This window comes from Hakea prostrata, chromosome 8 (genome assembly GCF_041222555.1).
Source record: "Hakea prostrata isolate BN-2017 chromosome 8, UWA_Hpros_2, whole genome shotgun sequence".
NCBI lineage: Eukaryota > Viridiplantae > Streptophyta > Magnoliopsida > Proteales > Proteaceae > Hakea > Hakea prostrata.
The window spans coordinates 9852109-9975020 of NC_142607.1; the positions used below are offsets into that span (position 1 = coordinate 9852109).

General features: G+C 37.1%; 11 protein-coding genes, 2 non-coding genes and 1 pseudogene across 25 annotated transcripts in view; 8 read left to right on the top strand and 6 right to left on the bottom strand.

Annotated features, from left to right (window-relative positions):
- LOC149006757 (F-box/LRR-repeat protein 25-like) overlaps positions 1-861 on the bottom strand; it is a 14814-nt gene extending 13953 nt beyond the window's left edge. For all 3 annotated transcript variants that reach the window (XM_089166334.1, XM_089166335.1, XM_089166337.1), the window contains exon 1: positions 770-861. The gene's annotated coding sequence lies outside the window, so the exon portion shown is untranslated. The remainder of the gene's footprint in view (positions 1-769) is intronic.
- Positions 862-17341: 16480 nt separating this feature from the next.
- Positions 17342-23851, top strand: LOC149006758 (ABC transporter A family member 2-like). Its single transcript, XM_089165272.1, has 16 exons — positions 17342-17947; positions 18247-18478; positions 18598-18767; positions 18871-19056; positions 19188-19283; positions 19367-19567; positions 19694-19853; positions 19938-20164; positions 20720-20837; positions 20934-21010; positions 21136-21225; positions 22020-22163; positions 22247-22561; positions 22639-22719; positions 23136-23312; positions 23414-23851. Exons 1-16 carry the CDS (start codon positions 17576-17578, stop codon positions 23681-23683), a joined length of 2916 nt encoding a protein of 971 aa, XP_089021398.1. The 5' UTR covers positions 17342-17575; the 3' UTR covers positions 23684-23851.
- Positions 23852-26933: 3082 nt separating this feature from the next.
- On the top strand, positions 26934-33680 carry LOC149006759 (ABC transporter A family member 2-like). Of its 2 annotated transcripts, XM_089165271.1 has the most exons (16): positions 26934-27602; positions 27909-28140; positions 28260-28429; positions 28531-28716; positions 28848-28943; positions 29036-29236; positions 29420-29579; positions 29664-29890; positions 30446-30563; positions 30660-30736; positions 30862-30951; positions 31750-31893; positions 32038-32352; positions 32430-32510; positions 32934-33110; positions 33212-33678. In XM_089165271.1, exons 1-16 carry the CDS (start codon positions 27231-27233, stop codon positions 33479-33481), a joined length of 2916 nt encoding a protein of 971 aa, XP_089021397.1. In that variant the 5' UTR covers positions 26934-27230; the 3' UTR covers positions 33482-33678. The 2 variants fall into 2 exon arrangements, with proteins under 2 accessions (XP_089021397.1, XP_089021396.1); XM_089165270.1 differs by having other exon boundaries at positions 31750-32352; positions 33212-33680.
- A 1103-nt stretch (positions 33681-34783) lies between these two features.
- Positions 34784-37124, top strand: LOC149006760 (mediator of RNA polymerase II transcription subunit 28 pseudogene; annotated as a pseudogene). 3 transcript variants are annotated; one of them, XR_016175098.1, is made up of 2 exons: positions 34784-35059; positions 36239-37124. The product of XR_016175098.1 is annotated as a mediator of RNA polymerase II transcription subunit 28 pseudogene, transcript variant X1 (transcript). The 3 variants fall into 3 exon arrangements; XR_016175099.1 differs by having other exon boundaries at positions 36372-37124; XR_016175100.1 differs by having other exon boundaries at positions 36422-37124.
- Positions 37125-40793: 3669 nt separating this feature from the next.
- LOC149006761 (U3 small nucleolar RNA-associated protein 18 homolog) lies at positions 40794-50331 on the top strand. Of its 3 annotated transcripts, XM_089166180.1 has the most exons (4): positions 40794-41013; positions 41114-41289; positions 44895-45133; positions 47945-50331. In XM_089166180.1, exon 4 carries the CDS (start codon positions 47966-47968, stop codon positions 49673-49675), a length of 1710 nt encoding a protein of 569 aa, XP_089022306.1. In that variant the 5' UTR covers positions 40794-41013; positions 41114-41289; positions 44895-45133; positions 47945-47965; the 3' UTR covers positions 49676-50331. The 3 variants fall into 3 exon arrangements, with proteins under 3 accessions (XP_089022306.1, XP_089022307.1, XP_089022304.1); XM_089166181.1 differs by lacking the exon at positions 44895-45133; XM_089166178.1 differs by lacking the exons at positions 40794-41013; positions 41114-41289 and having other exon boundaries at positions 44758-45133.
- LOC149006762 (small nucleolar RNA snoR2/U65) lies at positions 46001-46143 on the top strand. The gene has a single exon (XR_016175401.1). It is a non-coding gene; the product is annotated as a small nucleolar RNA snoR2/U65 (small nucleolar RNA).
- Positions 46212-46296, top strand: LOC149006763 (small nucleolar RNA snoR77Y). The gene has a single exon (XR_016175408.1). It is a non-coding gene; the product is annotated as a small nucleolar RNA snoR77Y (small nucleolar RNA).
- A 5029-nt stretch (positions 50332-55360) lies between the features above and the next one.
- On the bottom strand, positions 55361-63195 carry IQD31 (IQ-domain 31). Of its 2 annotated transcripts, none has more exons than XM_089165453.1 (8): positions 63048-63195; positions 62810-62865; positions 61643-61774; positions 60834-61115; positions 59655-59858; positions 59043-59123; positions 56536-57664; positions 55361-55903 (listed from the first exon to the last, which is right to left on the bottom strand). In XM_089165453.1, exons 3-8 carry the CDS (start codon positions 61730-61732, stop codon positions 55872-55874), a joined length of 1818 nt encoding a protein of 605 aa, XP_089021579.1. In that variant the 5' UTR covers positions 61733-61774; positions 62810-62865; positions 63048-63195; the 3' UTR covers positions 55361-55871. The 2 variants fall into 2 exon arrangements, with proteins under 2 accessions (XP_089021579.1, XP_089021578.1); XM_089165452.1 differs by having other exon boundaries at positions 55362-55903; positions 62826-62865.
- A 7704-nt stretch (positions 63196-70899) lies between these two features.
- LOC149006765 (uncharacterized) lies at positions 70900-75089 on the top strand. 2 transcript variants are annotated; one of them, XM_089165124.1, is made up of 6 exons: positions 70900-71048; positions 71135-71240; positions 72226-72565; positions 72779-73256; positions 73403-73458; positions 74765-75089. In XM_089165124.1, the coding sequence occupies exons 1-6, from the start codon at positions 71018-71020 to the stop codon at positions 74816-74818; spliced, it is 1065 nt and encodes a 354-aa protein (XP_089021250.1). In that variant the 5' UTR covers positions 70900-71017; the 3' UTR covers positions 74819-75089. The 2 variants fall into 2 exon arrangements, with proteins under 2 accessions (XP_089021250.1, XP_089021249.1); XM_089165123.1 differs by having other exon boundaries at positions 73403-73457; positions 74752-75089.
- Positions 75090-76077: 988 nt separating this feature from the next.
- On the bottom strand, positions 76078-81104 carry LOC149006766 (ubiquitin-conjugating enzyme E2 2-like). Of its 3 annotated transcripts, none has more exons than XM_089165128.1 (6): positions 80718-81104; positions 79608-79737; positions 79484-79509; positions 78821-78910; positions 78178-78266; positions 76078-76490 (listed from the first exon to the last, which is right to left on the bottom strand). In XM_089165128.1, exons 2-6 carry the CDS (start codon positions 79730-79732, stop codon positions 76362-76364), a joined length of 459 nt encoding a protein of 152 aa, XP_089021254.1. In that variant the 5' UTR covers positions 79733-79737; positions 80718-81104; the 3' UTR covers positions 76078-76361. The 3 variants fall into 3 exon arrangements, with proteins under 3 accessions (XP_089021254.1, XP_089021253.1, XP_089021252.1); XM_089165127.1 differs by having other exon boundaries at positions 80709-81104; XM_089165126.1 differs by having other exon boundaries at positions 79608-79741; positions 80718-81103.
- A 1227-nt stretch (positions 81105-82331) lies between these two features.
- On the top strand, positions 82332-85583 carry LOC149006767 (pentatricopeptide repeat-containing protein At2g02750-like). Its single transcript, XM_089166017.1, is given in 2 exon segments — positions 82332-83975; positions 83977-85583. Coding segments are annotated over 2 exon segments (1842 nt in total). The 5' UTR covers positions 82332-82694; the 3' UTR covers positions 84538-85583.
- A 3340-nt stretch (positions 85584-88923) lies between these two features.
- LOC149006768 (WRKY transcription factor 72A-like) lies at positions 88924-92246 on the bottom strand. The gene is made up of 4 exons (XM_089166658.1): positions 92133-92246; positions 91584-92063; positions 91317-91430; positions 88924-89652 (listed from the first exon to the last, which is right to left on the bottom strand). Exons 1-4 carry the CDS (start codon positions 92217-92219, stop codon positions 88933-88935), a joined length of 1401 nt encoding a protein of 466 aa, XP_089022784.1. The 5' UTR covers positions 92220-92246; the 3' UTR covers positions 88924-88932.
- A 2751-nt stretch (positions 92247-94997) lies between these two features.
- LOC149006769 (WRKY transcription factor 72A-like) lies at positions 94998-100180 on the bottom strand. The gene is made up of 5 exons (XM_089166912.1): positions 100017-100180; positions 98438-98515; positions 97789-98319; positions 97513-97626; positions 94998-96011 (listed from the first exon to the last, which is right to left on the bottom strand). Exons 1-5 carry the CDS (start codon positions 100119-100121, stop codon positions 95274-95276), a joined length of 1566 nt encoding a protein of 521 aa, XP_089023038.1. The 5' UTR covers positions 100122-100180; the 3' UTR covers positions 94998-95273.
- An 11942-nt stretch (positions 100181-112122) lies between these two features.
- LOC149006770 (plant cysteine oxidase 2-like) lies at positions 112123-116286 on the bottom strand. The gene is given in 6 exon segments (XM_089165901.1): positions 112123-112588; positions 113125-113343; positions 114032-114056; positions 114058-114195; positions 114304-114422; positions 115714-116286. Coding segments are annotated over 6 exon segments (846 nt in total). The 5' UTR covers positions 115934-116286; the 3' UTR covers positions 112123-112463.
- Between the last annotated feature and the right edge of the window lie 6626 nt (positions 116287-122912).

The window sequence follows — 122912 nt, forward strand, 5'->3', positions numbered from 1 at the left end:
CCAGGTTCCAACTATCGTCATCTATTGGAAATCAGACACTCTCTCCCCCTGTTTCAAATGCCATTAACATATCAGGTGCTATAGCAACCCAAATGGAACCACTAAATCTCAGATTACAATATACCTAAATGGGTAAGAGAAGTTCAATTGAAAAATGAGAGGGTTCCCCTTGATAAGAGAAGCTTGAAATGGAACTGACACATAGAACAAGCGGCATTCATTAAGTAAATGGACACACACACTCAGAAACCGTGGGGAACAATCTCATTCTAAGTTCTAAACCAAAGAATGCAGCAGACAACCAACCCCATCAATAAGAGGAGACTATTGTTCTCTGACGAACTGACGAAACCTGATATTAACCCTCGCAGATAGCCGACTCATTATTCTTTCCTTTCTAGTGACTGCTGCCTCCAACCTAGTTTTAATAATCCCAATTTTGAAGCTGAGTTCTAATGGTGACGATAATTAATTCTAATCCAATGGAATTTCAGGAAGTGAGCTCTCCCAGAAACACTCCAGAATCAAAAGGTGCTTCGTTTGATGAATTGGACTAGCTATGTTAGTGATTTACTCGTACATATAAGCTCAAAATCTTCAATTAAAAAAAAACACACACACACACATCTAAAACAAATTAAACGTCCGTAAGAACAGTGTCAATGATCATCATTGGGGGAATTTGAATCATGTCTGAGACTCTGATGATTAACTGGAGATCTCGGGGAGGTGGGGAAGCAAAGAAAAGATTCATTTTTTTTCAACTTACCCGCTATTGCTCCGATCCTCACTGTTCGAATGTCGAGTTTCGTGAAGCGTCTAGGGTTCAACCGTTCAAGGGGCACCAAAGTCCAATAAAGATAAACAACCGTTATGCCGGACTTTTGTTCGCCCCTGCGCAGGCACGAAAATGTGACATGTGTCATTTTTTTATCCAACAGTTGAAAAAGTAGGGTAGTTTTGTAATTATGTTATACTTGGAAAAGAACTTTTTGAATTGACAAATCTCATCCTTATAATGATTGCATTCACCCAATGAAGCCCGAATAACAAGGGAAAATTAGGTGATTAGTTACTTTTAAGTTTTCTTTTTTTTTTTGATAGAAACAAAGTCAAATTAAACATGGCAGTTACACAACTCCTCAGGACTTATAGTTTCCCAAGTGTTTGAAATCAACCTATATAAGGTGTTCTGTGCAAGGGAACAGATCTAGGCTTGGATTTTCGGTATTTGTATTGATTCAATCTAGACGTTACTAGACGCCTTGGCTAAGGAAAATAGATCTTCTTTAATCTCAATTGGCCATGCTATACAAGCTTTCGGGATATAATGTGGTAGCTCTTTAATTGTTGACCATAATTTTGAGATGCGAATACTGGACAATGCTGCGTAAAACAATCCTTTGATTAGACCTTGGATAACCAGTTGAAGCTGGTTACTTGATCGGAATCTACCAACTTCACAGTGGTGCAGACATCCATGTACAACAATGGCCCTGCAGCATCTTATCCATTCACTCCTATTAAGTGTAAACCCTGCACATATGAGAAGATTATCATTTACAATTTCATTTGTATGGAAGGCATTACAAGAGCAAACATTGGGAAATGGGGTTAGCTGAGAAGAAGCCATAGAGTTGCTACCTGGCGGTTTAAGATTAAGTTCCTTAATCCATTTGTTTAAAAATCCTAGAACCCGACTGGGCTGAAGAGTAGTTTTATTGGCAAGAGTCTCATTACGAGTAAGCCAAATACCATAACAAGTAATAATAAATATAGAGAAAAACCATGTTAGGGTATCTTTATCCAACATATCCTGGGAAAACATAAAAGCACAAAGGTCCCGCATATCGGTTATAGCCAAAATTTCCAGTCGAAGGCCTAGTGGCCCCGAGGCCCAAATCCTCCGCATCCATTAACATCCAACAAAGAGGTGCCAAATTGATTCAGTATGGCTATCACAAAGTACACACATAGGATCAGTCATGGTCCACTTGGCTAGTTGTTCCTTAACCGGAAAACCTGCATGAAACAAACGCCAAACAAAAGATTTTAAATTTAGGATGTAGAGGGATTTTCCAAAAGAATTTCCACCATTCAGACAACCTATTGCGTGTGCTAGCAATTCTTTCACCAAACAAAAAGTGATAAGCATGTTTAGTAGACAACTTATTAATTTTAGAGTGATTAACTACCCAAGAATCAACCTCTTGAGTAAGAGGGACAGATGCCAGCAAAGACCTTTTCTGATCCCCAACTAGGATCAAAGGATGGGAGAGAGAATCAGGGTGATTGATTGCTTCAGCCACAGAGATCACCCGTAACGTTGTAGGGATACCTTTACAATTAATGGAGGGAGCAAAGTCAGGATACACCCAAGGGTCAAACCACAAGTTTTCTTTTACAGGCGTGTGTTTTTTTTTTTTTTTGGACAATATATATATATATATATATATATATATATATATATATATATATATATATATATATATATATATATATATATATATATTAATTTTTTTATTTTATTTTATTCAAATGTGATTAGTTTTTTGGGATAAAAATGTTCAAAAGAATGAATATTTATTATTTTTGTTAATTTTGTAAATGTAAATTTAATTTTATTAAAAGAAACATTGAGTGATTGTATTTGTAAAGAAAACCCAAAAATAGCTAATCACATACTTTTCCCCTAATCTAATGAAGTCAAACAAAATTGTGTGAACCTAACTCTGACACAAAATACACCCAGTAGCCATAGGATAAGAAAAAAACCCTTGAACCTGCTATAGATATTTGAATCATTTTTTTCTTCTATAATTTTTTTAATCAGTTAGTGAAAATAAAATAACCTGAAAGGCACACTAGAAGATGGACTTTGCTTGGGTCCAGTTCATTAAGCCAGCTGTTAGATTGAAATTTAGGTCGAGATTCAATTTTGACTGAGATTCCGGATTGACAGTCCAAAATCTTGGCTTTGACAGTCGTGCTTGCGCATGTAGCATTACCCAAACAATTTCGTAGAAAATAAGAGCAGATTTAGAAAATAGAAACGGTAGATTATTGACCTAGAAGGAGAGTGAAAACAACATGAGGGAGAGAAGAAGAGGAGCTATAAAATGCGGAAGAAATCAAGTATCAGTTTTTTCGTTTTTTTTTTTTTTTTTTTTCGGGTTTGCCAACTCCGGTTTCCAAGGCCTTGCCCTACTAATCCAGTGTTCGACCTAGGTCACACACCTGGCTGTGGTGGGTAAGTCTCTCAATGGGGAATTTTTGCATGATACCGGAACCTTGTTTAAAGGGACCGAGCTGCTTACCACTTGGACCAACTCCTGTTGGTTACCAGTTTTTCAGTTCTATTCTAATACATAAGATCGAAAACCGAAACAACAAAAGGGGAAAAAAAACATCATTTGAAATCCAATATACTATAAAGGGGGCAATTTCCAAGCCTGAAGAAAAAAAAACCCAGAAGCCATTTCCTGTATACAAATTCGAATTTACATCTAAGAACACACTTAATACAAATGGTTTTCAAATCGGTGTCTTCTTCAAAGATTTCGAAGGGATCAGTTTAGATTGGAAATTTATTCATCACTGTGTGTTCACCCGTAGAAGCCTTCTAACCCGAAGTCAGATAAGTGGTGCGATGGTGAGCGTACTTTGGGTTAGGGTTTGCATTCACAAAATCTAGTTTTTGGCATCGTTGGGTTATCTGGGCTTCACTGGTGAATTTAATTATTATCAGGGATTAGATTTGTAAATTAAAAGCTCTTTAACCAAAATATCATAATTACGAAATATTAATACGGCTGAAGGCATGAGATTAATATTGTCAAGCTGCTCATTTGCTTTCTGATGAAAATAATCATTTTTTTCTTTCCTTTTTCTTGCTCTTATTTATTTGCTTAAAATCGTTAATGAATTTGATTTCCATTTATATTGGGAGTCAAATCGAGAGAAAATCGTGATTCTTTGATGTTCTTTCGCATAGTGGATCGGAAGGTTATTTGATTTTAAGTCATTATCTTTAGCCATGGACATTATGGATTCATTTAGACTTGTAAGTTGTAATTATAAAATTTTAGGGCCTCTTTGGTTACATGAGTCTCAAGATTTCAAATATTTAAAGATTTCAAATCTGTGGAGTCATAATTTACAAAATTAACTGTTTGGTTAACTGAATATGTGGAATGAAATATGTGGATTCATTTGTGATTTATGTGAATGCGCAAATATGTAGCGTTTTTATAGTAGGGATGAAATCTTTGAATTTCACTCCATATCTCATTGGTTCCAATTTTTTTTTTCTTTTTTCTACGGAATAAAAAACTTCAAAACAGGGAACCACTGGGCCCACTACGCTTAAACCGTATTTAGAAGAAAATAATAATAATAAATAAAAGATTTTTTTATACGAGTCCTTCTTTTTTCATTATAAACTTCAAAATTAAAACCCTATAAACGCACTTTTTTTCAAAATTGAAACTTTACAAAGCACCTTCCGCATTTAACCCTATTAAATTTCTATTAGTTTTAACTTCGATTTTAAATTTCATAAATTTATTTGAAATCCTAAATAATTTTTACATGAGTTTCCTCAATTTCTATTGGAAACACTCCATACTTTTCCTAAAATAAAAATCGTACTAAGCCCCCCCCTTCCACACTTCACATATTCCGTTTCCTTTTAATTGTAAACATCATTTTGCCTTTTCACCCACACTTAATAAATTCATATAAAATCTTAAATAATATTTATTTTAAAATTTAAAAAAATATTATTAATGTTACCATATTACCCTAGATTAAAACACTGGAATTTCCTCCTATTAAAAAGGACTCTTGCATGATCATTTAATCACTTTATGGTCACTATGGTCATATTAACAAATTAATTTGACTTTAGTCAGTTAACTACATATCTTCATTAAAAATATGAAGTGTGAAATGCGCTTTATAAATTTTTGGGTAATTTTCATCTAGACCCCTGATGGTTGGTTGGTTTGTCTATGTCATTTTTAGTCCAAAAAAACTGAGACTTTGCATCTGCCCCCATTGTGCTATAGAAAAAATCAATGTAAGGACAAATTATCGTTTTTATGACCAATTTGCTTTTATTCTGTTTTTTTGGTAATTTTCATCTGAACCCTCTGAGGTTTGGTTTATGTTATTTTTAGTCCAAAAAAACTAAGACTTTGCATTTGTCTCCCTATGGTATAGAAAATGTCAATTTAAGGAAAATTGTCACTTTTATGACCAATTTGCATTTATTCTTTTATTTTTTTAATTTAATTTTTTTACATATACACCCAACTTGCCATGAAACTTGTGACTCCCCTTTTACTCCAAAATTATAGAAATGTCCTAGAATTCAAATAATTTTTAAAATATGATCAAAATGCCATTATATGTTAAAATGACTCAATTACCCCTTAGCTTAAACCTTATTTGCAAAGATTAACCTTAAATGAAAATGGGTGGTTGTTCCTTGGTTGAGTTGAGCAAATGAGAAATGAAAAAGATGGGTGAAGGAGGCATCTCTTCATCCATCTCAGTTGAAGATTTTACTTTGCAAAAAGAATTTAAGCTAAGGGGTACTTGAGTCATTTTAACATATAAGGGCATTTTAGTCATATTTTAAAATTTATTTGAATTTTTGGATTAAAAGAGGAGTCACGAGTTTAATGACAGGTGGGGATGTGTATGTAAAAAATATTAAATTAAAAAAAAAGTAAGAAAAAATTGGTCAAAAAAATGATAATTTATCCTTAAATTGACTTTTTCTATATTACAAGATAGGCAAATGCAAAATCTCAGTCTTTTTGGATTAAAAATGAGATAAACCAAGCTTCAAGGGGAGGTAGATGTAAGGGCAAATTGGTCATAGAAACGATAATTTGTCCTTACATTGATTTTTTCTATAGCACAGGGAGGCAAATGTAAAGTCTCAGTTATTTTGGATTAAAAATGAAATAGACCAAACCTCAAGGGTTCCAGATGAAAATTACCTTAAATTTTTTATTTTAGAGGAATGCTCTCATGTTTTCAATAAAAACAAAGGAGGATCATGTAAAGAAATTCTCACAAATATTATTTAATATTTTAAACAAATTTATAAGTGAGAATAAAATTAGAAAAGCAAATTTGAAGTGGTTAGCAATAGAAACTCATGTAAAAAAATCAAAATAAAACAAAATCCATTTTTTCATTAATTGGCGGGGAATATTTATAAAACCATTAATTAATGCTGCAAAACGGTTACCGTACATGCGGAAACACAAGTGTTACTTTAATTCAAAATTCGAACAGAAATTAGAAACATCTGAACCGTGAAAGAAAAAAAACAGAATGAGTTGTGAAGTTTTCGATTTATCTTCTAATAAGAGTGGGATTCTAAGTTGTAATAAAAATAGCGGGTATAGGAATCGACCGTTATAAGTTCTATTCAAATCTTGCGCTCCCCAGTTTAACTGGGAATCTGAGTTTCTCATCTTCTTGCAGCTGCTAATTTGGTGATTTAGCATTGGGCAGCCATGAAGAGGACGTATGAGCTTTCTTGTTCGAGCGATGATAGTGATGATGATATCCTAGAATTTTCTGAAGATGATCACGAACGTTCCAGTGATCTCCTTGCAGATATATACAGAATCAACAGAGGGGGAGATGCTGTGATCGTTAAAGAGGTTTGGAGGATTAAGAAGGAGATTGAAGCCAACTTTGATAAATCACTGATGGTTTTGGAGGAGCCTTTAAGGAGGCTTCAAGTGACAATAGTTTCTGTTGATACGATGAAGAAAACCCTCATTGGGGTTTCTGTGAATCGTCTGAAGAAGCATAGTTCAAAGAGAGTTCGTCAAATGGCGACGTCTCTCGTTCTAAAGTGGGAGAAAAGGGTCGACGAAGCCTTGGCTGAATCCAAAAATAAGGATAAACTTGAGGCTTCAAAGAGGAAGCTTAAAGAAGATTATGAAAGAGCCTCCGAAGCCAAGAAACAACGCAGAGTACGAGTCTTGGAGTTGAAAGATTTACCTTGCATTCAAAAGTTGAAGAATCCACCTTGCAGACAAAAGCTCAGCAAACAAAATGATGGTCGGAATAGGAGAACTCGTTTCGGTTTAGTTTGATTTACTTCCTCCATTTTTTTGAAGGTTTCCATAAAATTCTATTGTTGTTGGATTTGTAATAACAGTAATAGGTCTTCAGATTGTATATGTGCTAGTTGATCAGTGTTTTAATTCTCAATAGGTTACGTGCACATTTTGTAAAGATTTTTGAAATTCAATTCAATTCAACTACAATTTTGTCCCAATATAGTATTCGGGTATCTATCTTTTATGTTTCATTTAATTCAAAACCCTAATTGGAAACCAAGTATGCGAGTGGCAACAACATACCCTAGTTCATAGGAATCCTATTTTGTTTTTGTTAAATTAGGGATGGGCAGTTAACTCAAAACCCACAAACCCAATTGGAAACCAAGTACGCAGTGGCAACAACATACCCTAGTTCATAGGAATCTTCATTGTTGTTGATTGTTGTTGTTGTTTTTTTTTTTTTTTTTTTGAATGAATAAGTTATTGTATTAAAAAACGGCAACACACTTACAACACAGCAGAAATAAAGCAAAGATTAAAGAGCACTGACAATGCAACACGGGCAGGACCCAAAGAAGATGGGCCGAACAGGGGCCAATGAGACTATTTTGCCGATTTTTTCTTCTTCTTTTTCTTAGAGGACTTGAGGTCAATTAAGAAGTCGTCTACAAATGGGTTGTGCCCCTTAGCTGAGCAATTACTCCTTCTACACTTAGCACGATCAAGGATATGCATAGGGGGGGGAGAAAGGAGGATCAGAATCGAGCTTGGTAGGGATTGAGTCACAAGCGGAGCTTGAATTGAAGGGCTTAGGCCCATGGGCCCATGGCCCAATAAGAAGCACTTAGGCGAGTTCTGAGCGGAGCTTGAATTGAAGTCCTTAGGCCCATGGGCCATGGGGGTCCGATAAGGGGCATTTAGGGGAGGGTAAAATGGGTAGGGTGAATTGATCGTGGGAGGAGAGAGGAGGGGAATTAGTTGTGTCGGTGATATTATCTTTCAGAGAGTCATTCACCGAAATAGGAGGAAGGAGAGACATCGATTTTAGTTGTAAGGGTTTCATGGAAGAGGAAAGGTGCAGGACGAGGAGCAGGGAAGAGAAGCTACGACTCTTGGAGGTTTCCTATTAAGGAAGAAGGGCGCTCAGTATCTGTGGAAGAAGTAGGCCCTCAGGCTTTGACAGGGGTAGCACTATCTTCAGAAGCAATAAAATGACAGAGATCCTCAAAGGTATTTGCAGCCGGGGAACTGTGCAAGGAGTTGTCTCTGTTTGACCAGGCTTTGGCCTGGTTCTACATATCCGGTAAGTGCAAAGCTACCAGCGGCGAGCGAGAGTCAGGCGGACCTTCAGTGGAAGAAGAAGGAGCAAGTTGTTTGATGGCGCTGGTGATTTGGGAAGCAAAGGATAAGGGTGAAGGGGCTGGAGTTTTAGAGGGCTTAACATGTGAGTTTTCTCTAATTGGGGTAGAACAAATCTCTCTAAGTCCAGTAGAGGGAAAAGGGACTTGAGCAGCAGCGACGGTAACAACTTCGTCAAGGGCATGAGTAGCAGTAGGGCTAGCATGATCTTGAACAACTACGATGGTGGTGGCAACAGCCACTTCAGGGTTCTCGGTAGCAGTGGTGCGAGAGGTGGCCAGCAGCAAAGGGTCAACAGCAACATCGACTGAGATAAGGTTCAGCAGGTCGAACAACAATCCAGGAATTTTTGGAGGAACATGAGTCATTAATTTGATCAATGGAGGCGGAGACAACAAAGCTTGCATCGAGGACGTCGGAGCATGGACAGCAAGAGGAGCTTGCAGGACTTGCAAGCAAGCATTAGGAACATGAGGCTTTAGTAGTGGTAATGCAAACGGCAAAGACCCGGCAGAAGAGGTCACATATGTGGTAGGAACTTTCAAAGCAAAGCATGAGGAGTTGTCGTGACCGAATGTAAGGCAGATTGAGCATCTGGATGGTACCCAATCATAAACAATTAGTTGATTGAGGTGCAATCCAGAATCATCTGCAATGGAGATACATGGAGGGAGAGGCTTTGACGCAGGCAAATCCACACAGATATGAGCATAGGACAAGCACTCAAGCTTGGAAGTCTTCACATCAGAGCGAAGGGGGTGGCCTAACGTAGAACCAATACGACTGAGACATTTGCGATTCCAAACCTCCAACAGAAGACCAGGTAGATTAATCCACAGGGGAAGCGAGTTTAAGTTGACCCTGTGGAGAGGCATGGAGGGTTCCCTGGGTTTTATGAAGATTGGGGATTTCCTTGCAAACCAAGGAGAAACTTCAATGGCTTTGGCTCTACAGGTGGTAGAAGCAAATTTAAACAGCAGGATGCTGTTTTCAATGACGAAAGTATCTAAGGAACCAATCGAGTTCCACTGCTTGGCGAGAGAAGCTTTGAAGATACAAATAGGGGGGCAAGGGCCAAGGAATTGTCCAAGAACAACTTGTTTCCAGTGGAGAATTCCAGGGCCAGATGCAGAGGATGGTCATCTGACAAAAGGGATAGGGGAATCAGATGAAGGGGGTACGAAGGAGAGATTGCAATTTGGGGAAGGAGGGGGTTTGAAAAGAGCATTCCAGGCTATTGATGGAGAAGGAGCAGGAACAGTGGTTGTAGTCGGTGGGGGGTTGTTCGAAGGGATGGGGGTGTTGGAGAGAGGAAATGATTCTACATGTTTTGAGGCTTAAAGGAGGAAAAAAGGAAGGGGGGGGGGGTTAGCATTCTGTTTTGTCTTTCTCATATGGAATTGACAACCCAACCCATTCTTTAGTCCTGAAAACAGAGCTCAAAGAATTCAAAGTCAAGATATAAGTAAAGAGTAAATGACAACTCTTAATAAAAACTTAAAAGTAATTCAATATGTATCCACTACCAGGACCCTAAAACTAATGGTTCTTGGTCCCCCACCCCTCATGCCTATGCTAATGCTCCTGCATTTGATTTTGGGCAGCCTATCTTTACTCATCCTATATTGATATGTGCAAGAATTTTCAAATTTGGAATAAACTCATCTAGGTGGTTGTCCTATATTTGGTTTAAAAGGAACATTATTTTTGGTTGCTGCAAGGACTTCTGCATTTACTTATTCTGTGGAACGATTGATTTCAGCCATGGAGAATGGGTTGTCACACTCTTCACATTTCAGAACAGTTGATAGGATTCCCTATCTTCCGGAAATCTATAAAAATTAGGAATGGCAGTAATATTTCAATCTGGAAGGGTTCATGGAATATCCATGAATCAAAGGCCATATCCTGTAAATCTATTCTAATGAAATAAAGTAACTACTTATTTCAATTATCTTATTTTTCAATTTTTCTTTACCAGATTTTCTTTTTCTAAACCCCATGGTTGCTTATAAACTCATCCCAAGAGTATGGTGCAAATGAAGCCATTTTATAAAGCAGGAAAAGAAAACAACTGAATAAGATTATAATAGACTATTAATAAAGCAAAGCTTACCAGGCATCAACCAATCAAGAATGAAGCATGGATGTGTGCCCAAAGGGAGGAAGGTAATAAGTATGAATGAAGGAGCAACTAAGCATTAACAACCTGGTTTGTGTTCTTATTCCTAAAGCCACAATCAGGGCCATGGAGGCTCTTTGTTGTGCATTCATTTGGAAAAGCCAAGAATCCACCTGTTTATTCCATCCTATCAGCTGGAATTCTGTTTGTTGTCCCAAATCTGAAGGAGGCTTGGGCATTCGTTGTATCTCAGAAATCAACATTGCCTGTCTCCTCAAACTCATTTGGATAATTGCCTCCAAGCATAATTCTATTTGGGTTTCTTGAGTGTACTCCCACTTGCTAAAATCTAACTCCATCTGGACTACTCCCATCCCCTCCAACCCTTCCTGGGTCTAAAGAAAGCTTCTCCTTCTCCGCCCCTAGCTCTTCCTGCCATTTCTACCCAATTCTCCATTGGATCATCCACTTCCTTCTGGCTTGACCAGTGGCATCGTCAGGCATTCTCTTTACCCTCTTTATCCCCCCTCTCAATGTTGGTAACTCCCATGACTCCACCATATGGCTTCCTACCTCCACCATGCTATTTACCACCTCCTCGGCCTGGTTTCTCCTTAGATTCCCCTCTACCCTTGCACCTTGGGCCCCCCTAGTTTGGTTTAAAGGTCACATTCGCCGTAATTCTCTTACCCTTTGGAGAGCTCTTAACTTAGCCCTACCTACCCAAGCATTCCTCATTAGCCATCACATCCCTACTAACCTTAACTGCAACATTTGTTGGAACTGTCCCGAAGACCTATATCACCTTTTCTTTTTATGCCCCTTCTCCCGATCTCTTTTGGAAAAAACCCTTGCCTCCATTTGGCCTAGGTCGATGTGCTCTTATGGCTTTGCTCGAGATTTAGCCTGATGCTTGTGAGTTTTCTAAGGTTCCTCTCTATGTGACCAAGTTGGTAAGCTAGTATTTGGTGTGGTTATCCACTACTTATAGTGGGAGCAAAATCTTAGGCATTGGTCTTACAAATCTTGTTTTCTTGATATGATTTGGAAGGCTATCTGTTTTGAGGTCTCCTCTAGACTTCTTTTTTCTCCCCATCCCCCGGTGATTGACTCCCCCAAGAATAGGTTAAATGTTAGTTCATGGAATCTCACCTCCTCTTTCAGGCCCCCATGTGAGAGGCTTGTTCACACCTCCCCTTTTATTCTCCCTTTGTATTCTTGGTGCCGTTGTTTTTAATATATTTCTTCATTCATAAAAAAAAAATTAAAAAAAAATTAAAAAAAAAAAAAAAAAAAACAACCATAAGACTATAAATTATATCAAATTATGAGTATGGAAATGAAAGTAGTAATTTTCCATGTTTACTTACCTCTATGATAGTGTGATACCAAATAAGTGCCTTATCCATTTAATGATTCATTAATGCTTGATTCCAAAATGACTAACTATTAAGTTTGTACATAGCTTTGTGGAATAAAGTTTGATTTTTAAAATAATTAAAAAATATATTATTATGTACAAAATGTAAAAAAGGCGACCGTTTTGACGTCTAGGCGGCAGTAAGTTGCACAAGGCAATAAAGTGGTAGCAATTAGGTAAAAAAAGGGCCAAAAAAATGCATGTTAGCAATGCGGTTCAATCAGCTGCCTTGCCGCCTAGGCAGACACCTTGACAACCATGGTTATAACTAAGAATATGGTATTGACATGAAAAAACGGTTGCACCAATAGCTCAAATGAATATATTGTTCACTAACCATTTACAATAGTATATGTTCATACCTAGTCAACTCATCAAATGGATGCAAAAAAAAGGCCTTTCTTACTTGAGAGTTTTGGTAAAACATGTACATGAAACTGCCCTTTCAGATAGTCACTTTTGCCAAATATTATTTCGTTATCAAGCTCTTTATGGTCTCAAAAAAGCTACAAGGACAGTAGATGGGAAATTCAATTCCACAATTCTCACTTTAGGTTTTCCCCAACTTCACATGATTCAACACTTTTCATTTGTCACAACAAATCAAGGAATAGTAATGTTGTTGTTATATGCAGATGGCATGATTATCATTCATGATGATGCAGAGGGTTTTCAAACCCTTCAAACCTTCTGTTCGCTGTCAACTTGAGATGAAAGATGCTGATATATTTTTTGGAGATAGTTTTAACTTTGATTTTACAATCTTATCCTCATTTAATAAATTCAATTGGAATCCTAAAGAATTTTTACATAAATATCTTCAATTTCTATTGGAAACACTCTATACTTTTTCCAAAATCAGAATCATACAAAGCTCCCTTACACATTTCACACTGTCCATTTTCTTTTAATTGTAAACATCATTTTGCCTTTTCACCCACACTTAATAAATTCATATAAAATCTTAAATAATATTTTTATATTCATTTTAAAATCCTAAAAAATATTATTAATGTCATCATATTACCCTAGATTAAATGATTGGAATTTCCTCCAATTAAAAAAAAACTCTTACATGAACATTTTTATCACTTTATGGTTAATATAGTCATATTAACAAATTAATTTGACTTTACTCAGTAAACTACATACTTCCACTAAAAATGTGTAGTGTGTGGGGCACTTTATAAATTTTTTATTTTAGAGGAATGCTTCATGTTTTCAATGAATACAAAGGAGGCTTATGTAAAAAAATTCTTACAAATATTATTTAGAATTTTAAATAAATTTATAAGCGAGGGTAAAATTATAAAAACAAATTAATATGTAGAGTTGAGATTCCAATTGAAACGGAGTTCATGTAAAAAATTCAAAATAAAACAAAATCCATTTTTTCATTAATTGGCGGGAATATTTATAAAACCATTAATTAATGCTGCGAAACGGTTACAGTACATGTGGAAACACAAGTGTTACTTTAATTCAAAATTCGAACAGAAATTAGAAACATCTGAACCGTGAAAGAAAAAAAACAGAATGAGTTGTGAAGTGTTCGATTTCTCTTCTAATAAGAGTGGGATTCTAAGTTTATAGTTAAACTCGATGTAATAAAAATAGCGAGTATAGGAATCGACCGTTATAAGTTCTACTCAAATTCAAATCTTGCGCTCACCAGTTTAACTGGGTATCTGAGTTTCTCATCTTCTTGCAGCTGCTAATTTGGTGATTTAGCATTGGGCAGCCATGAAGAGGACGTATGAGCTTTCTTGTTCGAGCGATGATGATGATGATGATATCCTAGAATTTTCTGAAGATGATCACCAACGCTCCAATGATCTCCTTGCAGATATATACAGAATCAACAGAGGGGGAGAGGCTGTGATCGTTAAAGAGGTTTGGAGGATTAAAGAAGGAAATTGAAGCTAACTCTGATAAATCACTGATGGTTTTGGAGGAGCCTTTAAGGAGGCTTCAAGTGACAATAGTTTCTGTTGATACGATGAAGAAAACCCTCATTGGGGTTTCTGTGAATCGTCTGAAGAAGCATAGTTCAAAGAGAGTTCGTCAAATGGCGACGTCTCTCGTTCTAAAGTGGGAGAAAAGGGTCGACGAAGCGTTGGCTGAATCCAAAAATAAGGATAAACTTGAGGCTTCAAAGAGGAAGCTTAAAGAAGATTATGAAAGAGCCTCCGAAGCCAAGAAACAACGCAGAGTACGAGTCTTGGAGTTGAAAGATTTACCTTGCATTCAAAAGTTGAACAATCCACCTTGCAGACAAAAGCGCAGCAAACGAAATGATGGTCGGAATAGGAGAACTCGTTTCGGTTTAGTTTGATTTTCTTCCTCCATTTTTTTTTGAAGGTTCCAAGAAAATTTCTAGCGTTATTGGTTTAGTAATAACAGTAATAGGTCTTCAGATTGTATATGTGCTAGTTCGCCATTGATGTTCGATCTATGTTTTATTTCTCAGTAGGTTACCGTGCACATTTTGTAAAGATTTTTGTGATTCAATTCAATTCAACTACAATTTTGTCTCAATATTGTATTCGTGTATCTATCTGTTATGTTTCATTCAATGCAGAACCCTAATTGGAAACCAGCAAGTATCCGAGTGCAACAACATACCCTAGTTCATAGGAATCTTATTTTGTTTTTGTTAAATTATGGGCTGAGCCTTCTGTTTTTAGGTCTTTCTCATATGGAATTGACAGTCCAACCCATTCTTTAGTCCTGAAAACAGAGCTCAAAGAATTCAATATGTGCAGGAATTTCCAATTTTTGCTCATCTAGGTGGTTGTCTTGTATTTGGTATAACGGAACATTCTTTTTGGTTGCGCGGCCGCCTTACTCGAGAAGTTGATTTCGGCTGGGGGATGGGTTGTCGCACTCTTCACATTTCAGCATTAAACCTCACAAAATTGATCAACTCTTTTTGTTTTTTGGTCAACAAATAAAAGTCATATCATTAAGTAAAAGAGTGTAAGCCAGGAAATTTGGACGCCAATAGAGAGACATCAACCATGAATAAAGGTGGGATATTCCACCAAGATCGAGAAAGGAAAAGACAACGTGCCCCCTTAGCAAGAAAATCAGCAAAAACATTGCTAGTCCTAGGAACAAAATTAAACAGAATCACATTAAAGTTTATGACAATCTTAAAAATTTTCGAAACTAAACTAAGACTAGACTAATCTAAAGAAGAGCTAAAGCCTTGGAGAGCCAAAACGACTGGTAGGCAATTAGAGTTCACTTGTATGTGAGATACTCCTAAAGAGAGTGCAAGAAGTAGGCCATCTCTCACAGCAAGAAGTTCCATCAAAGAAGCAAAAGTTCAAAAACCATAGTTGCATTGTGCAGTAATAAAAGTTCCATTAGTGTCCCAGAGAATACAGCTCCTTCCTCCATTTCTAGTGTTGTTCTCCCACGAACCATCCACAAAAAGTTGAAAACATATAACATCTCCTAGGTGGTTTGCAACAGTGAGCTGCTGATGGAGATCTGAGACATGAGGAATGATCAACTCTTTTTGTTAATAGAACAGTTGGAAGAGTTCAGTTCTCAATACTTGGTAGCATGACATGTTAGCATCATTGTCGTATGCATTTGTGCATCATTGAGCATGGTTCTAGCATGAATTATACACTTGGTATACTAAAATAATGAGGCACTTCATGACAGTTGATGCAGAATGAGTGATTTCAAATCTGCATAATACAAAAAATGTGATTGCATCAGCAATATTGGGTTGAATGAGAAGTTTAGACATGAGAGAAGCTTTGAATGATTTAATACATTCAGAGCGTCATTCTTATTTCCTAGGCAATAGTTTCAATGTTAACCTAGCAAGAGCAGAACTGGATGAGAGTAGATTACAATCTTAGACAAGACCAAACAATTAGGTTGAAATCATAAGCTCCCACCTTATCCTTCCAACCTCTATTTTCTTTGTAGAAGCCCAAATGTTGGCAAAACTATTGCATTGATGATTCAATTCTTCATCATCTACCCTAAGACACTAAAAATAAAGGTTGTTCTCCTCCTTGTGCTTCTATATTTAGGCGCTATTGTGGTTCATAGTTTTCATTTGACCTGTTCCTTTCTCATTCTCTATTGGAAAAAGATAATAAAAAAAAAAAAAAAAGGAAAGTTCCATCCAAATCATTATTCAATAGACGTAGTTGAGGTAACCAATACCTCTTAGTGAAGACAACGTCATGGGTTCGAATTATCCGTAAAAAATCAATGTCCTCTATCTATTTCATTAGTTTGAAGGATGCTCTTGAAATTTTCCTTTCACTAGTTTAACCCAATTGAACATTTTTTTTTTTTCGAGGGACGGGGGGATTGACGTTCGTCCGGGCCAGCTTACGTCCACTTCGAGGGGGTAACTTAACATGTAAGTTAAATATATGGTAGGATCTTACTAAAAAAAAAAAACCCAATTGGAGAAGCCTCTAATAGATTCAAACTACTCACCTCATAGTATAAGACCTTAACAGTTGCCAATTAAGCCAATACCTTGAGGTTCTGAACATGTTTTGTTATTTACAAAGCAATCACACTACTAGAGGACAAAGAATCTCATAGAAAAATAAGCAGTGTTCCAAGTCATGGGCTAATTGAGCTGTGTTCTAGAAGATTGTGGGCCAATTGAGAGCTGAAGGTCATGGTCATTCTTTAGAATTCATCATATAATTTGTTTTTTTTGTAATCTATTCATCATATAATTCTCTTTTTTTTTTTGGTAAATATTCATCATATAATTCATGGATATATTATTAGTATATCAATACTAGGCGAAGTCCACTTTTCAGACGTTTCATGGAGAGTGGCAAAAAAAAAAACCCCGAGTACTTTTCAACACTGACAAAAATTCTTTCTTCGATTTTTTTTTTTGGCGGCGGATAGGCAATATCTCATGGTCAACGAAACAGTTATCTGTTCAAACGGTGAACCGCGTGATACAAAAGCAACAGTGACAAAGGAAAGTACAAAGAAGGAGGTTTATAATTTAAAAACCTTGGGAAAAAAAATAATTTATACACACAGATTTTCAATTTTTTTTTCTCTTGCTCATTGCAGTTGACCGTTACTACAGATTTCCCGCAATTTTATATTAATATTTCTTACCCAAACTACCCCTCCACCGCGATACGACTCGTCTTCGCAATTATATATTAATATTTATTTTTTGTAATACTTATTACTTAACCAACAAGGAATTTAGACTTAGTGGGTGAAGAATTGAAAATATCAAGGTGTAGTGGGCACATTTGGTATTATTGATAAAGAATGTGGTCGAATGGACATAACTGCGTGGTTTTCTAAACCCCGCGAATTTTAAACGCTAGTCGCCTGTTCAGCTCTTTGTTCTCTTTCATCCTCTGTTCTCAATTTCTCATTTGCATGACGGCATCTTTGGAAGAAGAACTTTGACTTTGGATACCGTTCTGCAATTTCCGTTTAGGGTTGCATCTTTTTCCTTAAAAAGTGAAAGAAGAGTAAGAATCTCAAAAGGAACAACAGATTTGAGAGAGAGAGAGAGAGAAAGAGTGAAAGAAGAGTAAGAAAGGGAAAATGGTGGATTTGCAGAAGGGATTTCCTCTGCTTATTCAACAATACAATGCCCTGTTGAAGAAGAATTTTCTGCTCTCATGGAGACACAGGAGATCTACGTTGATGCAAGTATTTTCGTCTCTCTTCTTCATCTTTCTTATCTTCGCCATCGATAAAGCCATTAGAAATCGATTCTCTTTTACGACTTACTATGATGATACCTATAATCCGGAGTTCCTTGTTTTCCCTCCAATTCCTCCTTGCGAGGACAAATTCTTTATCAAAACCCCGTGCTATGATTTCTTATGGAGTGGGAACACTAGCTCCCGGATCCGATCAATTGTGTCGAACATCATGGCTAATAATCCAGGAAGACCAATTCCCTCCTCCAAGGTATGAATTTCGATTCCTATTTTTCACTTCTTCTTTTTCGAGGGTTTTAGAAATTGAGTTTTCATTCAACTTACGGTAACTCCGGGCTTACTTAATTTTATTATTATTATTATTATTATTGTTTTTCACTTTAGGATTCATAGACTAGTAATTGTGGTGAAAGATGTTCCTACATGTTGATTATTGATCTCTTGCACTGTGCTTTTTTGGTACTTCAAATTATACTTTTTTTTAGCTGAATAAAGCTTTCAGTTCCCATTTCGAATTCGAAGTTCATATTATTTGCCCTGTTTGTGTAGGTTAAGTCATTTGGAACACCCGAAGAAGTCGATGATTGGCTTTTCGATAACCCAATGCTTTGCCCAGGAGCTCTGCATTTCGCTGAAGAGAACTCCACTGTAATAAGTTACGGTGTTCAGACAAACTCTACCTCTATACAGAAGCGAGGGCGCTATGAGGACCCTACTTTTAAATTTCAGATACCACTCCAAATCGCTGCAGAACGTGAAATGGCTAGATCTTTGATTGGAGGTACTCAGACCTTCTTCTCGTTGGAATTTGAGAAACATATGTTAATCGTTAATACTTTTTTCTGCTTTTTCTCTTGCCATAAATTCTAAAGTTTTGTTGGGTCTATTTCTCATTTATAGATCCAAATTTTAGCTGGGTTGTTTCGTTCAAGGAATTTGCACATCCTGCCATAGAGACCTTTTCTGCCATGGCGACTATAGGACCCATATTTTGCCTTGCGATTGCAATGTTTGGTTTTGTCTTCCAAATTAGTTCTCTGGTTACCGAGAAAGAGCTCAAACTTCGCCAGGTATTGTTTCCTCTGGACTTAAATCATTCACCAAAATTTTAGTATGCCAAGTCCTTTGCTGATTAACTTTTCCGTGTACTCATTTTTGCTTTTGAAACTGCAGGCGATGTCTACAATGGGTCTCTATGAATCTGCATATTGGTTTTCATGGCTCACATGGGAGTCTTTGATCACACTTCTCTCAGCACTTTTCACTGTTCTCTTTGGCATGATGTTCCAGTTGAACTTTTTCCTGAACAACAGTTTCGCAGTTGTGTTCCTTGTGTTCTTTCTTTTCCAATTCAATATGGTAAGTTTATTCTGCAGTCTACATCCACATCCTGATTCTTGCTGCCTCTGTACTCATGGAAGACTATTGTTCTTATAAAGCAAGGCCCATTCTTAAGTTAATGTTTTGATGTTGTTTCCTGGAAATGCTAGGTTGCTTTCGCCTTCATGCTATCAGCTTTTCTTAATAAGTCAGAATCATCCACAACTCTGGGATTCTCCATTTTTATTATTGGCTTCATGACCCAGGTAAGATTCCCACAAATTGTAAAGTTTTCTGGATAGCCAGTTAATATAGAGTGACATTAAGAGGTCTCTTTTTGTCATTGCAGCTTGTTACAACTTTTGGATTTCCCTACGATAAGTCCTACAGTGTGATATATAGGGTCATTTGGTCTTTATTCCCTCCTAATCTTCTTGCCCAAGCTCTGAATCTGCTTTCAGATGCTACAAACACCTCTGAAGACGAAGGAATCAGCTGGAGTGGACGAGCAAAGTGTCCATCATCAACGCCAGATTGTGTTTTTACTATCGTATGGCTATGCCTTTATAACTTGAGTGCCTAAACTCCATAGTATCAACCTCTGTGTCATCCCTGCTTGCCTTTTCTTTATCCAGAAAAGATGATTAGTAAGATTTTTTTTTTCCTCTTTTGTCAGGATGGTGTATATAAATGGCTTTTGTCAACATTTTTTTTGTGGTTTCTCCTGGCCATCTACTTCGACAATATAATCCCAAATTCATCAGGGGTGAGGAAATCATTATTTTACTTCCTCAAGCCTGGGTACTGGATAGGAAAAGATGGAGACAAGGTTAAAGGTAACTGAGTCATCAGGATAATTCTTTGTTATCTATATGTTCTTCTTTCAAATTCATGACTATCATTTGTTTTGTTTCTTCCAGAGGGTGGCATTTGTAATTGCACTACTTCAACTCCTTCAGTGGACCATGTTACTCAGGAAGATCAAGATGTTCTTCAAGAGGAAAATATTGTAAAGCAACAAGTCACTGAAGGTGAAGTTGATCCCAATGTTGCAGTTCAGTTACGTGGTCTTGCAAAGACATATCCTGGGACAACAAATATTGGTTGTTGTAAATGCAAGAGGACTCCGCCTTACCATGCTGTTAAGGTAAAAAAACTGTTTTGCCTTGAGATATTGAGAAATGACTCTCCAATATAAGAAAGCAGAGGTCACTGGTCCTACCTCATATGTTCTTATAAATCATAAATATGTTGGCAAAAACAAACCAGAATCAGATCTTGCTATGGAGATTGTACCAGCAAAACAAGCCTGACTTGACAATCTTAGCATCTGAGCTTTATAGTAGTTCATTAACCGTTAAAAGAAAACAGAAATGCAATGAATTAATCATACATGTTGATGGATGGGTAAGCCTCACTGCCACAAACATCCATTCTGATGAACTCATGGGGTTTGAGGCTGCCTCTTAGTTCTAAGTGAGGCCCTAAGCAAGTGTTGGCTACTGTATTCATTCATGCTTCTTGTTTTACACACGAACCAAAGATTTCCTGTCCTAATCCTCTTAGACATGGATGGTTTCTTCACTTATCTCTTAATCATATGAATGTGGGTTTATATACCGGAAAGAAGTGGGATGCTTGATTATCATGGAGCTGCAATGAATATGATTATTCTATTCATTTTTCATTTATTTACTTCCAGGGTTTATGGGTAAACCTTGCAAAGGATCAACTATTTTGTCTTCTTGGACCTAATGGGGCTGGAAAAACTACTGCGATCAGTTGTTTAACGGGCATCACACCAGTGACAGGCGGAGATGGTATTCCTGTTTACTTTATGTCCTTTGGTTATTTAATCTCGGTTTAGCTTTAGATACACAGTGGGTTTATCACCTGATGAACTGCTCTGTTTTCAGCACTGATCTATGGATATTCGATTAGGAGTGGGGCTGGTATGGCAAATATCAGGAAAATGATAGGAGTTTGCCCTCAGGTACATTTTTCTTCCCATTTTTATTTTCATATCTTATTCAAATATGTATGTGAATCTGATTTTGCAGCAACCTATGGAAAATAATGGAGAAACTATCTCATTTATGTATGTTTTCATTTTTACAGTTTGACATCCTTTGGGGTGCCTTAACCGGTGAAGAGCACCTTGATCTCTTTGCTAGCATCAAAGGCCTGCCCCCTAATTCAATCAAGTCGGTATGTACCATACAGCCCATGAAAGAATTGCACACTTGATTCATAAACATCTTTGCTGTACTTAATTTTCACCCAAATCAGTTGTTGACTCTAAAGCTGGATGACTTTATGTTTCTTATTGCATTATGGTGAAGAAATGAAATAAATTGATGAAAAATTTCAAAACTACAATTTACATAAATACGTGTGTGAAAAATAGAGTATGCAACTATTTTGCTGAAATTCCAAAGTTTCATCTGAAACCAGCCATAGTTATGACATTTCTAGATATTCTTCATTTGAGAGCTGTTCAGAGTAGAACTTCATCATTTAGTTTAGTTTCCTCTGGATGAAGCCAAATTTTCAACTGAAGAAACCTTTTTTGAGTTGACATCAGTAACATTTTTACTCCACAATTAAGAATGGAAGTTTCACAGGCTATCACAACATATGAAGCATAGTGCCCAGCTCAGGCTGGTGCCTTGGACTGTAAATTGATCTCCTTCAGCCCTAAGTGGAAGTAGACTGGACAATAGCTGCTGTCAAGGCTAAAATTATTTTCCAAGTCAAAATAAAAAAGAACTATTCAAGGTTAGGATTTGCCTTCAAGGAAAACACCTCAATGCTATGAAGCTTAGTTATTAAGACTTGAGAATTTAATGCAGATAAGTTTATGCAAAAGCATGCAACATGTATTAATTATCAAAGTATGCAGTTTCAGCATATTGTAGAATATAAAAAGTAGTAGTTATTATTCTTGCATTTGGCAATTCCATTTTATCTACTCTGAAAGAATTCTTTTATTGGCATTCCAGGTTGTTCAGGAGTCACTATCACATGTTAAACTTACTAAAGCAGCCAAAACAAGAGCTGGGAGTTATAGTGGAGGTATGAAGCGGCGGGTTAGTGTTGCAATAGCCCTCATTGGTGACCCAAAATTGGTCATTTTGGATGAGCCGGTATGCACTCCAGAAATTTTCTGAACCTTTGCATATGTTATTTATCTATTGTATTGAATCTGAAGCCTTCCTCTTGCATGCAGACGACTGGCATGGATCCAATCACAAGGAGGCATGTGTGGGATATCATAGAGGAAGCAAAAAAAGGGCGCTCCATTATCCTCACAACTCACTCGATGGAAGAAGCTGACATTTTAAGTGACCGAATAGCAATTATGGCAAAAGGCAGGCTTCGTTGCATAGGTACCTCTATCAGATTGAAGTCCCGGTTTGGAACTGGTTTTGTTGCTAACGTGAGCTTCCATGAGAGTAATCCTGGGCAAACTCCGACTGCTGAGGAGGACACAGTTGATGTTACCAAACCTCAGCGTGAAGCTGTGAAGAATTTTTTCCAACACGTAAGTCAGATTAATTTAGCTCTTGAATCTTTTTAACTCAAAGATAGTTATTCTGACTGAGTGAATCTATATGACAGCATTTGAAAGTGGTGCCTAAAGAGGAGAACAAGGCCTTCCTGACTTTTGTTATTCCTCATGAAAAAGAAAACCTGTTAGCAGTAAGTACTTATCCCACTTTGGTATTGTTGTTATCTTTTGGTCACGTAACATCATCTTCTATGGTATGAATAAAAAGTTTGACATGCCAGGGGGCCATGCTGTGCATGCGGGTATACATTAAGAGTTGAAATTGAAGTAGATTCTAATAACATGGTCTTAATAAATGTCAGTAGATTATATCCTATGAATTGTTTTGGTAAATGATCTCATTAAAAACAGTAGTACTATGATCATGTTCATGAATAAGCGTCAGTTTATGGAACACCCTTTTTTTCAATGCAACGTAAATCATTTGCAGTCGCAGATATCACTTGATATTATGTGTGCCATTAGATAGACACCACCATTAATGAAGTTTCCTGTCATAAGGTTTCTTTTTTCTTCTGTTCTTCCTTACAAGCCTATTGCCGTGCAGAATTTCTTTACTGAGCTTCAAGAAAGAGAGAGAGAATTTGGCATATCAGACATCCAACTTGGTCTTACGACTCTTGAAGAAGTGTTCCTGAATATAGCAAAGCAGGCAGAACTAGAAAGTGCTGGTGCTGAAGGGACCATGGTAACTCTGACATTAACATCTGGAAGCTCAGTTAAGGTAGATCCATTTACCAGCAAGACCATGTTAAGAAAAGCTTTTGACTGAATGAAACCATAGAAAATGCTTTAACATACTAACCACCATGATTATTATGGCAGATACCTCTTGGGGCGAGATTTATCGGGCTTCCTGGAACTGAGTCTGTAGAAAATCCTAATGGTCTCATGGTCGAAGTATACTGGGAACAAGATGATTCGGGTACACTCTGCATTTCTGGCCACTCAGCTGAAACACCTATACCACCAAGCGTTCAATCTATGGCTTCTGCAGACACTTCCCGTCCAGCTTTTGGCAGAAGTGGAACCAGACATGGTTTTGTGATTGAGGAAAATCAAATTGAAGGCACAGTTATTAATCAAAGGACCTAAAGTGACACCCAAAGCAACGTTGTATTGGATGCAGCAGTTGTGTATATAACATTGTAGACTACGATGATTTATTTATTTATCTTGGTGATTGAGAATAAGGGCTTCATTTGATGATATTCTTTGAGCCAGTATTTGTTCTTTGAAAGTTGATTAGATATATATATATATATATATATATATATATATATATATATAAATAAAAAAAAAAAAAAAAAAATATAAAATATATATATATATATATATATATATATATATATATATATATATATATATATATATATATATATATATAAATTACTGTAAATTGTGTATGGTGAAGTCTTCTGAGTCTAGACACCCAAAAAAGGGGAGGGAAAAGGGTTTTCTTCGCATCCAGATTCCATATAGGTAAATAGTTAATTATTAGCCCTTTTCCCTAAGGAGGATTACCAGTTTTGGGGACTTCACTAAATGGTATTTGCTATACAAAATCAGGTTACCACTTATTGTGTGATATAGCTGATGGAGAAGCAAACAATACATCAAACTCTCCAGATTCGTCTACTCTGATTCCCACAAAAACCTAGAGGACCATTTGGAGGTGCAAAGCCTCCTTTGGAGAGCTCTTTTGAGGGGTCTTGCCACTGTTGTTGAACTAGGAAGGAGTCCCTTTAGACACCTGCTGTCCAAGGTGTGGGCATGAACAGGAGACTATTTGGCACGTTATCCTGGACTGCAGTTTAGCTCGAGCAGTGTGGTTTAAATCTGAGTTGGGTTTTGCGGCACCTAGTACCAACCTATCCCTCCCTTGCTTTATCAATGCCTGGAACAGAGTAGGAGTTGACAAATCTCAAAAACAGAGGATTAATGGGGTCACAATATGTATATTATGTTGGGGTTTATGGATGGCTCGAAATAAACTAGTGTTCGATGGATTTCAGTGATCCCCTTCAGAGATACTGGAAGAAGCTATGAAAACTTCCGGGAATTTAGTCCAGCGTGAGTGCAAGATCATCTATGAAGAAGATGTGGTAACGTTAGTGGGAGACGGAGATGTATTTCACGAAGCCTTCTGCGGATGCTTGGAATACGCTTACAACACCCATTGAATGCAGAAGAAAGCAGATTGCCAAGCATTTTGAGAAGTCTTTGGACAAGGACTGGAGAACTCCCTTTCTTGCTAACTTAGAAAAGTAGACTTTGGCTTTATAGAAAGCTATTGGAAAGAAACTTATTTAATTTATTATTTTTGCGTCCGCTGAACTCGATAATTTTTTTAACTTGATTTCTTTGATTTGATTCTTTTTCTTTGATTCAATCTTGGAGTATTTGGACTCATGTAATCCTTTTTTATTAATTATTTGAACTTGCTCTTGCCTTTGATTTATATTTCTTGCATTTACATTGGATGGTAAGATCGTGGATCCTGTGTCGAATCTCACCCACGGGTTGTCGAGCATAACCGATATCGGCGGGTGGGGTGTGACAGGAGATGTCATCTCCTCCTTCTCTCTCTCTCCTTTTATTATTACGAATAACCCAAAAAAAAAATATATATATATATATAACTAAATAGTTAGTGGGCTTTTTTATGGGCTTATGGGTCCGCTCTATTATCATACGTAAGGCCCACACTGAGGTGCGAATATTAATAATTCGAACTCAAAAAATTATGTTGATCATTTCCTTATTTTCAGTTTAGTCTAATTATATATTTGTGGTACCCACAAGTGATGTCGAATCTCAACCAAAATATTAATTAGAATCCAAATCCATTTAAACTATTATTTAATTACACTCGAACCATTTAGTTGAACTATTGACACATGGTCCAACCACCATGATCTTTTAATAATCTTTAGGATTGAAATATTCCCACACAATGATAAAATAATAATATGAAAAGATGTCGGGCATCACATGATTGGATTCCGTCAAGGTACTTTGAATGTTCTTCTTTTGGTCACAAATCTAAGGATTGCTCCAAGGAACTAGAAAGCCCTCTCACTGCTCCGAGAATCCTCTTGAAACCTCCTAATTCCTCAGTTGACAAATTGACAACTCTACCAGAATTCTCTAAAGAAAACTCAACTCATTTGCATGAAGACTCCTTTATGGTGATGGAGAAATCATTTGTGCCTTGCTCCTTAATCGTTTGCCTTTAACAAATTACCACCGAAGATGCCGTGAACCACACTGTCACTTCTCCGGCAAGTCAACCTTTCAGAAAAACCTACCGGAGAAATCGTATTAAAGAAATTAAAAGAATGGACCACTCCTCTGTGCTCCGTTGTTGTGAACTGGCTGACTATGAAAAAGCTTGCCACACCCTCTGTAGCTACTATTCTGTCGTCCATGCCTTCTGCCATAGTTGTTGCCTGCCATTAGATTCAATCTTGGCTCCTTCACCGTGACCTACCTTGGTCTTCACTTTATCCCTAATAGGCCCACTCATCACTATTGTTCCTCTATGCTTGACCATATTCGAAAAAATGTCCATCTTTGGAAAGGTAAGCTCCTCTCCTTTGTTGGTCAAGTAGTTCTCATTTGCTCTATCCTCCAATCTTTCTATCTCTATTGGTGTGGTATCTTTCCTCTCCCTAAATATACCATTCATTCCATTGAATCTCTATTCTCTGCTTTTTTCCCTAAATTCCCAAGAAATCTCGCTTTTCTCCCTAAATCCCCAAGAAACCTCTCATTTTCTCCACCCTATCAATTGGGTTGCCACCGCCGGCCTAAAACTTGAAGGAGGTCTTGGTATCCATTGGATTTATGATGTTAATATTGCCTGTCTCCTTAAACTCGTATGAAAAATTGCCTCAAAATATAACTCTATTTGGGTTTCCTAGGTTTACTCATATCTCTTCAAAGGGGACTCCATCTGGACTGCCCAGTCCTTTCCACGTCTTCTTGGCTTTGGTCCTGCAATCTCTATCCAAAACCTTCACTTTTTTTTTTGTATAGAGGGGCTTTATTAAGCCGGGGATGGGATATTAATATTGCCTCAGCAGAAGAGTCGAACACACGACTTCTTCACTAAGAGGTGTTGGTTTCACCACTAGAACAGCTCTGCGTTGGCACTAAAAACCTTCACTACCGCCTCATTGACCAGCTTGCCTGAACCTTACTCAAACCAAAATGCCCTTTCCGGTAATGTAATTCACTTTTTGTTTTCTTGCCCCAACTGAGAATTAGTTTTTGGTATTACTTAACCAACAAGGAATATAGATTTAGCAGGCAAATGTGGCATTTTTGATAAAGAATGTGGTCGAATGGACAAAGCCGCGTGGTTGTCTGAACGGCTAAACCCCGCGAATTTTAAACGCTGGTAGACTGTTCTCAATTTCTCCAGTTTTCTGCTTTTCCAGTTCCTCCTCTGTTCTCATTTCTCATCTGCATGACGGCATCTTGGGAAGAAGAAGATTCGACTTTGGATACGGTTCTGCAATTTCCGTTTATGGTTGGATCTTTTTTCCATAAAAGGTGAAAGAAGAGTATAAGAATCTCAAACGGAACAACAGACTGGAGAGAGAGAAAGAGTGAAAAGAAGAGTAAGAAAGGGAAAATGGTGGATTTGCAGAAGGGATTTCCTCTGTTTATTCAACAATACAATGCCCTGTTGAAGAAGAACTTTCTCCTCTCATGGAGACACAAGAGATCTACGTTGATGCAAATATTTTCGTCCCTTTTCTTCATCTTTCTTATCTTCGCCATCGATAAAGCCATTAGAAATCAATTCTCTTTTACGACTTACTATGAAGGTACCTTTGATCCGGAGCTCCTTGTTTTCCCTTCAATTCCTCCTTGCGAGGACAAATTCTTTATCAGAACTCCGTGCTATGATTTCTTGTATAGTGGGAACACTAGCTCCAGGATCCGAACAATTGTGTACAACATTATGGCTAATAATCCAGGAAGACCTATTCCTTCCTCCAAGGTATGAATTTCGATTCCTATTTTTCACTTTTTTTTTCTTCAGGGTTTTAGAAATTGAGTTTCTTTCAACTTATGGTAATTCCGGGCTTACTTAATTTTTCTTATTATTATTATTCTGTTTTTCTTTTTTTTTTTCTTTTTTAAATTTAGGGTTCATAGACTAGTAATTGTGGTGAAAGATGTTCTTACATGTTGATTATTGATCTCTTGCACTGTGCTTTTTTGGTCATTTTAATTATACTTTTTTTTAACTGAAAAAAGCTCTCAGTTCCCATTTTGAATTCGAAGTTCATATTGTTTCTTGTAGGTTAAGTCATTTAGAACACCCGAAGATGTCGATGATTGGCTTTTCGATAACCCAATGCTTTGCCCTGGAGCTCTGCATTTCGCTGAGGAGAACTCCACTGTAATAAGTTACGGTGTTCAGACAAACTCTACGTCTGTACGGAAGCGAGGGCGCTATGAGGACCCTACTTTTAAATTTCAAATACCACTCCAAATCGCTGCAGAACGTGAAATGGCTAGATCTTTGATTGGAGGTACTCAAACCTTCTTCTCCTTGGAATTTGAGAAACGTAGGTTAATTGTTAATACTTTTTTCTGCTTTTTCTCTTGCCATAAATTCTGAAATTTTGTTGGGTCTATTTCTCATTTATAGATCCAAATTTTAGCTGGGTCGTTGCGTTCAAGGAATTTGCACATCCTACCATAGAGACCTTCTCTGCCATGGGGACTATAGGACCAACATTTTGCCTTGCGATTGCAATGTTTGGTTTTGTCTTCCAAATTAGTTCTCTGGTTACCGAGAAAGAACTCAAACTTCGCCAGGTATTGTTTCCTCTGGACTTAAATCATTCACCAAAATTTAGTATGCCAAGTCCTTTGTTGATTAACTTTTCCGTGTACTCATTTTTGCTTTTGAACTGCAGGCGATGTCTATAATGGGTCTCTATGAATCTGCGTATTGGTTTTCATGGCTCACATGGGAGTCTTTGATCACACTTCTCTCAGCACTTTTCACTGTTCTCTTTGGCATGATGTTCCAGTTGAACTTTTTCCTGAACAACAGTTTTGCAGTTGTGTTCCTTGTGTTCTTTCTTTTCCAATTCAATATGGTAAGTTTATCCTGCAGTCTACATCCACATCCTGATTCTTGCTGCCTCTGTACGCATGGAAGACTATTGTTCTTATAGGACAAGGCCCATTCTTAAGTTAATGTTTTGATGTTGATTCCTGGAAATGCTAGGTTGCTTTTGCCTTCATGCTATCAGCTTTTCTTAATAAGTCAGAATCATCCACAACTCTGGGATTTTCCATATTTATTATTGGCTTCATGACCCAGGTAAGATTCCCACAAATTGTAAGTTTTCTGGATAGCCAGTTATTGTAAGTTAATATAGAGTGACATTAAGAGGTCTCTTTTTGTCATTGCAGCTTGTTACAACTTTCGGATTTCCCTACAATGAGTTCTTCAGGGAGATATATAGGGTCATTTGGTCTCTATTCCCTCCTAATCTTCTTGCCCAAGCTCTGAATCTGCTTTCAAATGCTACAAACACCTCTGAAGATGATGGAATCAGCTGGAGTGGACGAGCAAAGTGTCCATCATCAACGCCAGATTGTGTTTTGACTATTGTATGGCTATGCCTTTATACCTTGAGTGCCTAAACTCCATATATCATCCTCTGTGCCTTTTTCATCCCTGGTTGCCTTTTCTTTATCCAGAGAAGATGATCCTCTGTGCCTTTTTCATCCCTGCTTGCCTTTTCTTTATCCAGAGAAGATGATTAGTTACATTTTTTTTCCCACTTTTGTCAGGATGGTGTATATAGATGGCTTTTGTCAACATTTTTTTTGTGGTTTCTCCTGGCCATCTACTTCGACAATATAATCCCAAATTCATCAGGGGTGAGGAAATCATTATTTTACTTCCTCAAGCCTGGGTACTGGATAGGAAAAGATGGAGACAAGGTTAAAGGTAACTGAGTCATCAGGATAAATCTTTGGTATCTATATGTTCTTCTTTCAAATTCATGACCATCATTTGTTTTGTTTCTTCCAGAGGGTGGCATTTGTAATTGCATTACTTCAACTCCTTCAGTGGACCATGTTACTCAGGAGGATCAAGATGTTCTTCAAGAGGAAAATATTGTAAAGCAACAAGTCACTGAAGGTGAAGTTGATCCCAATGTTGCAGTTCAGTTACGTGGTCTTGCAAAGACATATCCTGGGACAACAAATATTGGTTGCTGTAAATGCAAGAGGACTCCGCCTTACCATGCTGTTAAGGTAAATAAACCGCTTTGGCTTGAGATATTGAGAAATGACTCTCCAATATAAGAAAGCAGAGGTCACTGGTCCTACCTCATATGTTCTTATAAATCATACATATGTTGGCAAAAACAAAACAGAATCAGATCTTGCTATGGAGATTGTACCAGCAAAACAAACCTGACTTGATAATCTTAGCATCCGAGCTTTATAGTACTTCATTAACCATTAAAGAAAAGGAAATGCAATGAATTAATCATACATGTTGATGGATGGGTAGGGTAGCCTCACTGCTGCAAACATCCGTTCTGATGAACTCATGGGGTTTGAGGCTGCCTCTTAGTTCTAGGTGAGGCCCTAAGCAAGTGTTGGCCACTGTATTCATTCATGTTTTTAGGTTTACACACAAACAAAGATTTCCTGTCCTAATCCTCTTAGACATGGATGATTTCTTCACTTATCTCTTAATCATATGACTGTGGATTTATATACCGGAAAGAAGTGGGATGCTTGATTATCATGGAGCTGCCATGACTATGATTATTCTATTCATTTTTGTTTATTTACTTCCAGGGTTTATGGGTAAACCTTGCAAACGATCAACTATTTTGTCTTCTTGGACCGAATGGGGCTGGAAAAACTACTGCGATCAGTTGTTTAACGGGCATCACACCAGTGACAGGCGGAGATGGTATTCCTGTTTGCTTTATGTCCTTCGGTTCTTTAATCTCGGTTTAGCTTTAGATACACAGTGGGCTTATCACCTGATGAACTGCTCTGTTTTCAGCACTGATCTATGGATGTTCGATTAGGAGTGGTGCTGGTATGGCAAATATCAGGAAAATGATAGGAGTTTGCCCTCAGGTACATTTTTCTTCCCATTTTTATTTTCATATCTTATTCAAGTATGTATGTGAATCTGATTTTGCAGCAACTTATGCAAAATAATGGAGAGACTATCTCATTTATGTATGTTCTCATTTTTACAGTTTGACATTCTTTGGGATGCCTTAACCGGTGAAGAGCACCTCGATCTCTTTGCTAGCATCAAAGGCCTGCCCCCTGATTCAATCAAGTCGGTATGTGCCATACAGCCCATGAAAGAATTGCACACTTGCTTCATAAACATCTTTGCCGTACGCAATTTTCACCCAATCAGTTGTTGACTCTAAAGCTGGATGACTTTATGTTTCTTATTGCATTATGGTGAAGAAATGAAATAAATTGATGAAAATTTTTAAAACTACAATTTACGTAAATACTTGTGTGAAAAACAGAGGATGCAACTATTTTGCTGAAATTCCAAAGTTTCATCTGAAACCAGCCATAGTAACGACATTTCTAGATATTCTTTATTTGAGAGCTGTTCAGAGTAGAACTTCATCATTTAGTTTAATTTCCTTTGGATGAAGCCAAATTTTCAACTGAAGAAACCTTTTTTGGGTTGACATCAGCAGCATTTTTACTCCACAATTAAGAATGGAAGTTTCACAGGCTATCACAACATATGAAGCATAGTGCACAGCTCAGGCTGGTGCCTTGGACTGTAAATTGATCTCCTTCAGCCCTAAGTGGAAATAAGCTGGACAATAGCTGCTGTCAGGCTAAAATTATTTACCAAGTCAAAATAAAAAATAACTATTTAAGGTTAGGATTTGCCCTCAAGGAAAACCCCTCAATGCTAAGAAGCCTAGTTATTAAAACTTGAGAATTTTATGCAAATAAGTTTATGCAAAAGCATGCAACATGTATTAATTATCAAAGTTTTTAGTTTCAGCATATTGTAGAATATAAAAAGTAGTAGTTATTATTCTTGCATACGGCAATTCCATTTTATCTGTGTTGACTCAGAAAGAATTCTTTTACTGGCATTCCAGGTTGTTCAGGAGTCACTATCACATGTTAAACTTACTAAAGCAGCTAAAACAAGAGCTGGGAGTTATAGTGGAGGTATGAAGCGGCGGGTTAGTGTTGCAATAGCCCTCATTGGTGACCCAAAATTGGTCATTTTGGATGAGCCGGTATGCACCCCGCTTAAGTTGAAAAAGTATTGGGAGCCTTTCCCGAAAAGCCCTTACAGAACGCATCGCAAGAAGAAATTTTCTGAACCTTTGATATGTAATTTATCTATTGTATTGAATCTGAAGCCTTCCTCTTCCATGCAGACAACTGGCATGGATCCAATCACAAGGAGGCATGTGTGGGATATCATAGAGGAAGCAAAAAAAGGGCGGTCCATTATCCTAACAACTCACTCAATGGAGGAAGCTGACATATTAAGTGACCGAATAGCAATCATGGCAAAAGGCAGGCTTCGTTGCATAGGTACCTCCATCAGATTGAAGTCCCGGTTTGGAACTGGTTTTGTTGCTAACGTGAGCTTCCTTGAGAGTAATCCTGGGCAAACTCCGACTGCCGAGGAGGACACAGTTGATGTTACCAAACCTCAGCGTGAAGCTGTGAAGAATTTTTTCCAACACGTATGTCAGATTAATTTAGCTCTTGAATCTTTTTAACTCAAAGATGGTTATTCTGACTGGGTGAATCTATATGACAGCATTTGAAAGTGGTGCCTAAAGAGGAGAACAAGGCCTTCCTGACTTTTGTTATTCCTCATGAAAAAGAAAACTTGTTAGCAGTAAGTACTCATCCCACTTTGGTATTGTTGTTATCTTTTGGTCACGTAACATCATCTTCTATGGTATGAAATAAAGAGTTTGACATGCCAGGGGGCCATGCTGTGCATGCGGGTATACATTGAGAGTTGAAATTGAACTAGATTGTAATTGCATGGTCTTAATAAATGTTAGTAGATAGCTGGTATATCCTATGAATTGTTTTGGTAAATGATCTCATTAAAAACAGTAGTACTATGATCATGTTCATGAATAAGCATCAGTTTACGGAACAACTTTTTTTTCAATGCAACATAAATCATTTCCAGTCACAGATATCACTTGATATTATGTGTGCCATTAGATAGACACCACCATTAATGAAGTTTCCTGTCATAAGGTTTCTTTTTTCTTCTGTTCTTCCTTACAAGCCTATTGCCGTGCAGAATTTCTTTACTGAGCTTCAAGGAAGAGAGAGAGAATTTGGCATATCAGACATCCAACTTGGTCTTACGACTCTTGAAGAAGTATTCCTGAATATAGCAAAGCAAGCAGAACTAGAAAGTGCTGGTGCTGAAGGGACCATGGTAACTCTGACATTAACATCTGGAAGCTCAGTTAAGGTAGATCCATTAACTAGTGAGACCATGTTAAGAAAAGCTTTTGACTGAATGAAACCATAGAAAATGCTTTAACTTACTAACCACCATGATTATTATGGCAGATACCTCTTGGGGCAAGATTTATCGGGCTTCCTGGAACTGAGTCTGTAGAAAATCCTAATGGACTCATGGTCGAAGTATACTGGGAACAGGATGATTCGGGTAGACTCTGCATTTCTGGCCACTCAGCTGAAACACCTATACCACCAAGCGTTCAATCTATGGCTTCTGCAGACACTTCTCGTCCAGCTTTTGGCAGAAGCGGAACCAGACATGGTTTTGTGATTGTGGAAAATCAAATTGAAGGCACAGTTATTAATCAAAGGACCTAAAGTGACGCCCAAAGCAACGTTGTATTGGATGCAGCAGTTGTGTATATAACATTGTAGACTACAATGATTTATTTTTTTATTTATCTTGGTGATTGAAAATAAGGGCTTCATTTGATGGTATTCTTTGAGCCAGTATTTGTTCTGTGAAAGTTGATTATATATATGTATATACTACTGTAAATTGCGTATGGTGAAGTCTTTTGAGTCTAGACACCCAAAAAAGGGGAGGGAAAAGGGTTTTCTTCACATCCAGATTCCATATAGGTAAATAGTTAATTATTAGCCCTTTTCCCTAAGGAGGATTACCAGTTCTGGGGGCTTCACTAAATGGTATTTACTATACAAAATCAGCTTACCACTTATTGTTTGATATAGCTGATGGAGAAGCAAACCATACATCAAACTCTCCAGATTATTCTACTCAGATTCCCACAGAAACCTGGAGGACCATTTGGAGGTGCAAAGCTTCCTCTGGAGAGCTCTTTTGAGGGGTCTTGCCACCTGCTGTTGAACTAAGGAAGAAGGGAGTCCCTTTAGACACCTGCTGTCCCAGGTGTGGACATGAACAGGAGACTCGTCAGCACATTATCCTGGACTGTAGTTTAGCTAGAGCAGTGTGGTTTAAATCCGAGTTGGGTTTTGTGGCACCTAGTGCCAACCTATCCCTCCCTTGCTTTATCAATGCCTGGAACAGAGTAGGAGTTGACAAATCTCAAAAACAGAGGGTTAAAGGGGTCACAATGTGTATATGTTGGGGTCTATGGATGGCTCGAAAAAAACTGGTGTTTGATGGATTTCAGTGCTCCCCAACTGAGACATTGGAAGAAGCTATGAAAAACTTCAGGAATTTAGTGCAGCTACCTCACCTTTTCTAATTACAGATGCTGTACTCTCCCACATTCCTGAGGCATCACCTCCCAAAACATCCTCCTGATGGTATTTTCAAATTAAATACACATGCTGCTCTTAAATATGTTTGTTTTTTGTGCATTTCATAACCTCCTAGGGTAATTATATATTACATCTATAGTTTTTTTTTGGTTGTAACTTGCCCTTAAGACCCCTTTATGGTTGATTGTAACACCCAGGCAGGTTTGTAAGACCCCCGGTAGGGTTTTAAGAGACGTATACAGGTATCACATGAATGATTTAGTGATTCATGGGGATGTACCGATCGGGTGAAAAGGAAAGAGTATCGTATGGTATCATGGGATACTTTAAACCTTACTCCTAAGGACATGTTCTTGTGTTCTTATGTACTACAAGAATAAACGAGTGGCTTTAAATGGCATTTGATATAATTCTTCGCTCTATTCTAGAGGAATGAACCGGATGAAAAGTTGTTCGTGAAAACGTGTTCTGCAGAAATCAGAATGTCCAGACATGTTCCGTAAGAACAAAACTCAAGAAATGTGCCCTCTAAAATCGTGAAACCAAGCGGAAGAACCTTCTTCGGTTTTGGACTTGAAAGTTGAGAAAGAGTACTCTCTTCTCTTCACCCAGCTTCTGCAACTCCAGCAGCGACTTCGACGATTTGTTGATTTCACTCCAAAACGTAAAAGAGGAATCTACATTCAGGTACCCATCTCTGTCTTTCGCTTTCTCTTTCTTGGATTCAACGCTCCCTTTTAATCATAGTAAAGGTATGGCTTGCTACCCTAAATTTGTCTCTTTTCCTCCCTTGTTCTTTCTTCAACCGAAAAATGAATCTGTTCCAGTAAATTTGAGACGAATTAACCCTGACATCCTCATTTGTCTTTTTGATGCTTTGATGGATTTATAAGAAGAGGGCTTCTACCAGGCTTGTTTTTGGTTTCAATAGTTCGGAACTGTGATGGGAATGTATCATGTTTGGTGATTTGAAAAACAAAAAAATTACTGGAAATCGAAGAGCAGGACTAAGTTTGCATTTTTGCTATTTGATTTTTCAGCCTTTCGATTGTTTTGTTGGTGCTTGCTTTCGTATTTTTCAGACTGATTCATAAACTGAAGGAACTCCAGGAGTTTAAACTCAACTAATCAAGTAGGATTCATGTACAGTTCTTTTATCTCAAACGAACAAATTACAGAAAGTTTGAGTAGCATCTATGGGGGAAATAATACAAAAGTTAAGTTGCAGTCATTACAAAGGCATAATCACACATTGATAAGCGTTGTCATTTATTAATCCTATTTGAATCTAACAAAAACTAGAAGGGTATCACTTGGAAGAACCATGAATCAAAATAAACACATGTTGAAGCAGATATTTAGAAGTTACAAAACAGTGGAAGGGAAGTGTAATTCTCCAAATTATGTAAGAGCCTGAAATCACAGCATGTTCTTTCGAGAACACCGTGAAGTTGCTAGTCTATGTTGAAACTGACTTAGCATATTGTCATTCTCAATGTCTATACTTGTCTTTGTACAAGTGTGAAGCGACAGTATTTTACCTTCATCCAAAGAGAAACAATAACACAGCAAAATGATGAGCAATACTTTTTTTTGGGTGAATAGAGCTAGCAATTTCTTTTTCACCATCGTTGGTTTTGACAAGATTTTCTCATATATGTTTGTGTTTCTCATGAATTTTAGTGCATGCACATGTTATCCATACTTCCAAGAGGAAATGGGAGTTTGATTGTTGTGTTCCAAATGTAAGATTTCAAGTTTGGCCCGGGTTTCTCTTCCATGCTGTATGTGCCTAAGTTTCTGCAGTTGCCTTTGGGTTTTCTGTGTATGTTTGCTTCTCCGTTTATATATGTTCTCTTCTTTCAGTGGCAAGTCAAGAGTTAGAGAAAAGGAAAATGCACTAGCTTCATATTGATTGATTTGGATACTTTCTGTATAATGGAAGACTACAAGAAGTGAACTCAAGCAGCTATATTAATTAGGGTCTGCTATGTTTCAGACATACATATACAGAGTATAACTATTGTTTGAATACAATTGACTGGGCAGTAAACCATAAGATGGCAGAGAGACAGCCACTCGACCAACAGCATCAACTGGAACAGCAGCAGCAGATACAGTCACAGACAACGAAGGAAGACATTATGGCCTGTGTAACAGCATTGGAAGCTGCACTCCTTCCATGCTTGCCTGCAAGAGAACTGCAAGCAATAGACCGTTCTCCCCACCCTTCTCATCAGATCAATGTAGAAAGACATGCTAGAGATTTTATGGAAGCTGCCAAGAAGCTTCAGTTGTATTTTATCAGTTTACAACATGAAGATCAACCAAGCAAGGAAGAAATGCTCTGGAAGGATATCGCACGGATGGAAGAAGAGTTGAAGACCAAAAATGAGCTGATTAAGAAACATGAACAGTTAATCGAAGGTTGGAGGAAGGAGTTGAAAGATCAGTTGGACAAACATATAACTGAGCTGGACAGGGTGTAATTGCCAACTTCCATTTGGGGTGTGTTCTCTCCATTCTGCACCATTTTGAGAGGGATCAGGATGTGAGTCAGATGCTACCTGTCTGGACAAGTGCATATGTAATTACTAGGAATGATTATTGAGATGGGAAGGGTTGCTGACAATTGACCAAAGTTTAGGCTCTGTTACAGTGTAACAAAGGATCTTTTGGCCTTTTTCTTCTTAGAGGGATGCGTTAGTTTATTGTGGACTATTTTGCAGTTATTTTAATACATTCACTTAAAAAATACAAAGCAAGAACACAAAGATGGTTCATAGACTGAGTTGCTAAATTTTTAACCCCCAAACTTTCATTGCTTTTTCTCACAATCTTTCCTCAATTCCTCTATTTAAGCTTCTCAACAAATCTTCATTTAGAATGGCTTTAACTTACGAAATTTTGAGCAGTCGGTCAATATTTTGAATTGGTTTAATTTTGAAGCTTCAGTATCTGCTACTTGGGAAAACAAAGGTTAAAACTGTTGGTTTATCTGATCTTCAGAGGTTCAAGTCATGTTCTCTCTGGCTTTTTCTTTTGTTCTTTACCTTGCTTGATTGGGATCAGTATTGGACCATTTTTAACTTGTGATCACAGGAATATAGTAGGGTTAAAAACGTCAAAAGTATATTGTGATAATGAGTGGAAAGGAAAACTGTTTTGGTTAGTTTGGTATTAGGGTTTTCTGTGTTGTCTAGTTTTGTGAAAGGAAAGATATGGTGACTATTTTTGGTAAACACAAACTAGACCTTTACTTAGTATAGGTGAAATTCGTTTCTGAAGTTGCACTTGTTCGCTAAGGCTGTGTTTGTTTGCAAAGGTGGGGTGGGAAAAAAAAGATGTGGTGGTGGAAGGAGAAGGAAATGAAAGATTTTGTGGAAAAGAGGGGGGCACCACTTTTTCACGCTCACCCATATGGGGTTTAAAATGGCTTGAGGTGGAAAAATTGGGGTGCCACATCCCCAGAATTTAAAGAATTTAATCTAGGAAACTTGTCTCTTACTTTTCCACCCCAAACAACCAAACAATTTACCATTTTAGGATTTAAGGGAAAAATAAAAAATTTACACTCTTTTCGAGAATTTTCTCACCCCACCTCTTATGGGAAAATACATCCCGTCCCAATAAGAATGTTTGGAAAACCTTTAAAAACATTTTTATAACATGTTATCAAAGGCACAGAAACAGAATTGTTCAAAAATAATAATAATATAATAATAAATAAATTAAGCATCCTCTAAAAAAATGCTTTTTGTAAAAAAAAAGATTCTGGCATAGAAGTGTTATGAAATGCATACTAGCAATAAATCCAATCTAAACACTTGTAAAATGAAAATGTCTAAATTTTAAAGAGATAATTTCTTCTATATCTTTCAATACTTACTCTTTATTTACTCTCACACCCTTTTCAAAAGTTTCATTTTAATTCTTGCAAAAAAAAAAGAAATTTGCACCCTTCTTGACTCCTGATATTTTAAAATGATTAAATTATCTTTTGTTTCTACCTCTTAATTATGTTGATTTTTTTTTTTCTTTCCTTCTTTTCCTCCTAAGAATCCATAAATGTATTTTTTTTCTTCTACATTTATAAAATTTATTTTGCTCTCTTTATGGCTCTTTTTGGTATCAATTATCATTGTCAATTATGAGAAATTTTCATTATTTTAAATTGTTTGGCATCTATTCTGAATTTTATTTTTATTTAAAATAATGAAAAAACCTCCAAAATCCATAATGAACTTTTTGTCCATTATGGATTGTGATGAGAATTTCATTATCTTCATTTGTGTAAGTTTACTTAAAGTTCTATAAGTAAGATGAGGGTAAAATAGTCAATACACATTCTTTTATATCAACAATACTTTTTCTTTCTTTTCTCACTTGTTTACTATCATTTTTAACAATTTTTTATCTTGACACCAAACTTATTTTCCATTTCATAATTTATTTTTTATAAAATTCACCAAACCATTTTTCATTCTTGACCAATAATGAATTCTTGTACTTATTTATTTTAAATAGGCATAATAGAGAATGAGAATTGATACCAAAAAGAGTATAGAAATTCATGTGACTAGATGTATGTATTTATTTGCTTTTCTTCTTTCATTCAATTAAGTGGGGAAGGAAAAAAAAATAAACATCTACTCACACATAATATTCACACATAATAGACTAATAGAAAGAAAAAAAATTGATCAAAGAAATTGATGTGATAGACTAAGGGGACAAAAATAAAGAGTACATTTTAAAATATGAGAGAAAAGTTGAAAAGGTGAGATAAGAGTACATTTTTTTTTTCTTTCTCGGAGATGAAATTTTTCAGAGGGAAGTATGAGTAAATAGAGAGTAAGTACAAAGATTGAGAGCTCATAGGTTCAACTCTTACCGGTAGCATATGTAATAAATATCTTTATTCCCATTCTCCTATATATAAAAAGCGCATTTGTGTTGTAGGGTTGGTAGAGTGGTAAGATCTAGACCTGTAAATGGATAGCTGAAATTCGCCTCTGAATTCGCATTTGTATTCGTTTAAGGGTATTTGTATCCGGAATTTTTCTTACAGGAAAAGATCTGTATCCATCCGCTAACAACCAGATTCGGATTCAGATAATCGCTTATCGGATCGGATAATATCCGGATAAAAATTTATCCGGATAGAGTAATAAGTGATTAACATTTTTTTCTTTAAAAATGGATGATAATCAGATTCGGATACTAGAAATCAGATTCAGATAGCAGTATTCGATAATCGGAAATTAGAAATTTATAATAAAAATATAAAAATGTGACAATTATCAATCAATAGGATCGGATTATTATCGAATAGCCGATAAAGTTTTGGATTCAAATTTGGATGCCTTTTGTAAATTTTTGCTGGATTCGGATACTAGTGTCCGAGCTAAATCCGATCTATTTACAGGTCTAGTAAGATCCATACTTCTCAACGTAGAGGTCATACGTTCAACCCTTGCGAACAACAAAACTCCCTTTGAGGATGTAATTAAGGTGCGCGCAAGCTGGCCGGATGAACCTCAAAAACTCAAAAAAAAAAAAAAAAAAAAAGAAGCGCCATTGTACCCAGAAAAAAAATATATATACAGACATTGAGAGAGAATTTTCCAATATTAAAGGCTAAACTAGTCTAACCGGTTAACCCTGTTTTGTTGAACTCACTCTAAACCCCACTCAACAAAAACCAAAACCTCGTTCTTGAAGCTCGGTGAAACCCAACCCTTTGCTACCTTGCCCCCTTCAACCAATGGTACTCAACGACAATCAATGGAAACCAACAATTAGTTGTTTTCTTCTTCTTCTTCTTCTTCGTATTCAACCCTTGATAGTCATGGCTAAAGATCTCTATGGCTTTTTCTAGGTTATTCTTAGCAAAGGTTCTGTATTCGCTTGTGAGATTGAGGCGGAGTGGAAGAACTTGAAGTCAAAAGGATCAGGTAGACTCCAATTCGAGACTGTGTTTTGAATTCCCAAATAGCTACTCTGATCTTAAATCCTCCAAACCCGTTATTTTTCCATTATTGACAAAACCATTATGGTCTTAGGAGTTGTATGGTAATGATTTTGGTACAGTTATTTTGTGCCATTTGCTTGTTTTGACACAGAAATGATAAAAATCTTGTATGATAAATCGGTCTGAATTTTGTGTGCAGTTTAATGAAAATGTGCCCAACCGGACATTTGGCACACAAATTCATTGTGTCCAACAAGCTCTAAAGTCTAAATTGTGGCTTTTCTGACATAGAAAGCACGAATTTACGAATTTGCGGGCCCAAGTGATGTTCGTGACGGTGCTTAGGGTTATCGATGTAATTTCCACGATAACCCTAGGCTCTCGTCATCTCTCTCGTCTCTCTCAACCCTCACGACGCTGTCTGCTCTCTCTCGTCCCTCTTTAACTCTCTTAACTCTCTCAACTGTGTCGTCTGTCTCTGCTCTCTCTGCTCTCTCTCGTCTCTGTCCATCTCTCGACTCTCTGGTCTCTCTGACCCTCTCTCGTCTCGCTCAAGGATCTGGGTTGCTGGACTCTCGAGTTTCTCTGCCTGCTCTATATTGGAGGTTGAAGAAGAGCATCAAGTCGGGCACACCTCCTCCTTTGTCTCTCAACAATACCGCCCCTGGTATGTTTTTGTCTACTTCTTTTTCCCCCAATAATTTATCTTCCGATTGGAGTGAAATTAGGGGTTACCCTGACATCTGGTTGTGGATTCTGCTCTGTAGTTCGAGCAAGGTTCGAACTAGGTTACCGAAGCTTTTGGTGGTGGATTCTGCTCTCAAGGTCTCTCACCTCTTCTCTCTAATCTCGCTTAACTTGGTAGCATATTCTCTCTGGTGTTGTGCTCTCTGCAACCAACACTCTTCTTTCTTCTGCTGTGGTATACTACCGCTGCCGCCAGGTATGTTCTTAAATCTCCAGTTTCTTCACAGAAAGGCTAACTGAACAGTATATGCTGCAGCTATATAAACCCCAATTTGGTTTTTTTTCTATGAGGGGTTTCTTTTGGGTTGTATGTGTATTATAGAGATGCGTAATTTTCCATCAAAGGTATGAACCATTGTTGTGTATGACTCTGCTGTGCCAGCCCAACTATTGAGCTAGTGTAACCTCCAATTTTGCCCAGATAAGGCCATCTTCAGTTCCTGTTTCTGGATATTATTTATTTATACTCTCTCCCTGTCTTTGTCTCTGTGTGACTGTATTGGTATGTTTTCTCTTTTGTACGTAGGAAATGTAGATATGCCTAGTCCTAAGAGCAAGCTTGTGAAGTACAGTTCTTATCCATCTTTCTTAATTCAAAGTTGAAGAAAAAAATTTCACCAACAAAATTTGAAGAAAGATTACTTAGCTCCGACTGAATATCATTCTAGCAAAGAAAAGAATACCTTGCAAGACCAATATTCATTTGAACAATGATAAACTGATTGTTAAGAGACAAATACAATTCCAACCACCTTTTGTATGGATTCCCATCAGTTGCATTGTTATGGTTTCAATACAAAAATTTGGGCTGTGACTCATGCATTACTGAAATAGATTCTGAGTCTAGAAATGTAGTTCGAAGCCAAGCATTTGTAATTTGATTTTTCTAATATCTTTGGAAATATTCCTCTAAACAGTCTTCCAGCTTCAATCAAGTTATCTTTGAAAAAGTTCAACCTTAAGAAAACAAAATTGATACTCAAAAGTCTAAGCTCACCTCTATAATGAACAATGCCCAAATGTCATATTCAAAAGTCAGTGTTCTAGAATAAATTAGACTGTCTTTTGTTAGGACCCCTTCTCACTAGCCTAACTTGTCTCCCTACCAAACTCCTCAACAGCAGCAAAGATTACTCAGATTGATAAATAAAGAACATGAACAAATGAGGAAGTTGAATATCATTGCATATATATTACGATGACAATCCAACTTGAATCACTACAACAGACTCTATTCATCTTCTAACTAATTCTTGGAATGATAAAACAGAAATAAGGTAAAGCTGCAACTACCACCAGAAGGTTATACCCTTCTCCTGAGAGGCCCCCTCTCCCCGCAAGATCAACTTGCCTTTCTCTTCCTCTCCCCCCCTCTACTATTCGGCTATTCCCCTTATATTATTCTTCCATCCCCTGGTACTCTAACAAACTCGATTCTCTTATCCACTGTCCTGCTGCCATCTGGCCTACAGTTCTGTCTTTTAGTGCATAATAAAAATGGTGGTATTTGCCCACTCCTGGGTTGCCACTTGGCCTTCTTCTACACCTGCTGCTGGTGTAGCTACCACATCTCCCCTGTTTCACCTATGTTCTGCCCTGTTCCAGCCAATGTTTCTGCTGTTCTTCTCTGTTTCTTCTTTCGTTGATACACTTGTGTAATCAGGTGCGTATCATCTTTCCCTAGAGCTGTTGTGGATGTTGTAAACACCATAATTTATCATTAAAGGTCTTCTAATCAGTCTAATACTAAGGTAGATAAACTTGCAATAGAATTGTATGCTAATCCAACTCAAACGCTCAATTTAAATACCAATGTCATGCCATGACATTTCTTGAATTTAGATTCAAAAGTTTTGGGTTACATTCCATCCATTACATTGACCCATGAGAAAAGATCTTTTACAAAGCTGTGTGGTTTCAGTTGAGTGGCCATATCCTGTTTTATTTGACCAATTGTAAACAATTAATATATGCTTTACTCATCTTTTTGGATGTTGATGGTGAAGTGTCGTGGGATGTTAAAAATTGATTTGGATTCAAGACCATTGTTGTTTTTCAAATTATTGCAAGTTTGCTAATTAGGGTTAAGCATGGCTGAAGTTCATGATAGCCACAGAGGTAGTATGATGCAGCTTGGAAGAATGATTTCATTATGGGCTTAAACTGAAACCAGCAGACAAATTTACTTCTTCTCTTAAAATTCAACTTGGTCTCCCTTTAACATAGAAACCATAGCAGTGATACCTAGTCGGTTGGTTCTGTTGTTAAGTCATTCCAGTAGACAAAATGACAAATACCATTTTTTTAACACCCAAAATGCCCCTCTAACCTCATGGAAGTGGGTGAAGGAATATCCCCTTCACCCATCTTCTTCCACAAAACCTCCATCACCACTCCCTCCCTCCATCCCCAAAACAAACAAAAAACAAATGTCAAGGTGAACAGATCCATCATTGTATTCTTATGCTGATCTGACGTCCATATCCCCTTCCCTAGTTACTCCTGCTCTAGCTGGGACACCTTACTGAAGTGATTGTACTATAACGAAAGCTTAAACAGATCTTGGAAACAGTTCTATTAAAATCTTGTGTATATTTATTTCATTGCATGATGATGATGTGTATTTGGACTGAAACTAGCTCATCGTGGAAGATATTTGGACCATAAAGAAAATGCTTTTTTGATTAGCTTCGAAACTAAACTTTACTCAAGTTACATACCATACAAGATTCTGTGCCAATTTTGCCAGAGAAACATGCCCATCTATGTCCAACCATACAAGATTTCAGTACAGATTTTGTGCCGAATTTGGCAAATTTAGCACAAGAGCATCAAAAGTGGATTTTGTGCTGAATTGGGAATTTTGGCACATAATCATTGCCATACAACCCCTTAGTTTCTCGGACAAAACCATGTTGATCTATCGCTTTGAAACTGCAGGTATTCTTGTGTTTGGATTCCTTAATTTCCTTGTGATGCCACTGTTCTTGTTTCTTTTGTTTGGTACAAAACCCAGGTCTGCTTTTGATTATTGAAGTTCAAATCAAATCCGGTGTCTTCATCTTCTAGTGATAGTTTATTTTTATCCTTTTAACCTTGAAGCAGACCATGGTAGCAGTAACAACGTTTTCGTATACATTTGTTAGGGCAACATGTGGCTTATGCTGGGATGAATCAAGTGTTCAATTTATTTGTTATTCCATGAATCAATCAATTGCCACAAGAGTGTCCCTTTTCTTTCCTTTTGCTTTGATTTGTATACACACAAGTGGCTATTTTTTCCCGAAATAGTTAGTATCTGATCTGGAATGGCTGTATTATTAATAAATTTGGAATTGGTTGATTCACAATCAATATTATTAAATACTTTTTCCCTCTAAATGGCTGATAATCTGAGAAATAATGAGTTAATGCATTTATCAGTCCTGCTGGAACAATTTATACTGTCTTAAGGAATATCTTTCCCCCAACTAAGGGTGTCAATTTGGTACTGAAACTTTTACCAACATCGAAATCACACCGTTTCAAAATTCGGTATGGTTTGTACCGAAACCGAATTTGGTAATTTAGTACGGTACAGTTTTGGTACAAGGCATTATACCGACGGTATGTACTGTATACTGTTCCGTAATACCAGAAACCGGAAACCGAATTTAGTACTGAATTTAAGGGGTTATTTGTGTAATTTACATCTTAACATTATAACCCATTAACCCTAAATGTTATTTGCCTTTACTCTTTACTGTTATTCGTTGTTCATTCTTCCTTCAATTCCTCTCTCTCTCTCTCTCTGTGTTCCAGACCAGCGACTGATCACTGAGATTGTGAGAGCCTTCTTCATCTCGTCTCCTACTCTTCTCTTCTTCAAGATTTTGGTTTTGATTGCAAGCAGCACCCAGCAAGTCTCTAAATCTCTGAGTTCCAGCATACGGGCTAACTGTGCGAAGTTGAGAGCCTTCTTCGTCTCCTACTCTTCTCTTCTCTTCTCTTCGTTTTACCTGAACCAGGTGCACACCTGCAAAAACAGAACAAGTGTGAAGGTATCTTCTCTTCTTTTTCATTTTCTCTATTAATTTTTTTTCTTTTTCTAGATGCTAGTCTGCACTCTGCAGTTGAGTTCGATTCAAAACAATTCTTCTATTTATTTAATTGACCAGTGTAAAATGCCTATCACACAATCCCAATTTTTCCTATATTTCCTTCAATTTAATTTAATGCATGCTCTGCGGGTTCCATAAGCTCACTGATTAGCTTGATCCTCTTGCTCATCAGGTGACAAACTTTTGTTCCCAACTCTAGCTCATCAGGTGTAATTATTTAGTACCATTCTCCATCTTTATTATTTAGTACCATTCATCTATTGTTGAATTAGGGCACCCGTTAGGTTTTCGTAGTCTTTATAAAGCTTTCCTTCATTCGTAGACTCAATGGTTGTTTAGCTTATTCTTTTGTTTTTTTTTTTTTATGTTTTTGGATCTTTGCTTTGGAATTTGTTTTGGCTTTTGGGCTTTGCTGTTATCCGTGATAGTGTGAAGCTAATGATTCATCCTTCAAACAAGTTTGATGGAAGAAGATGAGGAATCTCAGTGAGGAAGCAATCCCATTGATATGAAGAGCCGGCTGACAATCCTAACAGAAGCGATTTTGCAGCCATTCCATTCTTCCCCAATCAAAGAAACAGAGACTACGTCATCTTTGATTCGTTTCGATTTCAAATTTTTTGGTATCGATTCGCTCTTCAGGTGTGGTTTGTCAGTTTTGATTATTTGATTGGGTTTTTTGGTCTGGTTTCATTCTCGTTTTATGTGGGTGATTATTCACGGGCCTCTGAGGGTTTTCCTTCTTTCTTCCTCTCGTTTTCTGTTTTTATGATTTTATTTTTTCCTTCTTCAAGGAAGAAGGAAGAAGGTTCGATGCCACGTCACCGGTAGTTAACAAACAATGACCGGCGATGCTATGATCGGACCAATATCAAGTTTCGTAAGGTGATAGGAATCTGTGAACTGATAATTTCCATTCATCCATGGAGCCGTTTTCTGCGATTACATTTTTCTTAATTGTTATGGAGTTCTCCTTTATCTTGAATTCCTGGCACTAATTTGTGTTAGTATATGATTAAAGCCTGTGATGATATTGCTTGATTGTATGTTGGAATTACCGTCTGAATATCATCTTGATGACAATTGGCAATCTGAGGCTTTATATTTATTCAATTTAGGTTTATTAATTATTACTAGAATAAACAAGATGAACATAACAAATGTGGCATGGCAACGCAATGAAAAATATGGTTGATATGTTCATATACAAATGATTCTTGTAACAGAATTGAAAGAAATAAAAAGAACCATTCTTAAAGGTTTAACTACAATGGAGGAAGGTCTGCTTCATCATTTCAACCTCCCACAGACATTCATATGGATTTCTAGCAATAAAACAAAGGATCTACCCTCAATTGCAATCCTTGTGTTAGCCAAGAAGTTTTAAAAACTGATCCATAAAATCTCTTAGAACCACAATACTTGCTTCTTCTTTTTTTCTCCCTTCTTACTTTGTCATTCTACATGCTGTTAGCAAAGCAATTGTATTTTGTTTTGTGGTCTCTTCAAATCCTTTCAATATCCTGAATCTTTGGTACAGTGAATGGAGAGAAACATGAATGTTATACTTTTAGAGCTTAGTTGAATTCGAGCAATAAATTCTTATAATATAGCTTAGCTACCATACCAGAAGAAGCAACACGAAAGGAATCTTCACTGTGAATTCTATTCTGAAAAATTAGCAGGATTAATGTAATAATTTTCATGTGGGATGGTAGTAAAAGTATAGGAAAAGATCATATGGAGTACTTGAAACACCATAAAAAATATTGTGAAAATATCCTGCAAGGGGTTAGGAACAAGCAGTTTGGTCTGTTTCTGTGGCATTCTATCTTCATCCCCATGATATAGCAATGGACCATACTGATTTTTGCCCCAGGCAAAAAATACACCATATGCTCTGTTTCATCAACTGCTGCGCTTCAAAGAAATTTTTTTTTTTTTTGGCCAAATCACTTAAAGAAATCTATAATAAAAGAATGAGTTTCATACTGATTTTCATACTATAACAAAACCGAACCTTATACCCAACTGTGCCGTTTCTTCATATCGTATCGTTTTTTAAAATACCGTTTTCATACTGTACCGTATAAATTAGGTACAGTACGGTTTCGGTATGAGGTTTTCAAATTCTACACTGTACCGAATTACCAGTACCGTACCAAATCGACACCCCACCCTATAGTGCTGGATTTGTTTTGATGGTTTTAAAACCCCTTGTCCTTTCAAATTGGTTTGTAAAGGGTTATTTTATCTTTCTATTTTTAGGGGGGAGGGTGTTGTGTTCCAGTAGGCTGTCATCCTTCTTTGTGTTTTCTTGAGTTGTGTGGACTGAATTTCTGCTGATAGGAGTTTGGTCATTTCCTTCCATGATGGTAAGCTGGGCCTCTACGCTTTGTGGATGTTATGGATAAACAGGAGAAGAAAATTTTGAAAACTTAATTTTCTTTTTCGGGAGCTTAATATGTCAGTTTCAGCTACTAACTGAGTTTTGCGGATTATTTGTGTGGAGTGAGGGGTGGGATTTGGTTAGATACCTCAGTGGCTCAGACCATGAGTTATCCGATTATATGGTTGTATTGATTTGTTGATATTATATTATGTCTTGGACTTTGAAGACAGTTACAGGACCTCTTTACTGTAGTAAGCTTGAAAATTGAGAGTCAACTTGATCTTCAATTTTAGAAACCTCATGTTGTTCGGTTGTTGTCTACTGTGCTAATGCATTTTTTATTTCTGCTGGTCTTGCAGAGTTGGCTTTTTTATCAAACAATGAGTTTGATTTCTCAAAATGCTCTTCCAAAAAACCGAGTTGATAAGGTGAAAAAGCAAGAGACCAAAGAGCCTGTATTTGTGGAAGGAAATGAAGAAACTGAAGTTATAGAAGAACCCAACTCGGCTGGTAAGAAGAGTAAAAAGAGAAAGAAAGAGAAAAGTGATGATGCGAAGCAATTAGATATTGAGGAAGAAAAGGAAATGAAGAAGCTGGAGAACTTCTTGTTTGGGTCCCTATACTCTCCAGTTGTATTTGGAAAGGAAGATGAGGAAGAAGTTGGAGGTTTGAGTGATGGGGGTCTTGATGGTGGGCCTACTTTGTTCTTCACAGATAGATCTGCGAATGAGGTAGTGTCAGCTTATGAGGAGGTGGAATTACAGAAAGAGAACAATGGTGAAATGACTGAAAAAAAGGAGAGGAAACCTGTATGGATTGATGAAGAGGAGGAAAAAATGACTGTAGATCTCTTGAAAGTAAACGGGAAATTGAGGAAGAAAGATGATGAGCGTTTTATTTCTGGTTCAGAGTATGTTTCAAGGTTGAGGGCGATGCATGCCAAGCTGAATCCAGGGACAGAGTGGGCCCAACGCCGAGCAGGATCAAGTTATTATTCTCCTGATGATGACTCAGATGAAGAAAGTGATGTTGTCATTGCGCGGGATCATAAGAACATAGAAGACACCGATGATATCCTTCAGTCAAATGAAGACCTTGTTCAGAAAAATGGTTCAAGATTGTTACCTGGATTATTGGAGTACTCAAGATTGGTAGATGCAAATGCCACAGATCCCTCCAATGGCCCCATTAACTCAGTTCAATTCCACAGGAATGCTGAGTTGTTTCTTGCTGCTGGGATAGATCGGAGGCTTAGATTTTTCCAGATTGACGGGAAACGAAACACTAAGATACAAAGCATCTTCCTTGAGGATTGTCCCATTCACAGAGCTGCTTTCTTACCAGATGGGTCCCAGGTTATTGTTGCAGGACGGCGCAACTTTTTTTACTCTGTTGATCTAGTGAAGGCAAGTATTGACAGGATAGGACCCTTAATTGGCAGAGAGGAAAAGAGCTTGGAAGTTTTTGAGATATCTCCTGATTCTAGAACTATCGCTTTTACGGGTAATGAAGGTCATATTCTCTTGGTTTCAGCAAAAACAAAAGAGCTGTGTGGCACACTGAAGATGAATGGAACTGTTCGAGCTTTGGCTTTTGCTGATGACGGAAGGCAACTGTTAAGTTTTGGTGGGGATGGGCATGTCTACCACTGGGACTTGCGAAAGAGGACATGCCTTCATAAAGGTGTTGACGAAGGCTGTGTCTATGGTTCAGCTCTCGGCACATCTCCAAACGGAAGTCTTTTTGCAGCAGGTTCAGAAAGTGGGATTGTCAATCTTTACAACAGAGAAGAGTTCTTAGGGAACAAGAGAAAACCTATAAAGACCATTGAGAATTTAACTACTCGGGTGGATTGCTTAAAATTCAATACAGATGCTCAGATAATGGCTATTTGCTCGACGATGCAAAAGAATAGCCTAAAGCTAGTTCACATCCCATCCTATACTGTATTCTCTAATTGGCCCCCACAAAACAGGACTCTTCACCATCCTAGATGCATAGATTTTAGTCCTGGTGGTGGCTACATGGCCATGGGAAACGCTGCAGGAAAAGTGTTCTTGTACAAGTTGCATCACTACCAACATGCATAAAGTGATGGATGGCAATCTAACTAAATGTCTCCTGTTTTTTATAGTCAGGTATTCCAGATGCAAATTTTGAAAAGTTACTTGGCAACCTTGTGAGTGCCAAGGCAGGGCAGCAGAGGTATACATTGTATGAGGTGGCACTGTTATGATTAGGACAGCATTGAGAGTCACAAGTATAGTGTTATCAAAATGTCTTTTAACTATTTTTGACATTCATGTTATCTCTTGAGTATATGAGGTCAGTAAGTCTCTGTAAGCATCAAAAGGGATAAGTAGTCAATTTAAATTAACTGCCTTTAACAGGTTTTGCTCATCAGGCACCTATAGATGATGACTTCAATATGTGGTTCTTCTGTATATTGTCTTGATCTTTATTTCTGTTCTGTTTTATGAGTTTTTCCAAACGCAGTGTCTTAAATTTTTTTCCTGTAAGCTGTTTTGTTTAAGCTTCGAGAAGGGTGTTTGAAGCCTTCGGAACAATGTTTTATAGTTGTGCAAATTGCATGTTAGTCTGAGATGTATTCGTTCAGGCTTGTCGAAGTCTTTACATTTAAATGTCGTTCATATTATTGGACTTCTAACCCTGTGCTTGCGCGATCTTAATATGTATAATAATGATAAAGTGTACACCGGTTACATTCTCAGGATAGTTCATGTATAATTTTAATATGGCACTAAATAAAATCAAATCATAACCTTTCACTAAGAGATGTTGATTATTATCAATCGACCAACACCCCCCAAAAGGGGTAGTTTCATATTTTTTTAAATAAAAAAATTAGTACAAAAATTCATCTTCTATTGGAAAAAAAGAGAGCATAGTTTAGTAACAAAAATAAATTTGCTACGTCAAAATGAAAAATTGCATTCCTAATCCTAAAATCAATACTAAGTAAACCTCTTCTTCTTGCTTGTCCAGTAGAATCTCTAACAAATTGCAAGCCCTAATGATTTCCTTTACTATTTCTTCCACTTCTTTTTATTGTAGAATTTTTTTTCTTGGATTAAAAGGAACTAGAGAAGCAGTAGCTTCATAGAAAAAGAAATGGGGATCAGTAAGAAGACTATCATTTAAGTGGTTTTCCCCACTTTGTTTAATTAGGAGTTTTTCTTAGATGAGAGGGAACAGTGAAAGGCAGAAAGTGATAAAGAAACGTGTAGAAACCCATGCAGATCTTGAGAAACTTCATGCAAGAGGATTGCTTGAAGATTTTGAAATGAAAGAAACGAGAGACGACAGAGTTTTCATTTTTCATAAAGAGAATATACTCACTATTATACCCTCCTTTTAAATTGAGCATTTAAAACCAAGAGTTGATCCATGCCAAACTGCACGTGCAAGGGGACACCCAAGAGGAACATGATTTATATTTTCCAAATCTCCACAACGAGGACAATGTGGGTCTACTGGTATATGACGACAATGAAGTGAGTAACCTGTTGCCGACAATGAAGTGAGTAACCTGTTGCCAAAGCCCCAACACTCCCACGCCACAAGAATCTAGTCTCCTGCTTTGTTTACCCTAGTCTCACATGCCTTCAGTTGTCTCTTCCATCATGCTCAAAATTCTAATATCAATTATTAGGAATTAGAGTTTGGGGTCGTGCTCCTGTGGTTTCGCATCTATTGTTTGTAGATGATTCTCTCTTATTTTCAGAAGTATCTCTTTAGAGATTTATCAACTAAAGGATCTTCTTCAGCTTTATTGTCGTGCTACTGGTCAAGCCATTAATTACAGAAAGTCTGAGATTACTTTCTCACCGAATACATCAAGTCACTTGAAGAGATGGTTTTCACGTGTGCTAAGGATGTCCTATACATCAGGTCCTAAAAAATATTTAGGACTTCCAACAGATTTTGGACTTACCAAATCAACTTCATTTAAGGACATTACTAGTAAAGTTGTAGGGTGCATTAATGGCTAGAAGTCGAAATTTCTTTCACATGCTGGCAAAGAAATTCTTTTAAAATCTGTTGTTTCCTCTATGAGCAATTATGCCAGTATGCATTTTACTCATAATTGCAAATAATTTTGGAGTAAAATGCATACTAACATAATTGCTCATAGAGGAGACAATAGATTTTAAAAGAACTTATTTGCCAACATGTGAAAGAAATTTCGACTTCTAGCCATTATGTTCGCCCTGCAGCTTTACTAGTAATGTCCTTAAATAAAGTTGATTTGGGAAGTCCAGAATCTGTTGGAAGTCCTAAATATTTTGTAGGACCTGATGTATAGGACATCCTTAGCACACAAGAAAATCATCCTTTCAAGCAACTTGGTGTATTCAGTTGAGAAAGTAATCTTAGACTTTCTGTAATTAATGGCTTGACCAGTAGCACGACAATAAAGCTGAAGAAGATCCTTTAGCTAATAAATATCTTTAATAGATACTTCTGAAAATAAGAGAGAATCATCTACAAACAATATATGCGAAACCACAGGAGCACGACCCCAAACTCTAATTCCTAATAATGGAAGAGACAACTAAAGGCATGTGAGACTAGGGTAAACAAAGCAAGAGAGAGAGGGTCTCCTAGACGAATTCCCCTTCCAGGAATAATGCGTCCTGTGAAGCACCATTGATAAGGATATGATAAGAGGTAGATCTCAAACTACCCATTATCAGGCAAACAAATCTCTCAGATAAGCCCATCTTTAACAATAGACGCTCCAGAAATATCCAATCAACACGATCATAAGCCTTTTGCATATCTAACTTGGCAGCCATATACTTCCGCATCTGTTTCTTACTGCAACAAAAATATTGTCAGATATGATTCTTCCAAGAACAAAATTGTCAGATATGCTTCTTCCAAGAACAAAAGCAGATTGAAAGGGACTAATAATGTTGTTAAGAACCTCATGAAGACGAGAAACAATAATTTTCGTCATCACCCTACAGACTACGTTACTCAGAGCAATTGGCCGAAGCTAATTTGCAAATTCCGGTTGATTAACCTTTGGTACAAGACAGACAAAAGTCTCATTGAAGGTAGGAGAGATATAACCCGAATCAAAGAATTCCACGACCACAGAGAAAAGATCCTGATGAATTAAATCCCAATATTTCTGGAAAAAAAGCTGGAGGAAATTCATCTGGTCCAGGCGATTTTAAAGGGCTCATAGCGAATAAAGCTATCCTTCCTCCATTATTGATATATGAAGTAACCACCGAAGGAATGAAGCCCAAGATCGTATCCAATGCAACCGAATCGATTCCTTTTCTTCCAAAAATCCCTTCAAAATAGGATAAAATTGTTGCATACATTTGATTCGAGTCCGTAGTTCACTCACCTTCAAAATTACGCAGGGAGAGAATCCTATCTTTTTGCCGCCTTTGTAGGGTAGTTGAATGAAAATAGCTGGTATTCTTATCACCTTCCTTTAACCGGTCAACACGAGATTTTCTGTCGCCAAAATAATTCTTCTTTTTCTAGCAAATCAGGTAATTTATTTTTTAGACTGTTTAAAGCTAGATGAGAGTCTTCCGAACTTGGAAAACCTTCAAGGTGAGATATCCGATTGACTGTGTTATGAATTTGGCTTTGCAGATCACCAAACACCTGCTTATTCCATCTTCTATAATCATGGCGGCATTGAGATAATTTTCCAGTAATGATGGATGAATGATTGCCAAAGTGAGTTAAGGACCAAGCAAGAGGTTGCCACATCCTTGCAGGTAGGATGACAAAACCACATCGCCTCAAAATGGAAAGGGCGAATGGGCGATCTCCATTAAAGCAACCGGCAGCAGTATCCAAAATTAGAGGTGAATGATCCAAACCAATTGCAGGATTTACAAATACAGCAGCACTTTATGAATATCCAAACTAATACGACAATGATAGAACACGGATTGAGCACCATTAGGACCCCCTGTTAGTTGTTGAATTTGAAAAACCACACCAAGCATGCGTCCAAAGGAATCACTACTGAAGACCCCTGTTAGTTGTTGAATTTGAAAAACCACACCAAGCATGCGTGCCAAAGGAATCACTACTTACTCTTCCGACATGCCAAACTCTTCCGACATGCCAAAGGAATATCATGAAAATGAACCCACATTTGAATTGTGTTAAAAATGCATACTTCTCTGTTGGATTCCATCGTTCAAATAAAATCGCATTCCCATTAACACACCAAAGTCCAGAAGATAGGATACGATCTAGATCCGTTGGATGGGAAAAATGAAAACTATATTGATCATTCTCCCTGGGTTCAATAGAAGTTGGATGTCTTGTATTCCATGAGCGGAGAAGTGGTGTAGTCACCCCTTGCTTACGGTATGGGCGAATTACCAAAACCTTACCAATGAGCACTAGATTAAACTCTGCCTGTATTTCCTCCTTGGTATCATCGTTCAACATCAACAATGACATCGCTGGTAAATCTGATGGAAGGAAGAAGTAGAATACTTAGAAGAGTCTCCCATTGCAGAAATATTAGGTGTTGATGATGCTGGTGATGGATCAGAATTGGTGAGATGATCACGAATAACAACCCCTTTCCTAGTGATCATAATGAGTATTGCAGAAAGATTAGTGGAGAATTAGAGAAGATTGCCAGAATGAAGTAAAGTAAAATCACGCACAGTGGCGGACAGGTGATTGACGAAACACAAAAAGATTGACCTCAAAACAATTCAAAAATAGGTGATCCATGCTAAACTGCACGTGCAAAGGGACACCCAAGAAGAACATGATTTATAGTTTCCAAATCTCCACAACGAGGACAATGTGGGTCTACTGGTATATGACGACAGTGAAGTGAGTAACCCCTTGCCAAAGCCCCAACACTCCCACACCACAAGAATCTAGAAATCTTGGATAGAGTCTTCCACTGCCAAATTGTTTTCCACAATATAGAAGTGGTATTAAGAGAACTTACTCTTGCTAAAGTAGGATGTGGAGAGATGGGAGGAATCCTGAGAAGTGACCACTTCAAGCAGCACTCTAAAATTGTTGATCATCTTCCGAATAAGTCCTCAAATTTATTTTCAGAATTCTATTAACATCTATCAGATCCCCAAAATTCTGCAGAACATTGACCTTCCAAGTCATAATATGTTGATCTATAAAATCATAAACCAAAATATTATCTGGTGCATTCGGAGTGGTCTGGCTAGTTCCATACCAATGTCACATCGTAGCCATTTATCTCTCCATGGATCTATCAAGTTTCCTCTTCCAATTGACCAACCAAGACCTTTCACCAAAGCCTCCCTTCCCCACAGTATACTTCTCCATCCCCAACTAAAGCCTTTATCAAGAATTATGGAGTTTTTTCTACCTCTGAATGAAAATAAGATTCGTCACAGATATCTAAGGCAAAAAATGAATAATTACGAGCAAATAACAATGAAAATGATACCAACAAAGCCCTTAGTTTTGGTACGCTATGAATCATTCGAGAAGTAGCGAACTCCAAATCACCGAAGAAATATTAGATCTGTCTGTGTGTCGGAAATACTGCCATCGGTTTTACGTGGTTGCTCTTTCACTTCCATTGGACTAATTATGAAAGGAAATCAGGAACATAAAAACGCTCCCTGAGATCAAACTACTTTTACGAAATTGATTTGCAACTGGCATCGCAACTGGTAACGGTTCAATAAAACGACATACATCATTTTTCTTGAATGCCCATTTTTGCAGGCTGTTTCATTTGGGGCGTCTTGCTTCTTCAAGTCTTATGAATCCTCAAATGGGACCTGGGATTTGTGATGACAATTTGGGACCGAAACCGTTTAACAGAGTGGGATTGTTAACCGAGTAACCCAGGTAACCATGGAATTGGTTTTAAAGTACAAGCCAACATTCAACTATCTGTGAGAAACAATGTCACAAACATATATGGCTCTTACATAGTTTGAAATTCTATTATTAAAATAAATTTGGAACCAAAAAAAATACAGCAAAACAATCCCTGAAGACATCACACCATACACTATACCCAGAAGAACTATACAGAACAGACTGAAAGCAGACAACAATAGACGATCAGAATCTCCAGGCACACCACACAACAGTTATTCCTCAGTCCAGCTTCAAGTTTTACAACTGAAATTTGTGACACAAGGGCAAAACCCGAAAACATCGACACTCGTCATAACGGAAAAACAAAAGAAGGCCGACAAGTAGCCAAGTTTACCTGCTTGATGTGACGTCTTTCTTTGAACCCAAGTTTCTGCAAGATCACCTCCGCCATTCTGCTTGCACAGCCTTTGCTGAAATTTTAACCATTTTTACAAGTATAAGAAATATCACCAAGCAAGAAAAAAGATACATCACCAAACAAATAAATATATGAAACCAAGCCTCAATGGAAAACCTGGGAAATTAATGAAACTAGAGAGGGAGCAGTTGGGGGCAAATGAGTCCCCAACTCAAACTACGTATCACAGCATCCTATTTGATTGTGTTTCACCCTATATTTGTGATGCATACAATATGGGCCAAAGATTGGTTGATGTCCCATCATTAAAGCTTCCCATCTAAGCATATTCGGTATTCCCTAAACTAAGTGCACATGATTTCCTGAGTAAAGCCAACAAAACACCTGAATTTATAATCAACGCTCAGGTTTCTATCTTAAATTCCACACAATCAGACAGTATGAGAAACTGATGCAAAACCACAATTTAACCGTGAAAACATGTGACAATGAATCCCTCATCCAGAAAGAATCCCGAAATCTCAATTTAAGAAGTTATCAAAAATATTTGATTATCTATCTAAGAGATTTCTACGTGGAATTCACTACGCTTCAGAATTAAAGTGGAGCCAACCAGGAAGACATCCCTCCCATCTCTCTAAGTACATACACTAGCAGGCAAACCAAAAGCTAAAGTTTACTTACCATTACCATCCCTTGAAGACAACAGCGATCTGTCTCTACCTCCACTTTTTCCGCTTCCATTGACCAATCTCTGTGTTCGCGGCGAGTCTGAGTTCAATTTGCCATTGGTAGAAGAAGGCAGAGAATGCCGCCTAGTAAAACCATTCTTCTCAATCTCATCATGCCCAAACCTGGGGGAACCCTGTGCTCTGAGCTTTGCCTTTGCAGATTCAGTTGCAGCCATGTAACTTGGTACTGTTGGGGTGTTTCGTAAGCCATTCTCAGGATATTCCTGCTTTGCCGGAAGGGAAGCTCTTCTTTTGCTGCTTTTTGGGTTTATGCTGCCAGTCTGATCTTCCTTGGAATTCAACTCTGAATTTGTTACAGGAATATTCTCATCTTGCACCCCTCTCTCCAAAGCTTGCACCCCTTTGTCATGATTTGCTACCGTAACATTCTCAACTGGTTCATCTGAGGTTAATGGCATTGGAGTTGCTTCTACATCAAGCATCTTTGGCATCGGAGTTGCTTCTACATCAGGCATCTTTGGCACAGGAGTCTCTTCTACATCAGGCATCTTAGGCACCGGACTTGCTTCTACATCAGGCATCTTTGGTGCCTCCACTATCGCATCTTTCTTTATTTTCTCAATAGAATCAACCATGCCCTGGTCTGAAACATCAGCAGCTGCAGCACTCGACACTTTCCGTGGAACACGCTTTGGCTTCTCAATCTCAGCCTCTACCCTATCAGACACCTCAGCTGTTGAGCTTGAAACTTTTCTCAAACTGCGCTTCACCTTTTCAAGCTCAGTTTGGGGATCCACAACCGGATCTACAGGATGGCTTACAACTTTTCTCACACTGCGTTTTGGTTTTTCAGATTCAGAAGTAGAATGAATTGACCCATTGTCAACATTTGCAGTAGAAAGCTTCCTGAAAGTACGTTTAGACCGAACAGGCTCCGTTCCAGCACTTTGACGATTTCCTTGCCTTGCCTGAGATTTTGAATCAACATTTTTCTTCGCTTGTGGAAGTGGTTGCCAAAAATGGGTAGAACTCCAGCGCTCAAGCCAGTTCAAAGCTGAATTAGGTTCACCTGGGCCGTATTGAAGACGAAGCGGCAATGCAGTTGACATAGACGCAAGAAGCTAAAATCGAAGTAGGAACAAAAATCAAATGCACAATATCAACAAGCAGCCAAAATAAAACAAACAGAAGGAGCAGTGTAGAATGTGACCCAAATAATAGCACCATCCAAATCGATAAATCCGAAGGGGACAAAAACTCATGTTTTACACCTGTGAAAATGCCTAATTCATAAAACAATCACCATTGAAAGGGAGAATATGGGACAATCTGTCCTTGATTCATGTATGTGAGAACTTAGAAGTTGTTACATGATGAAGATCAGTTAGCTCAAAAGTCAACCATGACAAATGACTTTGGAATCAATCAATGGATATACATGGGGTCAGCAGAAGGAATGCCCCCAAAACCCTCTTGGGTGCTAAAATATACAGCATGAAAGGACTATCTCCAACATTCCAATCCTTATTCTCTTCAGAACTGTCTTAAAGCCCACTAGGTTATCCTCCTCAAAAGAATGGGAAGGGCATGTTTTTTTGTGTTTAAGTTGCATCTAAAGCAACACTCCAGGAGGTCCAAAATAATCTCAAAACGTATAAGTAAAAATCTGCACATTCATGAATTTCCAAGCAACTATTTGCTTAACAAAGCAAGAATTATTTAAAGTTGGAATTTGCAACCTAAATCAGATCTGTGAATACTAGAAACAAGATAGTCCCCCCAAGTTCCCAAAATTTTCTCTCTGTGATACCAATGGAATTGGTAAAACATTTTTAGATGGAACACAGAATTATCAATCTGAAGAGGTCTACTTAAAAAAACAACCAACCTACTTAGTTTTTGTTCCATGCAAGACTAAATATATTCATTGGATGCAAGGTAAGACATTGTGTACTCTCCTAGTCCAGATAACGCTCTTTTGCATGCACATAGATGACTATAGCCCAGCTTAGAGAACACGACATCTCCTGACATTCCCAACCAAAATCCAAATGCAAAAACTCATGACCCTCAGATAGACAAAGTGTTGCCTTTATTACGAAGGATAAGTTTACTCCCTCATTCTTCTCACAAGATACCACAACAGACTAAAAGGTGTTGACTCTAATAGACAGAACGAAAAGTTATGAAGTACAACGTGTGAATAAAACTCAGACAGCTTTCCATAAAGAATTATGGGTTTAAAGTAGAAGAAAGGATCACCTTTCCATGTCATTAATTTTACATTTTACCTGCCTGTCCAAGTCTAACAGTGCAAATTGTAAGGCCAGGCTGTTTCCTCTCATCCCAGGCATGGAATTAAGGAAAACTGAGACCAAGGAGGCCCCTATGAAGTATTACATTGCAAAGCTTCCAGTTTGCATACTACTATGCACCAAGATGAGTTCTTCCTACAGAAGACCCATATCTAAAACAGAGCAAAAAAACAAAATAAATTACCTTGACAGCAAAGGCATTTGTTGACAGCACCTCTCTCTGTATCTTTGAATTCATTTTAACTGGTTCCAAATGCTGACCCTCCTGATGGACATGTAAGCATGTTAATCCAGCAAAAACAAAAGGTTCACACCAGCTAGGAAAAAAAAGATTTATAGAAGAAGCAACAGCAATGCTCAAACCATGGGGCACCAAGCCTTTTGCTGGATTCAGCAAAAGTGTGGGGTGGAACCCACCACTTTTTCCAGTCCAGCTGTTGTGCAAGGATTCTCATAGGAGAGCACCACCAAAGATGTAACACATCCAGCAGGAAATGTATCAAAAACTATAGAAAGCAATAGTGGAGATATGTATTACAGAATCAAACAAGAAAAAGAAAGATTGCAAGTAGTCAGAAACTGATTCCAGAATAAATTAAAACAACTGGAAAACTTCCATTACATCCACTCACAGGCCATCATTAACTTCTCAAAACCCAATACCCTATAGATCTATTTATTACTAGCAGTATTTACGTAAGAAAACAACTTGCAGATAAATTTTTCAATTTACCATAACCAAGATAGCAGCATACAAAAATGACTTCAAAGAGACTACCAGGCAGTGTTAAATTACCTGGATTTTCCCAACATTACATTTGCAATGAACCTCAATGCCAGCATCAGAAATTCTGACTCTGCGACCCCGAACTAGTGCTTGAAACCTTACAATTCCCTGCATACAGCGTAAAGTAGCAGCAGCTTGCCTCCTCACAAGATGCCCTCGGATAAGCGCCTGCAGTCTTATGATGCCCTTTAAAGCTCGAAATGCCCGACGAGCCTTGACAATGCATTGCTTGTGTCAGTGTTGAACAATATAACAGACCAATTGTAGAATTAATACAAAAACCAAAGTGAAGAGCAAGAGGAGTTGTAAAGGTAGTCCAGGTTCGGTGATTTTTTATTTTCTAATGAGTTGAGGAGTGAGAAGGGGGGGGGGGAAGATCTAGCTTAAATAGAAGAAAGAATGGAGGCAAAAGTTTCCCTGGTTGCAGACAAGGCAATGGGGTCCCGAGACAGGACACATAATTTCAAAAAGTTATTAGGCTTTCAAGAACTCACCACCTTCCCTAGTCATGTGTCTATGTCTAGATAGTTGGGCATTAAAGAGTTTAGTGTAAACCCAAGCCTAATAAGGTTCTCTAATCCTCTTCACATTCCCTAGTAATAATTTTTTTCAGAGATCCAATCCAAAACTTTTCATCCATCTAAGTCAACCCAACAAAAAAAATACCACAAATAAAAGCCACTAGATTTTCTCAGTTTTTCACTCCAACTCCCGGCTTCACATATGGTGACATAAAGCCATCTTTTGTTCTCCTAAGAAATTGGATCTATACGATTCATACAACCAATGAATGAATCACATATACTAATTTGCTCATTCCCTAAACAAACATGGATACCGCTTATTTTCTTTTACATTGATACAGAATTTCTTTCCCTGATAAACCTAGCCTGTATCAGAAAAAACTTAATCCCATGCAGCAAAACAATCACTATGCTGGAGATATCATCTCATCCCACAAGACAATTACCATCTCAAAGTATATGGCTTAAGACAAGGAGTAACAAGAGATAGGGAAAAAAGGAACCCCAAGATGGTTGTCCCATGAAATTCATAGCAACGAAAATAAATGGAATGCCATACATATATTTGAATTGACAATGGGAGGTTGCACAAGGACTTGCAGCTAAGAATTACCAAGAAGAAGTAAAATACCAGATAACCTTTAAAGCATTAATAGCAAATTACCAAATAACCCCTAAAAGCAGCTTGTGCCTTTGTTGCAGCTTGATCTTGCCTGGCTCTCTCTGAATCAGATCCTGCCCCAGGTCCCGTGGTTCCTTGAAAAGATTGATCCTGATTTCTGGGCAATATCTCACTGTCATGCTGTTCGTTTGAAAGGACCCCGTTTTCCGATGCTATGTTCCTCCCATTTTCATCTGTAGTACTAGCTGCCACATGTGAAACCACAGGGGTTTCAACACCTGGGGCCTTGGCAACCACCAAAGTCTCATTCTCGTTTGCAGTTCGCTTCACATTATAATAAAGCACAATAAGAAATTCATAATCTAATACTCTAATACAAATTATACATGCAGAAAAAACATTATCAAATTGTATACAAAAGTAGCAGTGAAACAGTGGGAGCTAGTTATAGCTGTCAGCATGAATTGCAAGAATGTAAGAAAGACACCATACAATGCAGCCACAAACATTTTAATTCAGGATTCCACTTCTTTTGCTAACTCAATCAAAGGTTGAAATAAGGTACATTTTTATTTAGGACATGGCATCATCCTGTCTTGCCTAGTGCATAATCTTGCTGATTACTTAGGGATTGAAGTGACTTTAAATTATCTTTCTAGAGAACAAGGAAGTTTGAGCAAGTGACTACTCAAACTTCCTTGGTTCAGATGGGACAAAATTTAATCATTTTCACTTATTCAATACACATGAAAATTCACAAAAAGATGGGAGGAAGTCAGAGAATGGTAGAACAAGTAGAAGTAGTTCAAATAAAAAACAATTCGGAGGACATTGAAGGGAAGAAAACTTACCAAAACCTCCCTTCCTTTTGATAAATTAGACTTTGATCCTTTCTTTCCCAAAAGTAGGGCCTTGATCCATTTACCCGGCGACTTTCCCATTTCAAGAAGCTCAGATGCAGAACTGAAACCTAATTTTCAAGCCTGCATGATTTCACATAAATTACAGCTCAGAAATGGTACAATTACATACAAGTTACACCATAACCTCTGGCTTTTACATCAGAAATTCTGATCCAATATAGTCATGTTAACTTCCATTGCCACAAGCTCCCATTCACTCTCTCTTAAAACATGAACAATTCCCCCTCCCCTCCCAAAAGGGAACACACAGCCAGGCAAGGAGGAAATCTTCGATTCTTATATTTTATATTTTTCTGGCCGACCACCCAGGAGAACCACAACTCTTTTACCGGACACTTCCAACAACTTTTAACTAGTTCAAAACTCTTGAGAAACATGCCTCTCAAAACCAAATAAACCAAGGAAAACATGCTTCTCAAAACCAAATAAACCAAGGAAAACAATCTATGCACATATCTGAGATGGAGTAAAAATCTGTTCCATGAGTAATAACAGCAAGCAATCCGGAAGAAAGAAAGAAAAAAGTTGAACACTTACCACAAGAAACAGAAATTTCAGCAAAATGTAACCGGGAAAAAACCAATTGTTGGTTGTGTTGGAGAGAAAAACCTGCAACGTTGGGGGAATCCCTACCCGTGAACAGGTGCCCAAAAAGAGGTAACCTCCAAACCAACCAGAATAGTGACTTCAAACCTAGACTGATCATACACAACATAAAAATTTCCCCCCAACCCAAACACACTCCTCCCTTCTTCTCCCCCCCCCCCCCCCAAAAAAAAAAAAAAAAAAAAAAAAAGCAAAAAATCCGAGTATAGAACAAAATATAAACGCAAACATATAATAGAAGGAAACGAGCTTAAAACACACACACACACACACAGCAGAGGCCACCGAATCTGTTCGATAATCAAAATCCGCATCGATGCGCTAGCGAAGAAAACGAGAGAATCAAACTGAAAGTAAAATGAGATCTATTACAACCAAAAACCAATGAATCCTCCACCAAAACAAGGAAAAATAACCAGCGAAAGGAAAGCAAAAATTGAAGGAAAGGTCTAGCAGAGTAGGTGCCAAAGTAAAGAACAAAAAACGCACCAGATCTGAAACTTACCAGACAAATGTACCCTCCAGGAGCTCTAAAACTACCATTCCTGGAGTCCAGACGAATATTTGAAACAGAAAGGAAACAAAACAAACGGTACTAATCAGAGATCTGAAGAACAAAGTCGCCAAACATGGCAAGTAAAAGAAATCACAACAAAAATCAGGTTTTCTTCCAAACTGTCTGTGAATGTAAGTCTTGGTTTGAGATTGAAGCAAAGTAAAAATGTACCTTGATAAGCCTGCAACCAGTGAAGAAGGGATTGAGTGATGGACAACTCACTCCATCATCATTTCCTTCGTCTCTCCGCCTCTCTCTCTCTCTCCTCTCTCTCTCGCTATCTCTCTTACTCACACTCACTGCACTGACGGAGAGGAACGAAAATACCGAAATAAAAAAGCTGATTAAAAATTTAAAATATAAGTATTCCTTTTTTCATTAAAAAAAAAGAAAAAAATAAAATCAGAACGGAATAAAAGAAAAGATTGAAAGTGGACTACGAGACTGAAGCGTGCTTTCACTTTGGGATTACAGGTGTCTTCCGTAGCTGAAGTTAATATACACAAGGGTACCACCAAACTTACTAAAAGGTAACCAGTAAACTGGTAAAGGCACTATTGCATGTGGGTATTTTCGTAAGTTCACACATTAACTCCAAACGAGGCAAAGTGGATTTCCGTCGGCGGGTCTAATTCCAGATATTTCTATGTCGTGGTCCTGATGGATAAGGCTTAGAGAATTACTGTTGTGTCCCTAAAATTCTACATTAATTATCATGAGTCCTTCACCAATGATGGGTAATTTTGATAAATTCACATATTTGCCCGAAACCGGACTTGAGACTTGAGTGAGATGACTGTATTACCCTCAAGATTTACATAAAATACTGTTATTAAAAAGGACATTATTGTCTTTTAAAATGTTTGCTACAAGTGACCGTGTGTGTCAGATAGTGGGAGGATCTTCGTTCCAGGAAAACCTGGGGCCAAACAACGGTCTTCCATAGACAGCAGCATATCAGAAGCAAGTGAAACGCGCAGATGCTTTCCGTGCAGGGATAGTTCTAAAATGCGCATTTGCCACCGAGTAGACGAAGCAGGAACACGCCACGTGTACTCGTTGACCGTAGCATAATTGGAAAACAAAAATCCACTAAGGACATTGATTTACTAGTAACAACACAAAGCATATACTTATGAATTTCCACGTCAGCAATCTACCAAAATGTGAAGGTTTTTTTTTCTCTACGCTCGAGGCTGATCCTTAATACCAAGACAGAAACTAGCATAGTGATAGAGTGGATAAATCATTAGATCAACAACTAGCTATAAAACTTTGAAATTGTTTCTATTAATGTTCTAGACAACCACGCAAAATTTTAGACAATCAGATCTTAAATTTCGATCGAAATTTCAATATCAACCGTTAAGAGATCAAAATCTCGATCCGACGAACTGAGATGCAACACTTAACCTTCTTGCGCATTTAATGCACAAGATTAAAGCAAGGTCGATAAAATTCAAGTCAAATTAAGAAGCAACAAACGATATACGGAAGATAGTTACCTTAGTTTCCATGTAATTATCCACACTGAATCTAACTTGATAAGGATAACCCTAATATATAGAATAAAAAATGAGACGTTTGTGATTACATTTCATGGCAAAAGCCATAAGATACATGAAAGGTAGTTGGTGTGCTAATCCACTATTCTGAAAACAACTTCCTTAGAAAACCTATATGAATCACCAAAAGAAGGTCCTTCTCAATGCCCTTCTTGCACCTCATTTTTTCAAAAAATGACCGAAAACAACCGCGGAACAACCGGGAGCACACACAAAAGACGGGACCCACAGGAGAGACCCAACAACCACAGAGGAAGCCCCGACACCACAAACGAGACAACCAAACAGGAACACCGCAAGAGCCAGCCCGACCAGGCACCGGCCCCGCCCGCGCGCGAGCAACCAGACAGGCGACCAACGGGAACAGCGGCGGAGCGGGGGAGAGAGGTTCGGAGGGGACAACCACCCCAACCCAATAGGGCATTACCTTGCCCTCAACTTAAGACAAGTATCTTTACATGAAATACCTCCGCAACCCCTTACATTACAATGACCATTACTTGCAATTGAAGGTTTAATGCTTTAAGTAAGTCTCCAACATTTTATCTTCCTGACATTCTAGTCTAACCAGCATGGCCAATCATATCATCTAGTTTTGTTCCCTTGACATTATAGTTTACCTACTTTATCATCTTATGCTTTTTATAATCATCATTGTTCTTATTTTTAGATAAGATTTAACATATCATAGAGTCATTACAGAATTAAGGTATCAAACAACAAGCCACATATATAAAAGCCGGTTTATAATACCCATACAAACTTACAATGATTTTGGATCTTCTAGTCATTTGATTGCTTCCTTAAACAAGTTAGATTATGCTCTACCCCACTAGCTTTTAACTCAATTTTCTATCAACTTTGTCTTTTCTACATCTACTCATCTAAAGAAATCATCTACATTAGGTACGGCCATAGAGATTCGTTTTCTGATTATTACTACATTACTACTTTGAATTTTCTTCTTCTTCTTATTTTTTCGAATAGAAAAAAAGACCTTGATATCGATATCTCCATGCAAATTTGCATTGAACCCTCACAAACTAAAAAATGAACATACACACTCACATATACCAACCGAAGTTCTATGTTAAATTACAAAATGGGTATAAAGTCCTATTATTTATATAAAATATAACAAAAATATTATTTTTTTTTAATTTTTTCAAATAGAAATTGTCAACTTATCTAAACCAAGGGCTTGGAACATCACTTTCCATGAACAAATGCTAACTGTTTATACGAATTCATGCTTTAGAGATAGTGACAACTTGTGGAACCGACAGGACCGTGGCATCTAACCTGTATTTATGTCATTCTCAAAACTAAAAAGATTATATAAAAATATAAATTATTTAGCAAAGAAAGTTGAAGCAGTTGAGAAGATGAAGCATGAATTTTTTTGGGTCAGAAAAAATAGAGAAGACATACAATCAACTCCGAATAGTAGTTTCCAAATTGCTGTTCTCCACTTACACTTGTTCATCTGTGACAGTATTTTTGAAAAAAAAAATCATTATTATAGTGGGAGGAAGTTGATTTATTACTTTAGCATATAGCATATTAGCATCTCTCTTATCCCTTTACAATAAAGAACTATTGTTGCCAGTCATTTTCAGACAAGCCAAAAGTTTCATTAAACAAACGCAGTACAATACTTTATTAATATTTAACACTAACCAAACACAACCAAGGAAGAAGGACAGAGGGATTAATTATGGGAAATGATTATTTTTTGGACTTATAGGTTTAAAAAATGGGGAAGGATAGAGTGTTGGGGAAATTAAGAACCTTTGGAAAATGTGGGACTTAGCTGTTTATAGCTTGTACTTCATCTGCTGTTTCAATTAATCTACCTGTTTGGCCACTTTGAAATTACTCTCTAGAGAAAATTAAAGCCACCTGTTCATTTATGAGTTCAGAGCAGCTACTCACATGGGGTATCACTTCACATTGTGAGATCAATCAAACAGATTTTTTTTTTTTGTTGGTATTTTAGACTTTTTTTTTTCTTGCCCCTTTTGATCTTGTGTTAAATGGGTATGAGATTCTCCTCCATTAAATTTCATCACATGTTTCATTGCTATCAAGTAATGTTCGATTTTAGGGATCCAACTCTTCTTCTCGAAGAATATCTCCAATGAGTATCCAAGGTTTTCAACGGTTAGATTATGTCGCAACACATGTTTTTATCATTGATTGGGAATATTGAAACTTTTGCAACACTTTCGTAACATTTAACGCTTACTTAGGTTCTTCCACTTAAAACTAGAGAGTACATTGATACATTTTTGTTCTAAGTTCACATTGATCCACTTATATAGGATCATCTTGAAATCGGCAAAGTTGTTTATTCATTCTAACATGAGCTACATCATTTTGGTATTATGGTATTGATACCTCAAACCTATTCTCCTGACCATGTCGGATGCCAAGTCATATACTCCACTCCATGCAGGCATGCACGTACACACACCTACACGTGCAACAAAAAACTGTAGTTTAGATCCTTTCCATCTGAGTAGGCCGTTCTCCAGTCCTCTCATGGGTTGGTCATGTGTCAAGCCCTATGTTAGTGGGAGGATGAGAGGACATACCCACCTTCTCTCCACCACAAAAATCAACCCATTATTACCCTTTGGAGTGAGTATTTAATGTATGGGACGATTGTGCCACTAACTAAGGAATGCATTGAATGTTGCTACTTGCTAGTCCCATTCGCGTGGATCGTGTGGTTGCTGTCACATTAATCCTACCCTTTGTATCAATGAAGCATTGATTATTGAAAGCAACCTCCCTTATTAAGGTAAAATTTCACTATCAATCCTCTGTTCACGCCTCATTTTATATTCCCGTTGGTTTGAGTGTCAATTGTTTGTCTAATTTCTTCTTTTATTATGCCTAACAGTATTCATTCTCTTTGAGCTTGGCTTTTATGCCTTGTAGGGCATACTTGGTTCTTCCTTGATGAGTTGGCATTGAGCCATACCAAAGCTTTGTTTTGCTGAAGAAAAAAAAAAAAAAAAAAAAAAAAAGTCTTGAGCTGGGCTGGACAAATATAGGCCCAAGCCCAATGTCATCATCCGAGAAATTGCACACAATTGATATTTGAGTGGGTCATACAATAAAATTCCCTTTTGATTCCCCCGGAGTTTGTAGAACTACTTTGAGTTGGGCTGTACAGATACAGGCCCAAGCCCAATCTCATTATCCTTATCGGGCCTGAGCCCATATGTTTTTTTTTTGGAGAAAGGGGGCTTTGATTAAATAAAGAGAAAAAAAGAAAGAAAATTACATTTTGAAGAATTTATTAACATTAGCATCATCCCGAACAAAACCAGAAAGAGCTAATGGAAGAGCATCTGCAGCTAGATGGATTTCTTGGGAGGTATTAAGGAAACCTGCTAGGAAGTCCGCACAAACGTTAATCTCCCATATGTTTTATTTACTGTATAATTAATGAAAGCTGAGGGTGCGTTTGATAACTTTCTTAAATAACGTTTCTGGCGTTCTTCTGTTCTTTGAGAACGGAAGAACTATGTAAAGGTGTTTGATAAAATGGTTCGTTTTAAGAACGAACCGTTGAAGAAAATGGTCTCAAAAACACGATTTACAGAACATGTAAAACTTGTTTATACAAAAGAACAGAAACAACTCACAAAATTGGTCCCGAAAAGCTCACTTCCACCAATCACTCTTTAGGACAATAGGTGTGTTATTTTTTGTTTGTCATATTGACAGCTGGATAAATAATGCATCCATTCTGATCATTGGATGGAGATGATGTGATCCCCCATTGGATGGTAGGTCTAATTCAATTGATTACTTCATAGTTGGATTCGCAAATGGTTGAATTGTCTCTATAATAATTGCTTTGGTAATTGAAAGCTACTAGTCATGCCTATTAAGTGATTCACAATATATCTTTGACTTAGGACATGAGACATGAGTCATGGGCCTCGATTTATAAATTCCATTATTAAGTTGAACCAAGGAGGTGCTACCTGAGGAGGAAGGTGTCCACAAGTTTGAAACTCTTTATACATGCCCCATAAACGAGTTATTTTGTGTGTCGTTTTCTTCTTTTGTTCTCTCTTTACTATTGTATGGTTGAAAATTGATTGATCCAGGAGATGAGAATGTATGATTAACTCGTATTATACAAATGAAGGTGTATAAATACCTAAGGGCGGTTGGGGGGGGGGGGGCGGAGAATGTCAAATCCCGGACAGGGCGGGGGGAACCGACAGAAACGAGACACATCCAAACGGCGGAAGGGAGAGGGATCCGGCACCCACCAAGCGGAACATAACCATAATTCAAAAATAATTTTTAGGATAAATCTGAAATCATTCAAAATTCAACTAACAACGTATTGAACCAGACCAGAGATTGAAGTTATAGATTTGAAATTAAATTTTTAAATCCCGAGTCACGACTCAAGTAACCAAACAGGCCCTAAAAGAATGTCAATAATGCATAAAAAAAGGAAAAGAAAACAAAAATGCCAATGATGCATTTCATTTGTGATATTTTTATGTTTTGCAGTCTTACAAGTGCTCTTAAATATTTGTGAACAATATTCTTTGTGGAAATTTTAAAATTATTTTATATCTTGAGCCTTAAAATATGTTACGTGTTTTATAATGAAATGTTAAAGGTGATGTTATTTTCTATTAAATACCTAAATAGCCAAAGGGTATTCTAGCGAAAGCTTTATTTGAATGGCTAACAAATAAGATTTAAGGAAAAAGACATGGTCTTGAAGGTACTTTATGGATGTGCCCCTTTGTAGGTGTCTCTTCCTCTTATATATAAAGAGAATAGTTGATTCCTAGTAAATTTTGACAATTTTAAAAACTGGTATTAGTCTTGTTTTTTTGTTGAAGTGTATGTTTTATTGATGGGTTTGTGAGTACTACCTTTGGACGTTCTTTATAAGTAGATTCATTTAAAGTGCATGCCATTAGGACTAAGGAGTTTATTATTATTATTATTATTATTATTATTATTATTTTTATTTTTTTATAATAAATAAAAAAACCTTCATATTAAGAAAGAGATCTATATTGGTTACACTTAGTATTGTCTGTGTTAGCCAATATAGCTAATTTACTACAAAAGTCCAGTAGTGTTGGGGATTTAAATTTGCCAAAACCTGTTCTAGGGGCATTCATTAGGGTATTAGCTAAAAGTGGCGTTAGGTGTAGTGACCAAGCAGAATATGGTGTTGTCAAATGGCATAGCGCTGCCTCTTGGCTACACCAAATTTGGACTAAGGAGTTGTTGTATCTTGGAGGTGAGTATGCCAAGATCAAACCCAATATGCTTTATAGGGGCGTTCAAATACTTTTAAGGAAAACTACTAATTTGTATGCCTCAACTCACCTTGTTTGAGTTCTTCTTGTTGTTATTATATTGTTTTCTACAACATATGGATAACATAGTGGTGTTATCAATTTACTTCTACAAAAATATGTATATTGCGTTGAACAAGATAAGTGTTTTTTTTCATTAATTCTACAGTCTCATGTTTTCTGCCCATGTTTTCTTTACAACATGACCTAAATGTCGTTGATCACTTGAGTGTACACATCCCTTTGTGGATAGATTTGCTTTATTTAGACAAAGACAAAAAAAAAAATTTCAAAAAAGACTTGGAAATTTGGATAGATACATATACATTAGATGATAATTATTATATATAAATTGATTGTGAATGTCCCATCCCTAATTAGATAATACCAAAAGATGTAATTTCCAAATGAAGATCTCAGTCATCTTAGCGTATAATCTTGATGATCCACATTGTGATGTTAACTGAAGATTGCAGCCACCTCAACTCATAACATTGATATTCAATATTTTCATTTTATATACTGTCATGAATAACAATCCATCATTCCATATCACCTTCTCATAATTTTCTTTCTTTAATAACAAACAATCATTGATTTATCACTATGTTGCCTTATCCAAACTTTTTTTCTTTTCCTTTATTTTCCTGGCTACTAAACATAGCCAGGAGATGCAGCTTGGCTTGAAACCGCTTTAAAGAAACCGACCATTTAAAGTCAGAGACTAACTCGATCTGAATCATCTGATGGATCTTAGGAAAAGTCCGCGCTACCCTTCTGATGCTATTTTACCCAGATCGATGCAGTAATTGTACATCCATGAGAAGCGACGAACCCTACCGAACCGAAACCCAGAAGAGTAAAAGATACTCAATGGACGGTTTTGAAATTTGAAATTTGAAATTTGGTCCGACTAAGTGGGCCCAAGACTTTATGAGTCGAGCTATTTTCAATCACACTGGACCGTTGATATTAAGGTGGGAATAAATCTTTATTTTTTTGGCTAAAAGAATAAAAATAAAAATGAAATCTTTAGTTTGAGTTGGAGATTTGCCGTTTTATTCCCGCCCAAATGACATCTGGCAAAATCCCACTTTCCTCTTTTGACCATCATTGATTCATTCCTCTCCTTACAGGACTGTTCTGTCTGTATATATATTCTGCGTTCCTGTCTATTTATTTTTCCCATTCACCATTTTCAGATCATCAGAGCAGAATCATGGTGGCTACTAAGAACCAATCTTCTTCTGGTAACGACAAAACTTATTTGATCAACTCTTTTTCTCCCTCTCCATTGAGAACTTCTTTAAACATTTATTGATTTTTATCGTTTCAGGCGATACTTCAAAATCGAAACCCCGGTATACTCTGCGATCAGCAAGCAAAGCTAAGGATGACAAGAAAATCGTGGAGGAAATATCAACTGCTTCTGTTCCTAAGAGGTATCTTCCTTCTCTTCTTCCCTGTCTACTTAATTCTGTTTTCTGATTTCCCACTACAATGCGGAATCCCTCATTTCGTGGTTCCAATGGTGCTGTTTAACTTGATCGAAGTGTCTGAGTTTGATTACTGTTCTTGATTTGATATAGAGAGCATTTTTTGTTTCATTATTTTCTGTAATTTTGAATGATTCAACACAGTGGTAAGAGCGGATTTCGGAAGCATGTGCACCTGATTGCGAGGGTTATGGTCATCAATCAACGAACTCCAAGCATAAAATCTTCGTTATGAAATTCTATTGATATTCTGCCATGCTTTATAATACAATTTTACTGATTTAAATTTTTGGTAAACCATACCATAGCTTAATTATGGATGAATGAAACAAAATAAATTTTGAGCCTGACTTCACTGTTGAGAACACGACTATAAATTGTATAGGGTATCTCCATTCTCCACAACCAGGTCTTTAATTTCTCGCGACTGGAAGTGAATCAGTTGGATGACTGAGTAGCTTAATCTCAGGTCTTCCTCACATTGCAGGTAGCACCATAATTTCAGTTGGTATGTTGGCTACTATTAACTGAAGAACTAGCATACTGTTTAGCATGAATTCATAATCTACTTGGATGAGTCTTGAAATACTAGGAGAAAAGAACAACCTGCACACTTGATCACAAGATGTAGGTTTTTATCCTCTTTGATATTGGATGGTAAAAATGAAAAAGGTTATAAGAGATGGATTGAATTTTCATTATTCAGTTTATACGTGATATGAAGTCCTTTCAGACAAGATCAGGCATACAACACCTGCCAACAAAAGGAGTAGAACATCGGGGAGAAGAATATGTTTACAACTTTGTGTGTATACAATTATTTTTGAGTTAGAGCTTCCACATTATATATATACCTTGCAATGTTTTCATTTTCTTCCATGCCTCGTCTTCAAGAAAATGTAAGTTGATTCATTGTGCGTTTAATTTTCAGAGGGAAAACTTCATCAAATATAAGCAAAAGTGTGACTGTCTTTAATATTTCTGGTAAAGACAAGTCCATCAAACCACCTAGAAGGCTCTCCATTCCTGCTGAGCCAGCAGGCACTGTGACACCACCAATATATGAGAGCAGGAGACCACTGAGATCCAGTAATGGTCAAGGGAAAAGTCAAACACCAGTTTCTAAGGCTTCCAAATCTTTGAACCAAAAGAAGTTCAATATTTTATCATCAGCATCGTATTGGTTATCTCAGATAAAGCTATCCGAATCTGCTGCTAAGCATTCCATTTCACTTGGCTTTTTCAAGCTTGCTTTGGAGGCTGGGTGTGAGGTATTTCATTCTCGCTCCCCCTTCTTCCCCATTTCTATTGCATTACATTTTTTCTCTCTTTATGTTTATGAATGTATGCATGTCTGTAGGCATTCAGTCCTGATTGCTTTGAGTCTATAAAAGCATCAACACTTAATGGTCATTTTGCATGGGCTACCAAGATTGTAAATATATAAAATTCTCTTAACATGCTTATTTCTTTCAAATGTGCAGCCTTTACAGCTAATGCGGGATAAATTCAAATCCTATGTACGTCGATACAACCTTGGTGAACTTGAAGAGTTTGTGAAAGAGTTACTTGGGAGCTATGATATCCCAGAAGATTTTGAGCAGTTAAAGGTTTCAGTGACTCATTCTCAGGTGCCTAAAGAGGGAGCTCAGGCCTCTGATGATGGTGAACAGAGCTCTGTTTCTAGCACTGGAGCTCAGAAACTAAGACACAAATCCTTGAATCCTGAAAATGTTCAAGCTGCCAAAGTTGAGGAACCAAAGAGGAATAGTACTCTTAAATTAACTCGTGCTAGCAGGAACAGGGGATCACTGAACAAAAAATCTCCAAATGTTACTTCAGTCACCCATGTTACTTCTGGCACTGTTCAGAAGAAGAATACACAGAGGCCAAGTAGGCAGGCATCTAACCAACAGAAGAAGAAAATCAAGGACCAGGCAAAGAAAACTGCTAGTGGAAAAGGTCAATAGAGCCATATAAATACTTTCGGGAAGCTTTTTCTGTGATTCATTTCATTCCTTTAGATACTTGCATAAGTATTTGAGATGCATTGATATGGTTAAATTTAGGCAAATGTATAATTCATATTCTTGTTTATTTTTTTCCAGATGTAGCTGATCCATTGCCCGTTGAGGGGGAATCGCAAATCGACAAAGAAAATATGGTAATATATTTTCTCTAATATGCTACAGAAATATTATGAAAACCTTGCAGCATTTATTTTGCACAAAGAATCAACCATATAAACAAAAGTGCCCTGTTCTGCTAGAACTAATATCAGATGCTTACAGAACCAAACATTCTGGCGATCGGTATTAGGTTCATTTTTTACCTTTCCCAGGAAGCTTTTGTTAGATTCTCCTCTTCCAAGAAGCCCTTGTTAGACTTTGGAAAATATTCTGGGTTCTCATCACTGCTGCTGTGTGAATGGTAGCAAAAAGGTAGAAGTCTAGGAAACTTTTTTTCTCAAGGTTCCAATCCAAATGCTTGCACATTTCACTGCACTCATATTGTTAGTGTTGTTTAATATCTTGCAGTTTTGGAACTTGTGTAACTGTTACATGCATTTGCTCTTCGAAACCTCGCAGGTTGCAATTGTTCACACCTGATAATTTTCCTTCATAATTCATTAGTTCAACTGCATTGCTAAATCTTATCATATGGAGGAGAAATTTTTGAATGACCGAGTACTCATGCTGCTTTGGCTTGAGAGCCATCCAAATAATCACCTTCCTTGTTTGGTTGCAGCTTGTCCAAAATTGCTCATTGTCCCATTGTCAATGAAAAGCAAACAAGGAAAATAAAATTTTCATCTATCACATCACCGTAGGTGTTATTATTATTATTTTATTATTTTTTTGGGCAACTCAGTCTTCTATTGAAAACCGGCGACACTCACAGGTGTTATTATACCAAAGACCTGCCTTTGCTGAAGCCAATCAGACCCTATTCCACCCAAGAACGCCTCCATTTCTTCATCTCAGCAAGAACCACAATTGTATATCTCAGACTACCACTCAAGGATGTTGCTCATACAGATTTCTAGGGAAACCACCAACATTTAGCATCTTTTGTGTAGTTCCAGCATTATTTCTAGAAGATTCGCTGCTTCAGCTGTCTGAGTGATTTGTTTTTCACTCACAAGTACCGATGATTTTTGGCTCTCCATTTTATTATACATTTTTTGAGGATTCATTTTTTCATTTGAAATGCATCTGATTACTAATGGTTGAGGAGATGCCACGAAAATTTTCTTGTGAAGCATTAACCAATAATTTGACCAAATTTTTTTATCCTCCTATGGAAACTTTGGCATGTTTTACTCTAGAATAGTTCATTTCTGCTAAAATGTCTGGGTCATGCTATATAATTTAGGTGATTACATTTAGTAATGAAATTGGCAGACTTTTCTTATCTATTGCTGTTATAAATAATTGTGACATGTCTGTTTGTCTTGGGATGCCCAACAGATGGAAGAGATTCGCTTGACCGAAGAAGATTCAACGAAGCATCTTGATCAATAAAAAAGAAAAAAAGGAACTTATGAAATTATATGGATATAGATGTGAGCATACTCTCATTGCCATTCTGTTTTTAATGGGTTGCTAGTAGAGATTCAGATGGAGTGAAAAGAGTTAAGCCTGGTATGACAGTGGCTTTTTAAGATATTTGTGGATGTGATTTTTTTCTGCCCTCTTCTGCTTCTGGCAGACTGAGTTTATCTGCTATCCAAGCTAAAATTGTGTTTGAAGAATGTCATTGTATATATTCCGGTTGTGGAGAAATATCAAAATTTTAAGGCTTGAAATTGTCTCAAGAAAATTGTTACCTTGCTGGGCCTAATAAACAAACAAGGTAATGAGGTATGCTACAGGTATAACATTAGCAAGCATCATGTATTTTCTACCCCTGTTCCCCCTTGCAAATGACTGATTTGCCCCTCAATCGGAGGAAGAGACACATTGGCTGGTGTTAGGTTATGGTATATATATATTGTTGGCACACCCAATCTTGTTTATTAGAAGTACTACCACAGAAAGATTTAGTACTTTTTGTAGATAACTTTCAAATGATTATTCTCAAATAAGGCCACTGAAGCAATATATAGAATTATATCACAGGGTTGATGAAATATTTCAGTATACAATTTTCATCACTTCTCTGCGGTGACATTGAGGAATCTTTGTCTCTGAAGAGTCTTTGAGTGGATGGAAACTACAATCTCTGGGCAGGAAACTTGGGACATTGCTATGGGCAGAAAATCCACCAATCTCCTCATCCCTTGGCAATAAATAGCCCTTTCCGTAGAGTAACCTTGATTCCCTCACATAGTATAGATTGGGGTGGGTATTGTGAATCCCTGCTAATGCAGGGATAGAATGGCTGGCTATTTGGATGAGAGATGTAGCACTAACTATAGATGGATATTCTCACAGCTATTCGATATACTGTCAAATGACTTGATACAGCCCCGAATTTGGCTCTCTAAGTAAAGCTTGGTACTCTGAGCTAAACCTGGAAATCCCCACTAACACAGAAATGTCCCAAGGATAGCATTTTCTAAGTCATCTGCTCTCTTTTAGCAGCCGATGCATGCTCTTCCATAGCACTCAGGTTCCAGGAGCCAAAGAAAACACTTTTAACTGCCTACTGTTTTCATTTCTCACTAATGAAGCAAGACCAAGCTCATGAACTTATTACCCAAGTCAGAACTAGTTGATGGATCACCCTTTTTATGTCACCATGCCCCACTCCCTAGGATGAACTAGTAGCAGCACTTCACTACCATTTAACCACCGATATTTGTATGTTATTGCATCCAAGAAAGTCGGGCAATCACGACATGAGGTTGCAGAATAAAGTGCATTTTTCAGGTCTAGATGGTATATGTACATGAACCCCAAGACATGTGCAACTCTTTAGATAATAATATTGCATCCATCCGTTGAAGCATACAGACAAGATGATTAGTTTTAAGTGGTTTATGATGCAATAGTTTTTAAGTGGCAATGTTACTGCAACATGCCCTCAAAACATCCAGAAATGTTCATGACATCCTACCATGAGTTAGTCTGCCGTCCAGCTCTGCTCGACAATTTCACGTACTCTTCTGTTGTATTCACGCTTATTCTCGCTAAACATCCTTGCTGCCTCTGAATTTGCCGGAGAGTTTGGGTTTGGATCACATAATAATGACTGCAATTAAAAATAATGATATTGAAACATTATTATTACTATCATATTTGTGAAAATTATCCAGCTACAATAACCTAATCAAACAGATAATCATAACCCAGAATGCAACAATAAAGGTGGTCAAATATCAGCTGTGCTATAAAAACCTAATGGTTGGGAGAAGAAGTATGAAATAAATAATAGCAGGAAAATACTAATCATACAGATATTCAACCCAGCAACTCAAATTAGAGATCTTAATAAGTTACCATGATCTTACTTCCTCCAATACTGTTATTTTCAATGAATTGTCATAATTTTTGGAGTTTCCCTTCACAAGAACGCTATTTAATTCATTTAAGATCATTCAGGCCACATGATCAACTACTAATTTTCCCGATAAATGCTATATGAAAATTTGTCTTCATGCCGAAATGCTGAGAAGTGAAACCCAACAATTTGGTCCTCGTTGATATTGTAAATGCTAGAAACGAACTGTCCAAAAGCATGATTATTCATAATAAATTAAAAAAAGTACTTGTTAAATATGATGATTGCAAACGTAGGCATGGAGACCTTATTAAGCATATGAGAGAGATAAACCACCCGATCTTCAGGGATATAAGAAAGTTGCACCCAACAAGAAAAGTTAAAAAAATTAAGGTTTGGTGGGCAGCAATTCATTGGATCACAAATCAAGATTGTTTCTGAGGGATTCCTTCTGAACAGGTAATCAGAGAATGGGCTCAGACAGCAATATGCAACCCCATGCAAGGAAATGGCAAGGCAGGACTCTAAACAGCCAAATGACTAACTCAGTGAAACTAAATTTTGTTGAAAGTAGCTTTGGAAACCCAGCATCAACAGGAATTGGAGGGTGTCAAAGACCATTTGGGCTATATCCAAGATGGCATTCTCTGGACCTGGAGACACTGGATATTAGAAGACAGAAGTAAGGGTAATTATTAATCACTCATGGTCACCTGGAACTGAATAGAGGACTCAGGTTTGAACTTTGAAAATCAAATGAAAGTGATGGAATGAAGCTACACCATGGAGGCTGGATGGAACATCACATTCTCCTAGAGGCCAAGAACTACAATTAGCAGATATATATTTATCCAAGAAGGGACTCACACGAATTGGTCGTAGATAAGGCCAATGATCAAAACGTTCTAGGCAACAAGTGCTTATAAAAACAATGCATCCTGCTATTTTAACTATTCAATCCTTCAAAGAATCAAAATGTTGACCTTAAACTGCATAAAATGCATAGGAATAACGATCACTCCACAAAGCACACTCAAAAATTCTACTTCTCACATCACTTGGTAATCATCTTGGAAATTACCATAAACCATATTTATATTAGTGAACCAATTTAAGAGATGACAGTTTACAGAGTATCATTTATGTTAGTATATCTAATTGACTAGATTAGTATGTTTGCACCTGACAATCATGTTACCACATTCCAGGTTCATGGTAGTCATTCTTATGTTCTTCCTGAAAGCAATGAACTCTATTCCTCACCAAACCAGCATGATTATTGGTTGGTGTAGGCTTGCAATGCTCACACGTAGGGGAAAATCGTTCTTCATCCATCCAATATCTTAAAGTTACAATACATCGGATATGTACAGCAGATTTTAGGCAAAAAAATTAAATAAATAAATAAAATCATAATAAGTGGAAGCAGCAAGCATACCTGGATGGATGTAAGTATAGCAGCTACATCATAGATGGGACTCCATTGGTTCTGTAGAATATCCAAGCAAATACTTCCATCTGCGTAAACTGGCAGAGTTCAAGGGGTGGGGGTGTGAGAAGTAGGAAGCTCTTAATAGACCAACAAAGATATAAACTGATTCTACATGCTGGGAAGTTCAAACTATCTATAAAAATAAATAAGAAGGGTCCCAAAAAAGGAATAAAACCCCAAAAGATGACAATCAGAATATCACCCTAGTCAAGCAAATAGGAAACACACCAATCCCTTTCTCTCCCTTCACTCAAGATTTTATCACATCCATCCATAAAACCACTAGCTTAAGTTTTCTCCGAATCTCCAGTTGTAAGACCATGTAGATGACAAGGGTTATTTCCAAAATCACAATTTAGATGTCTTTATAAGGGTTATCCTTTGTCGTTGTCATTTTCAATCCTTCGTAGGTGTGAGAGCTATATATGAAGTGAGGTGCTTTCTTTTAGTAGTTGGCTAGAAATGCATTATCCAAATAGAAATGGTTTATCTTCCTGAATACAATGCTTTCTCAAACCAATTTAGTATTAAATTTGTTTCCCATATAATCTTACCAAAATTACAACTTCAGTAGCAAATTGAAACTTACTATTTGGATGGAACATTCGAGAGACGAACCGAACTACCGGTGGCTTATTCGGGTAATCCTCGGCAAACTGTAGTGTCAGCTTAAACGTACCTGAAAGGCTCAAACAAAAAGTCAGAATGTGCTTGCAAAACTAAATCATTTTAATGGTAAAACTAAACAAACAATAAACTATGAGTGATACACATTGCACAAAAAATACAGATACCTATATTATATATCTGAGAAAAAGAAATATGACAACAGGTTGGGAAGAAAGGGGGGGGGGGAGGCCACTTATGTCTGGGAATATACAGTTGGTTGCAACAAAAGTTTCAAAATATGATATGAAGCAAACAGAACCCTTCAACTGCTACTAAGATGTTATCAATTCTATTAAGAATGTCATACAAATTTCATTCGGCAGCATCAAACATATGAGGAATAACACAGCATAAGATTGCCTCATGAATGTAAAGGCTGGGTAAGACAGCATGGGATATTTTCATATGCAACAAAGGCACCTCCAAACATGCAATAGGACAAACACCTGAGTCACTATAATACACACAATTGACATAACAAAATAGAGTATAGTGAATAGACTGAAGAGTATCGTAACAGCAAAATGTAGAGAACATTTTGATTATGAGTTAACAACCTCACAGGATAAAAAACCTAGCTTACCTCCATCCCATGGAGTGTCATCAGGACTGCAATACAAAGCCAGAAAACAATGTTAAGACCAGATCAGACCTATGCAATTCTAGAACAGAGCAGACCAGGAGAAAATGTACAATCTTCAACTTACCCAAATATAACAGCATTCCAAAGCATTATATTATTGTCTTGGGGTGCACCACTGATACCTGCAGGAGGATCCTGTTGCAACCTCTTGAAATCCCTCATCAACCTCTTCCTAGCAGGAGTTGACATCCTTGCTGCCTACATATCCAGCCAGATACCAGTTAAAATAGAACCAATTCATTTTAGTCCACTGAGTCACACAAACTAAACTGGGAAACAGTGCAAACTAATCTATTTTCACCAAATCCAATGTAGCAATGGATAGACTAGTTTCTGGATATCATTTTGATGTGGTTACAATAAAGCATAAAAAGAGCATACCCAGTGCATGAGGATCCCCTTACTTCAGGGTCTGGAGAGGGGCATGCCTACATAGCCTTACCCCACATTTTGTGGAGAGGCTATCCCCTTGTTGGAACCACAACCTCCAAGTTGCAATAGAGAAACCTTGTCACTGAGCCAAGGCTACTAATAAAGTTTATTCATTAAGCCTCAGAACAAAATACTTACAATTTAAAATCCCAATTAGTTATGGCTACAACTACAGCAATCTCTTTTTAGCCTTTTCCTTTTCAAAATGGATTTTAGGATCGAATTTGTACTTAAAAGGGACTGCCCACTATTTCGCCTTATACGATAACGATTTAAAATCCAAAATTTAGGTTTAGCCATTTAAGCATTTAGAATCCAAATGATAAAATCTGGAGAGAAATTAATAAGTTAAGATTTGAAAGGAAATATACATTTATTTGTGTCACGTACCACAAAAAGCCTTATCAAAGCCCAAAAAGCTAAGCAAGATTATTCTTTTGATTCGCTACAAACTCAGAGAAATTAAGATCAATAACGAAGTTCCCATTCCCAAACCCACGAAAAAAGTTCAAAACCTAAATTAGGCTTATAATTGAAAGATCTAATGTCTACATAACTGTTTTCGTAATCCTTCGTTTCTCTCAATTAGAAATTTAGAACTCGGAACTTGTAAAGAAAAAACATAACAAAATTGTCCCCATTTATTTATTTTTAAAATTTCCCCAGACTTCAAGGTATGGCGAAATTAAGAACACAAAAGGGACAAACACACACAAAGAGATCAGCAGAAAACATGCCTTACCCGTAAGTAGAAGCGGCAAGAAACTCGGGCTACAAGGGTTTCAAAGTCGCTCTGAGCTCCAAATTTTGACGCAGAGGAAAGTTAGATGCAAAGGGTGACGTAGCGAAGAACATCAATATTACATGGATCTACCGCGTGGAGCGTGGAGGGTAGAGAAAGTGAGTAACGTTAGGGTTTGGAATTCATGGGGCCAAAGGCGAACTCGTAATGCTTTACGGGTCAGCCGTCCAATCTTGTGGCTGCTGCCTCTGTTACCCGTTTCCTGGAAGGTGACGAAACTTCCATTTCCCCCACGCGTTTGGGATTTACACTCTACTTGGAATCTTGCTTTTGCAAAGCGAGGGTAGAGGATTGTCCTTCCTCATATTCGTACAACGACATTTGAGTCTGGATTACCTCCTTATCAGTAGAGATGAATGTACTCCCTCACTTTTTTTTTAGAGCTCTAGCCTCTACTTGGATGCTTCATGTACCATACAAGTACCATACAGATTGAAAGATGCGACCGATACTAAATCTCAACCACTAATTTTGCAGTTAAATTTTACTAAAAACATTCTTATGTTAAACGAGGAGAAACGAATAATCGAGATTTTATCTTGTCCAAGTTTCTATATGAAACCAATGCAGGGTTGGTAGAGTGGTAGAGATCCATGATTCTTAGTGGAGATGTCATTCGTTCGAACCTTGCAGACAACGTCTCCCCCGATAATGTAATCAAATGGCGCGCAAGCTGGCCCTGATGAACCTCAACTTCCCCAAGAGTAGGTTGCATGGTGCTATCGCAATACTAAAACAATTTTTGACTTTCTTACCACAAAAATAGTAAGGGGTCTAGAGTCTCATCTATATTTTGTTTTATTAGTATTTATAAATGGACCCCTACTACTATTCTGTGGTGGGTAAACCTCTGAGGACTATATTGTTATCCCTTACGGAAAAGTGATTCGAACCCCACATTAGAGGGGATTTACCGAAAATTCCATACATGTTGTCTTTAAGGATGAGTGTCCCTCTTAATGTGTGGAGAAGAGTGGTAAGGGAAAGTGAATCTTCCACTAGCGATTCGAATGTAAAACATATTTACTAAGAAAATTAAAGTTGTGAGGAATGCTATGTATATTTGAAGTCTAAATAAAGCTTAGGTTTAAAATAACAGCTGAAAAGAGGGTTGAAAATCAAACTCAAGTAGAAGATTAAAATTCAAATCTCATTGGGACCAGGGCATAGCCCTACCTATTATGGGATACCCATTCTTAATATATAAAATTGTCTGTTAAAAAAAAAAAAAGTAAAAAGATTGTAAAAAACGAAAATTAGTTATGAATCAGGGTTAGGAATTTAAGATTGAATGTTTGACTAGACTCCATTCGATCTTACTCGACCTTGACTTTTAATCCAAATTTCGAACCACATCGAGCCAAGGATGGTTTTTATCCAAAGTAAATGTTGTCTGCTATTGGGATTCAGGGTTACAATTTGGGCCATGCTACTAGGATCATTCAAAATAAGATTAAGGTTTTAAAAGTCTCTACCTAAACATCATCTTTTGAATTAACAATTGCAAAATGACCACATAATCATTTGTTGGTCACACGGAAGCATTGCTTGCCATTTGGGGGCACAACCGCAAAAGTCCAAGTCCATGATCACAACACAGGAAACCCTTTTTCTTTATAAAAAAGTTCAGTTGTCACTAAATATGAGCTTTGGCATCAGAAGATCAAACACTGTGCACTGAGAGGTAGACACCCAATAGCTTATTCGACGATGTTACTTTCGGATCAAAATCATCATCTCATCTCAATAAAGGTCTCACTACGGTAGTACACGATGTTTGATATTAATTGCTTCTATGGAGGTCTTCTTGTTAGATACGGAAAGGGATTCTGGCCCAACAGTGTCTGTTGATATCCACTAATTTTCAATGATTGGAAACTCTTAAATAGGCGGATTCTCAAGGCATTCCATGAATTCATGAAAGGCAATATCAGAAAGCTGGTTTTAGATGGATTCTACAAAGAAGCACTGTCCTTGTTCTCTCAATTACACTCCGCCGGGTTTCGCCCTGATTATTACTCGTTTCCTTCTCTCCTCAAAGCCTATGGAAAGCTCGACAATGCTTCCAGTGGTTGCCAGATACATGCCCACGTTCTTAAATCTGGTTTTCTGGCCGATTTGTACACGCATACAGCTCTCACGGATATGTACATGAAGTTTCAGCTCTTTGCGGATGCAATCAAGGTGTCAGACGAAATGCCTGAGAGAAACTTGACTTCTTTAAACGCGATGATATCTGGGTTCTCGCAAAATGGGTATTTGGGAGAAGCCTTGTGGGCTTTCAAACAAGTTTGTGCTGCAAGGTTGCGGCCAAATTCAGTTTCCATAGCTAGTATACTACCTGCCTGTGAAATCATGGAACACGGCTTGCAAATTCATTGCCTTGCAGTTAAATTGGGATTTGATGAGGATGTTTATGTGGCGACTGCAACAGTTACAATGTATACGAATTGCAAGGACTCTGTTTCTGCTACGAGGATGTTCAGTGAGATACCGAATAAGAATGTTGTGAGCTACAATTCTTTGATCTCAGGTTTTCTGCAGGGTGGGTTGACTCATATGCTCCTTAATTTGTTTAAGGAAATGAGGAAATCCTTGGGCAGGGAATGTAGCCCAGTTACTTTTGCTTCTGTTCTCTCAGCTTCTGCGGAGCTTTCCTATCAACGATTAGGTAAGCAAGTCCATGGTATGACTTTGAAATATGTGTTTGGTTCTGACGTTCTGGTGGGAACGGCACTCATAAACATGTACTGCAAATGTGGGAACTGGGTCTGGGCGTATGAGATCTTCAAGGATCTCGGTAGCAATAGGAACTTAATAACGTGGAATTCCATGATCTCAGGACTAATGTTGAATGATCAGTGTGATGCTGCTGTTCAGCTTTTTGAAGAATTAGGATTTGATGGACTGGAACCTGATTCAGCTACGTGGAATTCAATGATTGGTGGATTCGCACAGCTACATAAAGGGTATGAAGCTCTTACATTCTTTAAAAAAATGCAATCGGCAGGGGTAACCCCAAATTTGAAATCAATTACTAGTCTTTTACTGGCATGTTCAACCATGTCTGCACTCCTATGTGGGAATGAGATCCATGCATACATAATAAGGACTGGTGTAGATGCTGATGAATTGACCTATACTGCCCTCATTGATATGTACATGAAATGTGGATGTTCTTCTTGGGCTCGCAATATTTTTCGATCAGATTGAAACTTCTGATGACCCAGCAATATGGAATGCAATGATCTCTGGGTATGGGAGGAATGGGGAAATCAAATGTGCACTTGAAATATTCAACCTGATGAAAGAAGAGGGATTAAAACCAAATTTGCTCACTTTCAGTTGTGTTATATCAGCATGTAGCCACAGTGGTTCTATTGATGAGGGACTTGAAATATTTAGGATGATGAGTAGGGATTGTGGTTTGAGCCCGACAACTGCACAATTCAGTGGCATTGTTGATCTCTTGGGTCGAGCAGGGCGACTCAACGAGGCTAGGGACTTGATTCAAGAAATGCCAGAACCTCCTCCTTCTGTTTTTTCCTCTCTGCTTGGTGCTGCTGCTTTTCACTCAGATACTAAACTTGGTGAAGAAATGGCTATAAAGCTTTCAGAATTAGAACCCACAGATCCGACTCCTTTTGTTATTCTCTCCAATTTATATGCCACACAGGGAAGGTGGCAAGATGCGGAAAGGGTAAGAGAGATGATGTTGGAACGTGGGTTGAGGAAACTTCCAGGTCATAGTTTGTTATGAGTGAAATAATTAAGCTCTACACAGGCAATACACACACACACATGAGTAATTAGTTGGGGGTACAAATATGAAGTAAGATATCACCTCTCTGGCTAGTGATGACACCAGCAACTTCAACATTCCTCTGCAGTCACTACATAAACCCTTTGAATTAGATCGGAAGCAAGAGTTTCGATCACATGGTGGACAGTGGCATGAGGTATGCATGTTATTGGTTTGACATCCTTCCACTATACTTATTTGAAGTTATGGTAGTTATCAAGTCCTCTGCAGTGAGCTGTCTGCATGAAAAGCAAGCAAAAAGGCAATCAAAATCAACCCACTACAACAAGAAGTGGTGAACAAGAAGATAGTCTCCTAGAAATGGTAACTGGAAGAATAGTGATTTGAGATCTCAGATAACTGCTATTGGTTCCATAATATAACTCTGTGATGAGAGAAGTTTCTTCCTGCACCATTACTGGATCCTAAGGTTGATTTTGGCATGAGTATGTGACAGCCATATATATATATTTTACTCATGGTTTTTAGATGTCATTTACCCCTTTTGCATGAAAGAACATATGACATTAGAGAAGAATTCAGGTTTGACAAGCAGTTGTTCATTCTTTCCCATGTTAACTCTATGATCTTCCTTGGAAGGCCTTGAACAAAAGTAAGTCCACCAATTTGGATCTTCCATGTGCTTACAAGCCTTCAGAAGCAGTTCACTATCCTCGAGTCCATTTAGTCTGAAAACTCTTCTATGATTGACATAAAACTGAGTTTCTCTGTTACCACTCAAAGTGCTGGAAGTCTAAAATGTGTTTTTGTCACAGCACTGCTGTCAATGCCTTTTTTCATTGCCACAATAGATGGGTCATCTGGTGTTGGTTGTGTCTGCTCCAACTTCCTTCAAGAAAAATGGGTGGGCAAACTTCAATATCTGCAGACTAAGAAAAAAATATGGGCGATGCAGTATGCCTTCTCTAAAGACAGAAGTCTCTGAAGAATTTAAAGATAAAGCGGGAATTAAATACACATAGCCCATGAGAAGCTACATTAGTACTCCCAACAATAGAGAATTTTACTTGCCAGGTGGATGCAGAGTAACCATTACTTAGCACTGGATGTGAATGTGGTGCAAGTTTGTTTAAATATGAAGACTCTTGGGATTATTTACAGTACTTGGTAGCAGATTTAACCTTTGCATTTAATTATGGGCTTGGAAGAGGTGTGTACTGGGGACAGGTGAACAAAAAGAAGTACTCCATACTATTTGTGCAAGAGATCAGAATCTTATCACTATAGGACATGATAGGAAATCCAAAACCAGGGATTGGAGGTGCAAAAAGTAATCAAACCATTCCTTGTACTCATTAATTATTAAGTTTTGAAATTCTTGATGGGTGGTTTTGCCAGTTTCAATTATGGCTAGATTCTTCATTATGTATCTTGAAGGTAGCAATGTGCTTCAAGAATGGAACTATCAGTGGCAACTGGAAGAAAAGGACCCTATTGAAGTATTGACCTCGGATGAAAAAAGCAGTCAAACCAAAGGGGTAGAACTAGTCACTGGCAACTGACAAAGGGATACTTCGTTCAGACTAAAGGCACACATGAAGGATGAAAGCACAAGAATATATTCATAGCAGACAAGAAGGAAACTCAGCCATTAATTCTGAAGGATATATATAATTATACTAAGTATACTAAACTACTACAGTATCAATATATAATTTTATATATATTTAATGAAATTTGAAATTCATTTAAGCTTTTTTTAGTGTGTTGTCTTCTTTCTTTTATTTCCTCTAGGTCAATACTCTATAGTATATCTTTTCCACGGGCTGAAGCAAAAAAATCAAATCAAATAAAAATCAAATATTTCTATATAACATTACTTAAAAAAAAATTCCCTATTTTTATGTCCCTGCCCCTAAATTCAATACAATATTAATATTAAATAATAGGAGACTAAAATAAAAGTTCCTTTCTCACATTAGATTGTCGAAACAAAAATATATTGGAAGCATCAATATGGAAATAGTTGGTACATGAAGCCAAGCTAGGATCTGATATTATCAATCATATATCATACAGATAATATATAAATTTATCTTTTTCTGGAATTGGAATCAAAGTCAAAAAAAAGACATTGAAAAATAGGTGGCTCTTATGTTGTGATTTGGAATAAACCTTTCTTTATGAAAGAAGGGAATAGGAATTGCTTCCTATGGAAGATTCAGTAACAAGAGGCAATTGGAAATAATGACAAATTCTCTTATAGTTCAATCAAACGAAATTGTTAAATGATCCCCTACTACATCTCGATCGAATTTTTATATTTATTATCAGAATAGTGGAAACAAACATGATTCAATGGTTTAGATCCACTTACTTTTTCTTTTGTTGATATCTAATTTTTACAATAGAATTGATTTGATTGGAATAATGGATAAAGTAGAAAATTTTGGTAATTCCTAATTTAGAATTCGGTAGACATTCTATCTATGCCTAGGACACAAAATGTTGAATATATAATGAAAATAAATAGGAATATAGCCTATAGTGACATGGTCATCCTCCCACTTAAAAAAGAAGGCTATGATTGGAGTTTTGTGGAAAGAGGCCCTTATCAGATTTGAACTAATGACTTACACCTTAGCATGACATTACTCTACCGCTGATTTAAAAGGGCCCCTTTGTTGAAATTCCTAAATATTACACACTAGCCATTGTAGTTTAGTGTATCTACCTATCTATATCTATAGAATATATATACATAGCGACTCAACCATCTTTCTACTTGATTTGGAATGTTAGTAATCTGAAATTTGTTGCTCGAAAATCTGACCTACGCTCCAACTGGTTCATTCAAGGAATGAACCTAGTTCTTGGCTCTTGAAAAACAAAGAAGGTGAGAGTGGGCCACCTCTGGGGCTAGAAACCACCTCCAATGATTAAGTCAGATTCCGTAGAACATGAATCCTCACAAGGAGAAGTAAATGCTCCTAGAAAACAAAGAGAAATGTCTTCTTGGGTTGTTGGCTAGAGAGTTATGAACTAGAGTTAATGTTAAAACTTACTTTTGGTATTGATTGTTAGCGTATATATTCCCCTCATACCTCTGTGATCGTGAAGGCGTTGCTTAGCCATCAAATTCTTGGATCTCAAAAGGAGGGTGGTGATCTCTTGAGGGACATAGCTTGATCAGCAAGCTAAACCCCAATCTTCCCCAGGAAGCTTTCACAGCTGTATATAATCCCATCGAACAAGGTGATTAGATTATCACTGACATAGATATGATAGCAAGTCCAATCTTCCCGGGAAGCCACACGATAAAACCGAATAGGTGATGAAATTATCACTAACGTAGATGTGATAGCAAGGCCAATCGCAGAAGCTGGTGCCTAGCAAACGGTGGTCAATGAGCATTTAATGAATCTCAAAGAGTCGAGCATTCAATGCTTAAATTAATGCGTCGATTGACGTTTAAGAGATATGTGCAAAGTCCTTTGGCAACGTTACTTTGTCTGAAAAGTAGCTTGTCGGGTAACTGCTGAGAGGTTGTCGAGAAGCTTCTCGGGACAGCTGGCTGTCACTAGGAGGTGCTCTTCTAAGCAAATTTCTCTGCTAATAAGTGTCACATCGAAAAGTGCCTAGTTATGAGGCCAATCAAACCAAGATTTAGTGAACTAGGACCAAACCAAAACATTGATTTAGTTGGTTCACCTAGCCCATAGGTTTGGGCCAAACATTCATAACAGAAACCAAACGAAGGAGATATGCCCTGAACAATAGAAGCAGTGCACTTGCCCAGAATTATGATTTTGTGCACAGTATATAGCTTTACTGGATCTTTGAGCAGTCATAAAAATCATAGTTGCAGATTTAATTTGTTTACATAAAATGAATGGATTCTCAATTATTTCAATCGAGGGAAATATTAATTTACTAATAAATTAGATGGTCATCCAAGACCACTAATAGTAGACCATGGTCAAAGGAGAACCACTTGAATGTGAAACTCCGCCAAATAAAATAATATTACCTCATTAGCTTTTGGTTAAGGTTTCACTTTCGAATGTTTACTTTTCGAATTTGAATTTATGGCCGTTAGCTAAGTCAAGGTCCAACGTCTCTAACGTATTCAAAAAGAAGTTTCAAAGTAGCAAAATTTCCACATATATAAGTCTACTAAGGGAAATTAAGGACAAGCAAAAGAAGACACTAAACTTTAGTAAACGCCCCCTTGCTATGACCTCACCATTCACCATGCAGTATTTCTTCAAAAGCAACCAAAAAGATAACTAGACAAATATTCTAATGGTCAACAATTTGAGCTGAAGACCCAGAGCAACTCTTGTCTTTTAGATGGAAAATGGCAACGAAGAGGTTGGAGAAACATCAACATCACATGTCGGTGCTCGATCTCATTGTCATCTGATGTTCATGAGTAGGGTGAATTGGGAGTCCATAAGTCTTCTCAACCCACTTCAAATTCGAGCCAAAATTCTCTCCAGCACTAGCTTTGTTCACCATTGATGTGATTGCAGCTTCTAGAACTGATCTGAAGGTTGGGTCAGATGTGATGACCTTGGTTGCTGCAGCAATAGTTTCAGATAATGGTTGTTGTGGAGCAGTTGGGTTGTTCTTTAGCATGTAAGGTAGATGGAAATGCTCTTGAGGTTGCTTTCCTAGACTTAATGATCCAACATCGCTTTTGGGGTCCCCAGATGTTGCTTTGACATTAGATTCTAGGGCAGAAAAATTGGAACTTGTCAAATATCTGGGGATGGAACGGAAGCTCGAATGTGAACTCTTGAATTGGGAAGAGGATGAGGTTGATGGTACAGTTAGATCAAGATTGATGGTGGGATATGAAGGTGAATATGAGATTGAGGAGTTTGGTAGGTAGAACTGCTTTGATACGTTTAGACCATGCAGATCAGTCGAGGAAGTGTTGGTACTTGAAGTAAGTGTTGCTCTGGAGTTTGATGAGCCAGACATGAGCATGGAAGCAGCTGCAGCTGTGGTGGAAGCCATGGCTGTGGCTGAAACTGGTAAGAGGTGATTGTGGTTTCCTTCGTAGGTGGTGATCAACAAAGACATGTCTTCTGCACATCTTTGGACCTGAAATTCAAAATAAACAATATAAAGGGATCGAAAGAAAAACCTAAAGTGAAGAAAGGTAAGCAAAGAACAGTTGGTGACCAGTAGTACTTGTAAAGCCCATGCCACCAGGAGAGGTCTCGAGTCTGGACTTCAAACCTCTTGGCTGGTACATTCAATGATAATTGTCTTCTATCCTCAGTGATATCCAAGCGGTATTTACAGAAGGCGTTTCAATACTTAAACCCATAACCAGGTGTAGAACAAATTAATGAGCAATTGACTAGTGCAGCAAGCATGATCTCCATGGAGGTCCTGTCTGTCCAACATAGTTTGGTTACCCTTTGATTGTATTTTGTTTTCTTTCTTTGGTAGGAAAAAAAAAAAAAGAAAAAAAAGAGAAAAAATTAAAAGAAAAGAAAACAGTAGTCCCTTAGATGGAGGGACAATTTTTTTTTCATTTCTCTTCAGTAAATTCATACTATCTATTCCCCACCCCCACCAACAGCACCCCAGACCCCAAGAAAAATAATAATAAAAAAATTGTTCCGCCATCTAGGGACTACTTTGACCTTGTGGTCTGGAATTCGGAGGAAAAGCTGCATTATTTCACCTTCAATCTGCTCATTCCAGAACAATCACGCATGATGCTCCTCGAGGCGACATTTTCCCAATTGCCTATTTGAAAAGGTCTTAAGAATTGAATCAAAACTAAATTTCCTTTTCTCCATTCTACTAGTAGTGGCTATTCCTTTCCTGTCCGTCTAATTTAGGCTAGTGCAATTGTTCTTGGGTGGTTGATAATATGTATTTTTTTCCCATGAGATAGTCATTGCATTAGGCTTTTTACATTAGGCTTTCCTTGTACTATCTTTAATCACCAAATTGAAATACTTGATGGGTGGTCTTTTTTTTTTTAGTATTATTTTTTTATTTTTATGGATCAATGTTTATAAAAGAAGTATACATGCTTCTTGGACATTAATTGTGACAACCTCTTATGTAGAGACAATAAGATTAGGTAGTTCTTAAGTTTGAACTTGAGCTCGTCCACACATTCATCACCCACCCCTCTTCCCCTCCCCTAGACTAATAGGCGCCCCGCTGTGTCTGGGTCGATAATGATCAAAAAAAAGAAAAGAAAAACGCATAAAAGACTGTATAAAGCAAAATATCATTGTTTTTCCATAACATCGTTCTTGGCTTTATCTTGTAAGCTTTGTTTCATTTGACGGTTGTTTTGTTTGTTTTGATTGTAGTTCTTTCTCTTGGTTACTTTATATGACGGTTTTTTCTTTTATTTCTTTCAATATATAATCCATTTATCATATATTATGAAGAAGACACGTCTAAACGGAGTTCAAACTTCAAAGAGAACACTAAGCACATGAGGACAGAGTGAGAGGCCATGATCTCATGGGACCTTGCTTTACTGTGCATTTAATGCGCAAGACCATCCATGATCTCGACCGAAATCTCAATCCACAGGACCAATGTTTTGTAGGATGGTACTGAAACTTTTTGGATCATGAGGGTTTCTGACTGGGTTGCCAAGGTCTGACCTCCATTACCATTTAAGTGGTAATAATTGATGTTCTTGACTGGATTATTCATTAATAAAGCTTCAGAATTAAGTGACCTATAGTTATACAAGATTTGAGAAAGAGAAAGAAGGGGGTACATACCCGTTTTCTTACTGGGCATGTAGGTGCAACTATGCATCGGTAGTATGCCCGAGGACATGGATTGCCTTTTGAGATTTTCTGCCCATATTTCCTCCATTGGCAGCCATCATTCATCTGCATATACATATATATGATAATTAACATATCTCATCTTCAACTAAAACAAATTGAGCTAGCATACTATATTAAATGACTCTCTTTCTTCTTGTCTCTCCAAATTGTTTGACGTGAGCAAAGATAATAAGTAGATGAAGAATATGTACTAACCGTGGGGGTATCACATCTTGTTCTCACAGAAACCCTAGCTTTGTTCACCTGGATTTGTTGTGCAGCTCCATCATCTTCTGAACTTCTTTTAGTCCCTAAAATTTTATTGGCCGACCATTTTTGACCAGCTTCCTCTTCCTTCTGTTCTTCAAAGCTAGTTTCAGGGCTTGGTTTGGTCATGGGTTCCTTCCAACAAGACTTAGAAGACCCTTCACATTTGCTGGAGCTGATACTCTTCTCTTCCTTTTTGGGTTCACCTGAAATCCTTCCAAGGCTAAGTGAGATCTCTGTCTCTTCAATTTCTTGATTGGTAGGAGCTGTATCTTCAGATACCTTGGCTTCTTTTTGCCGAACAAAGTTCTTGAGATACACATACAGTGATTGATAATCCTCCATAATTTTCGAGATTTTCATCTTCAATATTTTATTTTCTTCCTTCACTTTGCCTATTTCAGCCATTGAAGATTCCAGTTGATCCACCTAATCAACAAAAACAGTAATTAAGCGGCAAATTTAAGAGAAATTTAGAGAACTGAGGTATGTTCTTACTTGATCCTTCTTCATTGAAGTTGATGCTCTTGAGGTGCTGTCCATTGATATTCTCTCAAATCCGTGCCTAAGTGGGAACCTGTGCATGTACTAGAGATTCAGATTAAAAAACCCAACAAGGAATCAAACAAGATGAACCAAAAGATGGGGTTTCCTTCTATATAAAAGAATCATGCAAGCTAGCCAAGGGAGGACATTGTGTGCCTGTTTGGGAGGTTCTGTGGTGAAAAGTCAATTTCTAGGTCAGCAGACAAAAACGAGGTTTTGGGAAAAGAAGAAAAAAATGCAAGAAAGAGGTGCCATTCAAGACCAGCAGCAAAGGTTGATGACCATGAACTTTGGACCACAAGATTTCTAGGATATGGGGTCCATTGACTTGACTGTTTTGTACTTAATTAACGAATCTAGGTTCACTTGCTGCATTCCTCCAAAAGTTCTTCCATGCAAAACATTTCTAGAAAGTTTGGGCAAATTTTTTTCCCCCCTAGTGAAAATTATGGGTTTGTATTGGTACAGAAAAATTTGAGGTTGATGAAGTAGGAAGTTGTTGGCTTAAATTTGTAGCAGTTTGGATTAAAGACTTTTTATGGATATGTTGGGAAACATAGTCGCTGAAACCCCTAGTAGATTTAAACAGAAGAGAAGAGAGGGATCCATTTTAAAAAGTTTTTATTTTTCAAGTATTTCCTCAGCTTTTATAAGTGTCATTATAAATTATTAAAACGAATATCAAGAATTTACGGACAAAAATGAAAACAAATAAAAGAAATATAGAGATTCAACTTGGTTCATACATCAATATGTTATGTTAGTGAAGAAGAAGAACTTTCATTATGCAAAAAGAATATTATAATGGAGAACACTCAACCAATCGTCAAGACGATGATATAAAATTCCTTACCTAAAACCGTAAGGTGAAAATACTAAATCTCCTACTGATAAGGAAAAATCAATCAATCAGGTTCAACCGTGGTCGGGTCAAGGACCCCGATCGGGACCAGTTCAAAGGTTGAACGAATAAGCAGCATGAGGGTATAATCAAGAGGATTACTGTTTTGAATAATCACGAAAATTTGATATTTTCCCAAACAGTTCGTTCCAGATGCGTTTTGAATATTTTGCTAATCTAGCGTTTAATCAAGAGGATTACTGTAATAACATTATATGTAGTCCTTGTAAGTGTTTCCAGACTTTATTTTAATATAGCTTCCTTTTCTTCGATCAAAAAAAAAAAAAAAAAAAGCAGTGTGAGGGTTAAGAAACCTAACAGGTAAGGAAGGAGACGTGTACCTGCTAAATTTGGGATACACGATTGTGTCATACAAGAAAACTACAACTGACTCAGAAAGAAAAGGAAAAAATGCGATGATCAAATGGCCAATAAGAAGGATTACGAAGGAATCCAACAATCAAGAATAAACTCTGCATCTAGCCAAAGTGTTGTGATGTTCTAACTACTAACTTAACCTTTGGAGGTGACTTTCTGACCGTTGAGTTGGTTCATATCTGATGTTATCTTGCAGGAATCTAATGGCTGAACAGTTTTTGGACGCATCACAAACCGACCCTATAATAAATATTAAGTACTTTTCAAATGATGTCTTTTGTCGATTACACACCTATACACATAAATGTCAACTGCCCAACAAATCTGCTATTTTTATTATTAAAAAAAATCTTTTATTTTATTTAAAAAATACATATAAAAAATAAGAAAAGTCAAGTTCTATTTTTTTTGGTGGAAGAGGAAGTCAAGTTCTAATTAACGCTTGAGAAATAGATAAATAAGGATTCCTATTCTATCTTGACCCAAACTAACCCATGCAAAATATATAAATACATGTAGATAACGGTTTAAGCCGCCATCAGCTGTGTCAATTCAAAACTCCAACTTTCAAATTTCGAATATTCCAAATTTGAACGAGTCCTTGAACCATAGTAGTTTCACTTCAACACTGCAAACAATTCAAGCTGATTCAAAATAAAGTTTATTTGCTGTGTTTGTGATGTCTATAACATCTATCCGGTGTAACTATCTCTAATATTTATAGTCGTTTGAAAATTTTTAAATACATTTACTCCTATTAATCAAAAAGATAGGGTGATACAATTTCAATAAAATTCTTTCTCCTTCTTGTGGACCTCCAACCTCTTTATGTACGTAGATAGATCTCTTCCTCCTGATTCACACCCATGATGAATCCAGATCAATATGCATTGGCCTTCACTTTGTTGGTCCTGTGCTAGCACCCTTCGTGGGAGTTCCATTCATAGTTCTATATTAAGGTACAAGCAACACAACTAGTGTCACTTGTGGGCATGCTCTAACACTAGGCTTTGGTTTTAGTACTTCATGGACCTCGTAGAGTTTAGCTTGAATATTTGTGGTCGATACGTAGGTTGGTCAAGCTTGGCCTTCACTTTGTTGGTCCTGTGCCAGCACCCTGAATGGAGTTTCATTCATAGTTGTATATGGGGTACAAGCAACACAGCTAGTCACTTGTGGGCATGTTCTAACACTAGGCTTTGGCTTTAGTACTTCATCGACCTCGTAGAGTTTAGCTTGAATATTTGCCGTCGATACGTAGGTTGGTCAAGCTTGGCCTTCACTTTGTTGGTCCTGTGCTAGCACCCTTCATCGGAGTTTCATTCATAGTTGTATATTAAGGTACAAGCAATATAACTAGGGTCACATGTGGACTCTACTATACAAAAGAGTTCAAAATGAACTCATAAGATAAAATTCAAAAGGTTATTATTCCTTTGAAATTGAAAATCAAATTCGAAAAAACACTAGATAATAGATAGCTCTAACAAGGCTATTTAATAAAATTCTGTTTACATCTCTACATTCACAACACTAGATAACAAGTAACTCTAACAATTCTATTTAATAAAATTATGTTTAATTACATCCCTACATTCACTTGGACACATAAGATCTTTATCAAAAGGGAACTTCCAGAGTATGGCTGCATGGCTTTTCAACCTCTTTCTTAGCACCATATTATCGAAAAATATAATCAAATAATCATCACAAAATGGAAGAAGCAGAAAGATTGAAAAAAAAAACCCCACAATTATACCAACGTCCATTGATCTAGTCTAGCAGCTCGATGCACATCCATTCTCATTTTGCATTCATGAGTAAGGAGGAGTGGGAGTGAAATGTTCACTCCACTTCAAATTCTGATCAAAATTCTCTCTGCTGTTACCTTTGTTTACTATAGAGGTGATTGCAGCTTCAAGAACTGATCTGAAGCTCGGGTCAGATGTAATGGCTTTGGTGGCAGCAGCAATAGAATCAGACATGGGTTGTTGTGGAAGAATTGGATTGCTCTTTTGCATGTAAGGTTGGTAGAAATGTTCCTGAGGTTGCTTTCCAAGACTTACAAGTGGCCCAACCTGGCTTCTATTGTAGGACTGAGTTCCATAATTCAGGTACCCATTGCCCCAAGATGTTGGCAAGGTACTGGATTGTGAAGAAGAAAAATTGAAACTTGTTGAATATCTTGAAGTGGATGGGAAGTTTGGGTTTAACTTGTTGAATTGAGAAGATGATGAAGAGGAAGGTGGTACAGTTAGGTCAAGAGTGATGGTTGGGTATGATGGCGAAGATGAGATTGAGTTGCTGGGTATGTAGAGCTGTCTAAATCTTGAATCTGGAAGATTGAAGTTTAGACCTTGGACACCAACAGAGGCAGTGTTGGTAGCTGATGATCCAAGTGCTGACACGGATGTAGATGAGCCAGACAGGAGCATGGAAGCAGCTGCAGATGTGGTGGAAGCCATGGCTGTGGCTGAAACTGATAGGGGGTGATTATGGGTTCCTTCATAGGTGGTGATCAAGATGGACATGTCCTCTGCACATCTTTGGACCTGAAATTGAAAATAGCCGTTAGAGAGTTAAATGGAAGAAATACTTCATTTAAGGCCGGGGGGGAGGAATCCGTGATCTATTACATATACCATTAGGGTGAATTGAATCCGTGATCTCTTCACTAAGAGGTATTGGTAATTGCTAATTCAACAACCCTTTGGTGGTAATGTACATGATATTAGGGCCTATTTGTTTATCTGAACCCAGGGAATTCAAATCCCTGGATTCATGAATGGAGATTTATACCTGTTTGGTTGTAAAACATTCTTGGATTTGGATTTCACTTTTTTGTTTAAAAACATGAATTAAGACAATCTTGGGTATTGAGTGAAATCCATGGATTCCACACTAAACATAAAATGGATGAAATTTGTAGACTTATGCGGAGTAACGTGACGGAATTCTACAAACTTCGATAGATTTGAGGCTAACCAAATAATTAACTTTTTGAATCATAAATCTATATATTTGAAATCCAACTTCATTTCAAATCCCTAGATTCATGTAACCAAAGAGGCCCTTAAGTATTGTAAGCATCCTCCTATCCAATGACCCAGCTATTAAACTCAAACATGTTCCCTACCCTGAACTAATATATGGAGCTCTTTGACAAACACGTTTTGGATAATATGTGCACAAGTATCAAAATAGAGGGAGCGGGAATCCTTCATCTCGAACATGAGCTCGAGATTTTGATCTTGACCTCCCATTTTTAAAGTATATTTTTACACTTTTAAAAATGAGCAGCTCGATCTCGACCGTTCGTTGTAGGCACCCAAGCAATTTCACTCAAACTTGTATAGATGATGATGCATTTTAGGAGGCATTCAAGGATAAAAATAAATTTATTATGCTGAAGTTGAAGCTCCAGTCCATGAATTAAAGATCGTGGTGGCATCAATGGGTCTATGAAAAGTGTGGGTGGGTAGAAAGTGATTCAGTGGCTTTGGCATTCGAAGCACAACACAGAGTTGCAAAGCAATGCCACACTTAGAAAATATCTCATATTGCTACACAGAATCAAACCGAATAGCGAATTTTTCAGTTGGCTCAATGGCTAAACTTCAAACATCCCAAAATGTGGATAGGTAGCCAATGCAAATTGCACTGGAGTTGGCTAATGATGTATTAGGGAGGTTTTCATTTAGGCATGCCTAATGATCGGATGATGTAAACAATTAAAAGCCTCTGGCCCTACTGATGGTAATGCTGAAGGTAGGGGAGAAGAGTACTAGGTGTTATTTCCTATATGTATATAAATATAGAAAAACCCTAAACACCCCATGGGGAAGAATCAACAGTAGTTTTGGGTTTAGTCGAGATCAGGCTTCATCAATAATAAGATAGAGGTCTAAAGAGAGTGCTAGTGCTTCAAAGCAGACTAAAGAGCGGAGGATAACAGAAGGAGGCTCAGGTTAATTGCTGAAAGGTTCTTGACAAGTTTCTTCCTAAAACTCCAATCACACTAGATTTGAGAAAGAGAAGGAAGATGATATATACCTGCTTTCTTACTGGGCATGCAGGTGCAACTGTGCATCGATAGTAAGCCCGAGGACATGGATTGCCTTTCGCGATTTTTTGCCCATACTTCCTCCATTGGCAACCATCATTCATCTGTAGTTACATGGAAGGATACTGATTAACATCATTTTAATCATAGAAGACCAATTCCATACTTATTGATGATTCTGTGTGTATGGGAGTGTGTGTGTCGTTTGGGGGAGGAGGTGTTAAAATTTGACAAAAATTGTAAGTAGATGAAGAATCCATACTAACCGTGGGAGTATCACATCTTGCTCTAACAGAAACCCTAGCTTTCTTGACTTGGGGCTGTTGTGAAGCTTCATCATCATCTCCACTTCTCATAGTCTTGAGAATTTTACTGGGTGGCCATGCTTCACCAGGTTCCTCTTTCTTTGGTTCTTCATAGCTTGTTTCAGGACTTGAGTTCACCATGGATTCGTTCAAACCAGGGTTAGAGGACCCTTCAAATTTGCAATCCAGACGAAGGGACAACCCTTCTTTTAATTGCTGATCATCCTTGTTATCATTGCTGGAGTTGCTACTCTTCTCCTTTTTGGGTTCACTTGAAGTCCTTCCAAGGCTGAGTGAAATTTCTGGTTCTTCAATTTCTCGATTGTTGGGAGCTTTCTCTGTAGATCTCTTGCCTTCTTGCTGAACCACGTTTGTGAGATGCATTTGGAGAGATCGGTAATCCTTCAGAATTTGTGACAGAGTCATCTTTAAGATTTCATTTTCTTCTTTAACTTTGCCCATTTCAGCCCTAGCAGATTCAAGCTGATCCACCTAGATCAACAAAAACACAAGTAAATTTTTTATAAGCTGAGAAAACTAAAATTTTCCTTACTTTATACTACAATAAAGATTAGTATCTTTTCACCCAAAAAAAAGATTAGTATCTTACCTCATCCTTTTGTATTGAAGATGATGCTCTTGAGGTGCTATCCATTGAAGTTCTTTCAATCAGAGCCAAAGTGGGAATCTGTTTATGTACCAGAGTGCTTCAGATTCAGAATATATATAACCAGTGAAGAAACAAGATGAACACTGAAGAGAATTTAATGCAAGTTTCAGGGCTATCTAGAATTCCAGAGGCATAATTGGTGGAAACCCAAGTTGACTTCATGGACCTGTATGTGGGAGGATTCATGGCTGGAAGTCAAATTTTTCGGTCTAAAGACGAAATTGTGTGTCATTTTGGACCAATACCAGGGTTGATGACCGTAAACTTGTAGACCACACGATTTCTATCATCACTTGCTGCAGGCAAATTTATGAGGGTTTGATGAAAGTTAGGGTTGTAAGTGCCACTAGCTTTTGTTGAGTTAGCTGTATACAGTACTCACAGGGTTGGATATAAGTGGCAAGTAGCTAGGTCTTTTTCATATGAGATAGAGAATGACATTCATGCAAATGTCCAGCCCTTTCTTTTATATTTAATTATCAATTTGGAGACTTAGATCATGGCGTGACGACTATAATATTAAAGAGAGTTCGACAAGAAAAAAAGAAAGAAGTTGAAGGCCGGCACTTTCAACGAGAAAACGTAACTGTTACGTATTTAAGAATCAACTAGAGTATACAATTCTCCGTTTTGACGTGACCGATGCTACCCTTTCCCCACACACCCCCTCCAAAAAATTTTTTTTGCTAAACTCCTCATTCTATCTCTTGGCTGTATATTCACCTGTTTGTTCATGGGTATGTCTTTAGGGTTGGGTGAGGATGGCTTTGAACAAGTCATCTTGGATTTGTCGTCCATATCCGACCTAAAACACAAATATAAGATCTATATATCCTTGCGTAGTTGGGCAATAAATGACAAGACTACATTTATAGATTCCACTTCAATATATGGAACTATGGCCAGAATTGAGAGCGAAAGTCATATGATTTTGTTGTTATTGGGACTATTTTTTGAGCTAAATGTGATAGAGAATTGAAATTTTGAATTACAAAACACTCTGGCTATAGAAATTATTTTGCATGGTAGAAAGGGGGGGGGGGGGGGGGGGGGAAGAACATCCTATATATAATGTAACAGAACTGGGATTACTACTCAGCTACCAAGTAAATCAAAATCTGAATCTAGGTCGACCCTTTGCATGTCTTGTATGGAATGAGAAAAAAATATTAGAATTGAAAACTACGACACTGTAGTTTCAGAAGCTCAAGATTTTCATTGTCCAATAAAGGACTAAAAATTTCTTAAAAAGATTGAAATCTCTCCTGAAGAGTCTTGAGGATTAATTCCATCGCTAAAGCTCAAACTCAGAATTTAATCTGAGAACCAACTTACTGGTTCATATAAACAGAAGCAAAGAAAACTGTCCAAAAACCTCGGTGGTGTCAATCCAAGCCTAGAAAGCCCCAATCCTTGAATGAAATTCTTTCAGATTTAGACAGAAAAGGAAGAGAAAAACTTTTCCCTTTCCCTCAGTTCATCACAAGCAGGAACAGAATTGAAACAAGAAAAGCTTTACCTTTCCAGTTTCACCTGAGCTTTCTTCATCATTAGATTCCATTCTTCTTCTCCCTTCCTTAACCATGCTTTCAAAGCTAATAGATCTTTTCAAACTAGCTTCCATTTCTGCAGAATCTCTTTCTTTTGCTCTTCTATCTATCAATGCGGTTGAAGTTGTTAATCATTATCCAACTTATAAGAGCTCAACAAAGGCCTGATAATCATTTTTGACTTTTTATTTTTAAAATTTTCAAAACCCAGTTGGGTTATCTTTCTCCCATTACACATCCACCAACCGAATAAAATGTCAACTGCAAAAGTTCATACTGAGAAGCAAACCGACTAACCGACCTATTTTTAATTATTTAAATTAGTTTGTTATAATTATCAAACTAAAGAAACAAAAGAGAGATCGAAGAAGAATTCAACTTCAACGCTTGAGTGATAGATACACGCAGAAATCTTGTCTGTCTTCTCCTAGTTTCATTAAGGTGATGGTTTTTGGAGTTTCTTAGGAGAATCTAATGGTGTTTATCGTGTTTCATGGTTTCTAATAGCGGCAAGATACCAGTCAAAGCTGGTGTTTCAATTATTGTTCTTGCCATTGACTTTACCACCCAATAATCTTTTCTCTCTCTTCATTTGTTTTTCAAGCGAATCACAGTGGGACTGTGGGACAGAGCTCATCCATTGGACGGCTCAAATTTAATGAAATTTACAGCTATTTCAAGAAATATAAGTCCACTTGCTTATTTTATTCAATTAATTAATCCTATAATGGAAGTCATAACTATATATTCTGAACTCGCAAAGTTTCAATGCAAGCTATCTCAGTATCTCCTAACTATATTTAGGAATCTTAAGCTCATTTATTTACTTTCAAAAGAATTTTTTTTACCTCCACTGTATTTGAGTCTTTATTTGCTCAGTTTTCTCTCTGATTCCCCCCAAAAAATATGAGTTAAATTTTTACAAGAAAAATAAGAATAAATAGAGACTATTACATATACTAAATTCATGAGCTCTTCACTAAGCGATACCGGTCATTACCAACTAAGCAATCCTTCAATGGTGCTGGTTTGATTATTGAATTTACGATGCACTTAAAGATCTACTAACCCTCTTTACTTGGGAAAAAAAAATTATAGCTACTAATCATGATCTTGATGAATTAATTCAAAAACCTTGTGTTTAGTATGGTTTGAAAAAAGGCAATTCCTGCATGGCTTTCCCTTGTTTTCAAATTGGTTTTTCATAGTTTGAACCCATGCCGAAAATGAATTCTTGACAAACCCACCAGAAATGATTGATAATCCTTTTAACATGTTTTAGGAGAGAAAAATGATGACACAATTTATAAGTTACTAAAGATATTTTTTTTTCTTTTTTTTCATAAAAAATATTACTAGGGTTTACCTCTTCATAAATACGAGAAGGTAGTTCACTGCTTCATATGTTACCTACGTTCATTGTACTTCTCAAGTAATAGTATTCTTACATTGTCATTTGTTAGCCTTATTTGATTATTTTTTTTTTAAAATAAATATATTTAAAATTCATTTTAAATTGTAAGTTTACAATGGTGGTCTCCTCTTGAAATTAGAAAAATACTTTCTTTTGTCTTTCAAATTGGTGCAATTTCTCATTTTGAATTATAAGAAACCTCAGTCAAGAATAAACCCTTCTTGGCGACAAAAAGTAAAAAACCTAATTCTAAATTCAAGTTTATTAGATTTCTAGTTGTCATGACGTATTGAAAAGTTTTAGGTTGGCTGACAATTACGTGGAAGTTAGAAAATCTAACATAAATTAAGAAAAATGGATAAATAAAAATTATTTATAAAAAACTTTAATAACGGAATTATAATTTATTTTTCTTTTTGGTTGAAATCATGGAAGAGTTTGAGACCTTATGGATGAAAGCTAGACTTTTTTATACATGGGTCCCATTAGTTGATTTTAAAATAATGTTGAGTCCTCTTAATGCATTATATTACGTGTAGGTCTCAATCTATTAACACCGTTAGCGATAATTACATATTTTTAAATTTCAAATACTAAATTTGAAATGATCAAAATCCTCGTGGAGATTGTGAATGACTAAAGGACATTTTAGTCATAACACATTGTATTAAACAAGCAAATCTTTCATGGACCATATCACATTCTTTCTTTTTCTACTACGTTTCTAGATACTCTGTTTCTACTTTGAAACCCACTTCTTCGACTTCGATAGCTTCGCCATCTATCACAATCTCTCCTATAGGACCTCAAGGTCAAGTATTTGGAGGAACGATTGTTGGGTCTCTTATTGTTACTAGTAATGTTGTTTTGGTTGCAACTTTGCTTTGTTAATTCTTCGGTTTAGAAAGTTTCTTTTTGTGAAGAGAAGAAGAAGAAGAAGAAGAACCTAAGGATGTGAAGCCTGGTATTGGTTGTGGTGGTTTGAAGGGTATTTTAATTGTAGAAATTGTATTAAATAATCTGAGAAATATTTTGATACCTCTAAATTTGAAATTTGAAGACATTTAATGGTGGCTAACGGTGTTAGTTTCACTAAGACTCACACGTAATATATTGCATTAAGACGATCCAATATTAGTTTATGATTTACTAAGGATGACACATGTAAAAAAATTCATGAAAACTATATATTGTATTGTCAAACTGCCACACCATTTCTACGTGTACAAAAATAAATAAATAAAATTGAATTTAAATAGGGAGCTAATCTAAAAGTTGACCATTTACCTCAAAAAAAAAAAACTTAAAGTTGACCAAATGAAGAACGTTAACTTGAATCTATCATTTAAAACTCGAACATGATGTAATCCCAAAAGAAAATTAATAAATATATACTTAAATTTATGTTAGTTTTCATTTTATATATAATAATTATTACTGTCTCTTTAGATTAAAGTTTAATTATTAATCAAACTTTACTCTTTAAAAAATTATTATAGGAAGGTGGTGGGTGAAGGACTATATAAATTGCTTGGTTGAACGCTACGACATATCCTGCCATTAAATTTGCTAGAATTAAATCTGATCGTCCATCATAAGTGATTCAGATTCAATTTAATAAATTTAATAATTGAATTTATTTACACAGCCATTCAGCTACATTTATGTCAATTATTATTACTTCTCTAATATTTTTGATGGTGTTAACGGATTGATAAGTCAGTCTTAGTGTTTCACCGCGTACTATTATCAGGCTTTTTCCATTAATTTGAAAAAAATTTTCTTACATTTTTTTTAATGAGAAATTTAATGAATGTGAATTAAATAGGACCAAGTGACCAGATTTGAATGAAACCATTTTATTATATTTTCTTTAGGTCAAATATTCATAAGGTATGATATAGAATTTTGATTTTTTTTCCTTCTCTTTCTTCATTTATTAGTAGATGATTTGGAATCTAGAAATTTCAGTTTCACCAACTAAAGTTGACATAGAATTACACTAGGGTTTTCAAATGTACATAATTCATTTTATGTCAACACTTTTTGTGAGGGCTATTCTCAAGCTCAATGATTAAACCTAGATTCTTAACCATGCATTGGACGATTAGGATCACTTCGACGTATCACTCAAGACACCAAAGATCTAAAGGTCAAATGTGCAATCATTGGACTACCTGAGCAACCATTGGATAGCAATGATCAATCTTTTACAATTTACCATAACAATATGTTGATGAGTAACTATAATAATGATTATCTTCCCATTAAGAAGAGTTAATGGGTCTGTAGTTGGCTAAGTGATAATTATAAAGGCTGATGAATTACCCCCAATGACCGCTGAGATCAAAATTTCGACCTATGTCTAAAAGTGATTGAAAGTAAAATGGACGGTAATCTCGACGACCGTTGGCAATATAAACTGCACATTAAACACGCAGCACTGAAGTTTAACCATGATAACATAAGGTTTTTTTTTTTTTTTTTTTTAATCAAAGAGGATGATTAATAAGCCGTCTCTTTTGAAGAAGGAAGATCTATTCTACCCTACCCTATCCTAGATTCCTAGTTTAGGGAAGCATTTCTCCTGAAAAAATTGACTAGAAAGGTCAATTGTGCTACATGTAAAATGGGCAAGCTGATCCACCACTGCCTTGTTTTGAATTCCAACTTGGCATATTCTGTGGCACTGTTCATCCTCTGAATTTCTTTTTAAGGTCAACTGTTCAGCCCACTTGGACTCCATTGATGAATTCAAAATCCTAAAATATCCATAACAAGGCCCACATGAATTTGATTTGACCATTTTGACTTCCCCAAGACCCACTGGTGATGAGATGGCAAACCTCTCTATTCAATGACTGTAGGAAAGGTTAACATTTGAAAAAGAAAAAAAAAAATCTCAACAACTAATCTTTTGAGAATTATTTAAATTTGAAGGTTAAATTGTTTTCATTAACTCAATAATGTTTGTTTTAGAGTCTAATAATTGAGTTGATCTTTAAGGGAGAATGATTAGGACTCTTCAGATGTATATCTCAAGGTCTAGAAAGAGTTGAAAGTTTGAAGCTGTCAGAATTTATGAAGAAGTCTTCTTTCTTTACTTTTCTTTTTTTCTTATTCAAGGTTTGATTAGAATATTGTTCGACGTGTGAGAAACAGGATGTCACGAAACATAATAAATCGCAACCATTAATGTGGTCAGTGAGTTCTATCCTTGTGTTGTGCTTAATCATATCAACGGTTAAGTTGTAATTGACGATATCTTGTCAATACTCATACTCGTGTTATTGATTGAGGCATTCATGTCTGTTATAATAGATCTTCCACCCCCCAAAAAAGACTTTTTTTCGTATATAATTTGTTTTCTATTGTTTTAATAAATTTGATATTACCAATAAAAAAAATCCAAGTCCATATGCCGGTCAAGTTCGTGATCGTACTTGTTTTTCCTTAACAATAATGTTCATGCTTATCTTAATGTCGGATACATACTTATCGAGAGGTTGCACACATTTATTATGTTAGGATTAGTGCCATAGTAATATAAGTCTTCCAAAGGGCATTGACATATAGCTTTTGAAAAAAAAAATGAATATAACTTCCAAAAAAGAAAAAGACTTCTAAGAGAAAAGAAAACAAGAAGGTGAGGGAGACTCACCACTCATCGAAGGAGACAAAAAAATAAAGGAGGTGTTAGGAAGTTTCAACTAGTCTCTCCTAAACCTTTTTCTTTAAGACTTCAAATTCACTTGCTCTAGTTTTTATTTGAGACTTCCAAAGCTAATGTATGATTAAATTATTTATTTAATTCACTCCTTTAAAAGCTTAAAACTTATAAAATGCTATATGGTTAGTGTATATGTATATCTTAATGTGCTATTTTGGTTTACTATAAATTTTTCAATTTCTCTATTGGTCCTAATTAAGAACTTGCATGATAGTATCTCTCTCTAGTGTTTATATAAGACTTCTAAAGCTAATATATGATTAAGTTATTTATTTAATTCACTCCTAAAGCTTTAAACTTATAAAATGCTTGTATATCTAAGTATACATTAAATTTTCAATTTCTTTATTAATCCTAATTAAAAACTTGGGTGGTCATCTCTAGATTTGATGACCCAAATGAAGTGGATTAAGGAAGCATTTGCTATTTTAAAAAGGTCACAACCTTCAGACTTTTGGCCTGTATTATTAAATTAACCCAAGTTGTACTTTTATATATTGAACTAGGTCAATGCTTTTGATCTAGATTTGAATTGGGTAGTTATGGTTGAAATGTATTCCCTACATTATTTTATTCATTATAAACAACTTCAAGTAGGATATTCTTTTTTTCTTGTTGGAAATAAAAGATTCAGCTTATTCCTCAAATTAGACTGACCAAAGCATCTTATTAATATCATGATTATTATTTTAAATTGTAACCCAACTTGGAAATTTGGTAGTTGTAATACATGACATCATTTCATTTTTATATACTGCAACTCTCAAGGAGTCAACTTTATTTATTTTATATGAACCCAAAAAAAAAAAAAATTTATTTATATTATACCTTCTTCTACTTTGATCCCTAATTACAGCAACTGTGATTAAAAATACCAAATGTATTAAAAGGGAGAGTGGTTCATGAACAAAAATAAAAATAGTTAGTTGTCATCAAAATTTAATATGAAATCTATGGAAGAGCCAACTTGTTTGTCTCCGATGAAAACAAGGAAGGATTTTGCTGGAGAGATAAACAAGAGATCTGGTTAATCTGATTGGAAATGAAAATCAGACTTGGATATGTTGTAATATTAGTCCCACATCAATCTCCCACTTGGAGATTAGATTGAGAACCAATCAATCTCCACACCAGCTCTATCTTGCCACCACCATGCTGTCTATGTCTCTATCAAGCCAACAAGGACGCACCAAATGAACTGCGATGATTGCTTTGTCAATGCATCTGCAAGGTACTATGTATCTTTCATTGATGATTATTCCAGAAGATGTTGGGTGTTTCCTATCAAGAAGAAGTCAGATGTGTTTTCAGTTCAAAACATTCAAAGCGCAAGTTGAACGAGAACCGAGAAGAAAATCAAGTGCCTCGGGAGACAATGGCGGTGAATATACGGGGATGACTCTTTGAGTTTGTAATCAAGAAGGCATCAAGAGACAACTCACGGTGGCTTACACTCCTCAACGAATGGAGTAGCAGAGCGGTTGAATAGAACTCACCGAAAGAACGAGAGCCATGTTGAGAACGCAAGTATGGCTAAGTCCTGGGCGAAGCCGAAACACGCATGCTATGTGATTAATCGATCACCAACAAGATCGATTGATTTGAAGACACCGATGGAGATGTGGATCGGCAAGCCAGTTGATTATTCACGCCGCACACATTTGGGAGTCCCCTGACGTGATGTATCATCCCCAAGAAATTTCGAGTTGGATCCAAAATCCGAAAATGCGATTCTTGGGAAATGCGATGGAGTCAAGGGGTACGACCGGGGATCCCACGCCCACAAAGTCGTCATCAGCAGAGATGTCATTTTTGCGAAGATAAGCTGCAAATGGAAGATGTGAGTAGCATTTCAATAGAAATTCCGGGTCGGGAGGAAGAGAAGTCCAATCGGAAAATTCTTCGGGGTAGAAAATTCTTCGGAGCGGAATCGAAAATGAGGAACAAGTACGCTGAGTCTACAACCGAGAAGTTCGACGGTCACCTCGTGAAAGACATACACCAACCACGATTATATTATGGAGAGCAACATTGCACCGTCTTCTAACGAAGATGGTGAGCCATCAACATTCGAGAAGCGATTGATAGCTCGAAGCGTCACTTTGGATGGCAATGGGCGAAGAACTAGAAGCTCTTCATAAGAATAAGACGTGGGAGCTTGTACCTTTACCGCACGGAAGGAAGCCCATTGGTAACAAATGGGTTTACAAGATCAAACGAAACGATGATCAAGTAGAGCGGTATCGTGCAAGAATGGTGATCAAAGGATATGCTCGAAGAAGGTGTTGATTTCACGAAATCTTTTCTCCGTGGTTCGACTTACTACCGTCCGGATAGTTCGGCACTTTGTGCTACGTTGATCTACATCTTGAGCAGTTAGATGTAAAACGCATTTCTTCATGGAGATCTTGAAGAAGAAATCTATATGCTCCAACGAAGGTTTTGAAGAACGGAAAAGGGGAACTTGGTTTGCGGTTGAACAAATCTCTATACGGCTTAAAACAGCGCCAAGATGTTGGTATAAGAGATTTGATATTGAGCCTTGGATACAACAGACTTGCTTCAGACCCTTGTGCGATTACAAGAGGTTTGGTGATGATGATTTCATCATTTTCCCGTTGTATGTCGATGATATGTTGGTGTCGGGCCCCAACAAAGATCGATCGTAGAATTAAAGGCTCGTTGGCTGGGAATTTGAAATGAAGGATCCGGGACCCGCAAACAAGATTCTAGGGATGCGAATTCACCGAGACGAATAACGGAAGATTTGGCTATCTCGGAAGAGTTACTTAAGGAAAGTCTTGCGCCGCTTCAATATGCAAGCAGAATTTCAAGACCAAGAGGCAGCAAAAGCAGAGGATGGAGAGGAGACGAGCACAAAGGGGAAGCGAGGAGAAGACAAGACAACAAACGGGAGGAAGGCAACAACCAGACAAGAGCAGGAAAGTGAAGAGGACAAGAACAAAAGGAACGGAGCCAGAAGGAGAAGGAGGAATGGACGAGGGGACGAAAAAGGAAACACACGAGGACAAGCAAGGAGGAGGGAAAAAAGACAGGAAAGAAGAGAAGGCAGCACACAAGCAAAGAAGCAAGAAAGAAGACAGAAGAACGCACAAAAGAGAAGAGAGGAAGAGAGGAAAAAACCACACCAACAAAAAAAAAGACAAACACGGAAGGGGGAAGACAAGGGGGAAAAAACACACAAAGAGAACAGCAGACAGACAAAAGAAAAAAAGAGAGAGAAAAAAGAAAGAGGGGCAAGAAGAGAGAGATGATAACAACCAAGAGAAAAACAACACGAGAAAAGGAGAGGAAGAGAAAAGAAGTCTCAAATCCCAAAACGGATATTTTATTAAGGGAGTTTTTCGCATATATTATGTGTCTTTTTTTCTAGTTGTTATTATTGTGTTTCTTTTTTGATTGTTTTTCGGTGGGTTCTCATACGCGGATATCCTTGCAATCATGTTTGTGTGATTCTCAACTTTTATTAAATTTCAAATGAGATTTTTTTTATCCTCCTTTCCTACATCTCATAATTGATTTCGAATATTTTGGAGATTTTGAGTTATAATCGGTTTGGTGATATCTTGATTTCATTTTCCTTCTATTTCCTTTGCAAGGTAAGTGGGCCATGAAGTAGCTTTGTCTTCAAAAAGCTGGGCTTAGTTAAAACCTTAGGCCCATAAACAAGACAAAATTCAAGGATTCTTCTGGCATTGGAATTGAACTTGCATGGTTTCAATTCCAGAAAGATTCCCACATCTTCCCATCCTTGCAATTCAAAGATTCAAGCATATCTTTACATATAAATGCATCTGAAACATCCAAATAAAACTCATCAGAACTGGATCCTATATTGGTAGATTCCATCTGTATCTGAATGTCTCAGATTCATTCACAGACACTCACATACACGAAGATAAATAGGGAATTCCACACTCTCATGACAATCAGCAAGGACACCCAAAACAGTCTTTTAATGAAAACAGAATTCCACTGAATGGTAGAAAGATCATATGGAGAAGACCCATTCCTGCATTAAAATCCAAGATAATAAACTCTCAATACATCTTTAATCTTCTTTTATCTTCTTATGCTGATTCTTCCTTGCTCTCAGTACAGAACTGGGCTAATAAGTTCCACTTATTCCCACAATCAGAGAAGTTGCTGAGAGAAGAAAGCTGGCTGATTCTATTCCACATTGCTGTGATGCCATAAAGCCAACTCCTGTTTATATGCTTTTCACAATAGATCCTTGAAACACCCATTCCTGTCAAAGAAGCAGAGCTATATCTGGTGTTGTAATCTGTTTGAGATGTTCAGTTTTCTTTTTTCTCCTTTTGTTTTCATGGCTGGGAACTGCAAGTCTGCTACTGATGTTGTTCCTAGCTCAGATTATAACCAATTATAAGCAGGATCAGCTCCCTGTTGTATTACATGTTCTCATGAAAATGAAAATACATTCATGAGCCGCAGTGGTCCAAATGATCTCTGTTTCAGTCCATGATCATGTAACTTCCTCATCAGTGTGGCCCTTGGTTCTGGACAAGTAGCATGGCTATTTTTCTTTTTTTCTTTTTTTTGGTTCAAGTAGCATGGCTATTACTCAAAATTATTAGTTTAATGGAAATGGAGCGTGTAAACCGTGAAAATCTTCGAACACCTGTATCAGCTGAAACCAACTTGTCACTACACACAAAGGTTGGAAACTTTTCCAAGGGAGCTGACCTCAAAAAGACTACTGTTGAAGTAGATCACAGACAAAATCTTACGGGAGAGGTTGTTGATGCAAACCATCACCTTGAGCTTGCATCCATTGGCATCAGTCTTGCGTTTGACCATGAAAGTGTTGTTCATAGAGAACACAGTCATTACATGAACTGACATTCTCAGGAAAGGTGTGAAAGCTGCCATTAAACTACAAACATTTGGGAAGCAGAAGAATAAAAGTAATGGCAAGAAATGAATTTTCCCTGGTATCATTTTGAAGATGGAAGCTGCTGGCAACTCCCTAGCATAAAATGCAGTGAAGTTTTGAGTACCTCTTTTGCAGTTCCAACACTGGAAATTCTGGGTGCAGGAGGTAATTGGGGAAATTCTGACTGTGAGTACATCTCCTGAACTTAAGGCCAGAACCACAGAAACTCCACATAATCATTGGTTAAGTAAATGGGAGTAGAGATTTTATTCACAGATGCATGAAATCAGAGATATGAGTATGAAAAAGGTCTGAACCAGCTGGAGACCCGTGATGGAGGAATTGGCAATAAGACCCATATGCTCTTGTTGGTCCCCTGGGTCAGAAGTGGGAGACTCCACCACCCACCAAACTAATCTCTTTCTAACAAAAAAATACATCCTTGAAATAGTCATGAGGAAAAGAAAATGACATTGTATAAAAGCGAGTTATGGATACTCAGAGATTGATCGAATTCATCATTTGAATGGGTTGGGAAGAATTCATAATCTGATCTATTGTAAGGGCTGACTACTATGAATGGTAATAAACATTAGTAAGTTGTGAACATACCTCAACACTTCATCTTTTATTACATCTGCAACAGGATCGTAAGCAGGTTGCGGGTGCCATCAGGCGAGGAATTATAAGGTTCAAAACCAAACAAAACCTGCCTATCTAACTCTCAGCATCATCTAAAGAATACAGGACCATTATTCAATTGACAAAATAAGGATCTAACAGGTAAGAGGTTGCATACTACCAAAAGTTCTCACCAGAAAACTAAGCAATCACAGTAGCATCACAAATGTGCCTACCATTGGTGCAGCTTTCCATAAAAGACCAAAGCCGATGCATAAGGCCCTTTTGCATTTAATAGGGTCTCAAGAAGATGAAATATACATGGCCTCACCATTGTTGCCAACAAGACTATTTCCAAGAAATAAGGCTCTTGCATTTAATAGGTCAGGGCGGTGACCATTGTTTCTAAAGAGACTCTTTACAAGACTTGGACTATTACCACGCATTCTGCAAGTGAACACTAGATCAACACACCAAGAACCATCATTAAAGGGTTATGGCAGCAGCAAGTTCTAATAGCAAGAAAAGGATTCCTTTGAAGTCACCCGCAAGTTTTATTTAAAGGTTGCAATACTTAGCATCATCAGATTTGGAGTGCATGCATACTTTTAGTGCATCATATCAGAAGAGGTATCCATAAACATGGAAACAAGATATCAAATAATTATTGATGAAGATTTGGCAGTATCTGATGGATTCTCCCTTGATTTTAGTAAAAAAATAAAAAGAAATTTAACCTCCTTATTCTCCCTTGATTTTAGTTAAAAAGAAAAAGAAATTTAACCTCCCTACTCCTTTCCTAAACCATGCAACTGATTTTAATCAGGTTGGGGTAGGTATCAACAAGGTACAGTCCAACATATCAGACAATATGATACTGATTCTTGGAACCATGAGTGCAAGCTTCATGTTTCCACGAGAGCTCACTTTAGTATATCACTATGGTTGCAAGTATAGGGAAGTTAGATCTCCCGCCTAAAACTCACATTCAGTCTTCTTTCTGCAAGATGTAGATTCTCTCACAGGCCATCCGGGTTCAGCAGGAAAAGTCCTTTTCCTTCAATTGCTGGTCCATTGCTACCATATTAGTTCAATCTGGCTTACAAAAAAAAATATTACCAGATAGCTGGGATTATCCATACAATCCTATAAGGTATTGTTTTCAATGCTGTGAAAAAACACCACCCGCGGGCCCAGGGAAGGGAAACAAACAAGAACGACCAACCAAACCCCAGAAACAACACGGGCAACCCCAGCCGGCGGGCACCGAACAGGCCAAAAAGCGCCAGGGGAAGGGGGTAGGGTGCCGTCACCAAAAAAAGTTAAGGCAGTACAAAAAGGAAGGAAATTGTCCTGGAGATTGTCTCCTCTCTTGCATTTTCCTAGGCTTGCTTAGCTTGGGTCCCCCCCCCCCCACCCTTTTTTCTTTCCCTTCTTAGTGTTTATATTTATCCACCGAAAAAGAAAAGCTTAAACAAATCCAAGTAAACACCAAACTCTGCAGAAAAATTATATAAAATAATTCAAAGGTACTCCAAACAACTCTTTTCTTTATCCACTTTTTTTTCCCATAAAAACCTTCTCTTTTGTTCCTCTTCCATATATGTACAAAAGTAACTGTTGAGGAAAAAAAACAGTAGCTACCCACAATGCAGGATTGGGAAGGGGATGGGGACAACAAAGGGGGGAAAAGTAGGAAGAGGAGGAGCTATTGAAAGATGAATAAAGTAAAATCAATTCTCCACAATCTTTGGGCCTCTATACATAGCTCCTAAAACGACAAAGTCCTCTGGTTTTTCCCTTTCTTCGAGCCATGCATATCCTTCACTCTCTTCTTCAGTCCCCAAACCAGCAGCTCCTGGAAAGTCAGTTTTACACCACCAATCTTAAATATTTTGTGCAGAATGAGTATAGAAATTGCTTTTGCTTTCCACCTTCATTGATGGGTTATTAAAAGGTTGCTATTTGTAGAATCAGAAGCCAATGGCAAATGATCCAAAAAAAGAGCCCAGACGCTAACCCAAAAAACCGGATACCGAAAACAAAAGTCAATGATCCCACATTAGCTAAAACTGCATTAAGTCTCCATTGGGGTCTTGAAAGCCCTACCCTTGGTAATCCACCACTGGCTCACCTGGTTAGAACTTTTTCAATGTCATATTTTGCTACTTGATCAACTCTATTATAGATGAAATTGGCATGTGACAAAGGGGCCGTTGGGTTTCGTTAACAAGATTTCAGCCCCCATTCAAATGGGCATGTGACATGACTAAGTGCAGTGCAATGAGTACTGTTGATGTGAATTTAGTTTTAAATGGAATATCACCATGAAACCAAACGATAAAGGATCATCAGTAGAGAATCAGATAAAGGAAGTCCAGACAGTCCATATACCTGAGAAACTGGTGTATGGGAAGTCGTGATAGTATGTACAATGACGGCCTTCATTATCTGAGTATGGAGGACCCAGAACATCCAGAACAGCACATGCAGTTACTGCTGTGAAGCAGTGCATGTTTCCCCCAGAAGTTGGGTATAGTATGGATGTGTTGGAGCTGGCATCAAATACGGAATTGTTTTTCATCTTAGCCAACCTGATTCCAGCAGGCTCATCTGCAACCAATGTCACGAAGCACACATTCTATATTTAGGATATTCATAACTATTCCCTACCAAACACAGAATCTTGCATTGAGAAACAGATGACTCCAAAACCCACCCACTCCAAAAGGAATCAATCAAAAACACCCACAAATGGTAAGATTCCCAGATGAAAATTTGGTTTGATACCCAAATGGCCAAATCAGATCTCATGACCCAGCATGCAGTGACCCCTCCCTAGCAACAGGAACGCATTGATCAAGATCTCCAGAGCTTAGAAACCGGAAAGCATCTAGACAAGGAATACTTCGGTGTGAGTAACCCCGAGACAAGCAGGAGGGCTTTTCAGTACTTTCAACCACCCATATTAACAAAAGAAACTACACATCCGCTAGGCCCCACCTTTCCAGGGTTTGAGAAAAAGCCATAATGTACACAGCATTAACCCAAGAACCCTAGGTCGCAATGGAGCAACCACATTGTTGTGGCAGGGTTTACCCTCTAGCTACTACGACCACACCCAGAAACCCTAGGTCGTGATGGAGTCAGTCCATGCAGGCTTTATCCTTAAAGAGACCACATAATACAGAAAGCTACTACTCAGGATATCCACAGAAGTACATGGTTAAAATTGAATCTTGTGTGGATGTTTTGGAAAGAAGTGGTGGAAGAACAGGAGATAACACACAGAAAAACTCACAGTGCAAGCAATTGAGATCCTCCTTTCGCGTTGTTGGATTCATTAGCTACCCAGTCGTATGATTTGATGTGCATGGACCCACACAAGAGTTTACTGAAAACAGTCATTCCTGGATGATTATGAAGAGGAATGACTCCAGATTTTGGCAAGCAAAATATCCCAATCTGCAAGAATTAACATGAGAGAACCATGAAAAACAATCAAAACTGCATTTCCCACTAGTCAATGGTTTACCAAACAACTACCCAGAGTTCCAGGAAAAGCTAACTTACCGAGAATCTGTCACAGGCATACAGGTGTAAATAGATAATTGGAGGCGCGCCTTCACCATCAATTGTTTGAACATATGGCATTATTTCAGTCAACCCAACATCCTCTGGTTTCATGCTATCTACATGAAAATTCATACTCGTAAGCATACGATGAAAACAGAAACTCAGATTAAATTCAATGTATGTTTCAATGCATTGATCATTCTTTTATCATAGTTCGTCTGGACAAAACATGAACAAGCACCCATCTACCAATCCTACTTCATCGTTCTCGTGCATCCATTAAAAAATATTTGAAGGAAAAGAACTGTCCACAAGTTTGTATTTGGATATGAAAGTACCAATCCAAATAACATGGTTGTCAATATTTCACTTGGTTGATAACTAGGTGAGAAATACAACTGAATCCGCTGAGATAAAGACTACTAACTAGAGAATAAAATATCAACTAGAATGAATCCACTATGCTAGATGATAATTTCTTCCAGAAAATAGACTAATGGCCCCCAACCCATGGAACACTAAAACAGATATAATGCATTGCATCTGCCAAAACGCAAGAAGTCAAAAACTAAAGAAAAGAAAGCACAGACGCCAGAGGTAGTACATAAAACAAGTAAACCAACAATATAAACATTAAAAAAAGCACACTTGCATACTAAGTTCCTGTGTCTGTGCACTTGCATTTCAGCACGTGATAGACACATACGCACAGACATAATACATTGCATCTACCAAAACGAAAGCAGCCAAAAGATTAAAGAAAAGAAAGTACAGAGGACACAGGAATTTGATCAAACAAGACAATAAACATAAAATAGTCAATAAAAAAAGGTAAACAAACTCCAAAGTTACTTGCCAAAGGGGGAAATGGGACAAGAACATGAAAACGTCCAGAGATTAAATAAAACCCCATAACTGAAGAAGGAAGAGAGAGAAGAGATTCTTCCATGGAAATTCTCCCCTAAAAGGTAAGCGAATTCAAGCGAAGAATTGTTCAAAAGATTAACACTATGTTCTTGTTACGAGTTTCTTTATCTTTCGCGAAACCCGAAGCTGAATAATAGATGAAAATGAAAATAAACAAAGTAACATCTCCACTCCGAGGCAAGTGGTAGAAAGCCCAAAAAAAAAAAAGGAAATTTCTCAGTTCAATCAAATTATTTCAATCCAGCATCGAATACTGTGAACAAATTTTTTTTTTTTTGGTGAAGACTGTGAACAAATCAAAACCCATACATACCAAACACAAATCTCTGAATCGAAAATGTATCACATCGAAAAAAAAATCGACCATGTATTGAGGAATTGGAATCCGCTACTCTTTGGCAAGAATTGAAACACATGCAGATTGGTAAGATATTTGAAACTCCAGAAAAGTATAGAAAAACGAGAGAAGAAACCACGTACCAAGAACCGAGCGCAGACGTTCGACATTCTCAGGGGAAGGAATATCCCCAGCGCCTCCGGTGGCAAACACTTCCTTGCAGGTCTCAAAGAGCTTCTGGACAACACTGGGGGTTGATTTTTTGTTGCGTTTCCGATTCTTCTTAGGCTTATTGGCCATATCCTTTGAGAATTCGTAAATAGCCTGACCCTTTCGATCGACTAAGCCCGTTTCAATCTTCATTCAGACAAAACCCAAGAAGCAATGAGCAAAGTAAATAGATAGGAAGGAAGAAATCAGAATGCCCAGATGAGAATTTGCAGGATTACGACATGGGTTAGCTCTTACCAAAGCTTAAAAATAAGTGGGTTAACTAAGAAACCATCACCTACTGAATTGGATGAAAGGGGGAAGACAGAGATGTGAGAATATTTTGAATTTTCCTTTATTACAATTAAAAAAAATATTGGTTTCGAAATAGCAGCTGGAGAAAGAAAAAAAAAAAAAAACAAGGAAAAGAAGAGAAGCGAAGATTTGATTTGGTTTCCTGTTGAAGAAGATGGGGAGTGGATGAAAGGGGTATTAAAAGGTGACAACGGGTTAGGGTTTTGCCTATGAGATTATTTGCTTTTTTGGGGAACTAAACGAAAACCAGGGGCCATGCAAAAGCTTTCCAATGGGCGCTCGAAACAGCCTTTCTCCCACCCTGTCTTTCACTGTCAACAGTCAACACCCTTGACTTCTCTGGAAATGCTGACGTGGCATCCATTAGGAGATGCCAATCCAACGGCTACCTGAGATAATTGTTTGAATTCGGAAGTTGAAAGCCCTCCAATACGCATCAGACACCCCACTGTGCAACAGTGGATCCACATTAAAACCCTCAGACCATAGAATCTCAAAACCATTTTTTGTTTTACCCCAAAAAAATATGTATGTTTACCAAAAAAAAATATATATATATTTTGTATTTTTTTTCAATTTCTTTTGGGTATGAATTCATTTCACTTTTTCATTATTTGGGGGAGTCCTATGAGTTATAACTATTTGACCTTTGACCTTTGGTCTTAATAAAATTCGAACTCTTGATATTATTTTATAAGTTATAACATCAATGTTGACTTTTTAAATCCTTATACGATAAATGTGGAAAGAAATTTTTACTTCTAAACCATTAAATTTTTTTCATTTATTGATCGGGAAATCGTTGCATAAGTGTTTTGAATTTTTTAAGAATGTCTTACAAAAAGATCTAGTAGATTTTTCTCTTACCAGGTTGGTAGGATAATACTTTCAAGGGCACAGCGGTTTTATGTGAGATAAGTGGTAAGAAATCTATGTAGTGGAATCATTGGATTGTACACTATTTTACCAAGCAACAAAACATTTAAGCTTTTTAGAGTCAATTTTGGAACGTACGTAGAAGTATCGATCTCTGGATTTTTTGTCTTTCCGGGTAGGTGTGATCATACTTTCTATGGGCAAAGTAGTTTTTGTGTGACACATGTACGAAAAAAAAAATATACTCTCAAATCATGGGATTGTATTTCTTACATGCCATAGGCTTTTCCACATTTTCTTTTAAGTATAATGTAAATACATTGAATCTAACTCGGACGCACTGCTATCTGAATTTGTCTAATATCCGACAAACATTTACAAAAGGTATCTGAATTCAAATATGAAACTTTTATAAATATCCGACAATTATCAAATTACCGATTGTTGAATGTTAGTTTTTTATTTCTAAATTTTTATTTCCAGTTTTTTTTATTTTTCTAGTTGTCAATTACCATTTTTAATGACAGGGACAAAATTTGTTTAGTCTGATGTTTTTTTTTTTTTATATAGTTTGGCAAATTGACTATGAAAGTATGAATAATGGAAAGGGTTTAAGATGAGCTCAACCTATTAACTAGGGTTAATTAATTCAACTTTAGTGAAGTTCAAAAGGTCACTAGGTGAGATACATTTAAACTTTAACACGGGGCAACCCCGGCGAGGGGGTTTTGTGATCGATTTATCCCAAAATTTGTTGGTCAAGCGCGTGTTGGGTGTCTTCCCCTCCCGTGTGAATTCATTATCTTATAACCAAGCCTTAATCGATTGATAAATTTAAAAAAATTTTTTTTTAAAAAAATTTATTCGAATCCAAAACCAATTGCTTATCAAGCAGATACAAATATATCTTAATAAGAAAAATTATAGATTTCACACTTTTTAAATGAATGTGTATGCAATTCGGAGGCAAACTTCAACCATCGATTTACAGGTTTAAAACTTTTAAATTACTAGCGGTATAATGCAATAACGAGAAGTGGGAGAAATATTTATCCAACCACACATATACTCTTGTCAAGTAGGTGTCAATATTGACCCCGTGAATCACTATGCAATCAAAAAATGCAGGAAGAAAGCTAATACTTTAGAATCATGGGATTTTATCTTTTCCTATTGACCAAGAAAATGTTGCTTGAGCTTTTTAAAGTAGAAATAACGTACAAGTAATGATCTCAGTGGAATTTCCTTTTACCATGTAGGTAGGATAATATTTTCAATAGGGCAAAGTGGTTTGATGTAAGATATGTGGGAAGAAATCTATACATTACAATCATGGGATTTAACAAATTTTTGTACTAACCAAGAAAACATTTAAGCTTTTTAGAGTTTGTCAATAATATATATACAAATTTTTTTGACTTCTCATGAACTATGAGGCAAAGCAAAAGACATATCGAAAGAAATAATAGTCATGATTGAGTAAGAAAATATTGTTGAATTGTTTAGATCTTTGGAATGCCGAATTAGCATTGATTTCATTGGGATTATTGACATTCTATGAAGAAAGGATAATATTTTATATGGAAACAAAGCAGTTTTATACCAAAAAAAACAAAAAGTGGAAATGAGATTTGAATTGTTAGATTTTTTTTTTCTTCTCTTTCTATAAAAAAGAAAATGTTGTTTGTGCTTAAACATTTTTATGTCTAAAGGTAAGAATCACGTTTTATCTTGAATGTCACATCTTCTTGACTTTTAATGTGGGGAAAAAATTGTAAGTATGACAACAATAATGATATAGAAAATATAATTACGAAACTTTGATACTTAAACATGAAAAATAAATAAATAAATCAAACAATCACATTTCTACAAAAAAAAATAAAACAATCACATAGGATTCTTTGTTTATCTCTTGCGCGGTATTGAAAAGTGAAATATTTTACTTAAAGAAAAAAGTGAAATATGAGATATTTGCGATCCAATGATTTAATTAAAAGTGTCAATTGCGTATCGAATCATTTAACCGTATCGAACTGCGCCGTCTAAAACCACACCATACCGTATCATTCAAAATTCGATACGGTTCTGGTTTTAGGTACTCATATTGTTGGTATGTATCGAAACCGTACCGAATTGGTACCGTACCAAATTAAGGGATATAAATTGTAATTTTACAATTAAAACACTTTACCTTTAACCTATCCCTAATTTCCTATTTCAATTTTTTGTTTTATCCTTCACTCATTTTCTTACATTTATTTGTTTAGTCTCTATTAATTAGATTTATTTGCTTTATCTCTATTGATATTAAATTCTATCGATTGGTTGATCGCAATTTTATTAGGATCTTAATGAATTAATAACAAAAGTGACATAAGTTCATTCGTATCAAAACTATACCACACTAAATATCGTGTTTAAACCGTTTTTCCTTACCGATTTAATACTGAAACTGTACTATACCGTGTAAATTTGGTACGATATGGTTATGATTTTCGGTATTCAAAGTTTTATCTTTATAGGTTGTATTTAAAAAAATAAAAATAAATAAATAAATGAAACTTACAGTGACATCGTTTCTCCACATTTTTCTTTTTTGGGCAATGCAGTTAAATGTAAATATTTATATATTTTTTTCTTCTGAAACAACGTAAATATAATTTTTGTTGGTGAAATATATATAGTTGGTATCTATCAACATCCACGTACAAGTGGTTATTGGGAATCGGGTTACGCGGGGTTTCTCCGCAGTGGTTCGCACGCCTACCTAAGTTCCTAACCCAGAAGCTCCATTTCCCAAAAGAAAAGAATAAAATAAATCAGAAAATGGATAAGATAGGATATTCACTTATTATTCACAGAAAACGATGTGCGGCCCTACCGTCTCCTGAGTCCTGACACATCTTTAAAAAAAAAGTGTCTCTCTAATGGATTTCCAAGAACCTTATCCGTTGCTGGAGATGGAACTCAGGCATAACATAACATAACATAACGTCACAGAAGTTAGTTTGCTTTTGGGGATTGTCTGGGTCTCTGGGAAGGGAAATTTGAAATTTCAAAGCAGATTCGTTTTTCCTTTTTCCCTTTTCCCCTCTCTTCTACCAACTGCAGAGATCCTTCCAACAATTGACAGACAGATTGAGACAGGTCAAGTAAGGCAAGTTCTTGAAAGCCAAGCTAAGTTGGTTGGTGCTTCTAGGTTTGGATTTAGCATACCAATTCAGTTAAATTTGGCACAGAACTGTGAAGGAGAAGATGTTCATCTGGTATTTATGCTCTACACTGTCTGGGATTTTCTGGAGAAGAGAGGAGCTAGTGGGACCTGACCAACCAACCCTTTTTATATCCAAGTAAGCTGGTTGTTGAAAAAACCAGAGATGGTTGGTGGGTTTTCCTCTTCTGGGTAACTACAAAACTATCTTTAAAGTAGAAATATGTAAAAACGGGAATGTGGGTTTTCTTGTAGGATTTTCTGGAGAAAGTTCAAGAATGATTTGGTAAAATCACACCAGGTTGTAGATAGAAAAGAATTCTCATTGCAGTTTTCTCAAGAGTCAATCGGTTTCTTTTAACTTAATAATTAAGAATGCATGAAAGGCACCAAACACAAACATCAGCTGGTCTATATTTTCTAGATGGGGTCTTTTTCACTTTCAATCTCCAAACAAAAACGCATGAAGACAACCTGTTTGGTAAAATGTCCCATTAAGAGAAAAATCTTTGTTTTAGCTATCCAACTTGGATTTTGTATTTTGGCTTTCGTGATTTCACTTCTCATTTTTTTATTAAGGCCGAGGTTATTGACAAATTAAGGTGCTCGTGTCTAATCATAATGCTTAAAATCAAGTCTAGCTTTGTTAATTGTACTGCTGATAAGCTCCTTCGTTTAAATCCTTCTCATGATTACAATTCTCAAACCTGTTTAAGGGTTTTAGACAAATTATGAAAAGGCAGTTAGGCATAAAATTTTGTTGGCTTTTGAGAATTATTATTTGATGTCTTTTCACATTTGATAAAATGATGAATTTTAACCAATGCAGAACTGTTCTAGTGGTGAAATCAACACCTCTTAGTGAAGGACAGTCATCAAACATGTAACTTAGTCCTCTAGAGTCACAAATTTGACAAAAAAGGAACATAAAGAAAAAAATTTCAACAATGCTTGATACCCACTTGCTCTCCAAAAGTCTCTTAGACGAAATTGATACATTGGAAAAATTCATTATACAGACTATAAACCTTTTTTCAAAAGGAAAGGGGAATTTTTTTATTCTTTTTTTGCAAGTGCCATAACCTATCTTTCATCACTTTGAGAGCTTTTTTTTTTTTTTTTTTAGAATCATCAATTACACTTTACTTTGTAATTACTTTATGTTTCAAAAGTACAATCCAACTCATTAAGCACGTTAGTCCCATGGTATAAAAAGTCGGCGATATATCGCCTTGTCGGAAGGACCCTACACGAAATGAAAGACAGACACGATTTTTTCTAAAAGTCGATGATAAGTCGCTGAGATATCGCGATATATCGCCAATATGTCGATATATCGCGATAAATTCCGAAAAGGTCGAAAACAAAAATTCCCAAATCACCGATGCTCTGCCACAGCTGCTGGCACTTGAAGGATGATTGATGGCGATGCAGAAGAGGAAGAAGACGAAGGTGAGGAAGATGAAGATGGTAAGGATTCGTTCAAGTTTTCAAGAAGACAAGTGACCGTGAGAGATGTGTTGCAGTACTCTCTCTCTTGGGATAATTGATTATCCCATCGGAAGTTACCGTCCAAGCATGAATCCAAGAAACAAAATGGTTCTGATCTGTGCCTTCAACGAGCACAGTTGAGCCAATTGCAGTGAAGGTAAGAGGAACGAAGACAAATTTCTGATTTGTAGAAGCACCAGTGAGAAATCGCATCATATGCCGGTGAGACGACGGACCATGAAACCACCATTCGAGGTCGGACGCGACTAGGCGGTGAACTGTCTCAACATCTCTGGCATTCAAGGCTTCATATAGGGCTTGAACCACCCCTATACTGCTGGAATATGAACTTTCCCCCAAAATTTTACCTGAGTTAGCCAGTTTGAGGCTTCGAGCAGAGACACACACTTGCCCAAGAACAAACCCTATAAAATGGAAAAGAGACAACGAACCCCTCTTAAGTCTATGGTTTCAACAAATCGCCCGACATTTCGGCGATTGTCGTCGTGTCGGTGGTGTCGCCAGCCAGCGACACAACGACTTCAATCGATGTATCGAACCTTGGTTAGTCCATTACTTTAATAAAACAGTTAATAGTTTTTCTGTAATTCAAAAAATGCCCTTATCAAAATTTGAGGAAAAAAATAATGTCTTCATCAAATAAGCTTCGTAGGTGGAATTTTTTTTTTTTTTTAAATAAATGAGAATAAGATTTCTTGGAAGGGTATAATAGTTTTTGCGATAATATAACTAACCATTCTAACAGAATAAGACCTATTTGTTTTTCAAACATAAAATGGGGGGTTATTGCTTTAAAGCCTCCATTTTGAAGTACAAATGCAATTTCCTCATTGGATTTTTTATGCGTGGAATCTTAAGAGAAGTGTTGGTCCCAACTTTCAATTTAATCTCTAAATTGAATTATTGAGCCAACAACTAGCCATTTGAAGAAAAAGTAAGAAAAAACTAACATAATCTTGTACGAATAGTATCAAGTTTAAATAGAAGAATACAAAAGTAACAAGTCTAAACAAGATAAAATACACTAAATTGATATTAGCCTAAACCCTAATCTATGAGATTAAAATAACTAAAGGACACTAGTATATACTGTATAAGTTGTCTATTATGTTAGTGGTTCTTATTATATTCCTTCTAACCCTTCTTCTTTAGGAAAACGACATGTTTTTATTTCCATATTTTCTGTTGAATCAGAAAGTATAACTACACTTGCCT

Coding starts and splice junctions, on each gene's coding strand:
- LOC149006758 (XM_089165272.1), top strand. CDS start 17,576: ATGGTGGATTTGCAGAAGGGATTTCCTCTGCTTATTCAACAATACAAT. Junction 19,284..19,366: donor TTATTGGCTTCATGACCCAG/GTAAGATTCCCA, acceptor TTGTCATTGCAG/CTTGTTACAACTTTTGGATT. Junction 22,164..22,246: donor TGGTCATTTTGGATGAGCCG/GTATGCACTCCA, acceptor TCTTGCATGCAG/ACGACTGGCATGGATCCAAT.
- LOC149006759 (XM_089165270.1), top strand. CDS start 27,231: ATGGTGGATTTGCAGAAGGGATTTCCTCTGTTTATTCAACAATACAAT. Junction 29,891..30,445: donor CGCCTTACCATGCTGTTAAG/GTAAATAAACCG, acceptor ATTTACTTCCAG/GGTTTATGGGTAAACCTTGC. Junction 32,353..32,429: donor TGAAGAATTTTTTCCAACAC/GTATGTCAGATT, acceptor TCTATATGACAG/CATTTGAAAGTGGTGCCTAA.
- LOC149006761 (XM_089166178.1), top strand. CDS start 44,813: ATGTTATTTGCCTTTACTCTTTACTGTTATTCGTTGTTCATTCTTCCT. Junction 45,134..47,944: donor AAAACAGAACAAGTGTGAAG/GTATCTTCTCTT, acceptor CTGGTCTTGCAG/AGTTGGCTTTTTTATCAAAC.
- IQD31 (XM_089165453.1), bottom strand. CDS start 61,732: ATGGGAAAGTCGCCGGGTAAATGGATCAAGGCCCTACTTTTGGGAAAG. Junction 59,859..60,833: donor CTGCTTTTAGGGGTTATTTG/GTAATTTGCTAT, acceptor TGCATTGTCAAG/GCTCGTCGGGCATTTCGAGC. Junction 59,124..59,654: donor GTAATGTTGGGAAAATCCAG/GTAATTTAACAC, acceptor CATGTCCATCAG/GAGGGTCAGCATTTGGAACC.
- LOC149006765 (XM_089165123.1), top strand. CDS start 71,018: ATGGTGGCTACTAAGAACCAATCTTCTTCTG. Junction 71,049..71,134: donor TAAGAACCAATCTTCTTCTG/GTAACGACAAAA, acceptor TTATCGTTTCAG/GCGATACTTCAAAATCGAAA. Junction 73,257..73,402: donor GAAAACTGCTAGTGGAAAAG/GTCAATAGAGCC, acceptor ATTTTTTTCCAG/ATGTAGCTGATCCATTGCCC.
- LOC149006766 (XM_089165128.1), bottom strand. CDS start 79,732: ATGTCAACTCCTGCTAGGAAGAGGTTGATGAGGGATTTCAAGAGGTTG. Junction 78,267..78,820: donor TCGAATGTTCCATCCAAATA/GTAAGTTTCAAT, acceptor GAACTCTGCCAG/TTTACGCAGATGGAAGTATT. Junction 76,491..78,177: donor CTATACTTACATCCATCCAG/GTATGCTTGCTG, acceptor TTTTAATTGCAG/TCATTATTATGTGATCCAAA.
- LOC149006768 (XM_089166658.1), bottom strand. CDS start 92,219: ATGCACAGGTTCCCACTTAGGCACGGATTTGAGAGAATATCAATGGAC. Junction 92,064..92,132: donor CTTCAATGAAGAAGGATCAA/GTAAGAACATAC, acceptor TTTGTTGATTAG/GTGGATCAACTGGAATCTTC. Junction 91,431..91,583: donor CAAGATGTGATACCCCCACG/GTTAGTACATAT, acceptor ATGTATATGCAG/ATGAATGATGGCTGCCAATG.
- LOC149006769 (XM_089166912.1), bottom strand. CDS start 100,121: ATGGAAGCTAGTTTGAAAAGATCTATTAGCTTTGAAAGCATGGTTAAG. Junction 98,320..98,437: donor CTTCAATACAAAAGGATGAG/GTAAGATACTAA, acceptor TTGTTGATCTAG/GTGGATCAGCTTGAATCTGC. Junction 96,012..97,512: donor CATGCCCAGTAAGAAAGCAG/GTATATATCATC, acceptor TTTCAATTTCAG/GTCCAAAGATGTGCAGAGGA.